Here is a 144,179-nt window from a genome sequence, read left to right as displayed (position 1 = left end):
GTCTTTCTGAGGTTCCAAACTATACTGGGTAATAAAAAAACCCTGCATCACAGAATCACAGAATCATCTAGGTTGGAAAGGACCCTGGAGATCATCTAGTCCAACTGTTCACCTAGCACAGTTCCCACCTACAGCATATCCTTAAGCTCTAAATCGACCCGACTCTTGAACACCTCCAGGGATGGGGACTCCACCACCTCCCTGGGCAGCCCATTGCAACGCATCATTTATATTTTCATAGAAGGATACACTTGCAGTAAAATTTTATGGTTTTCTGTTTTTTAATTGTTTGTATAACTTAAATATACTGTCTTACAGGTTTCGTGGAAATACATTTTTACTTTTATATTTCTTCAGGAACTTATTTCAAAATTTTTTCCTGAACTCCAAGGATACATCCTTTTTTCTCAATACAATTTATAGTTACATATTGTACTTGTTTTATTCTGATTCTATGCATCTCTTGGGCCTATTTCAAATTTCTCTTTTATCTGAGAGGTCTTTAAACCTTTCAGCAGTGTAATTGTGTCAAAGGAGGACATAAGACCTTTGCATTGCTTTTACAGCCTAAGGAGTCAGCTTGAATTTGCTTTTGGCTGTAGTACACAAAATAAGTCCAGGCATCGCTCCACCTGCTATGTAGATATGTCCCTAGGACTAGAGTTGGCAGTGATCAGCATAATATTTAAGAGTCTTAGAACTGGTAATTGGATTGTTATTAAATTCAAGTAGAAAAAAAATTAATTTTGAGTTTTATAGGGAACTACATTAGCTGCTCAGGGACTATGGCCCATTATGCATGAAGATTCTAGAAACTGGAGGAAAAATCTGAGAAAATTATTTTATAGTATCCTAAAATCAAAACTGATATAATCAGGAGATTGCTAATTGAACAAAATGTCATAACACATCCCCATGTGACATCCCAGTTCCAAAGAAAAAGGAACTTTGAAATTGATAATAACCTCAAAAAGCTCTAGAAGCATTTGTAGCCCATAACCCAGTAAATATGGCCTTGCAACTGCTAGTAACAGGCCAAAGTCTTTGTATAAATGTCAGAACCTCAGGACCTATCAGGCTTTCTCTGCATTTCCTTGATCCACTTGGAGAATGACCAGATGGACATTAGATATTTAGTTTAGGTTTAGGTCAACCTTGCCTTATGGTGTGGGGTGATGCCCACTGTTACCGTAGTGTTGATATATTTATGTAAATAATGGCCTGTCATGGTTTAACTCCTGCAGGCAGCTCAGCCCCACACAGCTCACTCACTCCTCTCCCTCAGGTGGGGTGGGGAAGAGAATCAGAAGCATAAAACTGAGAAAACTCCATGTGTTGAGATAAAGACAGTTTAATAGGGACGGCAAAAGCTGCTCATGCAAGCGAAGCAAAACAAGGAGTTCATTCACCGCTTCCCATCTATAGACAGGTGTTCAGCCATCACCAGGAAAGCAGGGCTCCATCACATGTAACAGTTGCTTGGGAAGACAAACACTATCACTCCAAACATTCCCCTTCCTTCTTCTTCCCCACAGCTTTTACTACTGAGCATGATGTCATATGGTCTGGGATATTTCTTTGGTCAGCTGGGGTCAGCTGTCCTGACTATGTCCCCTCCCAGATTCTTGCTCACCCCCAGCCTACTTGCTAGTGGGGTGATGTAAGGAGCAGAAAAGGCCTTGACACTGTGTGTGCTCTGCTCAGAAATAGCTAAAACATCTCTGTATTAGCAACACAGTTTTTGTCACAAATCCAAAACACAGCCCCATACTAGCAGTTGTGAAGAAAATTAACTCTAACCCAGGCAAAACCAGTATATAGCTAAAAGCAAGTAGTAGCTATGGTGTGCAGCAGAAAGAGCTATCTGTGACACCAGAAAAGGATTGTAGCATAAAGGAATGGAGCCATGAGGTAACCGTGGGGACCTTCAGATTGCAGGCCCAGACCCTTGACTATAGATGCTAATCAAAAATGGTCAACCGACTTCCACTTAACAGCTGGTAAAAACAGCTTTAGGAGATCAAAGACAACAAAGAAGAAATATCCAACATATAATAATTATATAATTGAGGACAAGTGAAGATAGCACCAAATAAGCTGATGGCTTTGGCAAGCATATAAATTTAGTTGCATGTAGACTCAAAAGCAAGGAAGAATCCAAATCTATCAATACCAACATACTTTTTTTAGACTTGGGACACTAGCATCTGATTTTATCAACACACTGGAAGGGTGAGAATAAAATAAGTTATAGAAATTAACTGTATTATGTGAATTAGCTCAGATATATCTATATATAAAATTTGGACTATTGATATTAGCACCAGTTAATCGGACTACTAATAATTTTGATTAAATTAGCAATAATTTCTTCACTCCTCTTATACACGTTCAGAGTCTGTGAACTACAAGAGGTGTAGTGCACCACACACAAGAAGTATTTTTCAGGAAACAAAAACACCAACACTGGGGGGGAGGGGGGGGGAAGTAACATAAATTATATATTATATAAAAAGAGGAAAAAGAAAACACAGAAATATAGGAATAAATCTGCTTTCAAAGGCATAATTGTGATATTCCTACTCAATACTGTAGGAGGTAGGTCAACTGGACGTAATTTAATAAATTTAGCTGCTGTCAAAAGAGAACCGCTGTTACACATATAGACTCAGACAGACACATACAAACACACACATACATATGTGAAAGATTCAACAACTTAGTATTAAACAACTTAGCAAAAACCCAGCAACTAAGTAGAATAAAAACAACTAAGTGAAACTATATTACTTCTTTGACTGGATATTTAATCGGAACTTCTAATATGATCCTTTGCATTTTTCAAATGCTAAATATAGGAATACAAATTTTAAAGGAAAAACATTAGAGATCTATTTTGGCAGGGAACTTAAATACATAGATAATACTGTTTTTATTAAACATTTACTTGACTCCCATGGACCTCAATGATAGTGTTTGTACTTAAAATTTTTCTGAATGAATTGGCATTTTCTGATTATATGTGGCTTCATCAGCAGAATTCTGACCATATATAAATAGAATAAATGCTGAAATAAATGGATTGCAACCTCTGAGGAGAAAGAAATGAGTATCATTTAGTTAGCACAATGAAAATGTCTGCTTAACGCACAGTGTCATTCAAAAAGAAGAAAACCAATATTGGATTTATAGGGAAATGAATAGAAAGCAATGCTGACAATATTTTACTGCCATTATGGAAATTAAAAGGCATATTTTCCTTTTGCAGCTTCTCAGGCAGCATGTGCGATAAAAACATAACGTATCTTTTCTAGCTCTAATGAGTATAGGATGAGTACAACATAATAACACTACAGCAAAAGAAGTATATATATCACGTCTTATGTGTATGTCAGAGTAGGCACTCCCTTGTTACATCACCAGCTCTGGTATAGCTGTTCTGAAAACTAAGCTAAAACTATTTTTATTTTGTAATTTTTTTTCTGTACTTTCTTAAATCCACAACACAGCAAACCCCATTTCTGGTTCTCAATGGCATAAAAATGAAAGTATTCAGCAGTTTTTTATATTTTAAAACTTTTTAAAATTGGTAAATCATAGAATATTGTTGGTCACAGACTTCCTTCTACGGTGTCTCTGCATGCTCTTACGGTTCAGTAGCCAAAACTGAATACACCAGGCCTGAGAATCTGTGGCATGATCTACCACAGTGTAATCTTCCTTGTCTCACTGGGCTGCCATCTGCCAAAGCACCTCACCTTGAAGAAAAAGAGTGACAGGGTCACTCTGCCTAGTAAAATCAACAGTGGAGGCATATTCTTATTTGCCTCAGTGAATTTCCCATTTTTACTGATGTTGGAGTAAAAGATAACTCTTTCTCAAAAGGTTAATATCATATGAATTTTCCATTTGTCCAGGCTTAACACAATTGAACTCGAATTTACATAATTTATTAAAGAAGAATCCTTCTATAGTTCTCATTTTTTAACTTCAAACAAGTTATTTTAAGGGATTTGTTTCTTGGTCCATACTCTAAGTTGTTCCTGCCCTGCATTTTTTTTTTGACTCAGGTTCTACAGAGCTTTTTTTGGTGTTTGTTTTCTTAAGCACCAAGGAATAATCTTCCTGTTGTCAAGGTCAGAGATCCGAACATGAGTAATAACAGGAAAAGAACCATCACAGCCTTCTATCCAGAAACCACATAAGTTCTAATTTAAAATGTTTTCCAGTGTCTTAACATAAATGTCACCCATTTTCTTAATCAGATATTATGACATTAGACACTTCCTCCCCTCCAACAATCCCTCCTCTCAATAAGTTTTATGAAAATGCTTAAGTTACTCAGTTTATCTTCTGTGGCTTGCAAAAGTTCATAGAAAGACATCCATGACATTCCTAGATCTTCTGAAGGGATACAATAAAAGAAACTTTTAAGGTAAGACAAGCCAAAAGTTGTCATACCTGATAAGAAAAACAGCAGCCATGTAAAGGTTTCTTTCTTGTCATTCACAAACAGTGCTTTTTACTAAGTTTCCTCTTTATCTGTGGCAAAGCAAGTATCTGAAGAAGAATACTAACAGCTGTCAGAGCATGAAATTCTGGAATATCCTTACAACCAAAATGTTTAAGTGAGGAAACTAGCTGATTTTTAGGTGGATCATGACAAAGTGTAAGGGCATTAAAATGATATAACTTCATGTAAAAGCAAGAGACCGGCTGGCCCAGGAGACCCTGTCCAGTTCTGTGTTTGTTGCAGCATTTTTTGACAGGTGTAGTATCTGTAGTTTTAAAAAATGCTGAAAACTTGATCTCTTAGAAGCAGTTTAGTTGTGTTTTCTGTACTGTATGTCCCTCAAAATAATTATAAATCCTTGAGCTCTTTTTTGGAACTCACCATTAATAGGTGGATACAATCTTGCTGCCTAAAGATGCTGTAGAAAATGTGGTTGCATTAAAGCTTGGATCATGAATCCCAACAATTTTCAGTGGTTTCTACATTCATCTTTCAGTCAGGCATTTAGTAAAAGGTTCTATAAGATTTGCAAAACACTAATACCTTATATAGAAACTAACATTGATGGGCAGAGTATAAATATCTTTCTCCAATTTGAACAGAACTGGCACAGAGAACTGATGTTTTCCTCCTGGCTTGCTAAAATGAAAAACAAAGCTGTTTCCACTGCAGTGGGAACAACAGAACTGAAACAAGCTCTTAGAAAAATTCAGGGTCAAGACCCTCTATTTTTTATCACTTGGGGTAGAAATAGAATTGAATTGTCTTTTGCCAAATATGTATACAAGCCAAAGAATAATGGGATGAGAATTACCAAAGCTACTGAAATACTTTATTACTTGCTTACTAAATAAATGCTAGAGGGAAAATAAATAAATAGTACTATTGCTAATAAATGTATTGCTAAATAGATACTACTAAATAATTCAGAATACCTTCATCTTCACCACACTGGAAAGAAGAGGTAATTCTTCCATAACTATGTGGTTATGACAATCTGCTGATAAGTCACATATTTTGATTCCCATCCCTTCTCCAAAAAATATTTAATTATTTGAAACAGAAGCCAACAACTGTGACAGAAAACAAAACCACCTCTACATACCCTGAAACATCGAAAATTATCTTGGGAAGTTAGATAATTAGTTATTCCCTAATATAAGGATTTTGACCTTTAGCCTCTTACATGCTGACTAAGTGTGGCTTATGCTGTAACCTGTATGGTTCAGAAGCAATATGTATGTCTTCTTATTTTCTCAGTTTCCCTTGATTCTGGGGTAGAGAGTGGAGGAGGAAGAAGAAGAAAAAAAAATGGAAAAAAAAAAAAAAAGGAAAGAGAAAAATAAACTATACTACAGAATTTTAATTATCTTTTTTAGCTAAAATATTTTCTGGATTTCTTTCACATTTGCAAATTATTTTGAATTGACTAAAACTAGAATTTCAGTGAATGCACGACTAACCATAAGGTAGACTATTCAACAAAATTGCTACTTCCCTTTATTAGGATTGTAATGCTTATGCATTTAAACCTAAGAGGAGCTGAGCTGCACTGACAAGATCAACAAAAATCAAATTAATATTATAAGTCAGTGTGAATTTTGCCTAAGTAGTTTTGAGTTGGTTGGTATAAAGTTACAAATGTATAACAGACATAATACTCTTCAAATATGTACTCCTAAAACAGTAAACAGACTATCTTGCTATATAATTTTTTTTTCCTAACATATTTTGAGATTATAAAAAAATCAAGAATAGTTTTCTTTACTAGTTAAGGTAATTACCATTACCTTCTTTCTCAGCAGCATCAGAACAATGGATTGCATTCTGCTCGAGCCGCTAACCTGAACAGAGTCAATAATTTCTCATTGTCAGAATCAAATAACAGATATTGTATTTTAATTAGGAGGTAACATAAGTTAAATGTATCAATTAACCGATGCAGTAGGGACTACACTTGGGAAAGAAATTATACCAGTATATTAGGAATAGCATGATTTTATGTGAATATAATTTTTCCTCAATGTTAATCAATATTAAGAACATCACTGAAGTCCATCTTTTCCTCATTTTTAACAGTAGAAGTTCTATATCTTCCAGATCAGTTATACTTTTCACATAGTATGGGTATATGGGATTGAGATCTTCTAGGGACTACATCTGGCATCTGGCTTGGCATCTGGCTATTGTTTGTATTCCCTCATCTCTTCTCTATAAATTCTTGAAGATTTTTTGGAAGAAAATCTTTGATTTTTTCTATGAGCCAATGACTTCCCACCTAGCGATAGTCTAGCTCTTCATTGCCAGGATAACCAAGAATATTTGGCATAGTTTTTATACAACATATACATCTAATTTTATTTTTAAAAATCTCCTTTGCTTTAAAGGAATTTATGAACATTTCATCTACCTCTAATGTATTCTGCAAAAGCTTCAAATTATCCTGCTTGAACTCTAAAAAGAATTAACTTTATTCTTCTAATTGTTTCTCGACCAACTGTTAGCTCTGCATCTGTGTCAATTTCTTGTTTGACTTTATAATTTCCAGTGATATGAGTAACCAAGCAGTCAATTTGTACTGTAACTTGAAGGTAATTCCATGAGAAGCTGAAGTTCTTTTTTCTGTGAAGTTTTTGGTGTCACTGAAATCCATTATTTGTGGGAATTTTGCTGGCTGAGCTCTTGCTCAGTAAAATAAGCAAGCTATGCAACCACCTACATACTAGCTTGCTTGTAAATATACACACCCCTAAGATGCTATGGCATTTTCTGTTTCACTTCAGAATTCTGAATCACAAATCAGTAAAAGCACAAACTTCAGCTCTGTTTTTTGTGAGAGTCTTGTTTTGGGTTAAGTTGTAGGCGCAAATACTCAAAGATATGAGCATGTTTCTTGGTAATTCCTCAGACTCTGTTAGGATCTTGACTTTCAGCAAACTTGATTCACTGTTTTATAGACAGAGGAAAATATAGCATGTTGGATATTCTGGGGTAGCATGCTTTGTTGTAAATGGATGGGGTGGAATAATGTGAACAGATAATTACTACAAAGCTGGTCAGACTTGTATCGTTGTCATTTCAGCTGGTGCCCATGGTATCAGAATGGAGTAGGTGATAGTGTCAGATTATTGTAAGTCTCCCTCTGTCTCTCCTTCTTCTTTGATGTTGCCATACTAAGATGCCTTAGTTTGCTCAGTTATATACCTCATTAACCATTTTTTCATATCCAATCACCATGACAATCCTATCATTCATTGTATGATACCTCATTTTCTAATATGTGGTATTACATTTGCTTGTGGACATACAGGACTCTCAGGTTGAAAAGACAGCTGGTATCTGTTAAGCCAAGGATATAAAAAAATGGTGGAGAAAGTCTCATCCTATTATGACAGATCCTATATATTTAGTTGGTCATTATCTGTGCTTAGTGAACCTCCAAAATTTGAAGCTGTGTTTTCAATTATAGTTTACCCTTGGTAACAACTCTTTGGGCAGTGTGTTCCCTCTTTCCTCTTACTATATTGTCTAGACTTGTGTGATTCATAGCTGAAACAATGCTGGTTTAGTTTTTACCATCTTATGTCATCTCAATCTTGAAACGACTGATTGACAGAATTTACTGGACATTACTGGTGAAATACAGTTTCTCTACAGATACAATTAGATACAGATATGGTGAGATATAAATTTAAGCCATCTAAACCTGATAATAGGACTAAGTTGCCTAGATATTAGTATGTAGCGTAACTTGAGAATTTTCAGGGCATCATATCTGGCCTCTATCAACCACTACAGAAGAGTACAGGTCTTTTGTAGGTCTTTTGTCATATCTGCTAGCCATAGTTAGATGTCTCAGATTTCTGAAGATGTATTAGATAATGTTAATTACCTGTATCTAGGCAACTCAATTGTGTTGTAGGTGTCAACAGACGAGGTAGCATCTAAATTACCATTGTGGTAAGTGGATATCTAGAAGTTTTCTTGATTTCATGAATATAGGCCTCCAGAGATTCTGCATGGGGTTATAGATAGGAAACAGGACTAAAAGGAGTCATGGTTTTCTGATATGGTAGCTGTAGGATGAGAATCACAACATCTTAAACATCACTAGACATCTTTCTTAGAAAACCAATTAAGCTAGCAATCAATTAAGCTAAGATTTGCTTCACCATAGAAAAAACATCAGGTGACCAGTCAACTCAATAACTCTCTACGTTCTACTGACAGTACTGACTGTATCTCCACTGACTATTATGGGAGCCCCTAGACTGTGATCTCATCTAACTTACTCCTAGACACTCAAATGTAGATGTGAAAGTTCAGTGCCAGAATCTTAAACTGAATCCCACAACACTTCACATTATTAGATTCTGGAAACCACAGTTTTAAACTGTATGTATAATATTTTTAGATTTCAGAATCTGTTGTGAACACCTGTGAGTTTAATGCTATGTGACAGAAAATGTACTTTATCTAATGTGGTTTAGGACAGAGTTAATATTAAGTTAATTGAATGACCTGTATAGGGAGAGGTGCAAAAAGGTACTGAACCTTTTGCCATAAAGTATCTAATTCATGTTCATTGTGATGCAGAGTATAAAACCAGAACAAAACAAAACATCTAGCACATCTTTGTCTTTTTGTGACTAAAAATCTGTCTAGGAAAAAACTTGCACTGTTTACCCTGATACAACACAGTTAATACTTTCCGTTTTTATTACAAGAATCTTATGTTACATTGTACAATACTGGGTTACTAACTTCTTCACTATCTCCCTAATTTTATTCACGAGTGATATTAGTAACTACAACTGACTGCACTTATATGGGAAATCAAGCATGTAGGGTGGATTTTCGGTTCATTTCACCTAATTTTTCCATGCCAATATCTGTAGCTGTCCCAGAAGGGCCCCAAATCGGTAAACCAGCGTGACTGTAATTCCTCTCACCAACTGCTGACCTGCAGTAATTATCTACATTTGAGCTACTCATCCTTTATAGTCTCTGAAGAAGTATAAAAATGTATTGGCAATTCATCTGATGACTTTTAAATTGCAGTTTTATAATGAGATGTATTATACCTGGTAAGCATTCATACCTCTCTGCTACTTCTAAAGGAAACCTTCAGCGACTAGTTCAAACTAAGATACTGGTATTACACATGTATATCCACATGTACACATGTGTTCCAGTGGATTCCACCTATTCAGTTCTGCTCAGTAAAGGCTATTTAATAACTCTGAAGTTGCTACTTCAATTTCTGTTATTGAATAGTTAGTTACTTGTTAAATAACGCAACAATATCATTCCAGTTTGATAGTATCCTAAAGTAAAAGTCAATGTCTCTATGATAGCTAAAATATTTCCTATCTTCATGACAAATGAAATATTTCATGTCAGTATCTACACATCTAAATGTTATTTCCACATAAATAAACTGAATTATTTTGTCATAACTGACCTTGACACTGTGTGCTCTTTCATACCAGTGTTTGAACACATAAATATTCAAGGAAAGACAAAGAATACCTGGTTGCTTTCTTCCACTGGAATCCAGATAGACTTTACAGATCACAGCTTGGAAGAGTCAAATATGGAAAGTGTTTATAAATGGTGAGAGATCCAGAATAAGAATGTCACTACAGACTGTAAACTCCAAAACAGTAAAACACAACTGAAATAAATAGTAGCTGATTTCATCAAACTCTCTCTCAAAAAAAATAGGACATCATGTAACTAAAATTCTTTTTTTCATGTTACTATTAAACATGCTCTGAAAGTAAGTGCTTGCTAATTTATTGTATTTTGATACAGTAAAGAATGTTCTCATGGATGATCCTGAAAGATGGAATATACATATATAGTTTCTTAGGAGTACAGTTATCATTCATGGAATGTTATTGAATAAAATAAGGAGACTTGAGAGTTACAGAAAATGTGTTGCCTTTAAGTGTGAACACATTAGTCCCTTTCCGCTATTCATGCAATATATTTATGGGAAGAAACTAATAAAAGTTACATATCAAAAAATCCACTCATGTTCATATTATCTACAGGGCATTAAAGTAGATCATGTAGAAATGCCATATTGCTAATCAAATGTTTTCTGTAAATGAAAACAGCCAGTCAGTTTGTACCTGAGACTCTTCCTCTTGGAAAAAAATACAGCAGCATCTGAATATAGAGTAACAGAAGAATCATCGAATGAGACCTGTGGGGCATAAATCTACTCGAGGTCCAATGGGATTATCACATCCTGGTTTGCTGGAGGAAATAAGGGTGCAGAATATCTTAAAGGATCTCATGATTTAGTCTTAGAGACACCAATTTATCCACCTTGTATGGCAATGAACAAGAAAATATCTTAGAACCTCATTCTCATGCAAATTCCAGGGTATTTTTAGGTTGGAATTGACAACATTTCAACATAAAGTGTATTCTTAGAGCAATATAATACGACATTTAAAAATTATTGATCATATTCTTTATCCACCTCTGCTTTTCCCCAACAAACATAGCAAAGTTTATGCTGGTGTATCATTTCAAAACATGTGATCAATTGTAACAGAAAAAGAAGCCGAAAAAAAATTTTTTTGAAAGTCATTCTATGCATCTTCTTGTTCCCACTAGAGTAAATCTTATTTTAGGTACTGACAGTCATGAGAGACTTTCCAGAGATTTTTCTGAGTTTAGATAAGACTGCACATGATTAATGTCACTCTTCCACTGGATACTCAGCGTAGGGGTATACTGCTTGTATCAGATTTCAAGCCCACACATAGAATTTTTCTCCAGTCTTCTCTGCTGTCATCCAGAAAGATGAAGAACTACTTCTGCTAACTCCCTCCCTGATGGCAAATAAGATCTTTCACTTGAAATCATAGCCTAAGGAATTAGAAAATGCATCTCAAGGAGTGGAAACAGAAAACAGGACCTGGATATGGAAATGTTTGCAGTGGATCTGATCGGAGCTCCATCTAGCTGTTTGTTCCGACACATGAGCAGACAAGGGAAGGTATAAAGAAAAGCAGCACTTTTATAAGTAAAAATTGATAACAATTCTGAGTCATAACCTTGTATCTAAAAATAAGAAATTGGGTTGAATACTAAATAGGAAGCCTAGTTGACTTTCTTTCATTATTTTTAATTCTTTCAATACATTTCTTTTAGACTTTTCCCTGGTTAGCACTTTCTGTGACCTGTAACACATGGGTCTCAGGTGTTTAATGTAATTTCTAACTCCCTAGTATACTGAAGACAAACATTTGGGACTGAGATCCACAAAAGGGATACACTCTTCTGGAGAAACAGCTAGAGATCAGGTAGTATATGCTCAGCCATTTCAAATGGCATAACATCTCCATAAGGTAAATAAATGTTATCTATTATGTGAAGAAGAGCTTCATTAATACACACTTCTAACTTTCCTATCAGTGTTTCTGTTTGAAGCAGCTGGGATGAACAGCAAGATATTTTCTTCTTCATATAATTATTTTGCATCCTTTTAACCTGACTCTTTTTAAAGTTTTTTAAAGTTCAGTTTCCCTTCCCAGAAGTTTCTCTAGTATTCGTGGAGAATTTCATATCATACATATCATATAATATAATATTGTACATATTTCATATATATAAAAATGTCATACTGATTCATATTAAAATATTGTTCTTATTATTTTCCATCCCATTTGTTAGTCACTCTAAATTCTCATTCATCTTTTGGCCACAGCTTTGTGGAGGATGTTTACACTGTACCTAAGAATAACTATGTAAAAGCTTTAATGAATATATTGTTGCTGGTGATACTAACATCAGACTTAAGACCCCAGCCTAAAACTAGCCCAGGTACATGCTTGTTTCAAGAAGTTTCCAGGAATTCCAGTCACTATGTTGAAGGCATTAATCTTTGGTAAGGCTATTACTGGGTGTTTTTAAACCATGAGAATCAGTTAGGGTTCTTTTATGATTTTGAGGTTGTTTTAAATGTTACACAAAGCACAGAGAACAAGTAAACATGCACACTTCTAGGAAAAATAAGCACATAATTCCTTTAGTATGAAGTAAAACTATTGCAGTGCAGTGTGACTTTCCATAAAATTGGTAATGGAAATGATACATTAGTAGATTATTCAGTTTATGTTTCAAACATAATGTGTTAGGTCAGAACAAGTAATAGATATGCAATGTAATCCTTCTAGATCTTTCAGCAACTTTTCCAGTATAATACAGAACCTAACATGGTTCCAAAGTAAACTCATATTTAGAGGAACCAGTGAAAATAAGTGAACACATGATGATTTATGGTACTGAAAATATTCAATATACATAAACTACTTCTGTTGAGTACATTTACAGAAGGTGGAGATTTTGAAAAACATGCACTTGAAACAACAGTCATAGATAAACAAATGAAGCAGCATATGGTCTTGGATCACGCTCTTGTGAGAAAGAACTGTGAGAGACACAGTCTCCTTACCTTTTCTCAGGAGCTGCCTTGAACTCCAGTCCCTGTGTCAGCTATGATATAGCTATGCATATGCCTAGCCAAGTACACGCTGATCTGGACATGACCCGTGGACTTGACTTTCCAGTGTGACCCCAGAAGTTCCAGGAGATCCCTGGACTGACTGCGCTCTGCTGCTCTCTGTGCCGTGCGACTGCTCCCTGGTTGGTGCAGACAATGCCCCTGCAAGCCTTGCTCTCAGAGGAGGTCTGTAAGGGGAAGCTTTTCCTTCCTGCTCCCTGAATATCACTGAAATAGGAATTTTTTAATTATTATTTTTATTTGATAGGCAAAGAAAATGAAATTTTGATGATATACTGGCTTTTCAAGGTAAAAAAGAAAGCCACAGCTAACAGAAGCTTTTAAAGCTTATCACTTCTAAAAGAATGAATTGAAGTCTTTAGACAACACTTTTATTACTAGTACTGTTTGCTGAAGACTTCAGGTAAATTTGTCACAAGAAAAATAAGGTTGGCTGAGAAATCATGGTGGTGAGACTCAGAAGGGACAACCAGCAACATGAATTGGAAAGAAAAGATTTTGTTAAATCTTTTGATTTTGTCTGATTTGGCTATGGAGGAAGCAGAAAAGCAATACAGAAGATGAGAGAAAAGCATTTAAATGGCATTAGGGGTTTTTTGTTGTTGTTTTGTCTTTTTTGTTTGGGTTCTTTTTTTGGAGCCTACCCAGGAGAAAGGTAATTATGCGATTAATTTTCATTTGTGTTATAAAGCTCTTTTGGGTTTATAGACTGCAAATAAAAGGCCATAAATATTTTTATGGTCTTGGTATTTTCATGTGATGGAGTTGACAATGAGTATGGTCCTGGCCAATATTTTAGCTCATAAAGTTTGCAGGAAACTGGGCTGACCAGATACTGTATATAATAATCAGCTGGGACCCACCATGGCGTTTGGATCTGGATTTTGACTAGCCATGCGAGTCTTGAGATTCTTCTTTGATTAATTCTTAATTAAACCTGGAGACTGCTTCCCAGTTCTGAATGTAGTTCAGGGTTACATTTTTCAATTGCTTGCTTCCTCTTAAGGTTTGGGCTTATTGATTTTTATTTATACTTATCTCCCCTTTCACTTAGGAATACAATGTGAAAACTGTGTGCTATATTTCTGGTCTTCACCTATTTCAAACGTGGTTTTGGGGTGGGCTCAGAGAGCTCTTCCTAACATGTAATGAGGTGAACACAGAAAAAAGCCATTGGGTATGCAGCAGCAACTTGGCATTTGCCAACATTTTGTTTGTTTTCCTCTTACCAAAGGTTATAGGGAGGGATGTAGAGAGAATAAACTTGCAGGCTGGAATGTGGAAGTATAAGCAACAAACAGGGGGAGCTTGAAGCCATGATGCACACAAAAAATATGACATAGCAGCTATCACAGAAATGTGTTGGGATGCCTCACATGACTGGAATGCTGCAACCCATGGCTACAAGCTCTTCAGGAGGGACAGACAGGGAAGGAGAGGTGGTGGAGTGGCCCTGTATGTTAGAGAATGCTATGAGGGCTCAGAAATCAGGTATAGTGATGATGGGGTTGAGAGTGTTTGGATTAGGTTAAGAGCCAATAAAGCAGATCTTGCTGTGGGAGTCTGCTATAGACCCCCTGACCAAAGCAGCGAGGTGGATGAAGCTTTCTATAAATCAGTTGGGAGAAATCTCGCAGTCACTTGCCGTTGTTCTTGTGGGGGACTTTAACCTCCCAGATGTCTGCTGGGAACACAACACAGCAGAGAGGGAACAATCCAGGAGGTTCCTGGAATGTGTGGAGGATAACTTCCTCACACAGCTGGTGAGTGAGCCGACCAGGGAAGGTGCCCTCCTGGACCTGCTGCTTGTGAACAGGGAAGAGCTTGTGGGGGAAGTAAAGGTTGGAGGCCGTCTAGGGTGCAGTGATTGTGAGATGATCGAATTTTTGATCCTTGGAGAAACAGAGAGGGGTTAGTAAAACTGCCACCTTCGACTTCTGGAGGGCAAACTTTGACCTGTTCAAAAGACTGATTAATAAAATCCCTTGGGAGGCCACCCTGAAGGATATGGGAGTCCAGGAAGGCTGAACATACCTCAGGAGAGAAGTAAAAGGCACAGGAGCAGGCTGTTCCCACGTGCTGAAACACAAGCAGGTGGGGAAGGAGACCGGCCTGGCTAAACAGGGACCTTTGGCTGGATCTCAGGAACAAAAGGAGAATCTATGACCTTTGGAAGAGAGGCCGGGTCTCTCATGAAGACTATAAAGATGTACTGAAACGATGCAGGGTGAACTTTAGGAGAGCCAAAGCTCAGATACAGCTCAACCTTGCTACAGCTGTTAAAGATAATAAAAAATGTTTTTATAAATTCATTAACAACAAAAGGAGGATTAAGGAAAATCTCTCTCCTTTACTGGATGCAGAGGGAAACATGGCAACTAAGGATGAGGAAAAGGCTGAGGTGCTCATTGCCTACTTTTCCTCAGTCTTTAGCAGTGGAACTGGCTGTTCCCTGGACACCCAGCCTCATGAGCTGGGAGATGGGGAGGGGAAGCAGAATGAGGTCAGCACAGTTGAAGAGGAGGTGGTCAGAGACCTGCTACACCACTTGGATGCACACAAGTCTGTGGGACCGGATGGGTTACACCCAAGGGTGCTGAAAGAGTTGGCAGATCTGCTCGCCAAGCTGCTGTCCACGATTTACCTGAAGTCATGGCTAACTGGGGAGGTCCCTTTGGACTGGAGGGTGGCAAATGTGACACCCATCTACAAGAGAGGCAGAAAGGAGGGTCTGGGAAACTACAGAACTGTCATTCTGACCTTTGTGCCAGGGAAGGTCATGGAGCAGGTCATCTTGAGTGCCATTAAAAGTCATATAATGGACAACCAGGGGATCAGGCCCAGTCAGCATGGGTTTATGAAAGGCAGGTCCTGCCTGACAAACCTGATCTCCTTCTATGACAAGATGACCCAACTATTGGACAAGGGAAAAGCTGTGGATATTGTCTACCTGGATTTTCAAAAAGCATTCAGCACAATTCCCCATAGAATTCTCATAGAAAAACTGGCTGCCCATGGCCTGGATGAGTGAACGGTCTGCTGGATCAAGCCCTGGCTGGATGGACGGTCCCAGAGAGTGGTGGTCAATGGAGCTAAATCCAGCTGGCGGCCGGTCACAAGTGGTGTTCCTCAGGGCTCGGTGTTGGGACCACTTCTGTTCAATATCTTTATTGATGATCTTGACAAGGACATAGAGTGTATCATCAGTAAGTTTGCAGATGACACCAAGATAAGCGGGAGTGTCGATCTGCATGAGGATAGGGAGGCTCTACAGAGAGACTTGGATAGATTGGATCTGTGGGCCAACGTTAACGGGATGAGCTTCAACAAGGCCAAGTGCCAGGTCCTGCACTTGGGCCACAACAACCCCCTGCATGGCTACAGGCCTGGGGAGGTGTGGCTGGAGAGCTGTCTGGAAGAGAGGGATCTGGGGGTTCTCATTGACAAACAGCTGAACATGAGCCAGCAGTGTGCCCAGGTGGCCAAGAAAGCCAATGGCATCCTGGCTTGGATTAGAAATAGTGTGACCAGCAGGAGTAGGGAGGTGACAGTCCCCCTGTGCTCTGCACTGGTGAGGCCACACCTGGAGTGTTGTGTCCAGTTTTGGGCACCTCAACACGAGAGAGATATCGAGGTGCTGGAGCGAGTGCAGAGGAGGGCAACGAAGCTGGTGAAGGGCCTGGAGAATAAATCCTATGAGGAGCGATTGAAGGAGCTAGGACTGTTTAGTTTGAGGAAGAGAAGGCTGAGGGGAGACCTCATCACTCTCTAAAGCTACCTGAAAGGACATTGTAGAGAGGTTGGTGTTGGTCTCTTCTCACAGGCGATTAGTGACAGAACAAGAGGGAATGGCTTTAAACTGCAACAGGGAGGTTTAGACCGGACATTAGGGAAAAAATTTTCACAGAAAGAGTGATCAGACAGTGGAATAGGCTGCCCAGGGAGGTGGTGGGGTCACCATCCCTGGATGTCTTTAAGGGTCGTTTAGATGAGCTGTTGGGGGATACGATGTAGGGGAGAACTCAGAGTGGGGCTGATGGTTGGACTCGATGATGCCAAGGGTCTTTTCCGACCTGAATGATTCTGTAACTCTGTGATTCTCTGTGTATTACATATTTAAGAAGGCAACACTTTTGTCACTAATGTATAAGTCCATCTACAGTGATGTGAAGTGCTTAAAGTGCTTGTTGTTTTGTTGTTTGGTTTTTTTTTTTCTTCTTCTTCTTCTTTTTTTAAAAAAAAATTGTTTTCCTTCTTTAACCTGTAAATCAGGTCCAAGACTTGGAAAAAGAATCTTTCTTGCCTACCTGTCTTATATACCTAATGGGGAATTTTCTGAATACCCTGGATACAGATGTTAAGCTTCAGGTACATACATGTTCTTCCCAAATCTCACATTAATCCTGATGTTTCTTGATATTCATTCCTGATGCATGCTTCTAAAAACACCTTTGCAGTGAAAAGAAATTAAGAGAAAGAAGATAAATAATTTCTGGACTTGTATCTAGCTTGGTGCAAGACTAAAGGAGGATGACTTTATCCTTTCTGTATTTGATTTGATAGAATGGTACCTCCAGAATCTGGCTACAGTTTACACAACCTCAGAACCAACCACAGAAAATAGTCTGGATGCAGTGGCAGTAAGAAATATATGGGAAACTGCTGGGTATTCCTCTTGCCATAAGGAACACATTGCTTGCTTTGCCACATAAAATTACATCTTTTATCTTTCTGCCCTCAAGGAGTTTTATGCTGGAAATTTTACAAAACCTTCTTGACTAGATATCCTTGGGCACTGCCAAATCTAGTCCCTATGACGAAAAGTTTGCATGATTAGAAGCTTAAATCTTTTAACGAGAGAGCTCCATGCTCCCTTTTTCGTCTCACTGCTGACTCATGAGACAACTCCTACAACCATACTTCTGTCAGAAGTCCCCAGCTTAACTGTATTGATATGTCAGGCAGAAATACACATGCGTGAATACTTCTGGTATGTGGTAGTTAAATCTTTAATGAGAATTGAATGTTTTCAATATTTAAAGATACCCCTGAAATTATCAGTGAATTCTTGGGACAGGGGCTGTCCATTGGATGGGCAAGGCAGGTCTTTCTTGGCCAGGTCTGGTGGGTGGTGGGACTGGGATGACCTGCCCTGTCCACCCCCAACCAGGGACTGATGGCCCCAGGCTAGTCTGAAATGGGCTTCCAGGCCCTGGGCAAGGGTGGAGGGACATCCCAGGGAAGGCTGTAAGTAAATCTCTCAAAAATGCAGTAAATTCTAAAATAAGGTTTGATTTACTCCTACTTGTGACTTGTTTGTGCAGTGCTCCAGGTTCTGTTGAAGAAGTATATTCAAGTATTTTTAAGTTACTTTTGTAGGTAATTGAATTAATGCAATAAATGCTTTGCTCATTTTTTTAACGAGGTGTACTGCAGTGAGATGAAAACTGGCATCATAAATGTCACCATAGAAATGAATCATAGATTAAATTTCTAGGATGTGTTAAGCAATTAGTTTATCCATATTCTTTCCTGTAAGAGACAGAACATATTTATATTTTCAAATTTTACAGCAGATAGAAAGAAATTACTGTGTAGCTGAAATGAACTCTGAACTTGGGCCTGTTTATAATTTTGGGGGAAGATGAAAATTAAGGGTTGTTTTTATTTTTAGATAAATCACTATTAGAAAGCCAAACCCACCAGATTTAAGATTTTATAATCTTATTTTATCTGGAGAAAGAGACAACAGTCAGAATAATTTATTAATCTAAGGCTCATGATGACTGTACAAAGTTCAAACCACAAGCAGATTTTGCTGACAAAAAGTAACCTTAGATTTCTTTCCCCAATTTGTTTCTAAAAAAAGGGAAAAAATGAACCTTCACACTGCACTTCAGACTGATGCTTGTCATTGCACAGCAATCTCTGATACCAAAACAAAAGCGGTAATTAGTAATGAAATCTGTCAATCATTGGTAGGGAAAAAAAGACTAATGGATACAAGAGTGCTTTAGGAAATGAGAAAGAATACTAGAGTAAACTTGGGAAGAAAACTTCCAGGAAAAAAAAAAAAAAAGTAAGCTGCAATGATTAAATTGATTTATTAAGGCATTGTTTGACCTCAGAAGTACTCAATTTGTAAACATCTGTTTTTCTTCCATCCAGTAAATTGATAAAACAGATACATAATATTTATGCTGGTTCTAATTTTCCTCTGATCTAAGATCAAGGTCACATTATGTCAGAAATCTCTCCTTAAGTATTGCTGCCATGATATAGAGTAGCATAAGGTGAATATTAAACCTAGAATATATGCCATATAGTGTACAGTAAAATATCATGTCAGTTTACTTCCAAGAGTAAATACAGTTCAGATATAAAATACACTAATATTTACATACATAATTTATAATATTTTACAATCAGATAGGAACTGTTAATGATGGTTGCTACACATGCTTAGTGTTATGTGCAAAATTTAACTCATAGTGAGTTCAAATGAAAACATATGGACAGGTTTCTTCTGGATGACATTAGAACAAAGTCTTTTACTCCATTTGACATGCAGTATATCTCATTCCTGTTGTTCAGTGACAGTTCTCAGGAAATTGTTTTAGTTTAGAATAGAAAAAGCTTGAGACATTGCAGGGTGATTTATTATTCTTACTATTTTGTCAAACCTCACTGTATATTAAAATTGCTGCAAAAATGAACCATCTATAACTGAAAAGCTATTTCCTGCATTAAAAAGAGATGTTTTTTCTTCATGAAAATTTAGATTTTTTCTTGGAAATATAACCCGCTGCTTTGAATTTTTTGTCAGATGAACCATTAATTTCACAAAAACTAACACTATTTTACTGAGTACGGTTTTTTGGGTTTTTTGTGGGTTTTTTTATCTTATTTTTATGGGCAGATTTAAAATTCAAAATGGAGAAGTTTGGAATTGTATTTAAATGTGATAAAACAAGCGAAGATAAAGAAGATCGCATTTTTCCTCTTATAGTTATAACAAATAGTTTAACATCAGCCCCTTTTGAAAAAATGAAATAACATTTCTCTGATCAAACCATGAAACAAATTTAAGTAGCCTACCAACCGTGATATACTTGACATCAAATTAGAGGGTCCCAAGGGAGGGTGTATTGGGTTTGTGTGTGGGGGGGGCGTTTTTGGTAGTGGAGGAGGGGGCTACAGAGGTGACATCTGTGAGAAACTTCTCAAAGCTCCCCCTGCTCCAAGTCAGAACCTTTTCCTGAAGGAGAAATTAAAGCCAGAAAGATGAATTAATTTCTCATCTAGAGATAAAAAGTGGGTCTTGGAAAAAGAAAAACAGTTCCGAAAGAACTATTCAAAAAATTCACACAGTGGGTACTGAGTGCTTTATTGACATTGCAAAAGAGACGGGACAGAAAGGTAGCCAGGTGTTGCAGTTGCCAGGTGTTCAATACCAAGGCTGGCTGGATGTAGCAGAATGAATGAGTTGATCCATCCCACTGTCTGACAGAGCTGCAAACAGTACGAAGCATGTGCTGCACAGTGCCACATCTTTTCTCTCTGTCAATGGCAGACACTGCTAAGGAGTTGGCTAGCAGCCGCACACTATATGGAGAATGCGTGAGTTCACAGTGCTGCAGCAGGGAAGCAGCAGATGGTGGTGCACGGGGAAGGGTAAAGCCCTCTTAGCCCTTTCATCAGCCACCAGATCCAGGAATAATACAAAGCACTTAATGCAGCTGTCCAGTTACTTATATTCAGATTTGATAAACATGCCTGGTATGATAAATGTTAATAGAACTGGAAATTGCATTTAACTTAATAAATTTGCTCAAAGTTGAACATCCTGTGTATCGAATTTGCATGGCAAGATTTTGGTAGCAGAGGGGCTATAAGGGTGGCTTCTGTGAGAAGCTGCTAGAAGCTTCACCTATGGCAGATACAGCCAGTGACAGCCGGCTCCAAGACAGACCCACTGCTGGCCAAGACCAAGCCCATCAGCAATACTGTCAGTGCCTCTGGAATAACATATATAGGAATGGGGAAGAAAAACCTGTGAAACTGCAGCTGGGGAGAGGAGTGGGACTATGTGAGAGAAACAACCGTGCAGACACGCAGGTCAGTGAAGAAGGAGGGGGAGTTGTTGCTCCAGGCTCTGGAGCAGAGACTCCCCTGCAGCCCGCGGTGCAGCCCGTGGTGAGGCAGCTGTGCCCTGCAGCCCGTGGAGGCCCATGGTGGGGCAGATCTCCACCTGCAGCCCATGGAGGACCCCACGCCAGGGCAGGTGGATGCCCCAAGGAGGCTGTGACCCCGTGGGAAGCCCACGCTGGAGCAGGCTCCTGGCAGGACCTGTGGCCCCGTGGAGAGAGGAGCCCACACTGGAGCAGGTTTGCTGGCAGGACTTGTGACCCCGTGGGGGACCCTCGCTGGGGCAGTCTGTGCCTGAAGGACTGCACCCCCTGGGAGGGAACCATGCTGGAGCGGTTCGTGAAAAACCGCAGCCCATGGGAAGGACTCACATTGGAGAAATTCACGGAGGACTGTCTCCCATGGGAGGGATCCCATATTGGAGCAGGTGAAGAGTGTGAGGAGTCCTCCCCTGAGGAGGAAGGAATGGCAGAAACAACTGACTGCAACCGCCATTCCCTGTCCCACTGCACAACTGAGGGGGAGGTGGTAGAAAAATTGGGAGTGAAGTTAAGCCCAGGAAGAAGGGAGAGGTGGGCAGAAGGTGCCTTTAAGATTTAATTTTTGTTTCTCATTATCCTACTCTGATTTGATTAGTAACAAATTAAACTAATTTCCCCAAGTCAAGTCTGTTTTGCCCATGATGGTAACTGGAGAGTGATCTCCCTGTCCTTATCTTGACCCATGAGCCTTTTGTTAAGTTTTCTTTCCCCTGTGCAGCTGAGGGGAGTGATAGAGTGGCTTTGGTGGGCACCTGGCATCCAGCAAGGGTCAGCCCACCACATCCTGTCTGGTAGGAAGAGATGTGCTTTGTCATTGAGTTGTATCAAAAGGCTTTGCTAAACAGCTTTTCTAAGCTTCCGTTGCTACATAATATTTCTTAAAAAGAGAGTGGAAGAAAGATAGACTTGGCTTGTAAGCTTCTGAAAATTTTTTAAGATAATAAATGAGTGAGAAAATAAATAAGATCTATAATATGAAAGAGGAATTTAAACCAGGAAAAAAAAAGTATCGTTCTCCTTGCTTTCTTCACAGACATCTATCCTAAGGAAACTCTAAGAAATCTAAATTTACACCTAAAGGAGGCTTTAATGTAATGTGGATGCAACTAGCTACTCACACACCCATGTGTTCAGCAAAGAGACTACTGATCAACATACAACTGAAACAACGATTATATTCATTGTAATAATGAAAAGAATAATGTATTGAATGATTCTTCTAATATATTAAAAGTCTAGTGAAAACCAACTTGAAATCAATGTTCTATATTTCACTATGGTACAAAACCCAAAAAGCAGATATCTTATGTATGTGTGTACTGGGACTGTCTGATAGTAAGCTGATCATTTCTAACTTTGAAAACTCACCTTTGATGGGAAATAAAGAAGAAGTGTTGCTTGTTCTATCACCTTCATTTTCTTAGTCCTGCAAGTTCTAACATTACTATGTGTATTTCAGAACAATCTATGTTCTTTCCATTACAGGTTGCAAACTTCATGAAAGTTACTGATCAGCATTAATTAGCAGTAGAGCAAAACACAGAATACAACATCTTATTATTACTCTTTTTCCTACAGCACCGTTTGATTACTTAAATGCTGTAATGAGATACCTTCTTCTGCAAAGAAGAAAAGATTATGTAGTATATGACAACAAATTCAAGGATTATTTATCAAGATCTTGCAACTTAGTGGTCCCTTATAAGGTTACGTGTTTATTCTTTTATATTTGATGATTATTTGAAAAAGAAACCTGTTGTTTCCATTAGCCATTTAGATACTGCTATGTTTATTTGAAATTGCCACAGCACTCTATAATCATCCTGGGCATTCGTTGAACTTCACTGTTTTCTAAAAAACCAACCATATACCACTGTATAGGTTTACAACAGATCAGTAGAGGCATGCTACTATAGAATAGCCACTTTTGCTTTAATACTTTTCAGATGTGTATGTAATGAATTACACACAGCTGATACAAAAATCCTGAATTTATTTAAACATATATGCTGAAATTATAACTTCATGACATGCTTTACATTCAAATCAAATTTTCGTGATTAGACAAACAGTGAATAAAAAGTTACTTTTCAGGATTAACATTTTTTTTTCTAATATGTGACTGTATCACCTAAAAGCAAAAGCTATTTAAATGAAGAAGTCATAAGTGACAGAGGGGGAAATTTGTAATCATGTGATAGCTAGATTTCTTTAGCATTTAGAAATGAACTTGAGAAGGTTACCTCTCCTTCCAAAAATTACTTTGGAGATTAAGGATTGCTCTGTGTTTACCTGCATGTTACATTTTTTTCAAAGCTCAGCTCACACCTGAAAAAAATGATGGTTTACTCTCTCTGAATGAAAAGTTTCTACAAACCTTTACCTTTTTACCTCTATCCAGCTACAGGTTTTAAGGATTTTTTAACCAACATTACAATATCTATATGGACTAACGATAACAATTTTTATTGAATCAAACTTCTTTATTTTTCAGTTTTATATTTCTACTCTTTGTCTCCTTTGTAATAGAATATTCTGTGAGTTTAGGTACCTGATGATAGCACAGATAACATCAGGGAATTTAAAACCTTCTTCAAGCTTTGAGCCAAATTAAAATGAGAAATTACATGTGTGTCTGTATGTATAAGTATATATCAGAACATAGATGGATATTTTATTATTTAAAACACAGTAATGAACGGTTAACAGGGTTGCTTTACAGTTTCTTAATACTAACTGGAGTTCAAAGCCAAAAAGATATTTTAGGAGTGTCTAAGCCTTGTGAAGAAGCCAAATATTTTTCTGGTATTTTGGTTGCCTTAATGAACTGGAAGTTACTGAGGCTTATTTTAATCATTTGTGACCTGCAGCTGCAGTTATTAACGAGAGTAAAATGTGCATAATGCCAGTTTCAAGAGATTGAGGCTGTCTGAAATGGAAAGGAAATTTTGTTACTTAAGATTTTGGCTCAGTGATGCTTAAAATATATTTATCTCTGCACACAGATATTAAATGACCCATGAACAGAGTTTGATTTTCATACTGGAGGTAGGAGGAGAATCTTGCTGTGCCAGTCATGAACTCCACACTATCTTGTGCTGCCTGAGGAGATCAGTCTCACTTGCAGACTCATTCCTGAATACCCAGCTATGAGTAGCTTAGATGATCGGAAGGATAAACCTCACTGTTTAAATGCCTCATGACTCAAGACTTCTTTAAAGCCAAGAAATATTTAAAATACTTTCACAAAGGGATTGTATCCCTTTTTTGACATAAGTATTTAACAAATCCCCCAAACAGTAGATCAGGCAAATTGGAGAGCACCTTCTACTTGCCAGGATGACATCAGACTTGTGTTTTCTCAGGGAATTGACAAGTATGGTCATGTGGTGGTATCTCTGAGAGACAAAGGAGCCCAACACAACAGATAGATCTTAAAAAGTAACCTCCTCCAAGCACAGATACTATCTACTGCCATGCTCAAGAGAATGAGTGAACAAAACCTGATGTAAAGAGGCAGTACAGAGGAGATGGAAGCAGGATGAGCTTGACAGTAATTACATGACACTTTACTTGACACTTGCATCTGGAATGCTGTGTCCCGTTTTGGGCCTCACAATTCAAGAAAGATACCAAACAAACAGGAGCAATTTCAGCTGTTTGGGAGCTGAAGCACTCACCCTGAGAGGAGGCTGAGATTCTAGGCCTGTTCAGCATAGAAAGAGGTAGCTTCAGGGATACATAACAGCAGTCTGCCAGTACGTATGGAGAGGTTATTAAGAAGACAGAACCACACACCACAGACCTTTTGATGCAGGGAAATAAGACACTGGTCATGAATTACAACAGCAAAGGTGCAACTGGCTATTAATAAAGAAAAAAGGATAAAATCACTGTGAGGATAATTAAATATTGTGACAGAATGCCCTGGGGGATTGTGGGGTATCTGTCCTTGGAGGCTTTCAGAACCTGACTAGAGAAAGTCCTAAGTAATTTGGTCTGAGTTCAGTGTTGATCCTGCTTTGATCAGGAGGTTGTACTCAAGAAATCTTGTGTTGTCTTCCAACCAGAACAACTCTGTGATTTTATAATTAAAAAGCAGTTTTGTACACAACTGAAAAGTAATCCAAGAAATGGGTGACAGATTCCAAATATCATTTAGGAAAATGACGTAAGTCATCATTTATTCATCTATGTCCATGCTTCTTTTTAATGACAATCTGTACTACTTCTGTCCTTGTTATCTTGGTTAATACTTTGGAAAAAGGAATCAAGGTTTCCTGATGCTACAGGCATGGACTCCAAATAAATGTGTTCATTGAGCAGAGAGTGCTTTGCCACTAAAGTCATCAGGTTAGCAGAAGACAACATAATTTAAATACTGTTCATTATTTATGTTCTGCAGTCCATATGCTGTCCTACCTCAGTTATCCCCAGTTAAGATGGCAAAAGAGTTGAGTTTGTCTTTGCTGGGTTTCTGAAATTTGCTTGAAAAAAAAAAAAAAAAAAAAGAGTGGGAATGAGAAGAACCAGCTGTTTTTCTTCTGCCCTTTCAAAATGGCAGGATCTCATTCCTTTATTTATGCAGAGATGTGAGGATGGAGAGAGAGTTTAGATCTTACCTAGGCTGGGGTACTGATTTTGAAGACAGCATGAATTAGACAATATTTTGAACAGAAGTTACCTTTCAATGTATAGTTAAATCAAGCTTTCAGCTAGGACAGAGCCCAAATGGTTTGTTTGGTTTGTTTGGTGGGGTTTTTTGTGGTTGATTTGTAGGTTAGTTTGTTGTTTTTTTTAATGCCCCTGGATCTATTTTTGTTTTGTTTCAAGTTCAAACAAGACTAAAATTCTGGGTCTATAGTTTCATACCTATACACTGTTTAATTTGGGCTAGAATTTAACTGTTTGAACATATAGACAGAAGTAAATTCACCAAAGAACTGACAGACTGCTAAACTTGTTCGCACAACAGTGGCAGTGAAGAGCACCTCAGCACAAGTGAAAAATGGACATTGAGAGTGGATAATTACTGACAACCTAATGAGAAGGTTTGTTGCCAGAATGCTTGATCAGGAGCTAAGCTATTCTGTATTTCAGTGTCAAGTGTCAATGACCCAGACTAACCATGCAGTGAGGTTGAGTGTAGATAACATAAAATCATTAACAAAAAAATCATTAACAGACGCTAAACTGTTCAGGCTAAATCCTACTGGATAAATGCAAGCTTGAAACTGAGCAGAGTTCTGGCTTCTCATTAACTGTCTTAATTATTTCTGAGATAGCATTTTAAATTGTATGGACACAACTTCCCAAAAGACACAATAACACAGTCAAAGAAACAGAGAATTCCTTGCATGAAGCAAATTATTATAAACCAAGTATAGTCTTGAAGATTTTAGCCAAAATATCTCTCAGCAGTACCCCATCATTGATGCTTAGTTATTAAAATGAAGAAGACAAATCAATGCAACCACAAATTTTACTATCCATTAACAACTTAGAAAATACAGAAGAGGACTGTGGACTATGGAAAATATTATTATGGGAGTTAAGTCATATTTAAAAGATAATTATTTATGATTGTTTGGTCAGAAGCTGCTGAAGTATTAACAAAAATCTGTCAAGTGAAAAGAATTTTGCTATAAGTACTGTGAGAAGTCAGACAAAACTTGCTGAATATGAAGGCGTCTATTCCATCACTGGCACAACATCAGCCAGAGTTGTGAAGACCTTTAATCTTCTTTATGAGAAGATGGTGAACACATCATTTGACTGACTTTAACAGCATCCTTAAAAATGACAAAAGATTTTCTAACCTTTCAAGTTCCATATTTCTTTTATACGTGACAGTCTGAGAAGCTGTAACCATGCTCCCCATTTCATTCAGATATCAGATGTGAATCTCATATTTCTTTTTATTTTAAGTCTTTAGGTTCATATGCGACTACTCCCTGTTGGGTGTGAGTTTATAATCTGTTGTTGCTTATGTTATTTCTAATGACTGAATTGCATAATGTCTATAATAACAGCGTATTCTCCACTCTGTGTTTAACTTGAACATTTATTTGAATGTGCTGTTATGAAATGATGCATCCCTGGTTCATTTTTCATGAAGAAAGCAAGCACTTATTCTTATGATCTTTTTAAAATACATTTATGCTTTCACAACATTGCACACTGTATTTTTGTGTGTTTTGAAGAGCATAAATTTTACATTTCTATTTACTTTCATTGTTTTGAGGTTTTTTTTTTTGTACATTTTGCCACTGGGTGAGTAAAATATAATTTCCCCAGGAGGTCTTATTCTTTTAGAATTAATCACTGAGTGTTCTTTTCTGTCACAGTGCAATTCAAACTGAGATAAACAGCAAGAGCACATAACATTTTTTTATACTTCTGTGCTGTTAGCAGTTGCTCTTTGAAGCGCTTTTCCCTGTTTGTAAAATCTATGACACTAATAAAGCATTACACTACATATGACTGTACTGTGAGTTATGAGTCTTAACTGAAATGGAGAGATAAAAGCCAGAGGTATACATTCAAACAAGGACACAGCTGAATAATTCTAGAAACAACTTAAAGCGTATTTGAGATAGCAACATAGTGAGTCAAATTATTCTTTAAAATAAAGTCATCCTCCCAAGCATGTTCTGCTGAAAATTGTTGCCCAGAATTGTAGAAGCTATGAATGATGTTTTCTTTTTGTTTTTCTCACATTTGGGATGATGGAGAGAGAAAAAAACGTAAATCTTAGGCATTTAATCTCAGTATTGATACAATGGGAAGGGGAGGTTTCAGAAGGGATACAGGAGATGTGCATTGGAGGGTTAGCAATCACATTCAAAGTGTCACAAGAAGACACTAGGCAATCATGTACAACTGATCTGGAATTTCTTTTAGAGACTGACTCCAAAGCAATTTAGATCTTTCTCTGTTGTATTACATGGTGTAGAAGAAAATTCTAGCTATATACCACTATCTACTGTAAAAATTAACGCAGTGTTTTCTTTCCAGTTAGTTCAAAAGTATTCTTTCTTTAATAACATCAATTTGTAACCATATTTTGAGTTTTCTACTTTTGCTAGCCAGGAAGTTGCTGTTTTGCCCCCATGTCAAATTTTGCCTCCAAACAAAAATAGGGCTTTTTTAAATAAGATTCCCACATGCTCAAGTTCTAATTCAGCTATTATAAAGGATATTTTTTATGACCCGTTATTATACTAGTCTTATTCATATATTTATACCAGAATATCTACTTATTTTCTAATTCAATGCACAATTAATTTTATGCAGCAGAAAAGATGGAACACTAGTAAAGTCAATATGTTAAAATTATTTAGCTTATAAACAGTGTTTGTTTTAAAGTTTTGTTCAGTCATTGCTGAGAGGATTGCATTTCCATAATGTCTCAGAGGAAACATCATGTGAAAACTGTAAACATAGCCCAAACAGGCAAAATAATCTCATAATGCCAACACCTGTTCTCATATCCCATTGTTGATATTGTCCCAGTTTAATGAGGAAACATTATCCAAGGTCAAAACAAATAAATAAAAGTCTACTCATGAGAAGCCAAAGAAATAGTGTGTTAGTATCCAATTGATAAATTAAAATGTTTACAGACGTGTTTCTGTAATGGTGTGTTCACATCGTTAACTTCTCCTGCTAGAGGGGTTGGTTTTTTGTAGCTTCAGGTTCATTTTCCCTCCAGGAGTCACTATCAGATGGAGCACTGAGGAACTGAACATATGAGGAAATTAAAAAAAAAATATAAAAATTCTTACGAATATTTTTTATCGTTATAACCATATGTCCAGATTTTATGACATTTGAAATAAAAATTCATACTTTTATTCAAGCTGAAAATATTTTTCCAACTGAAAAATTTTCATAGTAATGATAATTTCAAATTCTTCAATAACTGTATTTTTCATTACCATGTCAGTCCTTGTAAAATTAAGAACATCTTTTCATGAATTTTCAAAAATTTTTCTGTTGGTATTTAAATGGTAGTTTAGCAGTTTTTCCAGCTGCTGCTTTGAAGTAAAGAATAATTCCAGTAAGAGACAAAAGTACTTTGATAGTAGCTGTGAGATTCAACATTTCTAGACACTGATTTGTGTTTCTTTAGCCAAGGGATGATTCCAGCATGCACAATATCTGATTCACCAATGTGTGTTAACTGCATGTAGGAAACCAGTTTTCAACAGAACGGATTTCAGCTTTTCACTATTGCAAACCACATACATAGTGAAACCTCAGTCCACCACCAAGATGACGCAATGTTTTTTCAGGTACTATTATCTCACTCCAAGTAGGCATATTGATTTCAGGGGCATTTAAGAGGCAGAGAGCATTTATCCTTGATCAAGCCAGTTGCTTAAATTTAGTAATTGTCTTCTGCCTAAAAATGTGTAACATTGAGCACAAGTGCAAACATCCTCACTTAAACACCTCAATTTCATGTCACTCACAGGAATTGATTATCCTTTCTTGAGTTTTATTCACCTTTGATTTCAGCTAGTTCAGGACTGTTTTTCTTAAAGTCCAGGATGTGTTTTGTCATCAGATTTATCAGTTGAGAACAAGTCATATAAATCACACAAAATATTTTGGGGCCAAAATTGTTATTTAAAGAAATAGACAGTAGCAGGCAAAGATTGCCCCTGTCTAAAGGTCAAATCCTTCCCCAGATTTGTAGAGTTAGATTCAGTTTTACCTGGAAAGGAATTATAAGTCAAGTTGGTTTCATAAAATAATAATCAAAGTGCTGATGTTCTAACAGTTGGTTCAGCGTATCAGATCTCTTAAATTCTACAGATAAAAACCTTTTGAAAGAAATATAATTGCTTTTTCTAATCTGTGAAGGATCTTTTCTTAAAACTTAGAAAGTCCATACCCAGTGTTGTCATTTTAAGTGATTAAATCTAGGCCCTCTTTCATCAAGACTGAAAGAAATTTTGTCCATTCAATGGTGATCTATATCTCAGGAGTCTCAAATTCCTGAATCTTCAGCCTAAACCAAGGTCAGTAGAATGACTACATGGGGTCATAGATGGCTTTTGAAAAAGATGATTCTCTTATCTATAACAACTGAAATCTACTTTTATACAGAAGGAAGTCAATATTAAAGAAGATATAATAATTAAAGAGGAAGCGGTCAGAGACCTGCTACACCACTTGGATGCACACAAGTCTGTGGGACCGGATGGGTTACACCCAAGGGTGCTGAAAGAGTTGGCAGATCTGCTTTGCCAAGACACTTTTCACGATTTACCTGAAGTCATGGCTAACTGGGGAGGTCCCATTGGACTGGAGGGTGGCAAATGTGACACCCATCTACAAGAGAGGCAGAAAGGAGGATCTGGGAAACTATAGACCTGTCAGTCTGCCTTCAGTGCCAAGGAAGGTCATGGAGCAGTTTGTCTCGGGTGCCATTAAAAGTCATATAATGGACAACCAGGGGATGAGGCCCAGTCAGCATGGGTTTATGAAAGGCAGGTCCTGCCTGACAAACCTGATCTCCTTCTATGACAAGATGACCCAACTATTGGACAAGGGAAAAGCTGTGGATATATTCTACTTGGATGATCAAAAAGCATTCAGCACAATTCCCCATAGAATTCTCATAGAAAAACTGGCTGCCCATGGCCTGGATGAGTGAATGGTCTGCTGGATCAAGCCCTGGCTGGATGGACGGTCCCAGAGAGTGGTGGTCAATGGAGCTAAATCCAGCTGGCGGCCGGTCACAAGTGGTGTTCCTCAGGGCTCGGTGTTGGGACCACTTCTGTTCAATATCTTTATTGATGATCTTGACAAGGACATAGAGTGTATCATCAGTAAGTTTGCAGATGACACCAAGATAAGCAGGAGTGTCGATCTGCATGAGGATAGGGAGGCTCTACAGAGAGACTTGGATAGATTGGATCTGTGGGCCAACGTTAACGGGATGAGCTTCAACAAGGCCAAGTGCCAGGTCCTGCACTTGGGCCACAACAACCCCCTGCATGGCTACAGGCCTGGGGAGGTGTGGCTGGAGAGCTGTCTGGAAGAGAGGGATCTGGGGGTTCTCATTGACAAACAGCTGAACATGAGCCAGCAGTGTGCCCAGGTGGCCAAGAAAGCCAATGGCATCCTGGCTTGGATTAGAAATAGTGTGACCAGCAGGAGTAGGGAGGTGACTGTCCCCCTGTGCTCTGCACTGGTGAGGCCACACCTGGAGTGTTGTGTCCAGTTTTGGGCACCTCAACACGAGAGAGATATCGAAGTGCTGGAGCGAGTGCAGAGGAGGGCAACGAAGCTGGTGAAGGGCCTGGAGAATAAATCCTATGAGGAGTGATTGAAGGAGCTGGGACTGTTTAGTTTGAGGAGGAGAAGGCTGAGGGGAGACCTCATCACTCTCTACAGCTACCTGAAAGGACATTGTAGAGAGGTTGGTGCTGGTCTCTTCTCACAGGTGGTTAGTGGCACAACAAGAGGGAATGGCTTTAAACTGCAACAGGGAGGTTTAGACTGGACATTAGGGAAAAAATTTTCACAGAAAGAGTGGTCGGACAGTGGAATAGGCTGCCCGGGGAGGTGGTGGAGTCACCATCCCTGGATGTGTTTAAGGGTTTTTGGATAAGATGTTGGGGGATATGGTATAGGGGAGAACTTGTAGAGTAGGGCTGATGGTTGGACTCGATGCTGTCAAGGGTCTTTTCCAGTCTGAATGATTCTTTGCTTCTGTAATATGTTCAGTGTTGGTTTGTCTTTTTCATATTCCAAATACTGAAATAAAAGAATCTGCATTTTTTTCAGGTAACATTTAAATTCTTATTTATTGTATTTCTCTTCTGCTTTTTTGAGCATAGCAAAGCAGGATAGAAGAACGCAAGTAATCTCTTGATTAGAAAAATGACTCTACAAACAGCACATTCATCAAATAGAGAGCCGCACTTCCACCTCTACAGAATGTTCTTCTGATGACAGGACACGAAGTGGAAAAGTAAAATTTATGGTGATGAATTGCCATGAAATCTTCCTTACAACAGAGCTATTCTCATTGAACTTTCTTATCAATGTATTATCTTTCCTCTCAAATTTGATTCCTTCCCATTATTAACTCATTTTGCTACTGGGTAGTTCCAAGGAGGGCTCTTTGTCTGTTGTTGCGAAGTATTTCAGCATTGGACAGAATCTATGCAAGTTGCATTCACATTTTCTGTATTAGCTGCCTCATACTTTCCTATTTCTTTGCATGGGTAAAACTCCACTTCAAAAAAGTTTCATGTAAACATTTCTTTACAAATATTAAGTCACAATCAACTGTTAAACAGGTCATTGCAATGTTAAAAAAAAAAAAAAAAAAAAAAGAAAAGCAATATTATACAGATCCAGAGAGATACCTCTTTTTCTCAACACTAATAGCTGACAGAAAAGCTTCTCATATGTAACTTTCCTGTATTCCAGTAGGAAAAAATGCCTTGTAAACTGGACAAAAAAAAAAAAAAAAAAAAAAAAAAAATCAATAGAAACAATAATGAAGCATGGTTTCATTTGGCTGTGCATTTCAAATCTGAAATGAGATGTTACATTTTCCTGTGTCAAGTTTCCTATATACTCCCATTACAGCATTCAAAACTTGTTTCTGCACTCCTTTCTGGGATTCTGCCAGTTTTGCACATACTAATTTGGCCAGTTAATAAGACATGCTGATTACCTGTCTGACCTCTGCTCTTGGCCGCTATGTAAACTCTATAAAATACTTCACCTCTCAGCTGCTGTTATGTCAAATCATGACTGTGGTCCTGTACAGGCTTTCTGTGAAAATTTAATATTTTTCAGATGTGCTCCTCTGACAAATCTGATAAATATTCAGTAGCATTCCAAAATTTAAAGGGCGGAAAAAGAAGGGAGCAAATAGATAGGACTGCATCTTTATAGTCTGATACATAATAATTATGGCTGCATAAGCCTTATTTTCTTTGGATTCTAAAATTAATCTTTACAAAGTCACATCTCAGGAAAAAAAAAAAAAAAACATAACAGTGGATAATATTTTTAAACATTATTTTGTATTGGACCAGCTCATATGTCTAAGGAAATTTACTTTTCTTCCTTGACTTCCCTAGACATTACATTTGGCTGTTCAGCTTACCTACATAAAAAATGCAAGTATACCAGCTAAATTTGGCATTGTGTCTAAAATTCTTTGACTATGACTTAATTTTTTGCCCTGTATGAAATTGATATAAAATGCTAGCAAATCACAATCTTAGTACTAGACACTAACTTTGCTCTTATTTTTCACAATTATATAGCTGCATAGATAGAGATGTATTTCTATCTTGACTCATCTTTGTTGAAAAAAGAGATCAATTTATATAAATTAGTCTTTCAACAACAGTTTGCTTTGACCTGTGGGATATTTGTGAGTAGCAGTAGAACAGGTTAACATGTTCTGAAACACCTTTATTTTACAATTATTTTTGAAACGCTCAGTGGTATACTGGGACAATTTCAATTCCCAAGGATTTGTCTGAAGGTACACTGGAGTCAAATTAATGTTTTTAAGGGGAGAAGTATGCACATATTTCATAACACATTATTATAATTTCTAGCATACACAATGTCAAGGTAAATAAAAGCATGAAACTAAAAGTCTATTATATTCTTTCTCACTCCTTTGTGACTGGCTTTGAATTTTCAGGACAAATGCTCCTTTTCTTCACTGAGTCTGAGCTCTTTTAAAAGGTTTCCTTTATGAATAATTATTTCAATATACAGCTGGCACTAGCAAAATGTTTGTTTTCACTGGAAGAAGAATTTTTTTTTTTTAATCAGGAAATTACATATTGTCACTCTGATCTTTCTAATGAAATTAGACCAACTGACAGTGATTATAGTAGATCTGCACAGTTTTAATACTTGGAACTTATAATTGCTTTTCATAGTTAAGAGAAAGTAAATGAACTGCAAATGCAGTACAAAAAGAATGTCATTCAGTGTTTAACATCATCTTGCCCTTGAAAAGAAAAACAAGAGGATCTCAGCTAGGCATTTCCCAAATCTTATTTCTAGGTAAAGCATAAAAGATTTTGCCTAGCATTGTATGAGTTTAAAAAGCTTTTCAGGTTTATCTTTTACTGACAAATAAGTGTTTGAATTTACTAAGCTTAAGATGTATGAATAAGTTATTAATAGTATATTTATCTATCCATGAATTAAAACTTAACATGTATTATATTCCTGGAGTTGTTAGGCATGTTCTCTAATTCCTTGGATATCTAGCTAGGTGATTCTGAAAATATTCATTAATCTGGAAAATTATAGTAGCTTTTTTTATGAAAGATCTGTACTAAAGTTCCATAATACAGTGCTGTTCTGAAAAATTCATTGAGTTACCAAATGGAAAAAATATCATGTGACTCGCATGACCAGCCACACCGTATAAAAATTTAGAAGTAAATGACTAAAGCAAACAGCTGGCAAGAACTCACATGCTGAAAGGCAGAAGCCTAATATGTTCAGTTAGAGTAGACTTCTACAGTTAGAGCAGAGCACTGTAAGCAAACAATATGACAGAAAGCAACTGTGCAAATGGAAGTAATGTTAATTAACTCTCTTTTGGAAGAATTCCAAAAGTGTAATACTTTCAGCATACAATAGGTGAGATGGCTGCTGTTTCATAGAGAAGCCAGCTTCAACTTCTATCCAGTTGGGTTCAATTTGAATCAATAAATATTAAGAATAAGCTTATTTAGATAATCCTCAGTTGTTGGAAAAGGCCACTAATTTTGAGCTGTGCAGTAGTTACTTTCAATAAAGGTGTATCTGTAAATTTACTTTTCTTACTAGTATATTCTCTGTTGCAGACATTCAACAAAGACCTGATGTTTATCATAACTAAATAAGGTAAGTAAGTAGTTCTTAAATAATTATTCAACCTACTGGAGTTGACATAGCTGAAATACACAGCACAGCAATAAAACTGGGGACAATTTTATTGTAAGATTCAAATCTATCATTTTGCTACATGAATAAAGCAACCATAAATTAAAGACATAATAAAGACTTTGGTAAATGTGGTTGAGGGAAAAGGAAAATTATTGCCTGTAAAGGATTTTTGTTTGCTGAGAGAACACATCAGCTTTTAAAAACAAAAAGAAAGGTGACAATTATCTCAACCTTTTATAAAGCATCCCGTCACTCTCACATTTCACGAATTAAGTCAATAGCAAAGTCACTAATATATTCCACAGAATTTCTAATACTATTGGTTTGGGGAAGGAGAGAGGAAGAAAAACTTTTGCTAGATTGCTGTCAATGTTGTCTCTAAAAAAAAAAAAAAAAAAAAAAAAAAGGAAATACTGAAATACTGTGTTCCAATTCTTTCTCTTACCATCTCTTTTACTGCATCATAACCTTCAACAATAACTATTGGAAACTTTTGAAAATTTAAACCAAACTCACAGAGGGAGAGAACAGCAGCCCTGACTACTAGAAAGGTCACAGGAAGATTTCATACCCTCTTCACTATGAGAGAATCCATATAGAGGATAAATTTTTCAGTGAGTAGAAAAGCTCACATCTTCTTAGATATCAGTCTGAACCAGTGAATCATAAGCCACAGCAGAGTTGGTAATCAAATTTCTTTATTTTACTGTAGTTTTATCATGTGCTGTTGTGTTTAAATTTTTCACTCTTTCTTTGAGTTGGTGGAGCAATTTAATCATCCATAGTGGTCATCTTTGACTGTTACATACCTTGCCTCTGCTGCTTAATACCCTAGGCTGAAAAAACCTCTACCTGTCCCAAACGTTTCTTAGCTTTTTTCCACAGAAAAGGTGTACATCTTCCTGGAGAAAAGGATAGCTTCTCTCCAGGAAGAACAATAAAAGTTTCCAAATATTCTTCACCAAAACAGGTCTTTTCTGGATACTGATGACAGTCAACATAGCTAGGTAGGTTGTCTCAAAGCTTTTATCTGACAGCCAAAAAGCTATGTGGCTTTACTGTGTAGTAGTGGGGGTTCATCAGATGAGAACTAGATATATAGCAGGGTTCAACTAAGTATATGGTGCTTCACATGAGTGAGAAACTCTCCAAGAGAAAAAAATATATTTAAATGCCTTCAGGAGTCTGCAGAGATGGGATGTCAGAGAATTGGAACAATTCTTTTTTTCAAGCTGAGTTCTGCCTGAGAAACTGGAGAGACTAGAGCTGGTCTTCTGTTCATCTTCTTCTACAATGATGTATAAAAATGTAAGAACTATCTTCTACTAAAAGTTTTGGAGAAGTCTAATAGTCTCATGAGCTACTTTTTCTCTCTACAGTTCTTTTTTTTCACCAAGAGCAATCTTCTTTTTCCAGATTTTCTCCCTTTCTTCTCTCCTTCCATTGTTCATTTCTGGATATTAATTCTTTATGTTGAGAGATTTGTAAATATCTAAGGAAAGTCTAATGATCTGTGCGCATATTTAGTTGGTACAACAAAACCATTTTTCCCATATCATAAAAACCTGAGGTGTAATGCAAATAAAGTAAAACAGATAAATTCACCTGTCTTGTACCAAATATACTTCCTTCCCTTTCCTTAAGTAATAATGAAGTATGTAAGATATGAAAGCCAGAAAAGGAAAACACTGCTATGTGTCAGCTCTCTCAGTTTTCCTAGAAGCTGCATGGATTTAAGCACAACCCTTAGAAGGTACCTCAAAATGTCAATGTTCTGGTGTGTCACTCACTCACATCTATTTTTATCTTAATTATTCTTATGGCTTTAAAATGAATTTATTTTCCAAGCTTGCATTCATCCAAGTTCAACTTCCTAGTGTTGGAGATTTTTATGTCTTTTTCTGCAAGACTGAGCAATGCTACTATCACATCTCTTTTACCTGAATGAGCACCTGTATTCTGATTAAATCACCTTTCAACCTTCTCTGCAGATACGCTGAGTCGATTGAACTCTTTAAGCCTCAAATAATAACTTGTTTTCTCACTCTCAGAGCATTTTTATGTCCCTTCTTTAAAATATCTTCAGTATTTCCATATTTGTCTGGATGTGGACACTGAAAGTAGGCACATCCTTACAGAGGTCTTTTGGTTTCTCATATACTAAGTCAAAACCTCTTCCCTGCTTTAACTTGACAGTCTTCTTTTATGCATTCATGGGCAGTGTTAGCCCTTTTGCTCCAGTATGAGACTGAAAGGTCATATTAAGGAGGCTCTGTGATGATTTCAAGTAATTTTCTGAATCATTGGTTTCTAAGGTAGCCTCCTCTTCTGTAGGTATAGATCTAGTTCTTTGTTCCCTTTGGTATTGTCCTTACTGAAGTATATTAAAATACATTTTGGGAGGTTGTGACCATTTGTTTCAGAGTGACTCAGATAACCAATCACTCATCCTCCTAATTAATTACAATTCCATCCCTAAATATATTTAGCATACGGTTCATAACATTGTCTAATATAGACACAGAATAAAAATGTTCTATGTGTGGAAGCTCAGTAGAAACAACCCCACTTACTGATCTCTATCCACTTGAAAATATCCTGTACAGTTAGTCTATAACCTGTTTTTAAGTCATTTTTTATGTACTATGTTAATTTTCTACAGGTTTTTAATCAAGACATTGTATGATACTAAACCAAAGATCACTTTATCAAGTTTGAAATTTTTACAAGACTAAGCTGCATGCTTTATAATAGATAAATATGTAACACAGGAATTGTTATGAAACCAAGTACAATGCCATTTTTTGTGTGTCTGCTCTACTTTTAGTCACCAATAGGACTGCAAACTTCGTATTATATTTCTTTGATCTCTTTGTTGAGAAAAACATAACTTTATCCATTAGAATTTAACTGGGAAAAGACGTCACCAGTTTTATTGGAATGAGACTCTGTGCTACCCTGTAAATTCTTTTGTCTATGTAGTCAGACTTGAAGTGAAGTTATAGTGGACCCAGTCCAGTGCCATTAACAATCAGGCTTGGGAAGAAAAAGCCAATAGCAGCATATCTCTACCAGGAGGAAGCATGAGAGTGACAGGTTTGGCAGTTCAAAAAGTGTATGAAGTGGTCCCATATAATCAACCTCAAGGCCTCTGCAACACTCTAGCCATAAATGTCTCATGGATTTTTAGGTGCCAAACTATTGGTGACCAGATGCTAAAAACTAGCTTACATCAAGTCAAAACAAGATCATCCTACTCTTAATAAAGTCATCTTACACACACAAACATGCACACACACAAACACAACCTGACAGAGAGTTTCTGAACACAGCAATGAAGATAAGCACATATAGATACCATTGTCACCCCAGGTTTTCTCAGGAACATGGCCCTTGGAAAGCCCATACTGCCTGTGAATTGTTTAGTGACTCAGCTACAGGCATAGGGATCACATATGTAAGTTCCAGTTACTTGTTTTCTGTCTATTCAGAACATGAGTTTTGAGTATTATATAGCATATAATGAAAAGGCAGAAGGATTTAACTCACATGAGTAACCCTATTTCCTAAAATTCATTATCAGTAAATTCACAGCTGCTGTATGGCTTACTTATTAAAATAAAAATTAGAAGGAGCAATCTGTTGATGTCAGATTTATTCAAAGTGTCAAAACTTACCACCTGACATATCTAGGTAATTAGAGGGGGGGGTGGGTTAACAGAAGGTTAGAGCCTAAATATTATATAGGGTTTATTGCTTTGCATGCTGAATTGAGTCTTGGCCAACATAAGGAATTTTACCAGTAATGTTCTGCACTGACATTATGCAGAGATGTTTGAATAGTTTCTCTCTTTAGAGTCCTCATCTTTTCTCCAGATAATCATCTTCTTTTATACTGTTGTCTCTGAAATGCCAGTTTAAAGATTCATCCTCATCTAGGAAAAAACACAGATGAATGATTAAACAAAACAACACTTCTTTCAGAGGAAGCATGTAGGCAAGGGGAAATTTCTGAACAGAGATGATATCAAGCAAATTCTTACATATTTTACTAATTTGGAAGTAACATCACCAGTGATGTGGGTTTTTTCTTCCATCATTCTGTTCTTTTTTCTCAGAAATAATGATTTTTAGAAAAGATGCTCTCCAGAGTACACCTACCTACTAGTCTCTCTGGATGGAAAGTGTGGCAGGCGCACCCGCCCAAGGAGAGCAGAGCTTCTTGGCTGCTGAAGTGTAGCCGTTGGGGCTGCCTTTGCTCTCAGGGCCTCGTGGTAACTGGGGCCTTTGGCCAGTGGGAGCCGCTACTGACCACAGGTCAGATCGGGCCTGGGTATCAATGGAGTCCCCTGGGAGCCATTGGGAGCTCGTCCCCTGGAGCAGCAGCTGCGGTCGAGGACTCTCCCCTTGGGTCAGGACGCTGCCCAAGGAAACCCCTCGAGGGGCCTTGGGCCGGGACGCTGCCCTGAGCAGGTCCGTGAGGTTGAGAGCCCTCACTTGTCAGGTGAGCGATAAAGGGTTTTGGGTTGTCCTTAAACCCCAGGGAGTGGGTCTTTGTTTTGCGTTTTGGGTTGCCGTTAAACCCTATAGAGTTCTTTGTTATGCATTCTGGGTTGCTGTTAAGCCCTAGAAAGTTGTTCTGTTCTCCTCTCACAGGCATTTGAACTTGTAACTTACAGAAAGCTTGTTAATTGTGTTAATAATAAATTTTTAATTTTTGGTGGTTTGAGAGCCTCTGTAACAGAAGGAGAAAAAAGTTTGGACTGATTTGGAATAGGCTTCCTTGCTTTGTACTGCTCTGCCTTCAGAGAGGGATGTCCCAAAGAATAGGAGTCTTCCAGGTGTCTGGGTTGTCTTAAATCCAATGGCTAAGAAGTACTTATGCCTAAAGGATAATTCCAAATGCTACATTTGTGCCTGCCTCATCCTGGTGCAGGCTGGAAATCCATACAGTCCTACAGAGCAAATCAGAGTTATACATGCATACCTACAGCTGCAAAGGTTATTCTAGTAGCCATAGAATAAGTGAGTGAGCCAATTACACCCCAATTTCCAACCAGTGGGTCTCCCGAGCAACTTTAGACCCATTGTATTGGTCAGAAATGCTCAGAAAATCAGGAAACAGCTATTCATGAGCTCTTTGTACACCTGTAATAGTGAATTTCATTAACACTTTATCAAAATAGTCAGGAAAGAAGATAAAATCACTCATCTTCTGCACTGAATTACTCACAGCTGAGGAGAATGGGTCCAAGGCTGGGGCATGAGTATAGAAACATTGATGGACTGGGCATTAGAAAAGGGAGGGCATGGTGTTTATTTATTGCACAATCCTAAATGTCTGAGTTAACAAAATTGGGGAGGTGAGGGCAGAATATGCAGGAAGAACAGCCTCCACTCTAAACACAGTCCTACACATGGTTTTAGTGGAAAAGCATTTTAGCTTGTATTTACATTAACACACAGGCCATTGAACTGGGTGCAGCAAAGCACCCGTCATGCCCTGCGGTAGCCAAGCTTATCTTTCATTATTATCTGTCAGGCAGGTGCCATTCTACCTGTTTGTATTCAACCAGCTTAGTTACTAGTGTTTTCAAAATAAAGCTTATAAATGACAAGAGCATCATCTTTGATATTCAAGTAATCAGAAACTGGATGATAATGCTTTCATACTGATTTCCTTACTCCAGAATACCAGAACATTTGTCACCAGCAAGATTAAAGCTTTTTTTTTTTAAAAAAAATGTTAAATCTGAAGCTTACATTAAAATCTTCTTTCTTCAGATAAGTATTTAATTCTTACTGTGAAAGAAAAGAAAATTATAAAATAGTAAACTATGTTGTTGTTTTCCTAGAGTATAATAGAAGTGGACTGAGTATGGTAATAGAATTTTACCCAATATACAAATCCTGTATCTCCCCTGTTGTTCTACACAAGTATTATAAAGAATGTTTCAGTAGGCAAAAAAAAAGAGAAACTGATTATGAAAAGTGAATTAGCAATAATTTGAACAGCCAGCTGTTTTGGCTTAACATGCATGCCAGTTTTTGAGACATTCCTTCCGGTTTATTTTAATATACTTAGTCTGCCATTCTGGTAGATGTTTGCAGTGTGGAATACAACAGAAGCCAGCAGAATGCTGGGAGTGTTTTTGGACTTCAGTTCAGCGTGTTCACAGCTGACCCACAGCATGCAGTATCTGTTAAAGACTGATTTGTCATAAACACGTTCCTTAAAAGAAAGGATTTTATCTGTTATTAAGCTCTTTGTTGACACTGCTGTTTGGGAAAAAAAAAAAAAAAAAAAAAAAAAATCAAGGTTTAGGGTGGGGAAGTGGGAAAGGTTTTAGAGTGTTTTCCGAAAATGCATTCTTCACAAATAACATATTCTTTTCTTCCCAGCCCTGTGCACTGGTAAGTGTTGGGAGTGATGCTTTTTTGGTATAAATCTTCTGAACAGGTCAATTTGGGCTAGTTTCCAAAGAGCATAAAAAAAATACATGGAAATGCTCCTTAATACAACATTTTTCTGGTCCAAATGGAAACATGTACCATCTGTCACAGCAGAAAAAAAAAGGCAGATGTTGGAGAGGTGATTGGGGTTTTTTTCACTGTAATTTTTCAAGACTTGTAAGAGTTTGTTTCATACTCTCCATTTAGAAAAGTCCTTTTAACTCAAAGAGAGAAAGAGTGATATAGTTCCTAACATAAACTCATAAGTGATACAGAAGATCAAATTTGAGTGGGAGGCCAAAGAGTACTTTCTAGCCCCACAGAGTAGTTCAGAAACTTATTATTACGTCTTTATATTCCTACAAACACACATGATCTTGCAAACAACATGCAAAACCAAATATGTTCACAAACACATGTCTTTCATACATTTGAAGTAGACTCCACCTGAGCACAAATCAACATTAAGGAGCAGGTTGGTTACAAAATTATAAACTTGGATATCTTCAGGTTTGGATATATCCTTTTTTTTATTAGTAGAAGAGTGCAGATTTCAAGTATAATGCAAGTCTACAGCAGAGCTGTGTCTACATAGCAGCCAGTGAAGAAATATGATGTTAGACGATCTAAGTGGCAATTTGGGCTCTAATATCCTGGTTAAGATGTCCAACTCTTAGAGTTACCAAACATTATATGTATATTCTTATTCTGTCTCTAAAGATAGATCTTAGTTTCTTCTTTGGGCACTTAAGCAAAAGACTTACATCCCACTCCATGATGAATCAACACTAAACCATGTCCCTAAGCATCACATCTACATGACTTTTAAGTACCTCCTGGGATGGGGACTCAACCACTTTCCTGGACAGCCTGTTCCAATGCTTCATAAACCTTTTGAAGAAAGGATAAGATTTTTTTCCTAATATTCAATCTAAACCTCCCCTCATGCAATTTGAGGCCATTTTCTCTTGTCTCGTTACTTGGGAAAAGAGACCAACACACAGCTCACTACAATCCCCTTTCACATAGTTGTGAAGAGTGACAAGGTCTCACCTGAGCCTCCTCTTCTCCAGACTAAACAACCCCGGCTCCCTCAGCTGCTCCTCATAAGACTTGTGCTCTAGACCGTTCACCAGCTTTGTTGCTCTTTTTTGGACATACTCCAGCACCTCAGTGTCTTTCTTGTAGTGAGGGGCCCAAAACTGAACACAGTATTGGACGTGTGGCTGCACTAGTGCTGAGTAGAGGGGAACAATCCCTGCCCTAGTCCTGCCAGCCACACTGTTTTTGATACAAGCCAGGATGCCATTGGCCTTCTTGGCCACTTGGGCACACTGCTGGCTCATATTCATCCAGCTGTCAATCAACACCCCCAGGTCCTTTTCCACTGGGAAGCTTGCCAGCCACCTTTCCCCAAGCCTATAGCATTACATAGGATTGTTATAGCCCAAATGCAGGACCCAGCACTTAGCCTGGTTGAACCTCATACAGTTTGCCTCAATCCATTGATCCAGCCTGTCCAGATCCCTCTGCAGAGCCTCTCTTCCCACAAGCAGATCAACACTCCCGCCCAACTTGGCATTATCTGCAAACTTACTGAGGGTGCACTGATCCCCTCATCCAGATTGTTCATAATGATAGTAAGCAGAACTAGTGCCAATACTGAGCCCTGTGGAACACCACTTGCAACTGGCTGCCAACTGGATTTAATGCTATTCATCGAAACTCTTTGGACTCGGCCATCCAGTCAGCTTTTTACCCAGCAAAGGGTATGTCCATCCAAGCCATGAGCAGCCAGTTTCTCCAGAAGAATGCTTTGGAAAACAGTGCCTAATGCTTTTACTAAAGTCTAGGTAGACAACATCCACAGCCTTTCCCTCATCCACTAAGCAGGTCACCTTGTTATAGAAGGAGATCAGCTTAGTCAAGCAGGACCTGCCTTTCATAAACCAGTGCTGACTAGGCCTGATCACTTAGTTGTCTTGTATGTGCTGTGTGATGACACTCAGGATGATCTGCTCCATAACCTTCCCTGGCACCAAGGTCAGACGGTCAGACTGGCAGGCCTGTAGATCGCCAGATCCTCCCTCTATCTCTTCCTGTAGATGGGTGTCACTTTTGCTAACTCCCAGACAACTGGAACCTCCCCAGTTAGCTAGGAATGCTGATAAATGATTCAATCATATCAAGTGGCCAGGTGACACTTTCACCAGTTCCCTCAGTACCCATGGGTGGATCCCATCTGGCCACACAGAGCTGTGCGTGTCTGAGTGTTCTAGCAGGTTGCTAACCATTTCCCCTTGGATTACAGAGGCTTCATTCTGCAACTTGTCCCTGTCCCTGTCTTCCGGCTCAGGGGGCTGGGTGCTCCAAGAACAACTGGCCTTACTTTTAAAGACTGAGACAAAGAAGTCATTAAGTACTTCAGCCTTTTCCTCATCCTTTGTCACTCTTTCCCCCCACATCCAATAAAGGGTGTAGATTCTCCTTATCCCTCCTTTTGTTGTATTTATGGAAACAATTTTTATTGTCTTTTATGGCAGTAGCCAGATTAAGTTCTAGTTGGGCTTTGGCCCTTCTGATTTTCTGCATAACCTCACAACATCCTTGTAGTCCTTCTGAGTTGCCTGCTTCCTCTCCCAAATGTCATAAACTCTCCTTTTTTCCCTAAATTCCAGCCAAAGCTCTCTGTTCAGCCAGGCTGGTCTTCTTTTCCTTCAGCTCATCTTTTGGCACATGTGGGTGGCCTGCTGAAGAACCTTTGAGATTTCCTTCTTGAAGAATGTCCAGCCTTCCTGGACTCCTTTGCCTTTCAGGACTGCTTCCCAAGAGGCTCTGTCAACTAGGCCCCTAAACAGACCAAAGCTGAGCTGTGATTTAAGAGATATGTTCCTGCCAATGAGGCAGAACATCTTTCCATAATAACAGAGAGACTATTACAGAAGTTGGTCCACTGTGCACTAACAGAGGAGGACATGGTACAGACTGCAATACAGGGAATATTCCTGCACCTTGTTAGTTAATGCATGCGCGGGAATCAAAGGAGGTTCCAGATGGGAAGTATGATCCACTCCATGTAGCCACATCTCTCCAGTGTAATTTTTATTTTTTTTTCCCCCCTAATTTTAGGTAGGGAATACACACCCTACAATACATAAGCTTAAACATCATTACAGTGGGAGATCTAACAGTGACAGATGAGCAAAAAAAGTGAGAAAAAAATGTTGAAAACAAGATCATAAATCAGATAGGAAAGACTGACTTCAGGAAAAGCAAAAGCTGACGCAAGAAAGAAAAACTAATTAGAATGGTATTTTCAGTGAGAAAGAGAAACCTGGAAATTATTCCTGTCAGTCAGTAGCTTTTGAATTTACATTAAATCAGACTTCCATTTTTACTGTAAAATGAGAAGAAAAACAATAAAACCCACAATATGATATTAAGTTCCCTAAGTGGTTGCATTATTTTGCAGGGGAAAAAAGGCAATAATTCCCTTTAAATGGTCAAGTATGATTGTAACTGGAATAATGAATTTATTTGTAGGTTTCTCATTAGTAGAGCAATAAGTGCATAGAATTTAGTCTTCTGAATTACCAGAATGCTCACCAACCAGTGTGAAGATTCATATGTATATTGCAATAAATACAGCAATACGATATTTGAAAGAGCTTCTTGTACTACATTTTCTTTATAATGTTTAGAAAAAAAGGTCTGGATTACACATTTTTGATGTTTCAAGGTATTTCTGGAATGTTCTGTTGTCACAGTAACCATGGTGATACCTGTGCTGTTTTAGTTCATTTCACCCCTTGGACCTAAAATCTATAAAAATAATTTTTCAACAAACATAACAGCCACATACAAAACTTCCTTCAGTATGGCATAAAGGCGGGCAAGCCGAAAGGCTATAACAGGACATAATTTAGGACAATCATTGGGTTTAACTATGCACAAAAGCAGTGTAACAATCAATTCATTTTTGGCAGAGATGGAGGTGGGATAAGTTTCTGTCACCTTTTAGAAAGGTCAGAATTTGAGAATGTGGTTAAGGAAGATTAAGTACAGACTTAAGACCAAATCATAATTGCCTGCACAAATAACCTAATTGAGTGAGAATGTTTTCCTCCATCTCCTTAAACTTTCCTCAAGCCATCAATCCAAAGCATACTGATTCTATAAAAAGATAAATAAATGATATCTATAATAATTTTAATCTTATTGTGCATCTCCTAACTACACTGAACTAAGAAAAGTCATTTTGGGGGAATTTTTAAAAGAAAAATAGATATTTAACTTGAAGGAAATACAGAACATCCTTTAAAATGGGTATTCTTAAATTAAGACCCTTTAAAATTTTTCAAATTTCAGTGTTATTTGGAATTTGCATATATATAGGACTACAAATACTAAATTACTGCCTTATGCAGCTACATTCTGATCTGCAGACTGGAATTTTTTAGTTAAACAGTTCTGATAAAAAAAAAAAAGGGATAATGAAAAAACAGTTGCTACAAGTGCATCATAGACAAAATAGTTACTGTATTATAGCTTTTTAAACATTTTTAATTTCAAACAAGCACAAGATCCTTTGTGACCCGCTTCAGTACAAAACTTAGGCTCATTAAAGTTTAACATTGTCACACCTAGCTTTAGGTAACCATAACCTGGATGGGAATGCATACCCTGCATTAGATGTCTAATTTCTCAATATAGTGTGCAGGAAAAGGTAAGAAACAGAACAGCATGATAAACAGGAGTCTGCTTGAATCAGGAACCAGTGTCTTCAAGTAAAGAGAATCCCCCAGTGCTTTCCTTCACAGGTTTTAACTTAGAGGCACATAACTCCTGACTGTTTAGATTGCAAAGTTGATGGGAACGGAGGCAAAAGAACAACAGCTGTGAACGTGTTCAAGTGGTAGATTCTTTCTCACTTTGTCCTAACACATAAGTACAATGGGACAGATAAACACACATATACAGAAACACACACATGCATGTACATACACAAACATAAAAAGCCACTGCCCTTCAGCATAAAATCAGAAAATACTTCTAAAATGAATGATCACATTTTTTTTAGTGTTTCTCTTATTGTGCAGTTTCTTGAACTCCCAGTTTTCCCTCTCAAGTTCCAGTTGACTGCTGTTCTTGCTTTTGTACTGAGCAAAACTCTGATGGTGAACAGATGACTTGTTAGTTTCATTTACTTTTTCTTCACTTGATTTTGTCACTTTTTATTACCTGGGAAACTGCTTTTACTGATATAAAAGAAGAAGAAACCAAGAAACCACACGTAACTGTTCAGTCAGCAGCTTTGAGGAAGTGGAGGACTGCAAATTATTCATAGTAGTACACATGTATCATATACTTCAACCTAATAGTTTTACATAAATAACAATGATATGAATAAACCAGCACAAGACTGAAACAGAATTAAAAGATTATATGGCAGATTCCATTACATACACTTTACTAATAAATCATTCCCATTTACCTTTTAATATTTTTGTTCATTTTTATCATATTTTGCATTTTCCTGTTTTGAATTCCTGACTGAATAAGAGATTATAAGAAACCAGTTCATTAAAAAAAAAGAGTAAACCAGTTCAAAAATAAGTATACAAATCTAGAAACAAAGTTGGTAGATATTAGGTGTCAAAATTCCACCACAGAAAATAATTGTCATGGAAGGAACATGGTATCTATGCTTTGACATACGTTTGTACTTTATTAGAATTATTAGCCTGCTAAGAACAGGAAATAGTCACAATAAAAAATATCTATTCAACTTTATCAGATATACTTCTATAATAATTTTGCACTCCTTAACTATAAGTTAAACACGTTATGTCTGGTAGCTGCTTTTTGTCTATTGCATAGCAAGAAATACCCACTAGAAGTTGTTGTGAAGCTATTCACAAATTCAAAAACTATGTAGTAAGAACACTAGTCTTATAAAACCCTGTTTTATAAGAATGTTGATTCTCAGGTTTTGTAAGCACATTTGTTAGTACTTCCTATCGATAGCTAGAGATTCAGTGCAGTCATGATATATCTCAAGTATAAGAAACTTCTAATTGTCTATTGCACATGCTGCTGTACATGACAATGTAAAAAGGATTGTGAACTGTCAGTCATTGACTTGTGAATAACTGTTATCCCAGCTTAACTCAACACAATTACTTACTAAACTGTGAGTGTAGGATAACTTCCTAGAGTGTTTGCCTTCCTGACTACTATGCCTGTCTGTCATGAAGAGAATGAACTGTGTCCTGTCCAAAACAGCGAAGTGGGAAGTAATTTTTTCTTAATGTTTCAAGGTGGTATCATCATACCAGTCAAAACATTACCATCAAGTAGACCTTTTGTTGTAGGGTTAAATGATGTGTAGATAACATTGAAATACAAAAAAATTAGATTTTAAAAAAAGTGTTCTCCTCCAGTTGTTGACTTTAAACCAAACATGATCAACCAAACTGACATGGTTTTTTTAAATTTCCCTGAGAATTTCTGAATGTCACTGATGGCTGCAGAAAGGCTGGCTGTCAAGCCTATGGAGTCACAATTTCCAGGATCCCCAAGTCCTACAAGATCAGCCACTCCAGTCTCTCATAGCGCTGGATACTTCCCAGCTTTCATGTTATCAACCTGATATACTCTTGGCCCAAGGCTTCCCTGCAGATTTTAGATTCCTCAAGTCCAGGACAGTCTAGAGCAGCTCTTTCAGGCCTCTGTTAAGCTCACTCTTGTGAGCTTTATACGTTTTGGGGTTAATGAGTTTCTTTTGAAGATTTGAGTTTTGGCAGAAAGTTTCTAGTCAGCTTTAAACTATACTTTATCATTTCTTAGAATTTCTTACCAAAATTCTGTGGACATACTGAATTTATTCACTGTTCAGAATCTCCAAAGTGTACAGGTGAGCATAGGCATAGTTCTGAGGAACCTGTTTCATACAAAGAAATTGTCTTTCCATTTTGTGCTGACAAAAACACATAAAAATATCCAGGAAAACCAGCAGCACATAGAAGACAATATGCTATTTCACGAAAACTATACTGCCAATTGATGGAATAACTTGCTTTGTCTAGAAAGGAATTTACATCATTATACAAAAATTAATTAAAAAGTCTCTCTCAGCAAAACAAGATCTCCAGATCAGGAATTGTCTGCATCTGTGCTTGCACAGCACCTTGCACAGTGTAGAATAGGGAAGGATTCTGAACATAACCCATGTTCTGTTTTTTAATAATATTAAATTAATTTCTACTGAGATCACAGAATAGGAAATGCTCTGGTTCACAAGCACAATCCAAATTACTTCCTTATTTCTCAGGCTGTGCATTCCTCCGAGTGTTATACAGGGAGCTGGAGGACAAGCTAGTCATTCATGAAAAACACAAGAAACAGGTTTAAATATAGTCAGTGTTTCCAGAACAGTGTAAAGGTCACTCGGCCCAGCCTTAGCTCTATGCTCAAGTTTTGTTTGATTGTAGCTGATCTCAAAGAAATAATATGGATAACATTTAGGAAGATTATAGACAGGTAAATAGATAAATTGATCAACTGATCGATTTTACCAAAGAGATGAGATTGCCATCATTGTTGTGTTGAAAGAAAACTGGGAGATTCAAGGTTCATATCCCACAAGACTTTATGCTTGTATGAGACTTAGGCCTGAAGAATAAACCTTGTAGATAATTTCAGCAGGGTGGAGACTAAACATTATGTTAACATCTTTACAAGTCTAAATTCCACCTATGAAATATTAGTGCCACAGAACTATTGCTTCAATGACAGAAAGAAATTACATTTGTTGAAAGTGAACCAAATCCCATATAGAATTTGCTTTTGTTTTCAATTAAACCTTACTTGTTTTTGTGTAGTAACTAGTATATAATCAGTTCAGAAGTAATGATTACAATAAATTAGAAGCAGTTGAAAAGTCTTGCAAGAAGTCAAGTACGGCATCTGTAAACTAAGGGGATGACAAATTGGTTTTATTTTTCTCTTCTAAGGGTATAAATAGTGTTTTTTAATTTCTTGTTTAAAATTCCAGTACTCTTCAGTGTCTGAAAACTATATATAGTGATTTATATTTTGTTGGAAATAATGTAATAAGTTAAGACCCATGTATGTGAAGATTGGATTCTAGTAAATAGTTCATATTATGCATTCTTAAAGAGAAGGAAGCTAATCTCCCTTTCTTTTGGAGTAATTGCAACTTCACAACATAAATTCTGGGATTTTTAAACTTCCTCCATAAAATCAAAAAAACTTTATCTCTTCTCAGTTGCTGGGTGGAAGTAATGCATATACTGAATTTGCAAAGGACAGTATACAGTAGAAAAGCAGTTTTAATTACTTGCTGTATTATTTACCCTCACTGGAGAGAAAGGTGAAAAGTGTTCCACTTAAAGTGGTCATCTTAATGTTGCTAATTTAAAATTAAAAAAAAAAAAGTTTAAAAAAAATCAGAAAATTCAAGGAATTTTAAATATCCGTAAGAGTATTTCTGAATAATTTAAATGGGAAATCAAAAACTTACTAGTACAAGGAAGAAATAAGAAATAAGGCATTTTAAGCATATCTTTATAAATAGTTTTGACAGTATTTATTCTGCACTTAATGAAAAATAGTGTTTTAATGGATACGGTACAAAACTGGGGGGAACTTTATTCCCAATTTGCTTCATAACCTAGAAAACCCAAGGAAACTTGCCATTTTGGCATTTAACTGGCCCCATCAATAGGTATAACGGTACCTCCTGAGCTCACAGTAGTGGTGTGGATGTTGCTTCTTGATATTTGGCAGCTGTCATAAGAGTCTTAGTTACACTGACAGTACCTGTGCCAGCAAATAGACTTCACACATGCACTGGTGCAATGGTCCACCTTAAGAAATGAACATGTACTCATGAGTCATTGGATGGAAACCACTGCAGAACTGCCTTTCTCTGGCCAAGGCCATGAATAAGGATGTATTGATATGTGCCATTTCAGAGGGTCAGGTTTTTCCTCCATTTCTTCTAATCCACACCTACTCACCAGCTCACTCTCACTTTCTACAGCAAAAGATACAGCCAATAGAGCCACTTTAGCATCTTGCTCCTGACTAGGCTGCTTATTGGCCACTTTGATTTTCTTAGGATGATCCCTAGCATATCTTTGGTTCAGGCCAATTCTCACTCTTCTGAAGAATTTCTCAGCACTGTTCAGGTAATACCACTAATCGGGATATATTGCATGACTGTTCTATGTTCTGTAAATTATGAGATTTTAATGACATAGACATGGGCTATGTGCTGCTCCTTGTTCTAGTGTCAAAGAATCATCATATTTTATTCACTAATGTAGATGTAGCCTTCAGAACTGATTGTGATCACTAATGTATCTTAAACCAAGGTGCGTATGGCCTTACACCAGCTAAAGCATTTAATCATTTCTGCTTACCCTGAGTCTGATGGTGCTTCACTATGCACTATTTTTAGATGGATTCAGTGAAGTCAATAGGGATTGGCAAGCAAGCAGAGATCTGTGTGTCCTGAAGGCAGGAATGCCTTTAGGGAAGGAAAAGCAATACAGAAGGGAATACAGAAGGGAATTCTTCATAACCCCTTTTACATCATGGAGTTCCAAAACTAGTGAATGATCTTGGCAAGTGAACTCCAAGTCTATCAGCCAGCCACTGGCATTTTAGCTCCCAGTTGCTCGCCTCATTACACTCCGCTCATTTCTATAGAGGATTATTTCATTACAGAGGTTTCTCTGAAACAAACATGCCCTTGCAGAGTGAAAATGGTAGCCAGATGTGAGATGAAGCTCATGAGACCCTTGCCACCTGCCACACTATCCCCAGTTTAGCCTCTTTAGTTTAGCCTCTTTCATCACAAAGGCTCTTATGTCTAACTTTCATTACTAAGCACTTCTATATTAAGAAGCAAATAAAGAAAGCATTTCTGTGAAATGTTATGATACTGTCCAAGGGATTCGGGTGCAGAACAGAGTTTGGAGTAGAGTGACTCTCATGGAGAATTTTAAATATCACCACATCTTGGTGACTAAAGGAATGCTGCATTTTACTGTAAGAAATGAGCATCATATAAATAAACACAGTCTGGTCACAAAACTTACCCATTTAAAGTGTTTTGCCTCCAAATTTCAGAGAAACAAGCAACAGAAAACAGTATTTTAGCATCCCAGGTGTAGGGCACTGGATCTGCCCCTTGTGGGCAAATGAGCTGGGAGCTGGCAGGCCCTGTCAGGAAGGGGTATGGATCTTCAGAGGAGGCTGGTCAGGGCTTGTGGGGCCTCTTGATGCTCTCAGAGCCCTGACATCTCATACCTTAATGTATCTAAAGCATTTCTCTCACATATTACAAGCACATACATCTCAAGAGGGGAGTTTTGGCTCTGGTATTCTGAAGCAATACTCAATTATATACAGCAACACTCACTGATAAACTTCTAGTGGTTTTGACATCTGAGAAAACCTTGGAATTAATTGAAAATATGTCTTATGGAGTAATAGATTCACCTCCAGAAGATGGGAACAAATTTCTTCTTTCTTTGGGGACCTATGTAATAGAAGATAGCAGTTGTGGTACATGCTGAAAAATCTCTTTACCACTTACAGATGTGTTACATTTGCCTCTCCTCCCTCTACCTCAAGGCACCTTGTATATAATAACAGGATTCATTTTGTCTATCTACAACTGTTTGAAAATAGATTTCTAGTCTTAGAGAGCCTACTAGGCTCTCTGTATATTTGTTATATAGAGGAATATATCATAGAATCATAGAATAGTTTGGGTTGGCAGGGACCTTTAGAGGTCATCTAGTCCAACCCTCCCTGGGACATGTTCAGCCAGATCAGGTTGCTCAGAGCCCTGTCCTACCTGACCTTGAATGTTTCCAGGGATGGGGCATCAATGTTATTTTATAAAAAGGGAAACTTTCCATATAAGTCTATTCTAACACAGACGTTTAAAATAATGACAAAAACCAACCTACCTCTTCTGTAACTTAGACTAAATGTCCTGTTTTCAGATGGCTAAAGTCAGCTGAAAAAAGTCCTAACCCAGTTAGGAGTATGCTCTCTTGGGTTGCTCAATAGATGTTACCTCCTGTCAACAGTTTATTACATGAAGGATAAACTTTCCTTACAACTTTAGTATTCTATTTTCAATGTGTCTCAACACTCTCTCCACAAATGGTTTAAAAGAGGTGTATTTTTCTTTTACTGTCTACCAGTCTGTTACGAAGGCTCTCAAATAAACAACCAACCAATCACCAAAAATAAAATTATTATTAACACAATTAACTAGCTCTCTGTAAATTACAGGTTCGAATGTCTCTGAGAGGAGAACAGAACATCTTTCTAGGGCTTAATGGCAACCCAAAACGCAGAACAAAGCACCACTCCCTGGGGTTTAACAACAACCAAAATGCTTTACAAAGCCCCACTCCCTGGGGTTTAAGGACAACCCAAAACCCTTTATCGCTCACCTGGCAAGTGAGGGCTCTCAACCTCGCGGACCTGCTCAGGGCAGCGTCCCGGCCCAAGGCCCCTCGAGGGGTTTCCTTGGGCAGCGTCCTGACCCAAGGGGAGAGTCCTCGACCGCAGCTGCTGCTCCAGGGGACGAGCTCCCAATGGCTCCCAGGGGACTCCATTGATACCCAGGCCCAATCTGACCTGTGGTCAGTAGCGGCTCCCATTGGCCAAAGGCCCCAGTTACCACGAGGCCCTGAGAGCAAAGGCAGCCCCAACGGCTACACTTCAGCAGCCAAGAAGCTCTGCTCTCTTTGGGCGAGTGCACCTGCTACACAGTCCCCCTTTCCATGTTTCTGCTACCTTAAACTTGTACTGGAAGTAAGAAAAAAGGACTTTTACTATTTTAGTAGTGAGGTTCTGTAAGTAACAGTGTCAAAATACAAATTAGTTACAAACCAGAATTGATCGTTATATCAAAAGCATTTCCATAGTATCATTGCATCTGATAGGAAAGAACTGGACTTGACATTCTAGGAGGGCCTAGAGTAGTTCTGGATTTATGTTCATGTAGTGTTAGGAAAGGTATTTATACTACTTACCACTAGGTACAGCATGTCTTAGCCTAAGTTTATTGTCTTAAAGAGGTAATAGAATAAATTAGTATCTCCCGGAGAAACCTAGTTTATGACCTCAGAATACTCCTTTGCAGCAGTACACCCTTTTTTAGTAGGAATTTAGGGAAATTAGTCCACAGTTACTCTACAGTGTAAAAGCCTACAATTAGGTGGTGTGGAATCTTCACTAAAAAAAAAATAATTAATTATTTTTCACAGACACTGATATGAAAACAAGATGCTGACAGGAGGATCATGGTTCCTGTGAGATGATACAGTAAATAAATTTTTTAATTGACTGAGATGTCCTATGAGAATCAGGTTCATGATACTCTGGTCTATAGGAAACTGATTTATTTACTACTTTGAAGTTTTAAAAGTTTAAGCTTTTTTTCTTTTTTCTCCTGGGTTTCTTCCAGTAAACACTTTCAATATGCTATTAGATTGAAGATTGAGTCAGATTTACTGACATGCTTTTTAATCATACTTAATCCCATGGAACTGTTTTCTTATAGCAACGCTTTTCCAGGCATGTCATAGTTTTAGACATAAATGTGATTTGCCCTCTAGTAAAGTCTATGATAAAGAACTGACATTTTCTGCAGTTGTTTTTAAAGACCAGTTATGTAGTTTGAGATTTTAGTATTCTGTTTTCAGTGTTTGGACTAATCTTTTGTCAGTTTGTCTACAATCTTTCTTTAGTCTATAGTGAGTCTAGCAGGGCTACAGTGTTCTTTCCTTAATTACAACACTGGAATTTTTTCATTTCATAGTTTATAATGTTAATGCCAGGCCAATTAACTTATTGTCCAAATCAAACAGGATTAAAGTTCTGTTGTTCCTCAACAATAAGACCTTTCATAGACATCTCTTCAAAACCCAGTTTTATCTAAGTTCGTTAGGATTTTGCAAATGGAATTCTGATTCTGACCTTGCATAAGACCAAGGTTTCTTCCATGAAAGTTTTAACAAATCCATCTCAACATTTCAGCTCTGACCTTCTCTCTCAGTGGAAGAAAGAACATTTGAAAAAATGTTAAGCAAATACCATATGAAAATATGGCTGTTTTTTTAGCTCTAAATCAGGCAGAAAGTTGGAGCTTTGACTTTTTGGGATGACTTTGTGTAGGACAGTTAGTGAAACTCAGATGAGGCTCTCCAGCTGAATTACATACAAAGGCAGGAATTATTTTTTTTTTTTTTCTTGACGACATGCCTGTAAAATAGTAATAAAACTCTTTTCTCTATTTCCATTCTCAAAAACTTCATTGTCAGGCTCTTATTGAAGATACTAAACCACCTGGTTGTAGTCAAGACATTTGAATTGTTGTTATGGTATGTCTTTTTGTCCTCAACTTTGTTCTGTGCTGGTACGAATATGCTCTTAGAAGAGAACAGACCAATGGACATGAAAGTGTTGGAAAAAATAAGCTGTCAGAGGAATAGCACAGAAAAATAAAAATCTTAAACATTCTGTTTGTGAAAAGTGGCATGATGAATTTCTGTAAAAAGTGCTTCCATTTCTCATATTTTTAACTAATTTTTCTAGATTTGAAGATTTAAAAACTTTAAAAACTTCATTTAACAACTCAGATGAATACTGGCACTTGAATATCACTGATCTCTGGTATGTCAGAGACTATCTGTCTCTGTAGCACCTAAATCTTCCCTGTGATATCAGTTGTCTTCCACTTCAACATGAACTAAGAGGCTCTTGCTGCTGAACAAACAGGCTAAGCTCACTGTAATTACAGAGGAGCGAAGATTGTATGTTTGGGAGGAGAGGTAACACTACTGCAGCTTTTTATGCCAGAAGAAATCTCCCTTCTTGTAAATTCAGTGTCACTGGCAAAAAACTGAAACAGTATTTATTACTTACTTAACATATTCTTCTGGTGTGTAGGAATCATTTCCAACTAAACATCTTACAGAAAGCTGCTTACTGATTCTGCTATGCACATTTATTGAGAATAAGTTCTTCTAATTGCCAAAAAGACTTCAGTTCCAAATATTTCTATCTTGTTTCTAACCAGCAAGCAAGACATGCACTGATGGGTAGAGAAGGTATGAATCAAATACTGAGGAGAATTACAGCCTTGTATAATGCTTCTTAAATTAATAGATCTTCACAAATATTGGATCAAAGGTAAAATATAGTTCTGTATATACAATCTGTTTATCAGATTTCTGTTTCTGTTTACTTTCCATCATAAAAAAAAATAGAAGGAATGAAAAGGTAAAACCAAATTAATTACAAGATACAAAGCAGTCTTGCTCCACTGATTGTACCTGAATATATTACATTAACAACATACAGGATACTTGCTTCAAAATGAGCTTTTCAAAAGCAGAACTTACCTGAACTAAGTCATGTTTGAGTTCCAGTGCTTCTGAGAGTTATTGCAAAGTATAAACCCTCATAACTATATTCTTACTGAAAACAGTCTTCACTCAGAACTGTTTTCTTTGTGTGAATTATGACATTTTTCTCAGATTTTATTAATATATTTAGAACTATATTAAGGGAAAATAGAAAGGAGTAGGGAGATTAAAGTGCCTCTGACAACATAAGCTTTATATCTGTAAATGTCACATGTGGCACTTAAGTAGCAGAAAAAAAAAAAAAAAAAAAAAAAAAAGAAAGAAAGAATTCTCTGTATTTATTCTGTTATATTAGTTCCTGTACTGTGGATACCGGTTAACATTTCAGCAAGTAGAAGATCAATGGAAAGATAGACTTTGATTTTGGCAGTTTTGGGATCTGGCCCTTTGTACATAGCTGATTTTATCACCCAATTAGTCTACTCCTCCTCTTTGAAAAGGCTGACATCCCAGACATATTTTTTTGAAAGAGAGGAATATATGATAAATCTCAAAACACATTGTGCAAATATTCTCAATAAGCGTAATAGTTTCAGTGATTCCACTGTCCCACTCTTTTATACTTTATATTATGGATTTTTTTTTTTAAATGAATCCCAAGTGTTATTTAAAGTCTATGAAATTTAGCTAACCAAAATCCACCACAGAAAACAAGTTCCTCAATATAAATATATAGAGACATGTATACATACATATATTTATATATTTATATAGGTACAATGATTTAATTTGTATTGAACTTCATTTTGTGATGCTTTGTGTATCATTGTTAAAAGTTTGCTCTTTAATCAGCACTGCCAGTACTACCAGAATTATTTTAAATAACATGGTGGAGAATGCCAGCTTTTTCACCACCAGACTATCCGTTAACATTGTCGATAAAAGCTGATGGTTGCTGGGCCTTTATTTATTTGGAGAGATATCTGCCACCTTTGAAGTAAAATCAAATGAAAAAAAAAAAAGAAAAAGATGGCTAAAGCTCTGAAGTTAAATTAAACTTTGCTAAAATGTTTAAACTGAGCTAGGTACGTAGAAGAATAAGAATGCAGTCCTGAAAGATGCTGTGTGAAACCTCTTCCAGTGACTGTCCCGACTGACTTCAACTTATATGTCAAAATTACTGGATTAAAACTCTTTAGGTGAAGAATAGTGAAATCCTCAAGATTTTTTTTTTTGTAAAGCTACTTTGAATTTGCATAAATATTTCAATCCAGAAAGTTTAGGTAAACTGCTGAGTGTCTTTAATTTCCCAGTTTACTCTAAATGTGTTTGTTGATTCCTTGACCAGTTCCATTAAGGCAGTGTGAATATATGCCTGGCTATAGTTACCAGTCATTTTGATTAATAATATGAATACAAGTAATGAAAATTATTCACATAAGAAGAGTTTGGCTCAGAATTTGGGCCATCAAATGATCACCAGTCAAGTTAAGAAGACAATCTCTGATTTAGTACAAGAGTATAGTTATATAGCTATGTGAAGTGGTGAAAAAAGTTCTGAAAACAGCAAGTTAAAATATTGTTTTATAAATTGGTCTTTCCTCTTCAAGGATATAAGCTAGAAAGGGAGGGTGATGATGTCAACAGACAACGCTGGCAGCTACCTAAGGAGAGAGAAAAAGCAACAGAAGTAAAATGATGTAAAAAACCAGCATGATGTGAGAGTTTCTATTCAGAGACAACATATAAACACTTGTATTTTTAGTATCATTTGGCAGAGCTTAAGAAAGATTCAGGAAGTAAGGATGAAGCTAAAAATTATTGTGGAACTCATTGACATTTAAAGATATACAGGGTATGAGGCTGCAGAAAAATATTCAGAGCACAGACTTTTGGACTTGGATATTGACCATGAATGTATGGCAGAGGAAGAGATAGTTAAAACACTAGCAGTTCAGGAGCAAATTTGCTGGACTGAAATTATAGGACTAGAAGAAAAAAGAAAAGGAAAAAAACAACCAAACAACAAAAGCTCAGTGGAGAAAAGAGATAATGGAGACAATAAGGAATCAGAGCATAAGGAGAGAAGATCAAAAGACAGAATCATTTGCAGACAGAATGACAAAGAGATGACAGATAATTGAGCTCCACACAGATAGGAAGCAGCAGATATGTGTGACCACAAAAGAAAACCAAAAGGCATATTGCCAAAGCAAATTCAAGGAACAGAAGGGTTTTGCCATCTGTCAGGTGGTATCTGAGAAGAGAACAGTTCACACAGAACAAAATGGCACTCGATCAGTACTCCATCATACAAAAGTTTGGCTCAAATTTTAGAAGACAATACTAATGACACACTTCAGAATTACCATCTCTGGCAGATTCCTATTGAAATGCTGAAAAGAGTGAAGTTTTCAAATACATTTCTTTAATGGAGAAGTTTATTAGAGTGGAGTATTCATAGAGGCCTACATCATAGAATTTTAGTGGTTGGGTGCAATTAATTCTAAACCAATCATACAAACATACAAAAAAATCAGCAGAAGTTCAGATGGTCATGCATGGACTTCTATGGGTATCTGGAAATGACTGCTGGAGTCACAGTGGATTAATAGCAACTCATGTACACAAAAACCAATCTCACAAGGAAGGCTTTATGACAGGAATATTTTGTGGTATTCATAAAAAGGTAACATCAAAAGACAGAGAGAATGACAAATGCCATAGCAACTGTGGGTTGTTCATAGATGAGAAGAGTTATAAACTAGGAAATAATGTTAAACTGAATGAAGTAATGTAGAATCTGTTGCTGATTCCCGAGGTCCTTTCTTTATACTTCTCATAACCTTTAAGTATAGTCTACCATTGTAGGTAAACGTGATAAGGTTAAGGAGCTACTAGCCCAATCCAGCATGGCAAATAGCCATGTTCCTAGTATAGACTTTTTACTGAAGTAACAGATTTATTGAAGTTGCCACATAAACCAGAAGAGGAGATAATGTATTTTCTTTGAAATATTTCCTACAAAAAGGATGATAACAAATGTTTGTAAATTGAAAGAAACACACCTCATTTCAGATTTAACAGCCTTATACAGTTGAATCCGTCCAGAGGATTGAACTAACAGAGAAACAAGACATTTAACAAAATAGAAGTGTTTTTCAAAACAGAAGTGTTTTGACATTTTCTGTTATCACTGGGATGCTGAAGTAAAACCAACAGTTTTAATACTACTCTCCTCCTTCTAAAAAACCCACAACATAATTATTTTGTGGATTATATGGAAAATGAAAATAGACTGTAAAAACACCTTTTCATATTCATTATCGTACACTGGATGCTGTTGATTTGTCTAATTTCTATTTTTCTTTAGACAAAATTGAAGATTTTCTATGCATTTGAACACAAAGATACAGACAGAAGTTTGGAAGGGTTAAGCTCAGCACACAGAATTTTGCTTAAACAACCCTTTTAAAATTGACATATTTAGCATCACATTTGTTAGAGCAGCTTACACAGAAAAAGGTATCCAAAGGCACATATTTCTGCTGAAGGTGACAAGTCATCTAACAACGAAAGATAAGAAAGTCCTTCAGGGGTGGCTACACCATCCTAACTGATATTCTAAGCCCTGCCTGAAAGAGACTTTGTTTCTCTGTTGACTGTAAAGAAAACTCAGTGAGAGTAGCAAACCAAGAAACCTCTGTGACTAATCTCCTTTGAGTTAAAACATATTGATTCAAAACATTGTGGTGCAGTATTTGTTCACTGGTCAAAGCCTTATATGGGTACTACAGCAATTCAGCTACAGAATTCTCACATGACTTTCATTAGCCATCAAGCTCACAAGAAGAGCAATCCCATCCACTCTAGAGAAGGGAAAAAGAAAACAATTTCTAGAATCTTTCAAATCAGGCAGCTAGTCTCTTCAGTCCTCTAGCTAATAAGCTACTCTCTGCATGAATGATCTTTCTGAGCTGGAAGCCTTCTAAATCTACCAGCTGGAGAGAGGGTCCCATGTGGTTTCCCACCTCCAGCACTGATTTGTCTTGGCAAAGAAGGACAGCTGCCTTTCTGGGTCTTTAAAGGACTACCTGGCCTCTTATAGTCTTCCTCATGTATATCATTCTAGTGGAATACAGATGTTTTAACACCCCAGCAGAGGAGTCACCTAGTGCAGAAACTATGCTATACTTGCACAGTTCTTTCTATAGCACTCCTTCATGTAGACTATAGGAAGGAGAATTACCATAAACTTCCACACATATAGACATTCAGCTTATTAGAAAAAATAGATAAAACACGTCATTTGTTCTCAGTCAAAGCAAAATCTGAGCAGCATAAAAAACCCCTTTAAAATCATCTTTCTGCTCCTTCTGACACCTCTCAAGAGGTTGAGCACAGAATTAGACCTCCGTGTTATTTATACAGTACTCTGAAGCATGCTCGATGCTTTGTAGATCAAACGCAATGACACTTTCTCTGACTTTAGAAGATAGTCTAATTTTAAACTCACTGCAAGTTTTGAGATCTGAATAAGGGGAGAATGAGGGAGGGAGCAAAAATGTTACACTAATATTAAAAACTATGAAGACCCATGGTTTGTAATTCTCCTGCAAGAAATCTGCTCACAGTTTTTGTTGTAGTTTATTTTAAACATACATTCCTCTAGGCTGAAGGTTAAAAAAGTGCCCTCTATATTTTTTTCATCCATGTTTTTGTGGCATCCCAAATTGTAATTTCTCTCCCTTTTGGGAGGTTATCAAAAAACAACCACCTATCAGTCCCTATGTATATACCTTCACAAAAACAGTCCACTTGAAAAACTGAGTTGTGTATATAGAGACATAATAAGGAAAGAACATGTCATACACAGAAAAATATTCATTGTTTGTCTTAGTTGGAATTCCTTAACAAGTAGCAAAACCAGCTTAATAAGAAACCTATACTGGAACCATACACAAAAACATAGAGATTCAGATTGTCCTTTTTCTATTCAATAATTTTCTATAATTTACTGCATTGATAAGAACTTTTACAATGGGCAGAATCATACTACCAGAGCAAAATCTGACCACAAAGTACTAGGACATGGAAGTTTTATTAAATCTATTATAAAGATGTAAAAAATAAAGCAAGATTTTGTGAGTGTAATCTCTTGCACTCATCATTCAATGCACTCAGTTGCTGAATTGATGTAGTCAGTTCCAGTCACTGGTCAGCTCTTGTTTTTTGTAGTGGAGGAGTTACAACCCTGATGGTCAGCTCACTTGCTCTCACTCTGTCACCGTCAGACATTTGTCTACTTTACTGTGTCTTGGTCTACATAACTGGTTATTTGATTTCTTCAGAGACCTGTGGTTTTAATTTCTTCATACCAGTCAAGTATAAGTCTTACATTTCATGGAGTAGAAGTATGCTTTAATTATTGTTATTTCTAATACACAGTGGAGTTACAGAGTTTGTAGTATGTTTACATTAATTTATGAATAATAATATGGAGCCATGGGGTAAGTGAAACAATGAAAGTAACTACTTTCTACTGAGTAATTGTTCTACTGTTAAAATATTATACCACTGTACAATGATTGGTACTCACTTGAACTTGTAATCTCCACTCAAGACATGCAGTCATTATTGATTGTGCTCACATTAGAGCTCACAGGCTTTAAGATCATATCTGTGTACCTCATCAGCTTCTCTTACTCCTCTTTTGACTCTTGGATAGTAATAAGAATTCAGTCCAACAGACACTTCTAATATAATTAATAGTTGTTAAGTTTAATATAATTAATATTTTAATATAAGTTGTTACAGTCTGTAACAACTGAGCAAAATGGAAGATTTCTCATGCAGGATATTCTGTTAACCAAACCAAAGGATCTGGAAGAGGTACTTCTTACTTCTGTAGAGCCCCACAGAGAACAGTTCTAAACCTAACCAAGGATATCTCAAATTTCTGTTTAGTTCCTATTTTAGATGGTACTATGTCACATGAGCAGGGACAGGCAGGTGCAAAGCCGACGTTGGAATTTCTGCTAATAAGAAGAATCTACCAGCTTGGAGCCCTGGTAGATGTTCTGTGCTGGTAGATCACAGAATCAGCTAGGTTGGAAAGGACCTTGAAGATCATCTAGTCCAATCGTTAACCTAGCACTGACAGTTCCCAACTACACCATATCCCTCAGCGCTACGTCGACCCTAGTCTTAAACACCTCCAGGGATGGGGACTCCACCACCTCCCTGGGCAGCCCATTCCAACACCCAACAACCCATTCTATAAAGAAATACTTCCTGACATCTAGTATAAACTTTCCCTGGCACAACATGAGGCCATTCCCTCTTGTCCTATAGCTTATTACTTGGTTAAAGAGGCTCATCCCCAACTCTCTGCCACCTCCTTTCAGGTAGCTGTAGAGGGTGATGAGGTCTCCCCTCAGCCTCCACTTCTCCAGACTAAACACCCCCAGTTCCCTCAGCCGCTCCCCTACGACCTGTGCTCCAGACCCTGCACCAGCTTCGCTGCCCTTCTCTGGACATGCTCGAGTCATTCAATGTCCTTTTTGTAGCGTACACCTCTGTGCCTGCTGTTCTCTCTGACAAGCCAGGTGACCACCACTGTCAGCTCAATCAAATTCCCATCCAGAAAAAAGGTGTAGGAGTGCTGCACAACTGTATTAATATGTAAGGTTTGCTTTGTTGTAAAAGACGGTGCGAGTTGGGAGCCAGGGTTTTGAGTCTTACATCTAATATGTGACAATTGGCATGCCTGCAGGTTTACTGCTCATACCTATATCAAGTTCTGGGAAGACTGGATAACAAAAACACCGACCATACATTTTATATATATATATACATATATATATATATATATATATATATATGATATACCAATGTATATGTGTGTGTATATATACATATATATGATATACCAATGTGCACCGTCACCTTTCTATCCAACATCCCAGAGTTCTGTCTTCTGCACAGATGGAGAACAGTTGACCATAGCTGAAAATATGAAAGTAAGAAATCTGTGCTGCTTGTAAAACTGTAACTTCTTTAAACCTTTCTTTGTAAAAGTAGTTTTACAGACTGTGATAAAAAAATCTTATTTTCAGTATTGTTTCCTCATTGAATATATAGCTTGGTTTAAAATCTCTGATAGTGTTCTTGACATGGCCAGAAGCTTTTTCAAGAATCAAGCATGTCAGTAAGTTATAAAGATTCTGTAATAAATATACCAACAATCCTATAGCATGAACTCCTCTTTTACTAGGTATCTTGATATGTGCCCCTTGAAGAACATTAAAAAGCAAAAAAAAGTCTTGTTTGTGTATTTACATACACTCTTTATGTGCAAGCCAGTTAGAAAATGTCACTTCCCACTTTTTCACATCTTAAATAAACTTTCTCTCTCCCTGCCCCCTTCCCCCTCCAGGGAATTTAAATTTGATATGCCTCATGGTTTAATTTTCATTATAGCCCTTAGACAGGCTACTGTCTATAATGCTCTTCTGTGTTTTCTCTTAATTGAGTGTAAATGAGGCCAGGTCCTTACCTATATGAGAGGAAAGAAATCTGGTGGAGGAGTAGAATGGCAGAATGTACATGCTAATAAAATCTCTCCTCGCTCAATATTGCTGTAATTATATTTCACAGGTCAGTTTTGGAGAAAAGGAGCAAAAAGGAGTGGAACCCTTTCCCCTAATATAGACCTAACCTTTACGAAAATTAACACTAAACTACAGAAAGAAAAATTCTGCCTTTAACTATGAAATTATGCGATGAGAACAGCATGTATTCATTTTGTTCTTTTAGATCTCAACACATTTCAGCTAACAAAAAGGTTCAGTCTTTACAGTCTTCTTTCTAACATAGACATAAATTTTTATGTCTTGAATGGTAAGATTACAATGAGCTTTGACCGTAGAACCACTGTAAAATAAGCAACTTATCAGTATTAAGGTTATACATACCCATTGTTACGATACTACTTGCTGTTTCAGAAATTATATTCATGAAATGTAATTGAATTGTTATTTATTTCATACACAGAGATTGCAGCATTATCCAGAACACAGTGACTTTAACGGAATGATTTTCGAATGTCACCATTTACTAAGGTCATGCTATGAGATAAAGGTGAATGCATGATAGATGAGCAGATATGAAGGTGCTTAATTTCCTGTCAAATCACTAAAAAGTCCATGTAAGTCTCTTCTACCCACTCACCACTTTTGTCTGAACTTACACTAATAGTTTAAAGATCTACCTCCTTATTCAAAAATGTAACTATGCCTTTCACTTCTTTCCTCTCTTTCTCATTTTGATATTCACTGTACAAAAGTGATATTCACTTACAAAAAGACATATCTACCTTTTGAAGAAAGATCTTGACACATGAATCAAAGATTAAAAAATGAAATTCATTAATCGGTTAGAAAGACATTAATTTATACTAGCTTTACTGCAGACAGTAAGAAAAGACAAATGTCTATTTCATACAAACTTAAAAACCTGACATGTAACTCCAAGCATTTTTCTCAGAATAACGACTAGACTTACTTGAACTGTAGGCAACATCAACATAACAGCTGATAGCAATAGAATTTTCTAGGTATCATAGTACTAAAAAAGTCAGCTTACTCTTAGAATGAATAAAATACCCGTAGGGAAAGGAAATATGTCCTTTGTTTTCTGTGGGATACCAGTTGGGGTTTTTTTGTTCTGGAGGAAAAGGTTTTACTAATTACAGCTAAATGTAGCAACCTAACTGACAATATACTGTTCTCTATGATCTTCTAACATCATAATCCTGTTTGAATGCATTTAATATTTGAAATTACTCACCATAAGAAATTCCAATTCATATTTTCATTGTTGTAACTTGTATTTCAATAGTCTCATAAGAGAACAAACAGATTTGCATGGAACTTTCTTCAAATAGAAGTAAAAAAAAAAAGCAAGCTTTGTACTGGAAAAATACCACTTTGTTTGAAATGAAACTTTCATTGGGAACCAGGACCACCTGTGTGACTAGCAGGAGTAATTTGCCCCACATGTTATCACAGTGCTAATCTGTGACCTTTAGGTTCAGTGAGTCAAGTGAGTCAAGTTTTCCAACTTCCCAATAAAAAAATTACATATGAAGATTTTCATCTTATCATGAAAAATTAAATGACAGAATGTACTGGCTTTTGCATTTTCCACATGCTATCAAATTTAGGGTACTAAACTGTGAGGAGCTATATAAGCAAATAGTGAAAATCAGTTCAAGTCTTAAAGAACTCTTAGTCAAACATTACTCTTTCACAACAACAATAAAAGAAGATTCTGTCTGAAGTCATTTAAACCTCAGCTTTAGTTAAATGAGAAAGTAAACATTAGTCTGTTTTCTGGTGTGGTAAAGTGAGACAAGAGGAGAAATCAAGTGACTTGAGAGTGAGGAAAGATGATGAAATCATATGAATTCTGAACATATAGTGAATTGGGCATTAAGCCTGCAGCTTTTAACAAACAATTCAGTGACCTAAACATAGTTCTATACAGCCATAATACATGACTAAATTTTAGGAAGAATTGTATAGCTGAGGTTCAAATTGCTTTAGTTAGACAAGATGCTTGTGTTTGATGTTTCTCTTTCTGACTCAATGAACACAAATTACTGTACATATATTTGCCATTGTTAATTTTGAAATAAACTTCTATGCACGATGCACTTTCTTTAACATTTGCAGAAATTACCTTTTTTTTTTTTTTTTTTCTTCAGCAAATACTTCTAGTACTCTACTCAGATGAGAGAATATCCATAAAACATGAATAAACAGAGGGGAGACCACAGTTTAAACAAATTCATTAAAACCTTGAAACCTTCCTTCTCTGAATACTTGATTTGAGTGAAACCTTGATTGAAACATTTCAGATTGAAAGAAAGTACATTTACTTACTCTTAGAAAATATCAGTGGTACAAAAGGATACCCATTTTTGTGGGTTACAGTCTCACAAATACAAGCACTGATGCAAAAAAGCTTGATCTATTCACACCATTTTAGGTAAACAATGAAGGAACATTGTGATTTCCAAGTGCTAAAAACAGAAACTCCAAAAAAAAGTATGCTAAAACATAGTCAAGCCTGCATGAGAATAATGCATGCAAGTTGCTGATTAAAATCTGTCTTTTGCTCATGGTGTAATTTGTATTCTGAATACGGGTCATATGTTTCCTGTAAATTTGCCCATATTCTCATATTGTAACAAGCATGACAATTGAGTTGTTAAATATAAGTAAAATGTAAATGGATATAAATTGAAAAAAAAAAATTACTCACTATGTCTAGCTCTTTAGTGTAACTTGGAACACAATTCAGTGGTAAACAAATTTGCAAGAGGAAGAGAAGACTTTCACATTTCACAAATTGAAGTTCCTATGTACACTCCTTTTTCTTCATAGGTGAGAAAGATTAGAATTCACAAGCAAACAGAATCCAGTGGTTAGATTGAAAGAAACCAGCCATTAATAGTAGCTATTTGGAATAAGGCTATGTGACATCCTGTATAGATATGGTATTGTGAAGTGAGGCAAGGGGAGGTAGTGTTCATTCCTATTAATTCAGACATTTAAAAGTTGTGGTCTGATGATTTCCAGTTGTCCCTTCATTTATATCTCATGGGTCTGTATGGCCTAATAGGCCTTGAGGATTTAATTTCTTTGCTTCATGAATTCATAAACCCTAATACAGAATTCAGAGGTTGGTTGTTGGGTTTGGGTTTTTTTTTATAGTATTATATACGTGCTAAGGATTTTAAGCAATAGTCTTGTTTAAACAGGATAATTATATGGGAACGGATTTGCCTAAAATACTTCTATAACTCTTCATAATGGATTAATGGGAAATGCTATTCAGGAGAGCCTTCTTAAGATATTTGCCAAATATGACTTTGTAATTTAAAGTGTGCGGGTGTTACTTTTCTCTGATTGCTTAACTCTCCCATCACGTGCCACTTCATAACATTGTCAATGCTTCTTACTTTCCAGCAGACACATGGTGCCATCCAACCTGTAATGAGACAAACTCCAGAAGAATTTTAAGTATTCAGAATACTATCCAAGTCTGAACTCAGCTAGAGCACCAAGAACTACAATTAAACTAATTAAACTCCAGCAATGGAGTAGCATTTTAAATTTTTGCAAATGGGTAGGAACCTTTAGCTGAATGATGAGGTGTATAACACAGTGCCATCTCTCACTAACCACAGTTTATATTGGCAAGATTTTAATGAGCTGATAAACTTGCACTCCAACAAATGATGCTCTATTTATAATTCCATAAACTAATACATCCAGTAATAAAAAAAGCCATTAAATTCATTACATACTTTTCTTCTACATATATTGCATGCAAATAAGATCAACAAGAGATTCTGTTAAATAGCGATACTTACCAGAATAAAATTATAATTATTTATTTTACTCCCATATCTTCTTAAAGTTATATGTAAATTATATATATATATATATATATATATATATATATATTCTTATAGTATATATCTTCTTAAAGTATATACATGTTATAAAGTTATATAGCTCTTAGCTGAACAGGCTTGTCAGTATACAATTTCTAGACTTTGAAAATGTGAACTGTTTAGCAAGACGTAAGTGGTGTTCCAAGAGCCTGAAGCATCAGCTCTGAAAGTACAGGCTGCTTCAGTGATCGCATACAGAGTCCCAGATGTTGTGTCTATATTACTATGTAGAGCAGCCCTCAGGGTAGCCTCAAGGCCAGCAGGGATGCCCATCTACCTTGTTTGCTTTTTGAATTACCCCAAAGGCTAACTCTGGGGAAAACCTGATGATATTCCTGGATGGTGATGGGAATTTGCAATATACTGTTGTAGAGGCTCTCAACATAAACAGAACAAATACTTACAATTTATTTTAAGTACAATCAGTTGGCACTCCGGCAGTCAGTAATAAACAACAGATTCAAATGTCCATGAGAGGGAAGACTATTACTGCACAACCAACTCAAGAAATTCCTAGGATTTAATGACAATCCAAAATGTGCAATCACTCACCTAAGAAGTAAAGGCTCTCAACCTCAAGGTGTTTCCTTATGAAGTGTCATGACCCAAGGGGAGAGTCCTCAACTCCAGCTGTGCTGCTTCAGAGGGGACTAGCTCAAAATGGCTTCCCAGGGGACTCCATTTATAACTGAGCCATATCTGAATTGTGGTCAATATCAGCTCTTATTGGCTGAGGGTCTCAATTACTGTAAAGAAGGGCACGAAAAAGGAATCAGTGGACGCTAGGTCTCCACAACCAGGAAGCCAGCCCCATCTTCATCGCATGGGTGCACCTGCCATGTATACGCAATCCATAGGCAACAACATTTGTATTGACCCTTCAGTTATTCTACTTATCACTTCAGTGATATCAAGTAGGCAAGAAAGAAAATAGTATGGAGATTGTTCCTTGAAGGTGCCCTCAGGTCCTATTGAGGACTCAGAATGTTTACTGTCTGAAGTGCAGTCTTAGCTTAAGTTGCAGACAAAAGATAGAGTGGATGCCAAATGTATACAACATCCTCTCATTCACAGCAAGTCTGAAGTCTTCGCATTACATACAGTATACAGTTATCCATAGAGCAGATGCTACTGCAGTAATTAAATATTTCACTACTGTAGAAAAATGTTATATTTTTTTAAAGCCTGGTCATGTGATCCAAAGTTGGAATTGTTCTCACTCTATTGATCAAGTGTGTATTCCTCGCCTGATAAACTGTAGTGCATAAGTTAACTTCAACCTTTAACAACTTTTGAAATATGATGAGGGTAACCTAAGCTAGACATTTTATTTCACAGCTAGGATAAGATAGGAGTATGCATGGATGACTACAGCAGCTCATGCAGTTCATTAAAGTGTTGTAACTTGTTTAAATAGCTTGCTCACACATGAAGATACCACAGCAAGAAACACACTTGCTGCAGCAGGGCATTCTGCTTTTGTTTTTGCCTCTCTCTACCCTGAAGTGATATGACTGTAGTCACTGTTCTCCCAGTCTCCCCCTGTATCTTCTCTCATAAGAGAAAAGCAACTGGATTACAGTACATTGTTTCCTCTGGAAAGTAGGCATGGGTCAAGAATGCACATGAACTTGAAACAAGAAAACAGGGAGCTGGAAGTGCAATCATTGTAGTTATTCTTCTTAAGGCAATAGTTTATTTGAAAATCTGTGAAGATGATCACCATACTGGTTCCCTTTTTTCCTCCCCTGTCCTACTTCTCCTTATACATCATGGCAGAAAAGCGCTCTGAATTCAAACAAGATATAATATCAAAAGATAGTCCTTAGGTTGAGCCTTTTGGAAAACAACACTAAAAAATCGAGAGTTCAAAACCAATCATTTATAACACTTCAGAATAAGAAAAAAACTTGTTCTTTAACATAAGATGATTTTGGAGCACAAGCCTCCATGAATGAGAATATTCTGTAGTGAATTTGCAGTGTGAGACATTAAAAAGGTAGTTTGTTTTTTATCTGAGTTCATCACATCTGGAATACATACTGTTCCACATTAATTCACATTTGATTATCAACACCACTGGATTTTTCAAGCTTTTTGCCAGATGTTAATCACAGAGGATCTAATAATAAAGACATAGCATTTTAGAAAATGAAATTTTTCTTCCTGGACCACAGAAGCCTGCCACAAAGTACTGTAGCTTGAAAAAAAAGAGTATGAGGGAACAACCCCATTAAAATAATTTCAAAATTTAGTGATCCCAGAAAATGTACTCCCAAAAGTCCTAAAATCTTTAACTTGGAAATTATTCAAATAATTTCTATTACTTTTAATGAGTCCTGAAAAAAATGAAGCATTTAAAATATTAAGGCACTAGTAAGCTTTTCCAGTGCTGAAAAAAACATTGGAAACAACATTAGTTAAAGAATGAGGATACCCTAATGTCAAGACAAGGAATTTCATAGTGTGATTAATTTGGGACTCTGACCAAAATAAATAAATAAATAAATAAATAAATAAATAAAATTTAGAGACTAAAATGACCATTTACTGTGCCAATTCTCAAGAGTTTAAATATAATCTAAGGTATTTGCTATCTATTTTCTAAGCAATATAGGTCTTGTTAATAAAGGCTACTATTGGGGTATATATTATTTCAGCATCTTTAGGGTATCTGACCTAATATAAAATGGCACTTGATTTAAATTTACATAAATTTGAAATTAAGAGGGTGTAAATAATATATCTTTAAAATGACTTATTGAAGGATCAAAAGCTGTAGGTATTACAAAGGAGTTATTCATAAGTACTTCCAGTTAAGTGCCTTCTACTGTATTCAGTAAATCTTTTTTATAAATAATCTAGACAGTGATACTGAAATCATTATGGTCAAATGCATAGATAACAGATTGCAGGTTCAATAAATAATGAGGTGCAACACAGCTACAAAAGTGCTTAAAGATCTTGAAGAATTTACTTCCCTTGCTGTTAAGAAGTGCCCTGTTAGATTATATCTGGGAGCAAAACAACAAGAGTCTATATTTATACAACTGGATGTTTAACCTTGAAAAGGAGTGAATCAAAGAAGGATTTAGTGATTATGCTTAGATTATATTATTCTGTAATCTTAGTGCAATGCTTAGCAAAATTTGCCACAGAAAATCCTACAAAAGTGAAATTATCTTCCTCCACAGTGTCAGTAAGTCTTTTGGTGGAATACCATATACTCATATCGTATTCACTCAATAAATTATAAGCAAAACAAAAATTTAAAGTACTTTTAAATTGATCCAGAGAGGTGTGAGAAAGCTTAATAAGCAAATACAGTAATTTTTGAGAAAAAAATTTTGAAGCAGTGGGCTTGGTCAAAAACTGTGGTGGCTTAAATATGGAGCAAAAGTTGAAATGGAGAGGAAGACTTTCAACATTACTGAGAAAGGAATAAAAATTACTAGTAGTAATGATAATTAATGCTGATATAGCTTAACAGCGGAGATTGTAGCTTCAATATTGCTTGGAAACTCTAAAACAAAGCTTGTGTATATTGTTAACGAGATCCTCTGACCAAGGTTTGAGAGGCATTTTTCAGCCCACAAGAGATGACAAAAGCAGAAGCAGTGCTCATTTTAGCTCTAAAGGGCTGTAAATATGAGCTTTAATTAATCCTCTTCTGCCTCAGCTGATTTCCATTCTGAGTGACCTGTCCAAGTGCATTTAATACTTCCATCACCACATATAAGGCAAATGGCTTTAATCAAATCTCTTGCTTTATGTCTTCTCTGGTTGCGTAATTTGGCTTCTGATTTTACGAGGGGTTTTATTTGGGTAGGTTTTAATATTGTTGAAGGTGTCTTGATCATAAATGACCAGTCAAGTCTCTGTTTGGTTCATTGAATTGCCTCTTTGATGGCCTCACTAATCACACCTGACTACTTTCACAAGCAGTGGTTATGTCCAAGAAGCAACCAATTCTATTTAATTTACATCTGTGTAATTTCTTTGTCATCATCACATCACTGACAAAGTAACTGCACAGCTGGTGTTAGTTGGATCTGTTCTGGTCACCTTTCTGCCTTATTTATCTCTGATCCTCGACACTGGTAAATGACTTGAGGATTTCATGTCCCTTTCTGGGGCAAAAGGTGTTCCATCCCTAATGTTTTATACTGCTGGTTTGTCTATTCCCATATTCAGATTTAAAATCCCATTCACTTTGAACTCAAGGACAGAAATGTATTTCTTCAACTGACCTCATGCAAGTAAAATTCAGAAATATTCTATTAAGCTGTATAACTAGAAGATATGCATCATGTAAGTAAAACCACATTAAAACTTCAGACATTTTAACTAGACATATTTGCAGCTGCACTGCATTCACAATTGTCTTGACACTTTGCTTATAGTTACCACTCAAACATGGTTTCCCTCAAGGTTTGGAGACTACCAGGGCTTAATTTCAAACCAAAGTATATGTGTGGCCCTGATACACAGTATTAATAAAGTGATTATTTTGCTCTGAAAGAAACATATACAGTAGACAAAGTCCTTAAGCAGCTCCTTAGCTTAATATTTCATTAATATATAATGTGACAAGACCAGTATTCAAATATAAACAAATTAATTTTGTATGTAAATTAACTTCTAATTTAGTTTTCCTGAAATACAGCAAGGTTAACAGCATTATGCTAAAGCTATTACAACCGAAATGAAAATAAGATGCATTTTCATGCTGTTGGTTTAGAGACTTAGTATGAACAGTATTCAAATAGTTTTCCAACTTGATTCATTTGCAGACAATATGTTCAAAGTAATACCATAAAATGTGCTTGCTCTCTCTCTAGGCCTCATACATCTGCTTCATGGTTTGCTTTAATAGCAAACATTTTTATTGTTGAGATGCGTAATAAATATGACAGACCACATCCTGCAGCCTGCAAGGTATGAAGAACAGGCTTTGTATGAGCAGAGGAGATAGCCTGTATAAGATTAGAACACTGGGGCTCATTTGTCTTCAAATATGGCTTCTTTCCCTGTGACAATCAATAGATAATTTGCCCTATGGGTGAGTATTCCTTTATGAACAATGTCCAAGCTTGTATCATAGGACTCATCTCACCTGATTCAACATTCCTTTGCCAGTGCCAACAAAATTCTATTACTTTGGTAAGATCAGATAGATTTGTGACCTACGTTATGTCAAAAGACAAATTACTGCTACAAAGGCATTAGAGGAAGGTGACCCATACTATGAAAATTATTATTATTTTCTTTACTGGAATGGTTTTGATCTTTAATACAAGTAGGCACCCACTTCTACAGAGGAACTTGAATAAACAGAATTTTTTGGGTTTATGTGACAAGGTTTTGTTAGCAGGACAGGTTGCAAGGGTTGCTTCTGTGAGAAGATAGCAGAGCTGCCCCCATGTAAGACAGAGCCAATTCCAGTTGGCTCCATGATGGACTTGCTACTGGCCAAAGCTGAGCCCATCAGCAAAACTGGGAATGCCTTTGTGGTAACATATCTAAGAAAGGGTAAGAAATACTGCACAGCAGCTGGGATAGGGGAATGAGACTATGTGAGAGAAATAACTCTGCAGACACCAAGACAGTGAAGAAGAGGGGGAGGAGGTGCTCCAGGCACCAGAGCAGAGATTCCTCTGCAGCCCGTGGAGAAGACTATGGTGACACGTTGTCCACCCACAGCCCATGAAAGGCCATGGCAGAGCAGATATTCACACTTCAGCCTGTGGAAGACCCCACACCGGAGTAGGTGGACAAGCCCTGAAAAAATCTGTGATCTCATGAAAGCCCATGCCAGAGCAGGCTTCTGGCAGGACCTGTGGCCCATGGAGAGGAGCCTACACAGGAGCAGGTTTTCTGGCAGGACTTGTGACCCTGTGGGGCACCCATGCTGGACCAGTCTGATCCTGAAGAACTGCACCTTGTGGGAGAGACCCATGTTGGAGCAGTTTTTGAAGAAGGATCAATGTTGGAGCAGTTCATGAAGGACTGTATCCCATGGGAGTCATCCCACACCAGAGCAGGGGAAAAGCATGCAGAGGGAGAAGAAACAGAGACAAAAATGTTATGAATTGACCGCAACTCCCATTCCATACCCTGCTGAACTGCTCAAGGGGAGGAGGTAGAAGAGTGGGGAATGAAGTTGAGCCTGGGAAGAAAGGTGGGGTGGGGATAAGGTGTTTTCAATTTTGTTCTAATTTCTCACTATCTTATTCTATTTACAAGTAATTGGCAATAAATTAAATTAATTTTCCCAAGTGAAGTCAGTTTGGCCCACCTGTTTTGCTCATGACAGTAAGTGGCAATCAATCTCCCCGTCCTTACTGCAACTCATGAGCTTTTCATTGTATTTTCTCCTCTTGTTGTGTTGATGGAGAGGGAGTGATATGATAGTGTCTTGGTGGACACGTGATGGTCAGCCAAGGTCAACCCACCACAAAGAGAAAAGCTATCTCATGCTCCTTCAGAAAGCCCTAGTGCTTGCATTTCTAGTTAGATGAACTGAATACCCACCTATTTTATCAGTTTCCTTTTACAATGGGGCCACACGACAGAATTTGAGATTCGCTAAGAGCCAAAACATAAAAGGAAATATACCTCTATAACTCTATAACTGAAGAACTGAACTAGTTTCTGTCTACAGAATCTTACCTAAACACATTTGGAGATTAGAATTTAGAGCCCTTTTTCCAAGCTGAAGGCTGTATTCCTTGAATTATTTAAAAAAAACCCTATTTTGAGATTCATTTGAGAGATATTTTATCTTTTCTGAATGGAACTTAAGGTTTTAGGTTCTGTTCCAGAATACAAGACAGACACTCATCAAATCAGTTGAGCAGAATTTAGAAGTCTTAGTTCAAGACTGATTTGAGAAAATACCAGCTAACATGCCATGGAGTCTGCAATACTTTGGATGCCTGAAATGGGATTTAATTGCCTGTATATTTGTATTTAGTGACAGTTTAGATATGCCAGAGTGTCCCAATTGGTTTCTGTTTGCCCTTCTATAAGTGTGCCGCTCCTTTGTAGCCGATATTGTGTAACATATCTCCAGCCCTATGATAACGTGTTGGACTATAGGACATCTAAAAATGGGAGATGAATATTTGTCTGGGAAACTGAATCCTACTTTTAGGGCTTGAGAGGCAAACTTCTCTCTTGTATTAGGACTCTAAAATCATGTCCTGATCTTTGATAGGTGATGAATCATTTGGATCACAGTTATGCAAGGATTTAAGCCTTCAAGAACAGATTTACTCAAATCATGCCTACCTCATTGAGAATTAAATAAAAGAGTGCAAACTTTCAGCAGGCCCTAGGTAAACCACTAAGTCTTCCTCTTCTTTGAATATTTACTTTTTTATTAACCTTCAGCAAGTTTGAAAGTCCAGTGTAGGACCATAAAGACAACTAAGGGACTGGAGCGCCTTTGATACAAGGGGAGTCTGAAAGAGCTGTGACAGTTCAGCCTGAAGAAGGTTCAAGGGTTGTGAGAGATGAGAAACCAGGCCTGTGAGAAACTAAGAAAAACAGCCTGGGAAAGCAAAAGTTGAGGCTGATTGAAGAAATGCCTCAAACACTCACAAGACAAAACTATGAGTCACAGTGTACACTCTGTGGAGGCTGAAGATGATAACTCTGCCCGATGTAGCTGGGGGAGAGAGCCCTGTGGAGACAGGACGGCTCTCCTCTAGGGCACCTGGGCAAATTTCAAGGGCCGTCTGTCCCGTGAATGACCTTTGCTTCATTATCCACGAAATGCATATTAAAGTTAACACCCCTCAATATGCTAACGAGGGCTAACATGATCATGCTAATTACATCATCCCATGGAACACCTTACCCCTCCCCATGCATGAGATACGTAGGTCTGTGGGTCGACCTAGGGGACAGATCCAAGGAAAGTAGGTATAAATCAAAGGGGAGAAGAAAGGGCTCTTTCTCTCTGCCCCCCTCTGCCCCTCGGCCATCTGGAGAGTGCAGTGAAGCAAAGAAGATGGATGCCAACAAAAAAGACAGCTGCCTCCTGGAATCCTCACCGGTGGGATCAGCGCAGGAACCCAGACTGGTGATCTGTATTCCTCCATTCCCTCTATCTCCCTCTTTTCTCTTTTCCATTAAGAAATGCAAGGCATATTGTATTGCTCGCCACAACTTGCTATACACTTAGCCAATTATTGTGTGTTCGGTTAGTACATTGTGGGTAGTTAGTGAATGCTTGGATTTGGAGACTTGTTGTCCGCTCCATTGGGGATTTGTGAATCTGAGTCACTTGTCTCCCTCGTCTGAGCAGGACATGACAAGGGTCAGACAGTGTGAGTACAGATCTTAGCAATGTATAAATAACTAATGCAAGGGAAAGAAAAAGAGGGAGACAGACTCTTCTCAGTAATGCCCACTGACAGGACAAGAGGCAATGGACACAAATTACAAACTGGAAAATTTCATATGAACATAAAAGTAAACTGATCAAACACTGGAAGCCCAGAAAATTTGTGGAGTTTGCATCTCTGGACATACTCAAAACCTGACAGAACACAGATCTGGGAAACTTGCTCCAGCTGACCCTGCTCTGAGCAAGAGAGTTGAACTCCATGGTGTTCAGAGACCCCTTCCAATCTGATCTATTCTGCAATTCTGTGATCCTGTGATTTAGGCACTTAAAAGTGGATTTTTGGAACTGAGCCTAACAAAGCTTTAAGGGAGAATTAACATTTTCTTATTGCCGGTTGAACTTCACTTGATTCAGGAAAGGAGTTTACCTTGCTGTTGATTAGGCTTCTATGTTTTGGAACTGTTTCTATGGGAATTAAGAAAATATTTATAGAACTTAAGTAATTTAATTTAGACAAGCAAAAATACAAAATTTCCTGTAGAGAACAATCTTTCATTGACAGAATTGGACTTTGTGACTTATGAAATATTTTCTAAGCTTAATTTATTATTGCATCAGCAACGAAATAACATTTTTTCTGGTAATTTGTTATACCATGCAAGGAGTCTCTCTCTTTTTAATACTGAAACATTTTATAAGTAATGAATTTAGCATCTTGCATTAGTACTAAATTTGCATTTATAGTACAATTTCTGTTACTGCTGTTATGTTTTATATTCTAGTTCCCTCTGAAAGTTGGGAGGTGTTAATCAGCTGAAGAATGCTAGTTTAGCAGACATGAGATAATAAAAGGACAGAGTGATAACAATCATTAGTTTAGAACTAATAAAATCTATTGTGTGTAATTTACCTATAACACTTAAGGCTCACTGTAATTGGTCTGTCATTTTTTATCACTGCAAAATATGCTCCTATTCTCGTTATAAGAGCTGTTGTTACAAGGCAGTTTGTAGGTGCCTTAGCTTGATTCACTGCATTCTAGTAAAATTATAGGTGTCATCTTCAGGAGAAGAAAAACGGAATGGGCCAAATATGCTCTTTTTACAAGTTATTAGTAGAGCGGTTATCAGCCCAAAGTTTCTTAGCTGTGAAATAGTTTCAGGTAATTTCATTGCATATAATTAAAGATTGAGTTGAATTGTTAATATCTAAAAGCTTAAAAGTTAATTCTTGAGAAACATGTGACAGACGGATATGGTAGGATGAGGGTAATGATGTGAAATATGTCCTTTGACAGATCTTGCTTTGTCTTTCAGCGCTAACAGATATTACCATTTAGCCTATTTAGTTTCGATTTTTCTCACTTCTGCCTGTGATTTTTGGAAACCAGACTCTTCCTTTATTTCAGTTGCATACTGAATAAAAGAACATGCTTCCGAAAGGAGGAAGTGAAAGCAAATTATGTGATGGAGGAAGAGTGCCTCTATCAACTAATTAGACAAAATAATGCAAGGTCTACTGCTAATAAAATATTTCTGAGATCAAGGCTCACTATTCAGTTGGATTACAGATTCACCATGCTCTGATCAGTTAAAGGTGTAGTAGTTAAGAAAGCAAGTCACTGTTGCATTAAGATGAAAACACAATGGAGGAAGTAAAAGAAATTGACCTTGGGTTCAGAAAAGTGATAGAAGGAAATAGGAAAAAAAAAAAAAGTAACAAGTATTGCAAATGTATTTCTTTATATCCTGAAGTTATTAAAGTCCAGCACTGACTGTGGCACTTCAGTAGCCATATGAAGGGTTACAAAAGAGATTTAAATTTTCCTACGTACCTATACAAAAATGGCTGAAAGATCAAGAAAGTAACTAGCTGCATGGGTTGGACACTAAATCTCCTATTTTAAAAGCAGAAAAATAAACAATTATCTAGTGCTTGTGCTTTTAATTCAGTCAATGCAAGATATGTTGGTAATTTTTGAAAAGAAACTGAACATATTTTGTATGACTGTTACTATCATCACAGAAAACTGATTATGAAAACTTATTACTTTTGCCTCATTTCTCTTATTGCTGTCATGGGGTAAAGGCATATTCAGGGCATCACTAAATTAATTTAATTCTGCATATCTATAAAATAGTTTCTGGTAGCTTGTAAAATACAACTACCAAAACTGTAGAGCAGTGCAAAGATGTTTTCACTGTAAATAGCAATTTTTAGTTTGCAAGTTGTTTATATGAAGATTGTTGGGCTTTCAATACATTTATTTCATATTAATCATAGACTACTGAGAGAATAGTTCTTATTCAGTGCTTTTAACCAGGGTCATTGAAAACATTCAGTGTCTGTTCTTTTTAGCTGGCATGGAGATCTAATGACACATTGCAGTCCCTGGAACCAATGCTCAGAACTCATAATCACTTTTTGTACAAATGTACAGTTAACTAATATGCTGTTTCTCTTTATGTGCATGTAGACATCAAACTATTTACTTACCATCTGCTCACAGAAATGCAAAGTGATTTTAAAAGGTGATGAAAGGTTCTTCTAAAGATGCTTCCACGACAGAATCTTATCATAGCATGCTATATTATCTTGGTTAAACTAAACCTATGGTACCAACTGCTACTAATCCTTATCTGTTGTACCTAAAAATATATTAATGACACACTGGTTTTGGTCAACAGAAATGGAAGAGCAGCTTTAAGGTTTGCTTTGCTCTCTTCATATAATTTACTGCAATCTGTAGGAGGACTTAATCATCTGAGAAAGAATTAATAATCACATGTAAAAGAGCATTCAACATTTCTGGATAAGAAATATGTTTCTCCAAAGAAACCTCAAGTCAGTGATGCACATAATAAGGTTATTAGCTCAATGGGCCTTTATCATTAACTTTGCTTATAAAGATCATCAAGAAGAAAATGGTATTTGCTGTTTTCAACCTGACGTCTTCAATAAACATTAAAGAAGCAGCGTCACTTCAACTTCAAGCACAGATAGTCACATGCTTTTTATTAAGACCTCAGAATAATGGAAAATGAAAGAGAATATTATGCATCAATACTTCAAGTAGAGTGGAATTGTGCAATATGAAATTGAACTAAAATTGAGGAGAACAGTCAGGCACAAAACAACACAAGAAAACTTCACATTCACTATTAAATCTTGTGCTTATATGCAGCTGTAAAGATCTTTTAATGAACAAGTAAAATTTCCTACTAAATAATGAGTAGATATTTTAAGAGTCTAGAAAGAAATTTTAATATCTCATCCAAAAACTATAGTAGAAAATAGTAGAAAATAGTTTATATCGTGAAGCCAAGCATGAAAATATTAACATTACTTAGAATTAGAAAGACTGTAAAATTATTTCAATTCCTCATGTACATGTAACTTGACAGTGATTTTCAACATACGATCAAATACTCTAGTTTCATGTCTGTTATTTCCTAATTTCTCCACACCTGACTTGACAACTATATTAGTGTTTCTATAATAAAATACTTGCATAAAATGCCTGGATTTTTTTTTTTATTTTTTTTTTTTTCCCTTTGGATCCACAGTTATCAAAGACCCTGCTGGCCCAGAAAGAAAGCTCTGTCTCCTCTGATATTTTTCTTCCAAATATAGTTAGTTGCATGCCAGGGGTAAGAGCATGGGGAAAAGGTAATGTATAAGATAATTTTACTTCCTAGTTTTTGGTAGCCACCACTTCAGGGACTGCTTTGAGGTTGCACCTGAACAAAACAAATTCTAAATATACATTAATGGTACTACTTTGTCTCAACTCTTTTTAATTTTATAAATGTGTTTGAGGTATCTTTCTCTGTAAAGAAATTCTACAGTTTAATTATGAGCTATGAGAAAGCAATTCCTTTTCAGTAGATTGAACCTTTTGCTTGACGTTTATGAGGTTCTTGTGTTCTAAACAATGGTAATTCCCTTCCGTATTCAATTCTGTTATTACGTCTATGTTGTTCCCCTTTGCCAGTTTTCTCCTCTTCAGGCTGAAAACACCGATTCATCTTGTCCCTTTCTAATTATACTTCATCCTTTTTGAGGTGGTCAGATGAGAACCACATGTGTTTCTCAGAATTCATGAAAAACATAAGATTTATACAGATTTATGCAGTTATAACTATTGTTCTAGATTTGTTTGGGACAAAAAACTGGCTGGATGACCAGCCTAAAGAGCTGTGATGAACAGAGTTAAATCGAGTTGGTGGATGGTCCAAGTGGTGTTTCTCAGGGCCCAGTATTTGGGCCAGTTCTGTTCAATATCTTTATCGACAGTCTGGTTGAGGGGATCGAGTGCACTCTCAGTAATTTTGCAGATAACACCAAATTGACCAGGAGTATTGAACTGCTTGAGGGAAGGAAGGCTCTATAGAGGGATCTGGACAGGCTGGATCAATGGGCTGAGGCCAGCTCAGGTTCAAGAAGGCTAAGTGCTGGGTCTTGTATTTAGGCCATAACAACCCTATGCAAAACCATAGGCTTGGGGAAATGTGGCTGGAAAGTTGCCTGGTGAAAAAGGATTTGGGGGTGTTGGTCAACAGCCAGATGAATATGAGCCAGCAGTGTGCCTAGGTGGCCAAGAAGGCCAATGGCATCCTGGCTTGTATTAGAAAAGCTGTGGCTGGCAGAACTAGGGAAGTGATTGTCCCCCTCTACTCAGCACTGCTGAGGCCACACCTTGAATACTGTGTTCAGTTTTGGGCCTCTCATTACAAGAAAGACACTGAGGTACTGGAGTATGTCCAAAGAAGAGCAACAAAGCTGGTGAAGGGTCTAGAGCACAAGTCTTATGAGGAGCGGCTGAGGGAGCTAGGATTGTTTAGCTTGGAGAAAAGGAGGCTCAGGGGAGACCTTAGCGCTCTCTACAACAGCCTGAAATGAAGCTGTAGCGAGGCAGGTGTCAATCTCTTTTCCTGAGCAATAAGTGATAGGATGAGAGGAAATGGCCTCAGGTCATGCAAGGGAAGGTCTAGACTGGATATTAGGAAAAATCTCTTCACCAACAGGGGTTTCAAACACTGGAACAGGCTGTCCAGGAAAGTGGTTGAGTCTCCATCCCAGGAGGTACTTAGAAGATATGTAGATCTGACACTTAAGGACATGGTTTAGTGGTGAATTTGGTAGTGTTAGATTTACAGTTGGACTCAGTGAGCTCAGGGGTCTTTTCCAACCTAAATGATTCTATGATTCTGTGATTTACAGTAACACAAAGAGTTTTCCTGCCTTATTGGCTGCTCTCAGGGACTAGGAATTTTTTTTTTCCCATTAAACAATCCCAAACATCATCAAATCCTTTTCTACATCAGTTACAGTGAAATTAAATTCTGTCATCATGTATGTACAGCTATGAACATTTTCTTTTCCACCCTTTCTTCTACGTCCATGTAGAGATTTTCATTTTTGGATTCCCCTAGGATGATTCCATTTCTTTATGGACCTTTGATGGCAGATCTTATTAAAACCCTGGAAACGCGTGTACATCCCAGTGATTGGATCTTCATTATCTTCAATCTCTAAGGATGCATTAATATCAATACATTTAAGGTGCCTACAACTGTTCTCTGGCACTTGAGCTCACTAGCAGGGACCAGTCTATGTTCCTTATTCTCCGAAACATGGTGGCTGCATTTTGAGAATGGTTTGCGGATTGCATTAGCTCCTAAATTATCAGGAGGATAGTGTTAGCTGGCATGAGTCAAAAGCCTGCCATAGAGTATTCTAAGAGTTTATTGGTAAATAGAATCAAGTTCCACTGTCTGGGAATGTTCCCAAAGTAGCCATTGACTTTTATACAGTACTGTATTGATTTTGGATGGAAAGTCTGCTCTCTGTAGAAGCTGCATTGATTCTTCCTCCTTTCCCATCTCTGTCCTACCCCCCTACCATACCAGTTCCAATCTTTACAATTTGCCTGAAGTTAAATCAGATTTACTATTTCTAGTTCTCTCCTGGACTATTTTTAATACTGATGTCTTATTTGATTGTTTCCATCCTCCTGATTTTAGTTAGTAGTTAATAATTTCATATTTGATTACCTTTAGAATTCCTGGCTGAATATCACAGAATCAGAGAATGGCCTGAGTTGGATGGGATCTTAAAGATCTTCTGGTTCCAACCCTCCTGCCATGGGCAGGGACACCTTCCGCTATGTCCTGGTTCAGCTAGGATAGGGTTGTTTCCCCAGCAGTGGGGAGAGGGCTCCAGCCGGGTTATTTGATACCATGCTGGTGTCAGGTCCATGCACCAAGAGCGGAAACAGTTTCCTGTGGGCTTTTATCCAGGGAAGCATGCGCGGTGGGCTGGATGTGTCCCTTGCTGTATTTCTCTATATATCTTTTGTTTGTTTACTGTTGTTACTGTTTATTGTTGTTGTTATTGCTATTGTTGTTGTTCAGATTATTATATGTTACACTGTTTATTAATATTTTTCCTTATTTCAACCCCGGGGTTTGTGCCTCACTTCCAGCCCTGCCCAGTCCGAGGGTGGGGGAGGGACAACAGCAACGTGGTCTCCGGTCCCGGCAGGGCCTAAACCACCACACACAACATCAGGTTGCTCAAAGCCCCATCCAACCTGGCCTTGAGCACTTCCAGGGAGGGGGCATCCACAACCTCTCTGGGCAGCCTGTTCCAGTGTCTCACCACCCTCACAGTAAAGAATTTTTTCCTTACACCTAATTGGAATCTACCCTCTTTCAGTTTAAAGCCATTACATGCCCTTGTCAAAAGTCCCTCTCCAGATTTCTTCCAGGCCCCCTTTATGTACTTGAAGGCTGCTTATAAAGTATCCCTGGAACCTTCTCTTCTTCAGGCTGAAAAATCCCAACTCAGCCTGTCTTCAGAGGAGAGGTGCTCATCTCTTCATGTCAATTTCTTATTAATCTCTTTATTGGTTTACCTTAATAGCCATTGACAGACACTTCAATTTGAGACACTTCCTTGGAACGATCCCTCATAAATACATGGCCACCATTACAGAGATTCATTAGGAGAACACAAATGCAATATATTTTAAGCTGTTCTGCTATGGTCATTTCTTCATTAAGCATTTCTTTAGCACCTGCATCATCTTTGGACAGTCATCAATTCTTTGGAAGCCTTCCTAACTGAATGTGTTTTAAAAAAATCTATTAGAATTTTTAATGTTGTTAGTAAGTCACTCTTAAACGCTTTTTCAAACCTGCAGTGTTTAACCCCTATATCTCATATAATTCAATGTTTAACAGCTATCCTCTGTTCTCCTTGTACTGGGTCTGGCTGAGCTGGAATTGGTTTTCCCCTATAGCAGCCCTCACGGTGCTGTGTTTTATGTTGGGAGCTGGCAGGGTGTTGATAGCACCCTGGTGTTGTGGCTACTGCTGAGCGGTGCTTACACAGCACCGAGGCTCTTTCTGACATTTCCCCCCCCACAGTGGGATGGGGTGGGCAAGATCTTGGGAGGGGACACAGCCAGGACAGCTGACCCGAACTGACCAAAGGGATATTCCAGACCATGTGACGTCTGCTCAGTATAAAGCTGGGAGAAAGGAGGAAGGAGGTGGGGTCACCCTTGGTCCTCCAAGGGAACCACTATGTGTATTGGAGCCCTGCTTCCTGAGAAGGCCCGACATCGCCTGTTAATGGAAAGTAGAGAATAGATCTGTTTTCTTATTTTTTGCTTCCACACACAGACCTTTGCTTCGCTTTGGTTATATTAAAACTGCTTTTGTTTCACCCACAAGGGTTGGTCTATCTTACTTTCTTTCCCCTCTTTGCCCTGCTGAGAAAACAAGGGGAAAGGGGGGGAAGTGATAGAGCGACTTGGTGGGAACCTGGCATTTAGCCAAAGTCAAACCACCACAGTCTATTTTGGCGCCCAACATGGGGCCCGACAACGGCAGTTTTATATTAAGTGTGCTGTGGCTATAGTAGTTATTAAGCGAAAAGCTCTTGTGCTGGTCATGGGTTTGTTGATTGCGCTGCTTATCTTTATTTTATTAAGCTTGGGAACATGCTGCAAGGAATTGGGAACATCATGAGTGGTTTTATTTTGCAGGCTCCGAGGTACTTAGTCATCCTTATGTTCCCTCGTTGATACTGTTTATTAATGCTGTTCGCCTATTGTGGGTTGTGTGGAGCTCAGTATGTTTTTGGTGTAAGAGAAAAGAAATTCTGGGTGAGTCAATATCAAAATGTGCCCTGAGGCAGCCTGTTCCTGGGTGGCAGGGGGAGTGGAAGGAATTGGGCAGATTCCTAGGACGTTTATCACCTCCCGTAGCCTGGGATCTTACCTCTGAACAGGCAAGCAACCCCACATTGACACATCACCTGATAGAAGGGTGCCTTTACTATCCCAGTGAAAATCAGCAACTTCTAACACTATACTGGGGCCTGGCCTATGCTTATCAAGCTGCAGTTCAGCAATCTCAAAGGACTGTGGTTGAGATGGGAACTCAGACAATAACAACAACAGCAGAGATTGCCCCAGTAGTAAAAAAGAAATAATGGACAAGGAGAACAACAGGCCTATACCCTTGATTAATAAGGGAGGAGAAAGAAGAGGAAGAAGCTGGTCCTTCAGAAAAGGAATCAGAAGAGGGAATAACAGAAATTCAACAGGAGGATGAAAGGGATAATGGGATGTATTGGACAGTGTGGAGTCTATGGCCTGGCACATAAAATCCACAGAAGTACCAGGCTTTAGTCAACACCGGGGCACAGTGTACATTAATGCCATCAAGTTATAGAGGGGCAGAACCTATCTGGATCTCAGGAGTGACAGGGGGATGTCAAGAACTATCAGTACTGGAGGCCAAGGTTAGCTTGACCGGGGACAAGTGGGAAAAACATCCCATTGTCACTGGCCCAGAAGCCCCTTGTATCTTGGGCATTGACTACCTCAAGAGGAGATACTTCAAAGACCCAAAAGGATACCGATGGGCTTTTGGTGTGGCCAGTGTGAACACAGAGAAGGTAAAACTGTTGTCTAATCTACCTGACCTCTCAGAAGATCCTTTTGTTGTGGGACTGTTGCAAGTTGAAGAACAACAGATGCCAATTGCTATGAGGACCATGCACCCATGGCAGTATCACACAAAATGAGACTCTCTGGCTCCCATTGAAGAACTGATTCGTCAACCAGAGAGCCAAGGTGTCAACAGTAAGACATTCACCTTTTAATAGCCCAATATGGCCAGTGCAAAAGTCTGACGGAGGGTGGAGGTTAACAGTAGACTATCGTGGCCTGAACGAAGTGACACCACCACTGAGTGCTGCTGTACCAGATACGTTAGAGCTCCAGTATGAACTGGAGTCAAAGGCAGCCAAGTGGTACGCCAAAATTGACATTGCCAATGCATTCTTTTCAATTCCTTTGGTAGAAGAGTGCAGGCCACAGTTGGAGGGGGGTCCAGTATACCAGGAATCGACTGCCCTGGGAGTGGAAGGACAGCCCCACTATTTGTCATGGACTAATTCAAACTCCACTGGAAAAGGGTGATGCCCCTGAACATCTACAATACATTGATGATATCATTGTGTGGGGCAATGCAGCAGAAGAAGTGTTCAAGAAAGGACAAAGAGTAATTGAGATTCTTCTGAGAGCTGGGTTTGCCATAAGGAAAAGCAAGGCCAAGGGACCAGAACAAGAGATACAGTTCTGGGGAATAAAATGGCAAGATGGACGCCGTCATGTGCCTGTGGATGTCAACAAGATAGCAACTATGTCTCCACTGACCAACAAGAAGGAAACACAAACTTTCTTCGGACTTGTGGAATTTTGGAGAATGCATATTCCAGGTTACATTCAGCTTGTGAGCCCTCTCTATGAAGTGACCCGAAAGAAGAACAATTTTCAGTGGGGTCCTGAGCAACAACAAGCCTTTGAGCACATCAAACAGGAGATAGCTCAGGCGGTAGCTCTTGGGCCTGTTCGGACAGGACCAGCTGTGCAAAATATACTTTACACATGAACTGGGGAGCATGGCCTCACATGGAGCCTCTGGCAAAAGATACCAGGTGAAACTCGAGGTCAACCATTAGGATTTTGGAGCCGGGGATATCAAGGATCAGAAGCCCACTACACTCCGACTGAAAAGGAGATACTGGCAGCATATGAAGGGATTCGAGCAGCTTCAGAAGTTGTTGGTGCAGAAGCACAGCTCCTCTTGGCACCGTGACTGCCTGTATTACATTGGATGTTCAAAGGAAACATCCCTTCCACACACCATGCAACCAGTGCTACCTGGAGTAAATGGGTAGTGTTAATCACACAATGAGCTTGATTGGGAAAACCCAACTGTCCAGGGATCCTGAAGAGATCATGGGACTGGCCAGAAGGTAGAGATTTTGGAGCATTGCCTGAGGAGGTGGCTCATGCCCAAGAGGCACCGCCATATAACAAGTTAGCAGAAGATGAAAGGCGTTATGCTCTGTTTACGGATCCTGTCATGCGGTAGGAAACCATCGGAAGTGGAAAGCTGCTGTCTGGAGTCCCACAAGACAAGTCGTTGGGACCACTGAAGGAGAAGGCAAGTCAAGTCAGTTTGCAGAAGTAAAAGCGATCCAACTAGCCTTAAAGATTGTTGAACGAGAAAAGTAGCCAGTACTGTACCTCTACGCTGAATCCTGGATGGTGGCTAACGCCCTGTGGAGGTGGCTACAGGAGTGGAAGAAGACCAATTGGCAGCACAGAGGTAAACCCATCTGGGCTGCTGCATTGTGGCAGGACATCACTGCCCAAGTGGAAAACGTGGTCATGTAGACGCTCATGTGTCCAAAAGGCGTGCCATCAAAGAACATCATAACAATGAGCAAGCAGGCAAAGCCACCAAATTTGAAGTAGCTTGGCTGGACCTGGACTGGGAGCGTAAGGGTGAGCTGTTTGTAGCTTGATGGGCCCATGAAACATCAGGGCATCTCAGGAGAGATGCAACGTACAGATGGGCTCATGATCGAGGGGTGGACCTGACCATGGAGGCCATCTCACAGGTCACTCTCACAGAAACATGTGCCGCAATCAAGTGAGTGACATGAGTGAAGTCTCCCTGGAACAGAGAACAATGGTTGAGTTTTCAATATGGTGAGGCCTGGCAGATTGACTATATTGGACCACTGCCATGAACACGCCAAGGCAAACGCTACATACTCACCATGGTAGAAGCAACTACGGGTTGGCTAGAAACGTACCCTGTAAATCATGCCACTGCCCGAAATACCATCTTAGGTCTTGAAAGGCAAATTTTATAGCGACATGGTACTCCTGAAAGAATTGAATCAGATAACGGGACCCATTTTTTAAATAATCTTATAAACTCCTGGGCAAAGAAACATGCCATTGAGTGGGTGTATCACGTCTCTTATTACCCACAAGCGTCTGGAAAGATTGAAAGATATAATAGACTGTTGAAGACTATGTTGAGAGCATTGGACAATGGGGGATGGAAGCACTGGGATGTGAATTTAGCAGAAGCCACTTCGTTAATTAACACCAGAGGATCTGTTAACTGTCCTGGTCCTGCCCAAACAAACCCCCTTCGTACTGTGGGAGGAGATAAGGTCCCTGTAGTACACACAGGGAAATGGCTGCGGAAGGCAGTGTAGATTGCTCCTCCCTTGGGAAAAGTCAAACCCACTTGTGGGATTGTCTTTGCTCAGGGACCTGGATGTACTTGGTGGGTAATGCGGGAGGATGGGACTACTCAGTGTGTGCCTCAAGGACATTTAACCTTGGGGGGAAAATAATCTGTGGGATGAGTTGTACGTTGCAGGAAGTGATGGAGGAAGTAGGAACGATGAAGAGTGAACCAGATATGTTCAGTGACGACCCAAACCTAGCTGGTGCTGGAGTCCAACAGTCAAACATACTTCTCCTGTCTTGAACATCCATCTTGACAGATGGGAGCCAAGTCACTGAACATCTGGAGGAGGGAAGAAATCTTACGGAATGGATAAATGAATATTATGTGGGACCTGGGCATGACGTAAATGGTATGGATAAAGGGGTGGAGGCTGTACTGGATCTGGCTGAGCTGGAATTGGTTTTCAAATTGAATTTGGCTGTGTTTTATGTTGGGAGCTGGCAGGGTGTTGATAGCGCCCTGGTGTTGTGGCTACTGCTGAGCAGTGCTTACACAGCACCGAGGCTCTTTCTGACATTTCCCCCCCCCCCCCCCCCCCCCCAGTGGGACGGGGTGAGCAAGATCTTGGGAGGGGACACAGCCAGGACAGCTGACCCGAACTGACCAAAGGGATATTCCAGACCATATGACGTCTGCTCAGTATAAAGCTGGGAGAAAGGAGGAAGGGTGTGGGGTCACTCTTGGTCCTCTGAGAAACCACTACGTGCACCGGAGCCCTGCGTCCTGAGAAGGCCCAACATTGCCTCTTCATGGGAAGGAGAGAATAAATCTGTTTTCTATTTTCTTTCTTCTGTGTGCAGACCTTTGCTTCGCTTTGCTTATATTAAAACGGCTTTTGTTTTACCCACAAGGGTTGGTCTATCTTATTTTCTTTCCCTTCTTTGCCCTGTTGGGAAAACAAGGGGAAACGGGGGGAAGTGATAGAGAGACTTGGTGGGTACCTGGCATTTAGCCAAGATCAAACTACCACACACCTACTTTCTTTATTTGGAACCACTTTTATCTTTTGAGTCACTTTGTTTAAAAAAAGAAAAAGTAATAATTGCCTATATTCAGCTATTTATTAGCTTATTTTAGCCTTTTTAGATATATAAAGATTTTGCCTCATATATGGTTTTTATTTTTCTATATTGCTTGAGAGAATTTAGACGTATTAACTCTCTTCAATTTATTTCCAACTTTCATTGTAAGTATTTCATATATATGTAGTTTTTCTTTGTAAAGTTAAATATTATTGTGTAACTCTTTATAGCATGCAAATTGTTTAATTCTAATATTTTTCAAAAGTGATCTATTTAGATGCTTTGCTGGACATTTAGTGCTAAGTAAGGTGCTGCAACACCTCAGTCTAAGGAACCCAGCAGGTACTTTAGACAGGAATCTAGACTCAGGGTTGAGAATTTAGACTTCCCCCATAATGGGTAGAGAATTAAGTATCTCAGAAAACAAATGTTAAAACTCCCACGATCATAAAAGGTAATTAGCAATAAAACAAAATATGGTGATCAATCTTCCAGTTTTATTCCTGCCTGCAGCAGGAATGTGAGAGAGATCTATCAACTAAAGTTCCTCTCAGTTATGTCTGAAAGCAAGGAAGGACTAATATTCATGGATGGACCTGAGCAGCACCAAACCCTTTGTGGTGAAAATGATGATAAAAACAATGATGTTTTCTATTATTTATAAAGGTACTTGGTATTCAGACAGACTTCCACTCTTGGCCTTCTTTATTTTGTGGGATTTTAAACTTGTATGTCTCCCAAGCCAGTAGAATATCTTCATCATAAAGTTATCATAGTATATTCTACTCTATGTCTCAGAGAGAAGCATTTACAAAACACTGGGGCTAGAGAAGCAAACAAAAGTATGTGTGTCTGTAGTGAAGATAGTTCAATGTGAATCAGGATTTCTGCTTCTTATTCTACTTATACATTTAGATGATGCAAGCGTTAGGACCCTATCAGGCACTCTTTTTAGAGACAAAAATTCTCCCTGCTTCTGACCTATTGCAGGGATTTCTTTCTGGACTACAGAAACAGGTGACAGCAGCAATTGTTTAGCATCTCCTTTTGAAGCAGAAGCATGAGAAAAGGAAGTGCTTTGAAACAAACTGTTGACAAAAGTAAAAGATTTAGAAAAGAAGCCACAGTGATGAGCTTTTATTTCTATCCTCCACATCCCTACTCCCAGCCCAGTCCCTTATGGCCTACCCAGCTGAACTGTTGTCTCAGTTCTTACTTTCATGCCCATTCCCTCCACAGGAACCTGGCTCTTTACAGATTTATTGCAGGACAGTTTTCTGGTTAACATTATCTTGTTCAGTTTCTGATTGTACCTTATGTTAGTAAAATAATTTCATAATCTATATGGTTGACATAGTCCCCTAGATGTTTGTAAAATCAGTGTTTGTAAGTAGCAATCAAAATAATTTTTTAAAAGCAAAAACCTTCTGTTCAAGGGAATTTGATTGTACTTGTCAGTTGTTAGTGTTCTCAAGAAGAAAATGTAAAATGGTTACTCTTACCTTTTCTTGCTTAAACTTCAAGACTATTTTAGAGTATGAACTAATAAACAAATAAATGTACACCTTTAAATATAACAGCAGTTTTTACTTTAGTAAGTGTCAAATTTAGATGTAGTCATCAGCCCATTGTTTCAAAAATGTTTGTGGTAAGGGCATAAGCCCCCTACACAGCTCAGCTTGTTACTACAGCAGTTCAAGATATCTGGCTGTAGAATAGAATCATATAATAGAATCATAGAATGGTTTAGGCTGGAAAAGACCTTTTAAGATCATTGAGAGGAGAGGGGTCACTCGAGCGTGTCCAGAGAAGGGCAACGAAGCTGGTGCAGGGTCTGGAGCACAGGTCGTACGGGGAGCGGCTGAGGGAACTGGGGGTGTTTAGTCTGGAGAAGAGGAGGCTGAGGGGAGACCTCATCGCCCTCTACAGCTACCTGAAAGGAGGGTGCAGAGAGCTGGGGATGAGCCTCTTTAATGAAGTAACAAGCGATAGGACAAGAGTTAATGGCCTCAAGTTGTGCCAGGGAAGGTTTAGACTAGATGTCAGGAAGTATTTCTTTCTAGAAGGGGTTGTTAGGCGTTGGAATGGGCTGCCCAGGGAGGTGGTGGAGTCCCCATCCCTGGAGGTGTTTAAGAGTCGGGTTGACATAGCGCTGAGGGATGTGGTGTAGTTGGGAACTGTCAGTGTTAGGTTAATGGTTGGACTGGATGATCTTCAAGGTCTTTTCCAATCTAGATGATTCTGTGATTCTGTGATTGAGTTCAACCATTAACCTAACATTGCCAAGTACACCACTAGACCATGTCCCTAAGCACCACATCTACATGTATTTAAAACACCTCCAGGGATGGTGACTCAATCACTTCCTTGGGCAGCCTGTTCCAATGTTTGAAACCCCTATTGGTGAAGAAATTTTCCTAATATCCAGTCTAAACCTCCCCTTGTGCAACTTGAGGCCATTGACTCTCATCCTACCACTTGTTACCTGGGAAAAGAGATTGACACCCACCTCATTACAGCCTCCTCTCAGGTAGTTGTAGAGAGTGCTAAGGTCTCCCCTGAACCACCTTTTCTCCAGGCTAAACAACAGCAGTTCCCTCAGCCACTCTTCATAAGACTTCTGCTCTAGACCCTTCATCAGCTTTGTTTGACACACTCCAGCACCTCAACGTCTTTCTAAAACCCAGCATTTAGACTGAACAAAGAAATCTCTGTTCTTTTTCAAAACTCTTATTCCTCCATAAAGTTCATAAAAACTGAACTTACCATGCTATCATGAAAGATGAAACAGAAGTCTATTAGATGAGGGGAGAGAAGATCAAGTCCATGAAGTCTGCTTGGAGCCTTGCTATATCAATTACCCTAAATGACGCAATAGATTTTTATATATGAAAAACTTTTATGAGTCTTGAGAAACAACAAAGAGTGGGCTCAAAGTACACTAATCATGTCTTAAAATAAAGAGTAAACCTACAATATATAACATGTTCAGTGTGTTCTTTAAGTGATTGTTTCTTGATGATAGCATCCTGAAGCACAGATTGTCTTATTTTTTGTTGCCTCCAAATGCTATTAGGACAAATACTTTTTATTGATGTTTAGGAATAGAAACTGACATTTCAAAATAAAATCTAAGTCTTTAGATTGTTCCTTATTAGATTTCTACATGACTGAAGGCACAACAAAATGTCCTGTAATGAAAGTATTTTTATAGTGGTTGAATGTCAATGTGCAGTATGTTAAAGTTCATTATAATGCTGAGTGTACTAGGAAATGTGTCAATTTGTAATGCTTATGGCTGATAATGCCATCAGAATAAGTTCTGGTTTATTGCCACATATACAGCAAGAGGAAGATGACACTTCTAAATAAAATTAAAGTGTTTTCACATTTCTCTTTATTGCTTTTCTGCATGGCAGAAATGAACACTTAAAATTACGAAGGCTGAACATTAAAATTTAGTGCAATATTCATGTAAATATTGTAATTCACAGCATATCTGTAATACAACCTGTGCAGTATGACTATCTGGAGAATTTCACCTTATTTGATTTTGTTTACTCACATATATTTCAGATTGTACTCTAATGGGACAATAGCATGACTGCATTTTGAGAGTAACTGAGACAACTTTAGGATCTAAGATGTTCAAAACAGGTATCCCCTCTGGGTAGCTACTCAGGAAAACATTATACAATTGACAACATGCTGGAGTGCCATAAGTTACTATAATTGATATGTGGGAAAGGAGACAACAAACAACTCTAGCAACAGAAAAAGAGACCCAGCTGCTGACAGAAGAAGCCAAAATCACAGGTCAGTGCTATGTTGCTTCTGTGCAGATAGTTTGTTTCTTTTCCAGAGGAGAAAGGAACATCTTTGTTACCGTTTACTCAAAGGAAACTCAAGCATATCCAGGCTACCTCTTTGCATTTCTCATCACAGAAAAAAACAACTTTGATAGTTTGTTTTCTAGTTGCTATCATAACCAAGCTGCATTTTTAAAAGTAGTTTCAGTGGATTTCAAGGGTTTTGTTTCTATATCCAAGTTCAAAACCATGGTCCATACTTTGGGACAATATATAGATGATCCTAGGATATAGACCATCCTAAAGTTGTGATTCCCATATAAGTCCTTTCTTTCCTGTTCTCAGGTAACAGAAGACAAGAATGATTTTTTGAAACTAAAGTTACTGGAATGTGCTTTCTGTGTTACAAAAAGCTTTACAGATCAGAATAGCAAGGCTTGAGATCATGAAAACAGCATTATTTTTAAAGAATTCTGTAAAGAGGACATCCTTAAATAAGATTATGCCCAAACTACCAGCTTAGGTTTGAGTTTTGTGTCAAGATTCCTGACTGTCATTACCCATTTCAGTTTAGTCAATTCTTTCAGGGTAGTTTATAAAGTTTTGGCTTATGTGCAGAGATGGCCTCGACAGAACAAGTAAGAGCTTATTTCACAGCTTCTACTGTCACAATTTGAAAGTTAGGTTCATATATACTTAACAGAAGAGCCTCCTCTGAGATACTTGTCGTGCAGAAGTTATCATGTACTCCCAGAGCCATTTCTCTAGGAGAAAGCTGAAGATACCTGTTCTACCTATTATCTGTTTTACTTTCTCAGCTCACCTTACTAAAGAACATAAAGGGAGATGTAGTCATAACCATAAATTTATCAGTGTCACGAAGAGATGTTTTGAGTGGTTCTATATCTCCTGGTGACATATCACAATAGAGCCACATGCAGAAATGCTCCCACGATGCTCTGCTATGCACTGGATAGCTTTGAATCACAGCATACCTTGATCAAAGGACCTCACAGAGAAGTACAAGGAGTAAAACAGAGTCCCAGTGATAAGGTTGAGAATTATGCAAAAGCCCTAATGTTGTAGCTGCAGGTCCTGGAGGGTTTTGTTACCTGTTCACAGTACTGGGGCAGAGTTGATTTCAGTTCTCTGAAGCTAGAGAAATCACCTCTCTCAGGGCCAGAGTTCCTGTGATGCCCATTGTATTACAATGACAGACTGAAAGGATCCAGGTAAATGCTAAAGATTTTTACTGCAAAGGGTTTTTTTTGTTTTGGTTTGGTTTTTTTTTTTTCCCCTTTTTTTCAGAGGGCAAGACATAGGAAGAAATAGGAACTGGTTCATATGTTAGTGATTAATAAAAACTACTGATTTAAATTCTTAAAATGAAGAAAAATCTAAAAAAATACTTTGCGAAACAATACTCCATCAACACATCATGGGATATAGGCTTCTCCATCACCGGGGCAGGAATATAATTTGAAAGAATTGGTGAGTTGTTCCTGCCAAAGAAGATGATTTCTGCAGATCTGAAGACTTGGGATATACTTTGTGACATACTGCACATCCATAAATCCCTGCTAGAGCTAGTACAGGGTCCAAATGCTCTGTATCTTTGTCCTGCAGAGAGATGTAGGTAATGTGTCCTGAATGATGGGTGTGATGTATACCACTTAAAGGAATAAAGTCAGAAAGAAAATTATTGAAGGTTGTAAAGTTCATTTGTCTCTCTGAAGACTAAAAGATAGAAGAGATTCCTCTTCAGGTGAAGTTTTCAGACACTGAAAAACCAACTGCTTGGTGGACAGTGTGTACTATACCTGTTTTACTTACACTCCTCATCAATTTCTTAAATAACAAGAATTAATGAGAGCTAAACAGCTGGCTGCTCCCAAGTCCTGAGGTCAGAGAGCAAGCAGATGTTCACTTTTCAGGCTGCAGAAGTGGTACAGGATTGTCTGGTGTGGGTAACAGCTGTCCAAGGGGAGAGGAAGAAGCCTGCATGAGAACCTCTGGTCTACCAGCTCAGGTTGCTTGCCAATACATCTGTGTCAGTCCTGGATTACTCAGTGGTGTACAGTGCTTTGGGGAGAGCTGAGCAGGGAAACCTCATGAAATCTGAAATAACCTTGTTCAAAATAAGTATTTTTTGAAAATCTGTAAAAAATAAGTCAGAATATGGCTATAACTTCCTTCTGCTCTGCATTTTAATCTGCTTCAAGTGTCCTACATCACCAGTCCTTCCTCTCAGATTTCATGAGAAGAGATTCATTGCTGCGTGTGCCTGAGGCAGGGGAGATGTATATATTTTGTTTTTGGCACAGTGTGCTCCTATGCACACAGCAAATATCCCTCAGTGTGTGTTTTGACTACGATTGGCACTACGAGGCTACCAGTGTTATCCAGGATTTTGTTTTCCTAGCTGAGAAATGTGGGAGCAAGGAAATGTGATTTAACCCATCTGCTCAGAGCAAAGGCAATTATTTCCTCTCCAACTCAGTCCTTCATGGCTGTGAAAATCTATTAATGTGAACTCTAGCTTTGCCCATTGCCACCTGCCCTTCTCCCACAGGAACCTTCTTCTGTTTCTCTCTTCAGTATCAGGGACATACAATCTGTTTAGCCACTTGCAGCTGTCTCAAGAAATAGAAAAAACATCCCACAAAGACCAGGTGAGGAAGAGGAGGGATTGTATCAGAAAAAGCAAGAAGATTTGCCCAGAAGACCCACTGTTCACACTCTGTTGTATTTTTGTCAGGACACATCAGCAGCTTGTGCAGTTCTGCAATTTCATTTCAGCAACAGTCACGGTTTAAAGCATTGTCAGCCATGTTTGGTGAACACATGTGCTCTGGCAAAATTCAACCATCACAATAGCTTCATCTGTGCACCTTTCCTAGCAAACTGTCCTGTAAACCAAAGTTATTCCTGTGAACAGGAGAAATATTAATTGACTTGAAGGCATCTGCTCAGAGAATTGTGAAGGCTATTTTGAGGGCTGTGTCTAATTGTGGTCCATTGATAGAAATGGGAACAGCAGAATTACTACAGAGCTACACAGTGTTGACCCTTCTATGGGAATAAATATCTCTCACAAAGTGTTAGACTGGTAGGTGTTGATTCCCAGCATCTTAATGTAATTTAATCAAAATTATGCAAAAATTATCACACAAAACTTCACTCTCATTTATTTCAAAACAGTATGTTATGGAAGTTGCTTTTAAAAGAAATAATTTTAATTGTTCTAGACTAGTGACTGTATTAGTTTCTAGTTTTCCCAGCAAAGTCAAGTAACAGAATTGTGAGGCCTAGTTGGTTAATTTTTTTGCAAAGCAGTTTTGTTTCATGCCACTAACAGGCTCAGCTAAAGACTGTACACTGTTTATGATACCATAGCCACCAAGGTTCTTTTCTTTTGATGGTGTGTTAGTTTAAAATACATCCTCTCATGCGCTAATTAGGAAGGTGTATTAATCCCTAATATTTTCATGTTGAGCTCACTTCTTCTTAGCTAAAGGGCCTGATTTCCCATTGGTTTTAATCTTTTGAGCTAGTTTAGAATAAATTGGTGAAAATACTATTAAAAAATTATGCTAAAAGTTGCTGTGATTACTAACACAGGTCAATCTATAGAGCTTGAAACTTCCTCAAAATCCTCAGTATATGGCCCATATATGATAATGAGTATGTATTAAGTATGGTATACACAACCCTTATTTCATACCTTAAAATGGGATGGCTGGGGCAGTGAAGCTCCTGAACAATTCCCTGTGGAAAGCCAAATCACAAATTACTTAGTTTGTATCAGCAATATGTAGTTTATGAGACTTTGAATAAACAATTGCTTCTACATTCACAGGGAACACTGAAGAAATTCTCTCTAGGATAAAGGAAAACTCGAGCACTTCAGTAATATAACCCTTATAAGATATTTATGTTATACTAGAATACCTCTGTAGTGCAAATAAAAAAACAATCTGATGCCAGTGTCTACTGTGTGTTCTACTTAACATGGTTATTTTATTAACAGACACCGATATCTTGTCCCAAGGCAGACTGAGAAATAAGGAAAGGGGAAACCTCCTACAAATGTATAATACCTGAATGTTCTGCCAGAGAGACTGAAATGTCAAATGACTCTCAAAGCTTGCTTGTGTCTGTGCAGATCTCAAGAACAAGCTGTGACCTTTGGATTAGTCTAAGGAATGTCAGCCAAGGAAGCGGGAGTGTACTGAAGGATGCCCATTCCCTTGCAGTTGCATTGTCAGACCCCTTAGATAAGCTTCAAAGGGGGATACCTGGACTGAGCAAAACCAAATGTTTATCAGTGGCCCCATTGTATAGCCATTCGTGATTCTATTATGTAGGCCAGACCCCATGCCTGCATTGCTAATGAACTGATAAGAGGCAAACATTCCTGCCCTGAAGCCAGATGCATGAAAACCTGTGGGACCAGAGGAAAAAAAACCTAAAGGTGGGCAGATATGTTAATCAGCTGATGCGATGAACTTGGCAACAGAAAACTTTGCTGCATGTGCACCCACCACTGAAGAACTGAAGACTGAGGACCAAAAGTTTAAAAAACTGAGGAGGGGGGATGGTGGGGAAGGGGCTGCGTCGGGCTAGGGGAGGGACACCACTGGATCCATGGTGGTGACTGTTCTTGCGACTCTGTTCCGCATCCTTGCTTGATTTCTGTCCTTTCCTTCCATTCTGTCCTATTGCTTACCCCTCTTCACTTTTAATAATAAAAACTGTTCTGGGTGCATGGCATTTGACCTTGTTTGTGTCTTAATCTCGCTCTTGGGATCATATTGTAACCTTCCCTGACATTGGGTCGGGACAGTCAGGTAATGTTCGCTTAAATATGAAATGCTAAAGTATTTCCTCATACATCAATTTCCCAGAGAGCCTAACAAGATACAAAACAGCAGCAGGAGTTAAATGAAAAGTTGTATGAAAAAATCTTTATTTCTCCCTCTTCTCAGAGAATTATAGATGGTTTTCCAACCTCCTGAGGCTAAATAAACCATAGTTCTAACCAAATCAAGCTTTAAAAAGTAATTTTCCAATGTTGTTGAAGTGATTGCTATTAATTACTTCCCTCAGAAAAGCAACTTACTATGTAGAAAGATGACTCTTCTGAAAACTCCCCCACTAGGCTTAGGGCCCTTCTGATTGACCTAGGAGTAGTCTATCACATATGGCTCTGAAAGAAGCAGAGACTCTGCGTTCAGTATTCCAGCTAATCAAGTCAGATTACTTACAGGGAGAGCCAGTGGCACACACATTTACTGTAGCTCATTCACATGAATTAGTCATCAGCTCAAGTCCCAAGAGCTGGTGCCCTCATGGCAGACTGTCCCTTTTTTCATAGGCAGGCTTATTTTAGACACCCCCACTGCCCAATCTTCCAAAAATTGAAAGTACTCAGAATAAAACTACTAATTTAGGACTAAAAAACTATCTTGACCTATACAACTCCAATTGAATATTCTGAGACTAATATCACCCTCAATAAAACAGCATGAAGCCAATATATACCAGAAAGTTTACTTCAGCAGAAGTCATAACAAAATATTTTGATGAGTATCACTGCAGTCATATTTCTTTGCAATAATTTAAGAAACAATAACTTCTTTAAGTATGCAAAAATCCCTTTAGAGATTTTTTTTTACTATTGCCAAGTTACCATTGTAGTAGATAACTGCAAGTGTACAAAGGCACAATGCTGCTCTCAGACCATATCATACTGCATTAGAGGAGTTCCAAAACAGTATATACATCATTTGACCCAAACAGCCATTGGGTGCAAGTACCTGCGGAAACGCAAGGAATGAGTTTTAAGTACAACTTAAAGTTCCACTTCTACAATCAACTTTGTATATGCAATTCTTGTAATCAAGTCTTGTTGGGTCTACAGATGTGCAATACACTGACAAGAAGATGTTAAGTAATAGCAGTTCTCCAGCTGTCAGTGTTATTAGTTACTACAAGATCGTAAAATATTTTTCAAATCTGCAGAAGTCATGGCAGCAGAACCTGCATGGTAAACTAGTTAAACTCTTGTTTTAGCACTGTCTTTGCATTACATTTCTCATTCCATGCATTTTTCAAATATCTTTTTGAACATCTACTGAAAATTACCTTAGGAACAATACAAGTGGAGAGATATTTATACAGCAAGCTTCAGACCACTGTTCCAAGACCAACAGTTTTAAAAACACTGCATTCCAGGAACATTATTTTAAATTTTGCTAAGAGTGGCTGAACAATTTTAGGGCAAGAAAAGAGCATTAATAATCTATTCACAAAAATATAATTAAGTTATACACTCTCCTTACTAGAAAGGGGAGAAAATGACCTGTAAATATCAATTGAAGCTTAATCACCAAAATGAGTTGTTGGGGCATTTTTCAGAACACCTGGTATCAATACTGCAGCATCCTTTTTTAAGAAAGTGGATTTCTACTGATTCAGCTCTCATGTTGTTTAGATAATATCAGGTTATCAACAGGCTTGAATTTAGAATGCAATAGTCTTTCAATATTGTGTCTAGACTACTTTATAATTTGTTAGGGTGGAATGTCTTCTGAAGCAATACCAGCATATAGTAAATAAACATTAAGGGTTCTGTTCTACAAAAGATCCATGGCACTGTCATAGTCAGGCCAGATACAGCAGTCTTTTTGTTTCTGCATTCAGATGTTACAGGAACTCATAATTTCTAGAACGATATGAAGCATAGTTACAACCCATAATCTGGAAGTTCAAATATTGTCTGATGTCTTCAGAACCACCATCTCCTTTTCTGCCAGGAAACATAAAATTCCAGATTTATACATCTCACTGTCTTCCATCCAAAGATACCTTTGTTAGGCAGCAAAGATTTCATTCTCTTCTATTCAATACCTTTTCAGCAACATTATTCTTTGCCAACCTTTCTCCGAGTGGTCTTAAGAGAAAGCAAATCAAGTAAAGCAAAAAATGTAAATTGTATGTCAGGAATTATTAGGAGAGAAATGAAGTGCAAACCAGAAAATTATTGTGTTATTGAATAAATGTATGCTTCACCTGCTACTTCAATACTGGTTCCCTGTCTCAGGGATATAATGGTAGGTTGAAAGGGAAGGTTCAAGAAGGTCTCCACATCTATCAGAAAGATGGACCTTCTTGCATCCAAGAAACATCTAGATAAACTAGGACTATTCAGTCTGAAAAAAAAGCAGTCAGGGGAGATATTATATTGTACAGATCTACAAAGTCAAGGGGACTGTAGAAGAGTGAACATAGTGCAAAAAAGTAAGTCATCAAATGATGTTATCAGAAATAATAAAAGTTTTTTTTTTAAAAAAGTAACAATTTATCTTACAATATACAGTAATGATTCAGAGTGCTTTGCCACTCCAGAAAGCCATGAGTTTAAATTATTTCAAGGATGGACTAGATGTGGTTAAGGAAGAGAACTCCAGAGGTACACAGAAGTGACATATAGCTCAGAAAACCTCCAAGAAACAAATGGTTGTGGATTGACTATGCATAAAAACTACACTACTGCTGAAACTAGTCTATCTTTGTAAATTTTTAGCTACTAATACAGACAAGGTACACGTATCTTCGACCTAAACCAATATAGGTAGTTTTACGTGCTCTGTGGTGCTCTCTGTCATTTCTTTTAGTGCTTCTGAAGCCTTTCAAAGAAACCTACAACCTCTTTATCTGCTGTCACCATTCTGTTTGTGCTGCAGCTTTTCAGAACAGATGTTTGCAACTGTGAGATGCCACAGCTAGAAGTGAAGATCCATCTCTAGGCTGGTGCAGTGGAGGACAAATTTCGCTATAACTGCTTTGATTCTACTTTTATGAAGTTCATACCCTACAATAAAGACATTGACAATGATTCCATCAGTAATTGGCAGTTATGTGGTTCAAGTACAAGAATCTGTCTAGGATGAAAATAAAATAAGCCAGTTAAAGAACATGCTGGTTTAAGCTGATCAGAACACGAACAACATTTTCACTACAGCAGAATGGGGTTTTGGACTCACGGTCCTATATAGCCCATTTCTTTGTAAAGGGCTATTTCATTAAGCTCTTTTTATTGTTATGTAAAACTGATCATTCCATCCAACACTAGTTAATTTCTATAATCAGATATTTTAGTGGAAACAAAATACATGCTAACCCATGAATACACAGCTTATTGATAACATGACTTTTTATATAGCATGATTTTTAAATAAAATAAGCTCTTCATAAAATGAGGAATGATTGTATATCTTTACAGCATCAGCTGCCCTAAAATGGTATTATTTCTTCCTGTCAAAATAATGCACCTAAAAAGAATAAAAATGCAAATAACATAAAAGCTATTTGACTATGGTTGTTTTTCAATGATTAGTAGAAGGAAAAGGATCTGGAGGTAGCAGTGCATGAAAATATCAGAGATCACTGGTGAAAATTTACTAAAAAAAATCAGTTTATGAGAAAAACTAAAAGTACAATGTCTTCTGAGTATACATGGGCAGTAGGTACCGCACACAGTAAAATAGTGGGGAAGTGGTATGGCTCTTCAAAGTCTTGTTCAGAGAAGAGCCCATGACCTGTTATAGCTGCCTGCCTTGGAGGAGAAATCGGTACAGCTTGTTCCACATATGACGGTGGAACAGAGAGAGTTTGTTATAAGTAGAAATGTGAGACAGGTGTAGAGCTTCCAGGAAGAAGCTCTGCTTCAAGATTCAAAGACATTTTGCTGCTTGCAATTTCCCTTCCCTGCCCTTATTAGTAGACAAAACTCATGAACTAAAAATCTCCTCATCCCTAAAAAAGAAAAGGTCAGACAATGCCTAAATGCATCAACTAGTGATCCTGCCATGATTGGTACCTTTGAAGAGTGGTGAAAAATATCTGCATATGTTTTTATAATGATGTGAAAGTTGGGTTTTTGAAAGAAACACTTAACATTTGCAATAGTAGCTGCTTTCACAATAACAATACATATTGTTATGCATGTAAGCAGATGAAAGACCTGAAAAATTTAACCATTTCAATCTCCAGAACCATATTTTTTGTTCTATCTAGCTGCTGGATCAATATCAGTAAGCCCACCTTACTCCAAGGGCAAAATGAAAGATGAATTACAGATAGTATGTTTAAAACAATGTAAAATTATATTTTAAAAAAATATAAAATAAGAAATAAAACATATATATATATATATTTAATACAACTTTTTCTTTATTTGTAAGTCATATAAAGTTTTCCGATATATATTTCATCAAGTGGTGAGATCTGATCATGGTCATGACTGGTGTTTCATATGACTCAAGGATTTTAACGGAACAGATACCTTTGCAACATCATGGTCTTTGTTATTTACAAAAAGGAATAGTGCTAAAACGAGCTGCTTTGTATATTTTTTTCTTCAGCAATTTCTAGAACCGCTTATTCTTTGGCTTTGTAGTGTGTATTAATTTTAAAAATCATAACAAGTCAGGTAAGGTATATGCACATAGTTATAATATCAAAAAATTGTAAAATAGTAATTATCTTCATATTCAAACATTTCCTTATTTTATTGTCTTTGCATGTAAGATTTATAAAACCTGTCATCCTAAATCCCGTCCTAAATAACGGGTGCATTTTTTAAATAACTGAGGAGTACAAATGTGGTCCTTGATCAGACTAAAGCAGAACTGAAACACTGTAATTTCATGAGCTGTCTTTTTAAACAAGATTCCAGCCTCTTGATAATGAATGCAGTTCATTCATATTAAATCAAATGTAATTTTATCACTGCTGATATGACTTGCAAAATGCTTATCAAGATAATGTCAAATATTTTTGAAAGGCATTCTAGCTTCAAAAGAAGTTACTTTCAAAATTTTGTGTTGTCTCCGTCTCCATTTTTCTTTTTCCCAGATTTTAATTTTCTGCTGCTTAAACTGATGCTTACTTTTTTTTTTTTTTTTTCTTTTTCCAAATGGATGCTGTTGAGTAAATCACATCAGAGATGAGAGGAGCATGTATGGGAGCAGAAGAAGAGGGAGAAGAAATAACTTGAACTGAAACCAAGGACATTTTATATTTCAGGTTGAGTTGAACTGACTTGTTTGGGTTTTTTTTGATTTATCTTTGTTTTTACTCAGGTTATTATACATGACTGATGAATAATATTTTATTTTACCTGAAATAATTATTTTGCTTTTTCAGAAAAAAAATTTATGTATAAATAGACATTGCATGTAAATAATTGGGGTTTTGAGTGGTGAATAAAACTTGAGAATGTGTAGTGCTATTAAATATGGCCAGTTCCATTTCTGGTTGCAACATTTTATTATTATTATTTGTGTATTTACAAAATTTGAAGTCACCAAAATCAAAATGGGAAAATGTATTTCTTTAACATTTTCAATGTTGTTTGTGCCTGCAAAAGTTAAAGCAGCTTTCCTTTCCAAAATACATGCTATGATCATTTGGATTTAACTCAGAAGTTCTAGGCCTCATTTCAAATATCTATGTTTTCTTAGAAATCATATTAGCTAACAATAACCAGTGAAGTAAATGGCTTTTTATTCAATCTGATTCACTGATCTTGAACAGTAACAGGTATAACAACTACATCCAAGAAAACAAACTTTTTTTTTTTTTTAACAGTCTACCTTACAGGAGTTAACCCATTATTTTTAGGACACTGTCCCTCTTACCCTTCAGCCCTCATAAATCAGTAATTTGTTCCAGTTTTAATGCTCTTTGAAAATAGGCGTGGCTCCATTTTGAAGACTCACTCTGCATTTTTTAAAATATATTTGTCTTCTCACTACACTAATCATAACGGATGTGAGTGTTGAAAAGCCATTAAGATTATTGATCCAAACTGCTACTCGCTATGGTTAAATCTCTTATTTTATGCATACACTTTCCTATAATGGAAGGACATTTACTCACAGTGCTGCCTATCTTGAGACTTCTAGGAACAAAAAACAGTTATCAAATGAAGATTCAAAGTTCAAATTGCCAAAATTTTGATCAGATAAGCATGATCATAAGGTAGGAGTTATTAGATAAAGGTGTCCTTAAGAGGTTATAGCTCTTTTATTAGAAGCTTCAGCCCTTAGCTGATTTAAGAGACTTTGTATTTGCACCTTCATATATGAAGTGAAGCAATTGGGTTTTAAACAACTACATTTTGCTTTACATTTGCAGCAATCTAAGATTCTGAGGAGTTGCTGAGGAGAGGGGTTCTGAAGAGGAGGATAGAGGCATGGGACCCCTTCTGAGAGCATCCAAAAACCCACGGCATAACCACAAGCTGAGAAGGCAGAAGCCCAGGAAAGAGGGAGAGCCTCAAATCACCTCCCCCCTGAGTGGGAAGAGTGAGCTGCTGCAAACTAGGGCAGCAGGGACTCAGAGCGGGTGGAGACTGGAGTGACGATGCCCAACGACCCTCACATACAAGAGCAGCTCTCAGGGAGTGCTAGCAAACAGGAGTTCGTTGCAGCAGTTTGCACAGGCAGGGCAAATGGGCAGGGCTCAGGCCCTCTCCTGGGTCTAGAGCTCATCTGAATTAGTTGTAATCTTATCATCCTCCTCGAGTAGACGGAACTATGGTCTCCACTCACTCCAAAACCACCACCAGAAAGAACGTGGCAACCCAGATGGAGCTGCCACGCAAACATGCAGCGGTCCAGGTCCCGGGCTGCAGGGAGTGCCTGAGCCTGTCAGTCCTGTCGGAGGGCAGCAGTGACAGCACCTGTGTGCGCTGTGATCAGCTGGGTGACCTGCTCAGCCGGGTGTCAGAACTCAAAGAAGTAGTTGAAAGATTAAAAAGTATTAGGCAGTGTGAAAGGAAAATTCATTGGTGAAGTAGCACCTTAGCGCCCCAGAAGCAGAAGGAGCAAATGGAGGTTCCAAAAGAGGCAGGTGATCCCTCACCCTCCTGCTACCAGGCAGAAGGAGGGGACCTAAGAGATGAGGGAGATTGGAAAGAGGGGGGCAGGAAAATCCCCTCCCAACCTCCCTCACACTCCATGGTGTCCCTTCACAATAGATTCGAGGCCCTGGAACTTTTGAATGAAGTACAGAAGGAGGAAAAGAATGAGACAAACAAGGAGGAAGACCAAGGGCCACCAAGGCTGGATCACTCTAGAGCAGGTATTAAAACCAGTTCTGAAAAGAACCCCAGAAGGGTCATTGTAGTGGGTGACTCCATTCTGAGGGGTGTTGAAGGCCCCATATGCAGACCAGACCCGCTTCATAGGGAAGTCTGCTGCTCCCTGGGGCCTGGGTAAAGAACCACATGTCAAAATTCCCTGCTGTAGTGAGACCAAAGGACTACTACCCTCTCTTGGTTTTTCATGTAGGTACTGACAATATTACTAGGAAAAGTCCTAATTCGATGAAGAGAGATATGAAGGCCTTGGGGAAACTGGTTAAGGGGTTGGGGGCACAAACTGTGTTCTCCTCCATCCCTTTGGTTACGGGGATAGATGAAGATTACAGGAGAACTCAACAGATGAACTTGTGGCTCCAAGACTGGTGTTGCCATCAGGGCTTTGGATATTTCAATCATGGCCTAATATACAGGACACCACACCTTTTGGTATTAGTTGGGACACACCTGTCCCAGAGGGGGAAAAGTATCTTGGAGCAGAAATTATCTAGTCTTATAGAGAGAGCTTTAAACTAGATTTGAAGAGGAAAGGGGACAAAACTGGAACTTCCAGACATAAGCCCCAGGGTAGATTACCAGAGTTTATGGGCTGTTGTGGCAGCGACGACCCTCACCCTGCTATCCCGATGGAGGCAAAGGATGGAGACATGCACCACAACAAAGACGCAAGGGATATTGATGGATCAGTAACTGTGATAACACCTGCAAAAGGTCAGGCTGGACTTAGGACATCTAAATGCAATAAAGTTCTTGGGACATCAGCCGATCTGAAGTGCATATATGCCACAATGTAGCGGGAAAATTATGTTGTAGAGGCTATTACAGAAACATGGTGGGATGTCTCCCATGACTGGAGTGTGCCAAGTGATGACTACAAGCTCTTTAGGAGGGACAGACAAGGAAGGAGAGGTGGTGGGCTGGTGCTGTATGTCAAGGACTGTTATAATTGCTTTGAGCACAAGTGTAGTGAAGACAGGGTGTAATGTCTTTGTGTTAGAATCAGGGGGAAGGCCAACAGGGCAGATGTTGTAGTAGGAGTCTACTATAGGCCACCAATCAGGACAGATTAAATATTCTATAGGTATTTAGGAGAAATCTCACGATCGCTTGTCCTTGTTCTTATGGAAGACTAACTTCCCAGACATCTGCTGGGAATACAATATAGCAGAGCGGGACCAGTTACGGAGATTCCTGAAAAGTGTGGGAGACAACTTCCTGACACAGATTGTGAGTGAAACAACAAGAGAAGGTGCCCTGCTGGATCTTCTCTTTGTGAACAAAGAAGGACTGGTAAATGATGTGGCAGTTGGAAGCTGACTTGGGCACAGCAACTATGAAATAACAGAGTTCTCTATTCTCAGAGACACCAGGAGAGGGGACAGCAGAACTGACATCAAGGACTTCCAAAGGGCTGACTTTTTCTTGTTTGGGCACCTGCTTGACAGAATCCCTTGGGAGGTGGTGCTGAAGGGTATAGGGGTCCAGGAAGGCTGGACACTCTTTAAGAAGAAAGTCTTTATGGCTCAGGAGCAGGATAGCTCTGGCTGAACAGGGAGCTTTGGCTGCAACTCAGGCAGAAAAAGAGAGTTCACAGCCTTTGGAAGAAGGGGCTAGCCACTCACCGTGATTACAAAGATGCTGTGAAGCTATGCAGGGTGGAAATCAGGGGGTCTAAAAGCCCAGATAGAAGTTAATCTGGCTTCAGCAGTCATGGATACCAGGAAATGTTTCTCTAAGTATGTCAACAGCAAAAGAAAGACCAGGGAAAGTCTCCATCTAGGAGGAAACATGGTAACAAGTGAGGAGGAAAAGGCTGAGGTGCTTAATGCCTTCTTTGCCTCAGTCTTTAATAACAAGACTAGTTGTACTGAGGGAATCCAGCCTCCTCAGACAGAAGACAGACAGTGGAAAAATGACCCCCCTGCATTCCAGGAGGAGATAGTTAGTGACCTGCTGCATCACACAGACACACACAAGTCTATGGGACCAGACGGGATACACCTGAGGGTGCTGAAGGAGATGGCTGGGATGCTCGCCAAGTGGATTTCCAGTCCTGGCTGACCATGGAGGTCCTGACAGACTGGAAACTGGCCAATGTGATGCCCACCTATACGAAGGGTTGGAAGGACGATCCAGGAAATTACAGGCCTGTCAGCTTGACTTCAGTGCTTGGGAAGCTGATGGAGCAGCTCATCCTGAGTACCATCATACAACACCTGCGGGACAACCAGATGCTCAGGCCCAGTCAGCATGGGTTTATGAAAGGCAGGTCCTGCCTGACAAAACTGATCTCTCTCTACGACAGGGTGACCTGCTTGTTGGATGAGGGAAAGGCTGTAGATGTTGTCTACCTTGACTTTAGCAAGGCCTTTGACACCATTTCCCACAGCATTCTCCTGGCGAAACTGGCTGCTCGCGGCTTGGATGGGCACACACTTTGCTGGCTAAAAAACTGTCTGGACAGCCAGGCCCAGAGAGTTGTGGTGAACGGAGTTAAATCCAGTTGGTGGCCGGTCACGAGTGGTGTCCCCCAGGGCTCCGTTTTGGGACCACTCCTGTTTAACATCCTCATTGGTGATCTAGATGAGGGGATCGAGTGCACCCTCAGTCAGTTTGCAGATGACCCCAAGTTGAGTGGGAGTGTTATCTGCTCGAGGGTAGGGAGGCTCTGCAGAGACACCTGGACAGGCTGGAGCCATGGGCTGAGGCCAACTGTGTGAGTTTCCATAAGGCCAAATGCCGGGGGCTGCCCTTGGGCCACAACAACCCCCAGCAGCGCTACAGGCTTGGGGAGGAGTGGCTGGAGAGCTGCCAGTCAGAGAGGGACCTGGGGGGGTTGATTGACAGCCGGCTGAACAGGAGCCAGCAGTGTGCCCAGGTGGCCAAGAAGGCCAATGGCATCCTGGCTTGTGTCAGCAATAGCGTGGCCATCAGGGACAGGGAAGGGATCTTACCCCTGTACTCGGCACTGGTGAGGCCGCACCTCGATTCCTGTGTTCAGTTTTGGGCCCCTCAGTACAAAAAGGACATTGAATGACTCGAGAGTGTTTGAAGAAGGGCAGCGAAGCTGGTGCAGGGTCTGGAGCACAGGTCGTACGGGGAGCGGCTGAGGGAACTGGGGGTGTTTAGTCTGGAGAAGAGGAGGCTGAGGGGAGACCTCATCGCCCTCTACAGCTACTGGAAAGGAGGTTGCAGAAAGGTGGGCTGAGTCTCTTTAACCAAGTAACAAGCGGTAGGACGAGAGGGAATGACCTCAAGTTGTGCCAGGGAAGGTTTACACTGAATATTGGGAAGTATTTCTTTACAGAACAGGTTGTTAGGCATTGGCTGCTCTGGGCAGTGGTGGAGTCCCCATTCTTGGAATTGTTTAAGAGTCAGGTTGACATAGCATTTAGGGATACGGTATAGTTGGGTAATGTCAATGTTAGGTTAATGGTTGGACCAGATGATCTTCAAGGTCTTTTCCAAACTAGATGATTCTGTGATACTGTGAAGATATTGATACAGAGAAATAATTACTTGTTTTGAGATTTATTTCCTTATTTACTTATGGAAAACTGCTTAGCAACTTATTTACTTACTTATAGCAAGTTATAGTACTACTTATAGTATTTTTAATATTGCTAAGAAACCTGCTTGCCCAGACTGTTCTTTGGAATTTTACCAAGGACTACTGTGTTCATCAAAACAAAGCAGTTCACTGTTGAAAGTCTACCAGGAACTACAATGTTCAGCAAAATATTTTGCTTTTGCCCTTGAGAAGCAGGTGTGCTCTAACTAGTTGGAATCTTGGTAGTGAGTAAAGATAGCCATGTATGCATGGTAGAAGTTCTATTGGTTCTCTTAGATAAGATAGAAAGAATAAACCGGCTGGAAAATAATCTTGTTATTCAAGAAATTGGCCAAGAGAATCTGTGCATGCTCCAGGGAAAAAAACAAGGTGAGGAAGACTGCGAGCCTTCCTCCCAAAGACCCCCGAAGACAACCACCAGGAGGCAAGGCGCAGGCGCAAAGATAACGTAAACTGCTGACACCAGCCTTTTGAACCAACCCAGCTTTACTCATGCATATGTATATTTGTGTTATGTAATCCAATGAATATGTATATTCAAATTCTGTAAGTTTTTGGTAAAATGTGCGGTGGGTGTGCAAGCTTTGTGGAGAAATCCTCTTGTACCCCAGCGCTGGAGTAAACATACCTACCTGCTTTATAACTCAATTTGAGTTGTAGAGTCTTTTTTCCACGAATCAATATGCACAGAAGGGGTTACTGCAGCTCAGATGGCAGTCAGCAATTTTCATGTGTGAGGTGGTAACCTCCTGAAGTTTTATGAATATTCCTCTGATCTTCTTACATTCTTTTAAAATTTTGTTCTCTGTGATATATCCAGGCTCCAGTTACATCAAATCAGTCTTGTTCTATAAGCATTTTTCTAAGAAGTACGGGACCATGTCCAGTGCATGCACTCCAGATATACAGTTCCCAGGTGTGACTGTTCATTTCTACATTAAAAAAAAAAAAACAAGACACCTACTCCAAAGACGGCCATATATATTTGAGTGAAGAATACTGGCTCACCACTAAGCTACTATTAATACCTATCTAGTATTTAGTCACCAGACTGGAGATTGAGAGCCACTTCATGTACCTTTATTACTGCATATAAATACTGTTAAGGACTTCAGTTTGAGACTTGAATTCCCACTTCAAAGTTCAAATTCTTTAATCTTGTTCTTTGAGATAAACAATTTTCCTCATTTGTTAAACCAGCTGATCCCCAAGCTGCCACATCTTCAGACTGATTAGTAACATCTTAATATCATCTTCTCTATTAGCAGTAAAACAGGCCTAGGATTGCTTTTTTTCTGTAGTTATATTTTTAGTTTTATCCTTTCCAGATTACTTTTGGCAAGACTATAGAAGCAGCCATTTCAAAATTAAAGGTTCCAGCTTCCTGAGAAATTATTGTTGATTTGTCCTTTAATCACAGTTTTCTACAGAGACTGCAACCTTACAAGCATTTTGGCATAGCAATCAGCGAATGGAAAATGTTTGGAAACAGCAAGTACCTTTTTTTTTTCCTTTTCCAGAGTCAGTATTTCAGTAGTCTGTGAAAATCCTCATGGAATTTAAGAAGTCTCAGTAATCAAAAGCCAAAGCTGACCTGTGTGAACGAAGTGCCATAAAGGTGAGGAAACTGCTGCCATCCAAGAGCAGTGGAGATTAACTGGACCTGCACTGCCAGTACAGTCCCCAGTGACAGTAGAGTACAACAACATGGGGCTTCTTCGGAGGAGAAAAAAATTAATAGAAATATTGAGGAAAAAAGGTGCTAGAGAAATAAATGTCACTATAAAAGCCATTATCTGTTTTGTACAGAGGAAAACCAGCTTCTACTGAAATGGCGACTGTACAGCTCTACTTACACTTCATGGCCTGCAGGAAAGTTCTCTTTTGTATTTTTTTTGTTTGTTTCAACCTATAACCTTACCTGCTTATACTGATGTTTTGCTGATCAGGATATCAATTAAACTCAGACACCAGAGTGAAAAGAGTAGGCATATTTTACTTAAAATAATTAAATAATGTAACAGAATAATATAGAAAACATACAGTAAGAAAAGACAGAACAGTGTGCTTAAACAAATAGGAAAATACCGTGTAATGCATCAAATCATTACTACCTGAGAAAGAGAATAGTGATTAAGAAAGATACATCACCACTTGCATACTTTGTCATCATCCAGATCTGCAGTCACTGGGGAGCCCCGGTTACAGCGAGGGTTTGGAGAGCCTGTCCCGGCAAGGGGGAAATCCTACATGGTGTGTCCACCCATAGGTGAGGCTGACAAAGTCGCTGTGAGCGGGTCCAGCCTTATATACCTAAAAATCAGTAAGCCAGAATAGCTGGCACCTTTGTTTTAAGCAAAATATCTGGTTTCAATCTCACATTAGATTCCCCCCAGAGCCTGGCCAGAGCTCAAAGGAGAAGCTAAGGGAGTTTCCCTCCTTATCTAATTGGATTATGCACAAGACCTCACAGCAGGCCACAGTGCCAGACTATGGTCTTGTGTTGGTTTAAGCCCTGCTGGGACTGGAGACCACGTTGCCGTTGTCCCTCCCCCACCCTCAGACACAAGTAGGGCACAAACCCTGGGTTAAAATAAGAAGAAATTTAATACAACAGTGTAATAAGCAATCTGAACAACAACAGTAGCAATGATAACAACAATAAACAGCAATAACAGTGAACAAGACAAAAAATATACAGAGAAATACCGCAATGGTTACAGACAGCCCCTGCTCCGCGCGACCAAAGCCACAAAGGAAAAAATTCCCTTGCTGTTGTGCCGCTGGACCTGACATCAGCATGGTGTGAATAATCCACCTGGAGATCCCTTCCCCCTCTCTGCTGGGGAAACTTAACCCTATCTTAGCTGAACCAGGACAGGTCTCCACGACTGTTATTTTATCCACACATGAAGAAAGATAAATATACATTCAAGATAGCTACATCTTCCATACATATTTCGCTAATGATTACATACTGAGTTAGCAGTTTCGGTTCAGAGCCTGTTGCTCAGGCTTCACCACCTTTTACATCAGAATAGGTAACAGTAAAATACCTATTAACACAATGCTTATCAGTTATAAAATATACAGGATTCATCTATAGGTCAACTCTGGCTTGGGCCTATTGTCTAAGACCTAGCACTTCAACTGAACATCCCAGCATGCTGCCTGTTTACCTGGAAACTACATTTTTATACGTTTCAGAAGTTGTCAAAAAGCAACAACTTTTTAACTAAAACATCTAGATTTTGCCACATTGCCTGCTGATGGTTACTAAATTGAAATGCATGGAATAGCTTGTCTCTGCTGAAATTGAAAAAGCTTGTAAAATGTAGAAGAGAAAAAAATTGTCAACTCCCACCAAAGCTTTCTAAACTGAACACGACAATCTTTGTGAGAGACTCATTAACTGAGAGCAAGAATGTCGAAGTTTAGGTTATTTCCTTTCATATGCTACAGATTTTATAATACAAGTTTTAATCTTTAGATAAAAACTAATCATAAAATTGAGAAAAAGAATCACTCTTCATGTTGTCCTAAAGCTGTTCTATATAGCATATCTGAAATAAAAAATACAGATGTAGCTTTGTGGTTGAGAGTTTGTTAAAATCTGATATAGTACCAGACCTCTCGTTTTGTACTGTAACACTAGATAAGAAAGTAGAATTGAAGTGCTAAGGCTTGGCCAATAGGCCCAAGCCAGAGTTGACCTTAGATGAATCCTGTATATTTTATAACTGATAAACATTGTGCTAGTAGGTATTGTACTAAGTTATGACAAACCGCCTATTCTGTTGTAAAAGGTGGAAGTGTTGAAGCCTGAGCAACAGGCCCTGAACCAAAACTGCTAACTCAGTATGTAATCATTAGTGAAATATGCATAGAAGATGTAGCTTAAACATCATAAAACATGTCTATGGTGAATATAACCTTATCTTTCTTTGTGTGTGGGCAAGATAACAGGGCCACAGAGATAGTTATCTGGCCTTGTGACCTGATGAGTGACCTTGCTCATAAATCAACTAGATAAGCAGAGGAACTCCCTTAGCTTCTGCCCTGAGCCCTGGCCAGGCTCTGGGGGAATCTAATGTGAGATTGAAAACAGATATTTCCACTTAAAACAAAAGTTCCAGCTATTCTGGCTTGTTGATTTTGGGTATATAAGGCTGGACCAGCTCGCAGTGACTTTGTCAGCCTCACCTATGGGTGGAGGCACCGCGTAGGATTTCCCCCTTGCCGGGACAGGCTCTCCAAACCCTCGCTGTAACCGGGGCTGCCCAGCCACTGCGGGGCTGGATGATGGTAACGTGTGCAAGTGGTGATGTGTCTTTCTTAATCACTGTTCGCTCTCTCATGTACTAATGATTTGATGCATTACCTTGTATTTTCCTATTTAAGTGCACTATTCTGTCTTTTCTTACTGTATGTTTTCTGCTTTCTGTATTATTCTATTATTTAGTTATTTTGAGTAAAATATGCCTACTCTTTTCACTCTGGTGTCTGAATTTAATTGGTATCTCTAATCAGCAAAAAAGAATATAGAATATAGTAATTATTATAGTAATTCCAGCTGGAAAGGTACATTAATGTGAATGAAAAAATCTTGACCTTTATGAACACTAATACGTTTTTATTGAAATAATTGTTAAATCCATCTGTAGGGTTGGGCTTTAAATAATGGTATCTCATAAGCTTCTTCAGACACGGAGTGGAAAGGACTTACTACAGCTCTCAAGAGCTATTCATCCAGATGCAACAACACATACATGCATGAGAGGTGCACTTCTCACAGACTTCAATTATACTGTGCAACAGGTGCATTTTGTACTCCTATGAGTACAGCAATGTGATGAGACTGTCAAAAGAGATCATAAATGAATAAAACCTTAAATTCCCCACAAACTTATCAAATCATATGCTGAGACTTTTGCATGAAAATGTGTTAGTCAAGCAAAGAACTGGGAATGAATGAGACAGAAAGTGCAAATCCTCTCATGTAAATCTGTGGTCTCTTTGCTGAAGGCTCTTATTTTCCACTTATCAGATTCTTGATCAAGTCCCACACACTCAATTTCAAGAAAATAATTAAAATAAAAATATATAAATGACATGTATCAAATATCTCTAAAATTTCACACAGGAAAAAAAATAAAACAACCATCACTGAAATAAACACATGAGTGTGAAATATATTTCCAGAACAGCTGCAAAACATTTGAGCTAAGTTCATTTTTATGATCACTTCTTCAATATTCAGAGATTAATTTTACAGTATACTAATGAGATACAAGAAAAGATAAAGTGACTATAGCCTTTCAATACAATAAACACAGGATGGGAAGCAGAAAATAGCTCTAGATCAAGGGTTGCATATAATATCATTTGTGTGCTTCTAGTTAGTTGATTGCATCCCACATAGACTGTGCCCTTTACAGTGACTGTGATAGTAGTGTTGCTAAAGGAGGAGGAACTTCCTAGAATAAGTAGGAAAACTATTTTACATGGCTCAGTAAAGATAGAAATAAGTATCATGAGCTGTAGTTTATGAAGTAGAAGTTTCTCAGCTACTTATAATGGACTGTCAGATGTAAGACAGCATGTGAATAGATAAGATTATTAAAATAATTCTAGCATAGCTTCTGAGAACAAAATTAATAAAACATTTTGTATTTCCAAGAAATTACCAAAATGCAAAAGAAAAGGCAAACTAGTCCCAGAAAAAGGAGGAACAGTGTACTGCAATGTCACCCACAGACATTCACATGGATCACTTAACAGTGATTCTGCGTTCCAAGATTTGCCTACTGCTGAAATGATACATCTTGACAGGACCAGACTATCCTGTATTCCCAACAGTGTATAATTTCTTAGCTGAAATGGTCATCTTTTAGACTGAGACTTAGATGAAAAGGACATAATTTTCTCTGTAGTCACTGATGCCTTAAATACGTATAAATATCAAAATGTTTCTAGGCTACTTAATAACCACCCACTTGGAAGTGTAATAGTCCATTTTTTGCTTGATGATTTTCAAGGCGGTAATGAAGCAGGACTGGAACTCTAAAAATATAGAAAGTGTACTACTGTCAAATGATTTAAACATTGGCAAAGTGTTATTATTTGTGGATGATAACTCTACTGATAAATTTAGGAGACATAATTCTACCCACAAATTAATGGGAAATGAGAATAAATACATTTCCAGCTAATTATCTAGCTTATATACTGCATAATACTCAGAAGTGTGCTTTAGGTGAGCCATAATTTAATCTTGCAGACACAAGTCACTGATCATTATTATTCATTTGCCAAAAAAGTTTTAGAATTATAGGGGATATTAATTTTTCAGAGGTGAATATATGGAAATGGTCAGGCGTGCTTCCATAAGATAAATACTTCAATATTCTTCAGTTGCAAGAATCTTAAAATATTATTTAGTTATAGAAATTACTTTTAGTTACATTAATAAGTATTGCATAATTGTGTTTTTTATGATAAATACGTATGATGAAGTTAGGAATGTTGGAGTCATCCTCATACTGGTGAAATACTAACACTTTTTCACAAAGTGCAAATAGGTTTTCAGGATATGGTCTTTAGTTTACAGATATCTGATTCTGCATGTGGTGGTGTTTGTGATATGGTGCGTTAGTGCAGTTTGATATACAAAGAAACTTTTATTGATCATAAAATTGCATCATATCAAGTAGAAGAAGAAAAATGGAATTTTATTCTGTGAAATGCACTAGCTTTCATATGCCTGAGTTTATATTATAATGTCAGCTAACTGAAGCAACTTAACTTATTGAGTTAGGTTGTACAAAAAAGGGAAATGGCAACCATTTCTGAAAATAAAAAAACAGAGGATGTATAAATTCTTAATTGAAACATTGTATACCCAAAGATTTAACAGAATGTACACACGTATTTCAGGAGGTTTGCATTATGTCTAAAATATATCTTGAAATCCTAGTTGTTTAAATTTCTTAAAAGTTGTAGAATTTATAATTCAGATCCCAGAAGTAGCAGATATAATATTTTTGTGTGTGTAAACAGATTTGGACAGATTAGAGAAATCTGCTACTTACTGATATCAAGTACAGTCTTCAAATTAAATTAATTTCAATTTTATATTTTAAAAATAATCATAATTGGTTAAAAATACTGAAATTAATTACAAATTATTACCCTTTTGAACAACAACTAAATTTTATGACATCAAATTTTATATTTGAAGGAAGTGAAATTGCAGACCTGAGAGATATCTGTATGGTCTATTAAAAGAGGTAGCATTACCCTAAAAATGTCCATGATATAAAAGTCATAATTGAGCAGGCAAAGTTCACATTCTTGCTTTGTAAAAATATATTCGTCTTCATGATCAGTGAGGAATGAGACAGAACAAAGCTACAGATTCTGTATAGAGAATTCTGCTGAGCACTTGCCAGTTTATTCAGGAATAAGGTCTAAAGCATTCATGCAGCTGGTTATTCCATAGAGGTAGATTTGTGTCCTAAGAAATAGTCTTTGGCTTCACTGAAGCATGATAGTCTCTCTTTGTTGAGTAACCTGTGGTATCAGCAGAATAAAACACTAATAACAGAATAGCTCTTAACCAACCTTGCAAAATGTGTTAAGTTCTGTTCTGCAAAATAAGCTCACTGTGTCCATGAAGGACTGTATCCCATGTCAGAATCCTCTGTATTGAGCTATTTAGAAATGCCATCTGGGATAGAAATTGTTTATGCTTGAGTTTTGTATCAGCTGTAGATCTGTTCACATCTTCTATGTGTCTGAAGATACCATTTAGGAAAGGTTTTCCATCATCTGAGTAACACTACACAACCAGAACAGGAGGCACTAGTCTACCCTTTATTGTGTTCACAGCACTTTGAAAATATTAGGTGAGAGAATCCTGTTGTTGTACATTACAGAAGACAGAGCAAAACATTAGAGATGGTAAAACAGACATAACCACAAAACCCCATGGTTTATTTCACTGGTATTCTTAGTGAGTCTGGAGCAAGTGGGATGAAGTTTATATAGTAGAAGCTAAAAATGAAAATGAAAGACTGAAGGAGGATTTGGCTGAAGACATTTTTCTAGGGACAGGTTCTATTTTATTTCATTTAAAAAAAAAAAAAATCACAAAGTGCCATTGGAAATCTTTGGCTTTTCTGAATAAGTTTGGTTAGTGAAGCAAATATTAGATTTTTAAAATACGGTAGTAAGCAATGTCCAGATCTAAAAGCTGATTGATTAGCTGCTCATCATTGAGCAGCTGGAGTTGTTACTGTAGTTTATTTTGTGCACTTGTTTAAAAGATCTAAAACATCAGGATGAAATCCTGCCTGCACCAAATTCAGTAAGAAGCTTCCATTGGCTTCACATATCATTTCAGCATATTTTCTTACCCTGCACAAACCTACTAAGAATTGCACAAAGTACTCATGGTGAGACCACACCAACGCTGAATACAGCGGGATAATCACCTCTCTTGAGGTTATACTGTGTTTGATGCACCCAGGATGCTGTTTGCCCTCTTGGGTAAAAGCAAGAGGGCACACTGCAGACCCATACAAAGCCTGCTGTTGACCAGCAGCCCAGATCCCTTTCTGCAGGGCTGCTCTCCAGCCACTCATCTCCCAGTTTATACTTGTGCCCAGCATTACTCTCTCCTAGATGCAGAATCTGGCATTTGGACTTGTTAAATTTCATCCCAGTAAACATTACCCAAATTGTGTGTGGTTCTCAACAGAGGCATGATAACAAAGCACTGAATCTGGGCTTAGTATGCCTTTCCCGTAAGTGCAACAGACTACAAACAACCCTATATTCTTCCTTGTCAACTACCTGCTCTATCAGAATCATGCGAGTCATGAAAGTGAGGGAGCATCATGTCTTACAATTCACTCCCGAGTAAAGTACTGGCTTTCCTGCTCTGTAAACGAAAAATTTGGTCCAAAGCACCTGATTTCGATTACACTGGCTTAGTCATCCTTCAGAGTGTACAGGCAGACAGGCTGTCAGCACGCATCCTCCAGTTATGTCCTCGTGGTAATCCTATATTTCTGCAATGTCTCCATATTATGGTCCAGCCATAAACCAGTTACTTTCTGCATAAAGCGAAGTCTACCAAACCATTCATGTTTGCAATTTGACTTCTCAAAAACAAAAAACTTCCTTCTATCTGACTCATACCTCATTGAGAAAAAGCTTGGAACTTGCAACATGCAGAGGACTTTTCAATAGTTTAACTAAGATCTGTGATTTTTCTCTTGGGACTCACTTATGTTTGCTTTCTGCTCTTAGAACATTTAATAGTATGTTGTGCGAAAGTTGTACTGGTTTTCAGTGAATTATAATATCTTTGATGAATACATAACACCACCACCCCCCCCACCACCCCCAAAAAAAGTAACCCTATGCTTGCCAGCTCACAGAAAATGTCAAGTATAAGCTTCAGAACATGGAGCTTGTGGCCTCCTTTCTGCTTGGTCATTCTTCCCTTGTTTATCAACCTAGTGTATAGCTGATTTATTTCATATTTGGTTATATGTAAAGTGCAGTCATTTGCAGTGAAGTCAAGTGAATTTTTTCCATTGACAACAACAAGTTAGAATTGATCTTTCTCATGTTAGCTTATTAATTTACAACACAATTTGAAAAATATAGCCACTTGTATTGAATATGTAGAATATGAAAAGTTATTTTTTCCATGTCAACTGAAATCTACTGAAAGCTTTCATATGTGGGTGACAGCATACATCACATTGCACACTGGTTTTGAATATTGCTTTCCATTGTCCTGCTATCATTTAACAGTAGCCTGGAACAATTTGGGGTTGTTATTTTTCAGACAAATACAATGCAGTGCAGTACACAGTGCAGTAGAATTACTGCAGCATGAAACTCCTACTGTAAAACAGAATAAAAATCTCATCACCTATCTTTTCTCACACTATGTTATCTAAAATATCCATTCTAGCACAAGTACCCATCCATTTCACCAGTTGTCCAGTATGTCAGTTAACTAGAGAATTATGATCACATGTTTGTCATTTAGTATTGTGTGCCAAATTATCAAGATGAGATTCAATTCTGCAGGTCTACTGCATGCCTTGGTTCTGCAGCTCATTATAGTACACACATTTTTGGACAGAAGTGAATCATTATATCAGTGGTCATTGTTTTAAAAAGAATAGTTTCTATGGTCTTCAAACATATGCACATAAAAATAGATATCTGTTTAGGTAATAGTGGTAAAATTAATGATGACATAGACTGCAAGGTTATCTCATACGAGTGAACAAATGCCTTTATTTTCTAAGTAGCTGACCTTTGAGTTTTCCATTGATATTGTACAGAGTTAAAAGAAGTCAGTTGTGGAAAACTTTATCTAACATCTGTGGTGATAACAGAACATTTATATTTCAGCAACTAGGCTGGCAAATTCTATGGCTTCTTTCCATCTTTTTAATTATAAAACTGAATCTCCTCTTCACTGTTTTAGATGGGGGAAGGGAAGGGAAGGGAAGGGAAGGGAAGGGAAGGGAAGGGAAGGGAAGGGAAGGGAAGGGAAGGGAAGGGAAGGGAAGGGAAGGGAAGGGAAGGGAAGGGAAGGGAAGGGAAGGGAAGGGAAGGGAAGGGAAGGGAAGGGAAGGGAAGGGAAGGGAAGGGAAGGGAAGGGAAGGGAAGGGAAGGGAAGGGAAGGGAAGGGAAGGGAAGGGAAGGGAAGAACTTGTGATTTTTGGCCGTGCCTCCATGTGTGAACCAGGTAAGCAAATAGCTTATTCTTAAAGTCTCTAAATGTAAGTGGATATATCAAGAAATGGTGAGAATATCAGATCTGAATAAACATGTTGTATGCAACTTCTGTCTTTATTGTGTCTAACACCGTTAGGAAAGTATAAAAATCTGTCTGATGTGCAACAACGAATAATCTCTTTGGGGCTTTTTAATAGCTTTTGAGTTTATTATCACTTGATAACAGAGAACTGTAACAATAAAGCATGATCATCATGGTATGAATAATAGTTAGCTATACAGAGAAGTTTGTTTGAAGCTCAACTTTGATAGCAATTGCTTCCTTTGGATGCTGCTTCTTTTAATCAGACCTAATACTATTTAATCTGAAAAACTAGCCCTGCTGGCTGTCATCTGATGTACAGCCACACAGAGCAGTACAGAGCTGAATATTTTACATGGAGAACAAAGCTTGAATGTAAGCACTAAGCAGTAATTCTTTAAATCTCTGTCGGAGAAAGTTTAGGGCATATGCATCTGAGAATTCCCTAGGGACTGGTGTGACATTGGTGACTGGTATGATGTAGAGTCAGAGAAGCTCAGAAAAACCTTTTTGATGGGCTAAAGCTCTTTAATACAACAAAATTCTCAAAATATTAACTAAAGAGAGCATAATTAAAGATGCATTCTGTTAATCTAAAATACAACCAGCTTTTTTTAGATGCTACAATATGTCAGAGTGTGAACAAGCATATTTTAAAAAGGCACGTTAAAAAAATAGCATTCAACTATTGGCCTTACACATTCCAAGCTGAACTGTTGTATTCAGCCATTTAAATTCCTTTTGCTACATCATTACCACATTTTAAAATGTAGTTTGTTTTATTTTCCCCATTGAGTTTTCCTTTCAACTCCTCTACTTGAACTACGAGGTTTTATCTGCAACACCAGAAAGTGTGGGTTTGATCCTCTCCTATTGCTAAGAATAAAGAATACGTTTATTAAAACCAAATGTAAACATAGTCTACATTAGAGGACAAGACAGTACAACATATTTCAAATATCTCTATCATGATTTAGAAATTATCAAGGAGGGCTTTAAATGGAGTACACAGTTTACTGATCACTGTCATTTTCATGGCAAAATACAGACTTTTGGAAGAGAAACTGTGTAACCTAGCAGTTAGTTTTCTCCATAATAAAAGGTTTGAATTTCTGCTCTTGCATTGAGGATGAACACTTTCCCTAGATTAAAAGCAGCATGAGAATGGTGGAGGGAGGGGGATTCTTCACCTCTACAATTTAAGCCATTGTCTCATTAGAAAAAAAACCCCACCAACATAAAACATTGCAATGGGTCACTCAGTTAAGAGTGCTAAGGAGAAAAAAGGCCTTGGTAAGTGGTACCCTCCAGGCATCCCCCTGTTGGTGTTAGGAAGAGATGTCCTAATATTACCTCACTGATGACAGGGAAAATCACCCCATGTCCTTCCTGATCATGGAGCTAAGCCAGACGTGTAGAGTGGAAAGAGCAGTTCCAGTGTCCTGCTCCAAACAGTGGTGATCAAGAACTGGGCTGGGTGAAAAGTATTCCTGATCAGCTCCAATCACATCATTTACTACACCTTTTACAGGTCTTTTCACAGTCCCATTTCTTCATCTTTACCACCATCATCCCCTCCAAAATAAGCCAGCTAGTCCTATTTACTCTTTCCCCAGGGGTTTCAGTTTTGCTGACTTTTTACACTTATTTGTTATTCATTATGTGGTTGCCCTGGAAAATTCCACCTTGATCAGCAGTTCTGTAAGGGAATGCATCTCTTTATACATAATCTTTAATTTCTGCCATTTCTCATGCTGCTGTTGTCTTACTTTAGCCACTAGTCAGGGTTGGCCAGCTGAATTTACATTACTCCTCCTTCACAATCTGTAACACCTGTATTTTCTCTTGCTGTTCCCTTCTTAGTGTAGTTCAGTGTGGACCTCCTATCTGAATACTCCAACACAAGGAGTAGCCCATAAACACTGCTTGTTTATCTGACCTTTAATCTGCCCTAGATAATATGCTGGTCTCTAGGAGGGGGACCAGAACATACAACATTCTTGTCACAAAAAATTCTACCTACTGTCTTTTGAACAAGTTTTACAAGGAAAAAAAAAAAAAAAGTAATTGAAACCAGCAATCTGCTGATTAGGATTTTTGCACTAGCTTCTGATCAGTTTAGTATCTTTCCCTGAGGGTATGAACTTCTTTTGTTACTGTACCTAGCCTAAAAAGTCTCAGTGTGTACTGCTCCTAGAGCCACCTCTGAACCCTGGATTTGAATAGCCTTAGAAATTACAGGTTCTCCTTCAGACCTCTTGTACAACTCTTTTCCCTTAGGGTGCCACTCTGCTAAAGTGTCAGCATTTTTTACATGGACTACCACATCCTGCAAGGAAAACCCTACCCTCACTTTAGTTTGTAACTTGATCACAGCTCTCCAGAATAAATTGCGATTCAGTCAGGATCTGGAAACATGTTATTTTCCCTATTTTCACCAGAGAGATGTAGAAAGAAGAAAAGAAACCTTTCTAACCTTTATGGTGGGAGAGGTGTTTGTGTTGCAAACTGAAAGGATAAAAAACATCAGTGACCCTAAGAGGCAATGTCTTTTATTGATGGGGACAGCTCTGAACTGCCATCCCATAGTGATAGCATTTTTTTTCCTTTTATTTTTAGTCCTTCTAGTTTTTAAGAAAAGGGATAACATTATTCATTGGCAGGTACATTGAATGAAGGAAACTGCTGACAGAGCAGAATTGACATAGTCTGTGAGCAAACGATATCAAGTAATTAGTTTATATTTCTACTTTAAGTGACTGCTAGAGTTTACAAATAATATAACATGGCTGGTAGAAAAATTATAAGTTTTTCATTTACATCCACTGATGGTCATCAGTGAAAAGGAATAAAAATAACCACTCTTTTTTCATGCAGTACTTTCATTAATATCCAAGGCCTTCAATAAAACAGACAGGGCCAAATTAATCTCTGTCTGCTAGTTCTTGACACTCTACTTCTAGATGTTGGACAGAGCTTCAAATAGCTTAAACATGGATTGTTCCTTTGGTTTCAGTAGAAACGTAATGATTTATAACTATTGAAATCCAGCATCATGTGTTTGCAAAGGGTATAAATCAGAGCAGAGACTGATCCACTGATTTTCTTCTCACTTCCTTGTCCATGCCTTGTGTTTTGCAGTCCTTTCCATTCTCTCATCGGTTCTTACAGATATTGTCTACAGTAATTTTAGTCACTCCTCTTCCAAAGTATAACAATTTCTTTCCAAACAAGTTTATTGTTAAACAATACATTTAATATTTTCTTTCTAATCAAAGAAAATAGTAAATTTGAATCATAAAGAATCAAAAATGCTCATAGGAGCTCATTGTATAAGTTACTTCTATTTTGACTATTACATTTTAGACAGTAATGCTGTAATTTAAATATGTGTAGATGACATACCATAATTTATAATGACTTTGATGCTCTAAATAATGATTACAGATTTTATGAGCCCTTGACTGGATTCAGTTTTTATTTCTAATCTGCATGAATGACCTACCATCTCTATCTATCAGATGATTACTGGAGATTTATACAGATAATATAGTGATGTATTATGGGTCTCTAAGATGTCTAGATGTAGTTTATGCCCTGATTTCAAGCATGAATGGTGTCACTGATTTTCTCAAACTAAATAATTTATCAGTAGAAACAAAACCAAAGATTGACAAACTGGGTGCTGTACTGTGAATAAATTAATCTGCTAGTGGTAGATGAGGAAAAGTGTCTATGAAAAAGTCTTTCTGCAATAAAAAAATACTTTAAGTTCAAAAAATTATATGGAAGGTGCTATTCAATATACATGAAAATGAATCATGGTTATCAGCAAACTAATGTTGAACATGGTTTGTGTATTGTTAATTTAATATTACCAGTAAATCCATAAAATAGTTGATCTGCATTTAAGATAAAATAGATTAATTTCTTCAGTTAGTGCACAGTCATATCTTCAGTGATTTAAGCTTGCACCAGGGTTTAACATCTCTTTAACTTCTCTTTGCATGAAACAGTCAATGAAATGTAGTCCAATCCTATGTTACTTAATCAAACACATTTTCTATGAACATCAAATATTTACACTGTCTGGAAAATGGCTGGAGGTTTGATTCACTGATTTATAAAGAGATTTTATAAGTGCCTTTGTAATGTTGTAAAATCGGTCACTTGCCTCAAGAGGAGAAATTTTGCACATTTATACCTTTGTAGAAATAGCCTTAGTACTGAATGTTGTACAGTAATTTGTTCTTTTAATTACTTCTGAAGAATTTAATTGCTTACATATATATATATTGCTAATTTAACTTTCCATTTCATACTAAAATGCAATGCTGTAGAATTCTTGGTCATCCTGTAAATAAGACAAACACTGCACAAATCTGTTTTCTTTTTGTACGAATATTTTTGTAGTTGTTTGATGCCTCCTGTAGTTTGGAACACCTTTCACATAGTGTCACAAAGAGTAAATGCAGTGAAGGTGCAGCATTACAGGCTTCACTTTTAATCATAATCAGAGAAAGTGTTCATGGTTCTGTTTGCTTTAATTTGCTGAATTCTTTGATATCATGTCCTGAGCTACTGTAGCTGATAGTTAAAGCAACTTGGAGGATGCATTTCCAGGTGCTACACCCATACCTTCCCTATAATATACAGAGAGACTGACAGAGCCAAAGCATCCTCAGATGAATATATCACATTTTGGATAAATAATGACCCTGTTCCTGTTCAGGCTTAAATTCCTTTCTTAAGATAATGGACAAAGGTTAATATTATTCTAATACTGAGAGATGAGTTTTGTCAACGTATAACTTTCCATAGCTCTAGGAAAAAACATTATTTCATTTGACAGGTTTGACAATGCTATGTAAATTCAGTCCATATACAGAGGGCCTGCCCAATGACTTAGTATTACTTACATCCAAAATAAGTACCATTTTGACTAGGGCAAGTGACATCATTAAATGAAATATCAGATTTTAAAACACTAGTATTGGAAAACCTATCATTCTTTTCTGACTTCCCAGAGAAGTATTTTCCTTGGCCTATTTTTCAATTTAACCTTACATTTATAGATTTTTCTACTATTTAAAGCACTGCTACTTTGTACTCAACCATTTCATGACTGCTGAATGGAATGGTATTAAAGCATAGGTCATCCTGCATAGCTGTCAGTAAGGAACATTTTAAGATGCTGTTTGTGGCAGGCGCACCCGCCCAAGGAGAGCAGAGCTTCTTGGCTGCTGAAGTGTAGCCGTTGGGGCTGCCTTTGCTCTCAGGGCCTCGTGGTAACTGGGGCCTTTGGCCAGTGGGAGCCGCTACTGACCACAGGTCAGATCGGGCCTGGGTATCAATGGAGTCCCCTGGGAGCCATTGGGAGCTCGTCCCCTGGAGCAGCAGCTGCGGTCGAGGACTCTCCCCTTGGGTCAGGACGCTGCCCAAGGAAACCCCTCGAGGGGCCTTGGGCCGGGACGCTGCCCTGAGCAGGTCCGCGAGGTTGAGAGCCCTCACTTGTCAGGTGAGCGATAAAGGGTTTTGGGTTGTCCTTAAACCCCAGGGAGTGGGTCTTTGTTTTGCGTTTTGGGTTGCCGTTAAACCCTATAGAGTTCTTTGTTATGCATTCTGGGTTGCAGTTAAGCCCTAGAAAGTTGTTCTGTTCTCCTCTCACAGGCATTTGAACCTGTAACTTACAGAGAGCTAGTTAACTGTGTTAATAATATTTTTTTTTTATTATTTTTGTTGGTTGGTTGTTTATTTGAGAGCATCTGTAACAGTGTTGGATACATATCCTTTCTATTTCCAGTTGTTTATTTAATCAAACTAACTACCATTAAAAAAAGTATAAAGTACAACTGAACACATTATAATCTCACTTTGCTTAAAACAGCTGTATGTTATTTCATAGCAATAAAAGTACATGCTTTGTAATCTCTACGTTCTTAGCACCCACTGTATATTGGCTGGTATAATAAATCAAGAATACATCTTAGAGTTTCCTAATCATATCTAAATTTATTTGCAATCCACGTTTGAATAACTATAATGCATATATTGCCTTATCTGCTTTTTATACTAATATCTACATGTAGAAAACATTAGTAATGCAAAAAGAGATGTTTAATATTTAATTTTCTGTTATGTTGCTTGTTGTAGCTTTGTTAATAACATTCAAGGTACTTAAGACAATTGTTTTATTCTTTTACCAATAAGGTAAAAATCATACATGTGTATGTAATCAGTAATAGAAAAGTTGCCTTTGCCTACATTTAACTGCTGAATGTGCAGAACTGTGTACTTCACAAGCCCAGCTCCTGCCTCAGCATCCATGTAAAGTTTAATTTCAATTAAATCTCTTTGAAAAGATGCAGAGCAAAAACTCAGAACTCTCCCTTGAGTGTTTCAGATGAATCAGGACTGTTAGGATATAGTACGCACCCACGCACATGCTTCTTAGCTACCTTCACAGGATAGTAGGAATTAAATTAAAAACTCACTTGTGCACCTTACACAATGGGAAAACAAGAAAGTCTGTCATTCTCACGCTTACTTCCAGAGTGTTCCAAATATTTTACTAGAGGTTTCTTGCAAAAACTCAACATGATCCTATGAAAAGTGAAATGAAGATCATGCTATATTTGCTCCAACATCTGTAGAAATTTTCTCTAGAAGAAATCTGCTGCAAAACATTTCTTCCTGGGGAATAAAGGCTAAAGTTTCCAAGTCCTGATTACAATTTTGGGGTGGGTTGGATTTGGCTGGCTACCAGACCCTCATTCAGCCACTCTCTCACTCCCCCTCCTCCATAGGATGGATGAGAAAATAAGATGGAAAAGCACAAGGGTCAAGATCAAGACAGGGAGATTACTTACCAATTACTGTCATAGGCAAAACAGACTCATCTCGGGGAAAACTGATTTATTGCCAGTTAGAAATAGAGTAGGATTGTGAGCAACCTAAAACTTGAAGAAAACAAAACAATACAAACTGAGATAGGGGATTTGAGTACCTTTGGTCAGATGGCACAAGACAGAGGCCTGTCACAAGACAGAGGCCTGTGCATGGACAAAGAAAAGGGGAGAGAGCCACATACCAGGTGCTGATAATGTTGCTAGGCTACAATCTCCTAGCTCAAAGAGAAGTTTCTTATGGTCCTTGAAGTTGTATGTTCCAGCAACAAATCATCCTAGATTCTAGCACAAAGTGGCCTGGCAGTTTGGCCAAGGCCCAGGTCAAAACTGAGGCTGCGCAGAGTGACAGGGTGAAAAGTTCATCAGCGAGGAAGAAGAGGTACTTCATCTATACGACCCTTGCCCAGAAATTTGCGACCCCTGACAGGAACTTGAAGAACTCATTGCGCAGGCACAAGGGGAGGAGATCTGATTACCATGAGAAGCGAGGGGAGGTGGGGATAGGCTATGTATATGTATTGGCGTTTTATGAATATGCACTATTTTGTAACATATAAGCCGGACGGGAGCTACGAACGGCACGCATGCTTTTGGTGGAGCTATCCCCCATGCGCCCAGCGCCGAATAAACATACCTACTTTACAACTTCACTGTTGTAAAGTCTTATCTCCGCAAAACAAAACCAAAAATATTCTCCCCACCTCCTCCTTCTTCCCAGGCTCACTTTCACTCCTTTGTTCATGACTCCTCCACCTTCTCCTGCTCCAAGCAGTGCAGCAGGACGGGGAATCGGGGTTGCAGTCAGTCCATAGCCCTTTGGCTCTGCCGCTCCTTCCTCTTACATGCTGTTGCCCTGGTCCAGTGTGGGGACCCTTCCATGGCATGCAGTCCTTCAGGAGCAGACTGCTGCAGTGTGGATCTCCCACAGGCCACAGCTGCTGCCAGGATTCTGCTCCTGCACAGTCCTTCATGGGCTGCAGAGGGACAACCGGCTTCACCACAGGCTGCAGGGGAGTCTCTGCTCCGGCACCTGAAGCACCTCCTCCTCCTCCCTCCCTGACCTGGGTGTCTGCAGGGCTTTCTCGCTCCCTTTTGTCCGCCCCTCCTGCCTGTCAGGCACTTTTGCCCTTCCTTAAGCCTGCTTTCCCTGAGGCGACACCGTCTCTGCCGAGGGGCTCACTGTGCCCTGCGGGGGGCGGTCGGAGCCGGCTGGAACCCTGCGGCCCCCGCTGCCGGCACCTCACCGTATAAACCCAGTAAAACTTTATAAAAACATGTATCTTTCTGTGAAATGTTGTAATGATATAAAATGTACCAGACACTTTCTTTTAGTTCTTAACTTGCCCATGTTTTTCTGAAATGTGGTCAGAAGAAATAAAATATTTGCATGCTTTTAGTAATGTTTTTGTTCTTAATATTTTCGTAAATCTTAAGGAAGGTTTTTTTAGGAAGAATATCCACATTTAATCCACCTTTTAAAACAAATAATCAAATATTGCAGTCAGGCAAATAATTTATTTGACTTTAAAGCAAGTACTGTTCAAACAAAACTGAACATTTTAGTCTTTGCAAAGTCAGTTTTACGGAAGATTAACTATGAAGTAGAAACTTGGGCAATGATGGCTAATATTCAGTAGACTAAATATGTTTAGTCTAAATCTAAGTAAAATCTAAATAACACCAATTTTAAGTAGCTAAGTGTTATGAGAAGTCATAACAGAATCGTAAAGTTGTTACTCATTCAACACCCTGACCAAAATCTGGAGAAAATTAATAATTCAGTCATTTCCTCAGTTCAAGACATTTTTCTTCTCTTTTTCTCTTAGGCATGGTTTCAGTATTGCTGATGTAGAAATACTCATTTTTAATCCATAATTAGCCACATATGCATTGCATATTAATAAACTCAGTGAAAAATATAATCTAAAAGTGTCTTCTGAAGATCTTTTGAGGTTCAGAAGTTTGTTATTTATTGCTGCAACTAACTCAGGGTCATACATTTCAAATGAGCAACAGAATGTTTCTGAAAGTTTAAATAAGTTTTGACACAATTTGTAGGTGTTTACAGTATCTTTATTAACATTCTAGAGGAGATTTATGATTTTGTATTTGATGATCATTTTTAAATCTGAAAGAGGTACATTGCCATTACAATAGTCCATCGAGTTTTGGAGGAAAAAAACCTGTAGTTTAACAGGTGAGTGTTAGTTGATTAAGGTGTTCTAGCAATTTTTTACTAGGCAAGAACTACAAGTTTTGTTTGTGAAGAATTTCATGAACTATGGTGCCGCACCATAAAATTGATGTTACCCAACAGCCGTATAGTTCTGAGAAAAAATGTGTGCTTTGCCTTCTTAATGTTTAGTTCATTGTATCATGATGCATTCAATTCTTTCCTGTATTGATGACTATTAAACTATCCATGAGGTAAAGGATTTTGAAGGGATACTGATATGCAGGTTCTATTTTTTTACTATGTCTGTCTATTCAAGTTAAAATCACTGTAGAAATTCAAGAAGAGTATGTGTAATAACTTTTCCAATTGAATCAGACCTCAGCCTTCCAGATTATGAGAAACTGGATATAGTTTTAAACTCAAATAGGACAAAGTGCTTTAATTTCTTCTGATGTTATTTCAGTTTGTCACCACAACACAGCCTGCACTGTCCTTACTGACCAACTCCTTACTGTTTCTCTATGATTGTGGAAAGACCTTGATCTCCAGTTGATAAAAGTAATTTAACATAAGAATACTATAAGGAACATAGTGGGTCAAATCAAAGGTCAACCTATTCCAACGTTTGCTATTAACAAATACTTAGAAAAGCAAATATGAGCAATGCAATACTATAGTTATATGTCCCCAGAACACTCACTTCACTTCCCATGATTTAATGTGCAGCTCTTTGGGCCACAGAGGACTTGGTGGTATTTAATCACCGTCAGTAGGGGTTTCCTTACATGAATTTACACAGTTCTTTTTGAACTCGTGTAATCATTTGGCTTCTGCAGCATCCTGTGACAAAGAAATTCCAACTTAGCAACACAGAAGGAAGTTTGTGTATTGTCTGTAACTTGCTAGTTTTGCTGGCACTCCTTATTCTGTACTGCACAAGACAGCAAACAGCTGAAGCTGTTGCCTCAAATGCCTTCTGTTTCTAAAAACTGCTACCAATGGTCATCTCCATTTTCTCTTCTGCAGACTGAAGACTGCTCAGTCCTAATTACAGTTGTCCTTCCTGCTCCTCTCTGTACTTTTTCTATTTCTACTATGCCCTTTTTGTTTTAGACAGAGGGCTCAAGGCACAATCCCTCAATTTATACGGTGACATAGTGATTGTTTTGTCTCATTTCTTTATCTTTTTCTAATCATTCCTAGCATTTGACTTGCCCATCATTGTGTACATAACAGCAAAGTTAACTTTTTTTTACATATATCACATCTATTTATATTGAAATGTAGCTTAATATTGTTTGTTTTTTTTTTTTTTTTATTGTAGCTCATTTTATTGCTTGTGAAACCTTTCCATAACTCTTTACAGTGACTCCTCAGTTATACTATACTGAATATCTCAGTGCCGTCAGCAGATGATGTTAGCTCACATTTTAATTGTTTTATAGGTCAGCTATAAGTATCTTGGTGAGAGAGGAGTTAGGATTTATTTGGGCAAATTCTTTGTGGCACAGGCTGTGTTATAACACAGTAGTTAATATGTTTCAGGAGCTATACTTTCCCTCTCTTCCTGTGAATTGTTTTGTGGTGTCAGAAGCACAAACTCAATCCTCCATCTTAACTTCAAAATCAAAGTCCTTCTGACTAAACAAGGTGTAAATAAGAATCTAGTCGTTCAGCTGTCCTGGATGTCAGCTGCACTAATCATCATGTCTGGGCACAATAAAGACCTGAATTACTCTGCTCATCCTGTAGGGCTTAAGAGATGATCTTCAGGAAGGTTTCCTACACACCATTGTGCATGGGTGGCACAGGTCCAAACTATCTATTAGTAAAAAGGTGAGCAAATGGTGAGCAACCGCTCACCATTTTCCCCTTTGTCAGGAAAGCATTCCTGGTTACAAGAGAAATGCAGATTTCCCATTATTTTTTAATGTCTCTTAAAGACATCGTATAAGGCACACGATGTTATAGATCAGCTTTGGGAAAATAGTATCACCTGGAATGCAAATGTAAAACTTAGACCCTATTTTTTATTGACGTATAAGCAATCAGCAAGTGTGAAATAGAGAGAGGTTGTTCATCTTATCTCCTCTCTTTATATTTCTGAATTTATTTCTTATTGTCAGTTTCTCAAAACTTTCTTTCCATATTTTACATGTGTCACTGTTTTCTTTCCCTGATTATACCTTTTATTTTCTCTCCTTCTGAAAATGCCTTGCTTCATAATGCTATTGTCATTACATGTCCTGCAAACATTTTTATGCCTCAAATAAATGACTGTGCATGGTTAAGTAATAAAAAAATCCATTCTATTTGTTTACAATATTTCTCTCACTGATACTCTGTCTTGCCAATTAAAATTAAGTATTTGAACAACACATAGCAATTTTATCTCCTCATTTGAGTAGTTGGTAGCACAGTGGCAAAAGGATACTTCTAAATCTCAGAGAAAAAGTGTTGACAGATTAATAATATCTAGCAGTTTTCTTTTTAGCTAACATATACAACACTCTAATATGCCCTGTGAGGCTACAACACCTACAAAACCTCTGTACATAAAAAATTACTGGTCTGAGAAGGAATTTAAAAGGTATTGAAACATTTCTGTCCTATCTAGCCTAGAGTCTGCAGTCACAGAAAGTCTGTAGCTGTAGTGGTAATTACCCAATGACAGTTATATCTTTCACCATTTTCATAGCCTCAAGATAGAGCAGTCCCTCATCTCAATCAGTCAGTCTGGAGGTCTGTGATTATATCTCTGTCTGAGAGACAGTTTGAGAAGAAAATTTGCAAATACTTGAGTTGAATACCACTGGCTGAAATTCTGGCTTAACTGAATCAGTAGTTTCTTGACCAAGACCAGAAGTTTACCTGCAGTTTCCAGCTCAAATCGTCTTAGCAAGATAGTTCATTTTTGTTCAACCATTGTTTTCCCACTCCATCAAAGGTCATTTTGCTTACTCTGCACTTACAACAACCAAATTTTGTTGTGCCATAGAGAACACTGTATCCCTTCAGCCTTCACAGCATCATGCCTTTTTTCCACAAAATCCCTTTTTACTACATTTTGCAAATAAAGTTAATTCCTCAACTTCTTTCTTAATATTTTCCTGCTTTATCTGCAATGTAAACAAGGTCTGTCAGAAACACTTTCCTGTGTAAAAGTGTTAGGTGTCCTTCCTGTGGAAGAAAAGGGGGGAGTATGACTTGACCTATATTGCTTTCATAGACAGCATTGACATTTCCTTCTGTAGACTAATACCTCATTCTGTATGCAGTTTGTCATTGATGCTTCTTTTATTTCCAGTTACAGATCCAAAATATTTTTTTAAATCTAGAAATAGCTGAGAAATAAAACCAGTACAATATCTGTTTATGCAACTGCAGTTGATTCTACCTCACTAAGGTCAATAGATATATGGTTATTACTTTTACTCTAATAGAATTTGACCTTAGAACTAATATCTCACCTCACTTCACTTTTATTTTATGAAAACATCTATTAAAAATCTAATCAGTACCCTGTACTTCTTTTTTAAACAAGATTATTTAAAATTAGGTTTGTTGGAATAACAAACATTAAGACACAGGATTATGTGACAAAACAGGAGAGAGAGATAAAAAAAATACAAACCAAATCTAAAATTTAAAATTTAGGCCTCAATTTCTCATTGCACATTTTCATCAAGTTTTTGTGGTAGAGACAGTCAGATTAGTTGCTTTTTCACAGATACTTGAAGAAGTGCATCATCTGGTATTTCTAATCTTTGTGGTATTACAAACTTTCCTTTGGGCAGCAAGAAATTTTTATTTTCTGGTGTGTTGGTTTAAGCCCTGCTGGGACCGGAGACCACGTTGCCGTTGCCCCTCCCCCACCCTCAGCGGGTCGGGCTGGAAGTGAGGCACAAACCCCGGGTTAAAATAAGAAGAAATTTAATACAACAGTGTAATAAGCAATCTGAACAACAACAGTGACAATAATAACAACAATAAACAGCAATAACAGTAAGCAAGACAAAAGATATACAGGGAAATACTGCAAATGGTTACAGAACAAGCCCACCGTGTGCTCCCCACCACTAAAACCACCAAGGAAAAGTTCCCACACGCGGACCTGACATCAGCATGGTATGAATAACCCGGCTGGAGATCCCTTCCCCCTCTCTCTCTGATGGGGAAACTTAACTCTATCCTAGCTGAACCTGGACATCTGGTTTATCAACTAGAAATTAATTATTCAGAACAGAACTGCCACCCCTCCCATTCTGTACAGCCTTTTATTTTTTTGTACCCTATTCACTAAGTTACCTGCTCAATATTTCAGGGTCCTTAAAAAAAAGTAAAGCATATTTTAAAAAAATAAATATGAATAATAAGAACACTAAGATCTCACATATTTTTTTAAATGTCAGTGTGCATATTCTTCTTTTAGCTAGCAGGAGTGAATAACAAAAACTCCTAGAAACAAGGAAAAATACTAATCATGTATCTCAACTGCACAAAGTCTGTGATCTGAATGTCATAAACTCATGCATTTATCCCTATGAAAAGCACTTCCTTCACTGCTTTGGCTTCTCTCTAATGCTTGTCATGGGAATGTCTCTTCTCCATGTCATTACCTAGTTGTCAGTTCATAAACTTACCTGTGCAGTGAATTGTGGGAATACTCCATGACTTCTTGGGCATGTAGAACCATGAATAGTTTTAATATTCTGGTTTTCAGAGTAATGATCTTCTAGTTTCCATTCAACCACCAAGAAGGTTTAAAGGAAGAACCTTGTTACTGCAGACCCAATATTAACAGCATTTTTAGTAGGCCTAGTGACAAACAGCTATTTTAAAGATAATTTTATTTACAAGGTTTCTCCTTCTACATAGAGAGCTAATAAGCAATCAAGGTCGTTGTACATCCTGATGGTTGAAATCCAGACCTCATGACAAAACCTTGCACTAAGCATAGCTTTCACTGGTTAAAATAATGTTGTGAAAATAAGGGCAATTTTACACAATCATACACAGTTCTCTTAGTACATGACTTGACACATGTCCCAGAGTCAAGTGTGTGGTGCAGAATGTAGAAATGGAGCAGTCTCCATCATGATTGGCTGACTTAGTGAATCAGCACTTAGATTTTGTAGAGTATTCTGACATTGTACTCTAATTCTCAAGCTCCCTGATTCTATTTTCCAAATAAAAGTCATACCATAATACAAAGACAAGCTTTGAAATAAACTATATGCAAACTGTTTTGGAAGGTTTCCTTGTAACAATAGCAATTTTGGCAAACTGAGATAAAAATTAAAAGTAGAGGTGTTACAGAACTGTGTGAAGTGAAACAGCAATCATTTTCTTGAGATTTTCTTGCCAAAAGGAAAATTGGAAGCTCTATTCTAACCTCAGCCATATGAGCCTAATTACTTAGTTTGCCTCTTTTAAATATTGTATTTCATCATAATATATTGCTAGGATGTTTCCCATCTAATGGTCCCTTTGTCCGTAATCCCAGAGGTATTTCAGAAATAGCTTCTCTTGTACTCCCGCATACCAAATCGCCACCATAAGTATTTTTCTCACATCTGGAAGCACACTATTTCATCCAGCCCTGTTCATTCCTGCAGTCTTCCTGCTTAATCTTCCCAAGCAGCATGCAGAATGTATTTGCTGCTTTGCTATCATGTTCACTTTATCTGCTTCAAATTCTAATGTATAATTCCAATTCTGAATGCTATATCAGACTATTATCACACTGACATGGCACATGGCACTTGAAGACATTTAACAAGTATATATTTTCATTTAAATATGTTCATAATTCTGTAGATGTTGCATCTACATGTTTGAATGCAGACAGGACTTCTAGTCAAATACAAACTAAAAATTTAAAAAAAAAAAAAAAAAGGTGATGGAAACTAAAGATCCAGGAAACCTAAATCTAATTTAACTTTGTCAGCCCCATCAAAAAGACTGCTGGCTCTCCAGGATTGCCTGCCTCTGCAGGTACCTACCTTTGCTAGTTAGAGTTCTGGGTCTGCCAGAACTTAAATTTCCCACATGTTTTCAGAATGGGGGAGACAGTTTTCCTTCTGATGACATCTTCTTCCCAAGAGTCTTGCAATTCAGGTGTAGACAGAAAATCCTAACTTTTCCCAAGTCCCCAGACAATTCCTTCCAAAATTATCCATGGTCAGGACTGTATTTATAACATGTATTGTTTGTCTCTATTAACTATATACAGAAACCTCGGTGGTTATTTCTCACAAAACAGACTGTTCCAATGCCCAGCCTTAGCACTTAACCTTTAAAAAGGCATAAAGATTAAGCTTTAAATTGACAATTTTTAATTCACAACTAAAATCCATTTTGCCTAAATGAACATTACTGTTGATATGGATGCTGCACTCTAAACTGTTTATCCTGTCTTTTAGTAGCAGCTATCTATTTTTTTTCTAAAACTGAATGGTATAATAAATATTAACTAAAGTATTGGTTTGGTGTTCTTATGCTAGTCAATAAAATGGTTAACCCTTGTTCATTTGTTCTGTAATGAAAATGTGCTTTACAGTACACATATCACCAGGTGTAGATGGCCAAAAACTGATCTTCGTCTATTCATTAATTTTAATAACCTTTTAATTAAGTGTGCATGTAGAAAATCCTAGTTGAGGAAAAGAAACTAGAATATAAGAAGTGTATTTAATTCTTGCAAAGAATAAACAAATAGAAACAGGTAATGGACAGCAGAGAAATAACTGCCAGTGATTTCCAGTTGTCCCTCACCTTCATGGTTATCCTCTTCTGTACAGATATCTTTTCACACAAAGACAATATCTCCTTCTTAAGTGGCTTTTTTAGAGAAAATTTGCTTATTATTCCTTTTCCTCCTTCTGTGACTTGACAATCATCCAAGAAAGCATTAAAATAATGATGATCCAAGAGAAATCCCTTAAAAACCAGGACCTCCATGCATCATTGAATGTATGTAACATATGTATATTTTTAAAAGCACAGCTAAGTCTGACAATTTTATAGTGCTACTGGTTTAACAACCTTGACATCCCATTCAGTCAGAAGGTGGATCTGCCAAAAATCACAGTAGTGGAAACATGGACAATAAGCAATCTTTGGCTAATATCTTGTAGTTTATGACAGTATAAAATGTATTCATGGACCTGTTCAGAATAATGTAAATATGCATGTACACTTACACGACCTTACATATCATTTGAGCTTTCAGGCTCTATTTTTTATATGATATTAAAATTACACTAAAATAGGGAATTTAAACATGCAAAACAAGTCCACAAATTCAGAAAGTTTTGCAGTTTGTTGCTAACAGCAACATTAGCAATGATTGGAGAGTTTATTCATTGCTAAACAGATACTCAAGGATAGGACCATATTCCTGTGCAGTTCACATTAAGGAATGGGCAGCCACTTCCAGCAGCTCTGGGGCCAGGGGCTACTCCTGACCAGATACTGGAGCCCAGCCTGGGGCACCCAGAGAGCCAGTGCTGCTGCCCAGGCTGAGGGATGTTGCTGCTGTTTTCCAGTTTGCAGGTTAAACCCATAGTGAGGCTGAGCACATATCCCAGACAACACACACAGACACAGAGGAAAAGAATGGTGCCAGCTACAAAGATGGCCACAGATACAGCGCTGCCTTCAACAGTACCTACATACAGGACTCACATCAAACAAACATAGACACAGAGCTGCTTTCAACATCACCTATGTACAGGACTCACATAAAACATAAATAGTGAAGGCACCCACACAACACTCTCTAGGTTCACATGCACATTCATGGCTTTCCCAAGTAACAGCACATCCCCTCTGTTGGTCTGACACTACCACATGGATCCTGAGCCCTCTCACCTGCACCACAGTTCACCTACTCAGCAGCTAGTCCGGCTTGAAGTTTGGTGTTGAATGACACACATACACACGCTCATGCACACGTGGTTTGGGGAAGATAGAGATACTTATTCCCCTACATCTGGCAACAGGCACATGGGCTATGACATGCAGTCCCACTCCAGCTACTGATGCTGAGTCCCTCATTCACCTCACTCACACAGTGTGGTTTTTGGGACACACACCAGTCCTGTCTCAGCGTCTGAGGCCAAGAACCTCACATGCTCCAGTAGCTGGCACCACAGGCCAGGGGTGCTCACACCCCTCATCTGCCTTCAGTTGCTGGCATGCAGTTCACTCACATTGTTCAACGCCAGTAGCTGGCAGATAGTCCTTGCAGCACTTACACACATGGGACAGAGAGTGAGATAGACAGTTAAAAGATTAAATAAAATAGTCAGCAGTGATCAGGAGCAGTGCTCAGTCAGACAAACATACTGACTGGTCCCAATCTGCATGCAATGGGCCTCTCTATCTATTCCTCCTTTGTTCATCATCCCAAATTACCTTACCCTGCACATTCCTTCACCAGTTTGCATAGTTCTACTGACCACCACCTTCCAATGTCCAATATTGCAGACACTCAAGTTTGCAACATTATTGGTCATAAATACTCAGTTTGCCTGTGCTTTCTTGATAGACCATCAGTTAGTGGGAGTGATGAGGTTTTGATCTTGTCCTTGACTCAGTTATGCTTATCTGTCAGGTCTGTGTGTCTGTGTGTTTTGTTTGTTGCTTGCCCCCTTTAATTATTATCTGGTTTTGCATTGAAAATGACATTGACGAGATAACCTTAGTTAAGCACTCTCACCTTCTACATCTTTTTAAAGATCCTTCACACCCTTACAAATCCTACTGGGGAAATCATCAGAGTTGAAAGCATATGACTGTCTAGTGAAAAACCTGAAATAACTTTGATTTAGACAGAAGAACTTGATCTGTGTTGGGATTCTAGACGACTTTCTGCGAGAGAATGGACATCTGAGCAATCCTGCATGAGAACAAGACTGATAAGAGCCTCAGCCTGAGCAAGAATGCGATAAGGATGTGACCCTGAATGAGGGGGGAGAAACTCGACGAGACAAACAACCCCCGGAAGGGGTCGGGATGGAAGAGGAAGTTCCACAAGGCAGGAAGCCTGGCAAGGCTGATGTGGCACTTTTTATCCAATCATAAGAAGGTTTAAAGCGCGGGCTAAGTTAACTGTCCAATCTTGAGGACTTGTACTGCATGTTACTCACGTGTGCGGGAGAACATTATAAAAGGGTTTTCTTAGTTGTAATAAACGGGCATTGCTTGATCACATTGGTCGTGTGCGTGCTCAGCTCTCCCGCAGATCTGGTATTGTTTGGCTATGGGTGTGGTCTTCAATTAGTAATGCAGTGACAATAAAAGAAAACATATTGCAATTATCCAAGGTAATGCAGAGATTTGCTTTGTTTTTTCTTAATACAACTCAGTATAAGCTGGTGAACTAGCCTATCCTTAAAGCAATTTAGAAACAGATAGTACTATCACCAAGGCTGCTGTAAAGCACAAAATTCAACACATGGGGAGGGTAACACCCTCTTATTCCCCCTAAGGCAAACTCTGTCAAAGTTGTTGATCTAAGATATGGGGCAGTTAACAAGCTTGTATCTGAAGATTGCAGAATAAAATGGGGTTCAAAAGAAATCAATATTTCTTCTAGATAACAAGAGTCAAAGCCAAGTCATACATTAAACCAAACAATTCAAGTATAAATATCAATGTGCAGCCTGACAGGACGTCAATATATGTGCTCTAAAAGCAAAGGTATACAGCTTGGTCATATAATTAGGAATAAAGGACCAATAAACTAAAGGTACTTCTTAAAAGCACTGAAACTGTCTAAAAGCAGTAATTGACAAAAACACTTGGGAGAAACAGCAGTACAGGCGGAACTCCCCCAACTCCAGCTGAAGATCATACTTTGCAGGATGCCTTCAGAATCTCACAGGATTGGATGCAAAAGCCTTATCATCTCCAGGACAGAAACAGATCAATAGTAGTAACATTTGCAAGATTGAAACAGGTCACACTTCGGAAAGGAGATGGTATCATTTTAATGAGGAAAGAAAAGATCACAACCAGGATCCTTAAGAAGGAGTTAGTAAAAAGTCATTCTCAGCACAACAGATTTAATGGTTTTCTCTTAATTAATACTGTCAGTTTAAGACAGAGGTCTGGTTTTCCCTGGAACTAAAAGAATATGTCGGGTTTTAGACATTCAGGTTTTCTCTGAGAAGACATAAATGAGAAAGATCCAGTGAATTCTAGCAGGTTTTTTTGCTACTATATCTGTATTAAATGAAAACCATATAGGTACAGCTACCAGGGCAGTAGCAACACAAAACCCTACTACAACTGGTTGTCCATCCACTGAATGACATGACTTTGTAGGTCTGATTCACTTTTATCATGTGTCTTTTTTTTCTGAGGAATCAAGGGAAAGAGTAAGCCCTAGTACAGTGTAAGTCAAGACAGAACAGCTTTCTGCCAGGGTGAGGCAAAAAAGACAGATGACTCATCTGAGACAAATATATCCACGATTGCTCGTTCACAGTGCTGGAATCGCTTCTAAGATATAAGGAAAATTCTATGAATCAATGAGTAAAACGAATTATTTTCAAAGTAAAGGGTTTTTTTTAAAGCTCAAAGGCCTTTTTATTTTTTTTAAAAAAAAAAAAGCAAGCCTGTTTCATTCCTTTGGCTTGGGTTAATGTTTAATTACTTTGATGATGTAATTGCAATTGTTTCTGATTTATCTTAGCTGTGAGGGAGAGTGAGGACCAGTATTGGTAATGAGAGGAATTCAGATTAATAAGGTAATGCTAACACATTTAGTTGCACAGGTATTTATGTGATTAGTACTCAAATCCACTAGGGCGATCATATGACATGTTTTGATAAAGACTCATTTTTCAATAAATTTCACTGAACTGTCAAATTACAGGTAGGCCCGTTTATCATAAAGTTGAAGTCTAAGCAGTGGGAAAAGGGTTAAATTGACTTTTCAGACAGAAGTTGTATTTTAGAATTCTCTTGTTTACCTCTAAGTAAAATATAGTTCAAAAATGTACAAATTCTAAGTAAGGTTACAGATATGTGCTCTCATCATGTATCTGAGGATCAATAACAGTTCCAAGAAGTTCTAGCAGCTCCCCACCTCCTCCTTGGAGTTTACAGAGTATGGTGAAAAATTCATGACAATCTCTTTGGATTAGAACTGAAGATGCTAAAAGCCCATTTGTCTCTTAAAAATTCCAGCTACTACAGATTAAGAACAAACTGTGTTGCTGGTAAAACCAATCAGTTGTGGCACACGTGAGCCAGTTGGATACTCATCTACCTTTGCATAGAACCATGCTGTTCAGGGGAGTCTTGAGCCCATGCTTCACTGTCCTTTGCATAATGCCTTCATTGCCCCTGCATTCTGGATCTGTCCCCTTTTTCCACCCTTCAAAGTGAAAGGATTAATATTGCTGCTTTTAATTGTTTCCTTTTTAGGGAATTAGGATTAAAACAAGGTCATGGCACCATAATATTTTAGTACTTTTCCTCACTGTGCAAAAATTGCTGTGCATATTTGGACTTAGCTCTTCAACTCTAAGATAGAAATAAAGACATTTATCTTTATTCAGCAAAGATTTGTCAATTGTTAATTGCTGTACAGCAGGAAAGACTGCAATAGTTATAGCTGAAACAGCATAAGTTTTTCTGCTTTAAATTAATTTAGCAGTCATAGCACATTCCGAGTTTCATCATTGATGCGGAAGTCACGGACACAACGTACATGACCAGAGTGATCAAGTTGATGCCGCTTTATTAAGGGATACACAGCAATTTATACTTTAGTACAAAGCACAGGTGCTAAGCTTTAGCTGCTGATAGGTTAAAACTGTGTGTTCGTGCGCCCTTCTATCTTCTATGATTGATCTCAGTGCGGTATTCACGTGCCTTGTCCTGTGACACCATCATCCTGTTTTTCTTAGTGTTTCAGTCCAACTTCCTTATCTATCTGCCACATACGCAGTTTATCAATCTATCTTAACCTTGGATATGTCCTTCACTACAGCCGCGGCCTACAGTTACAAACAGGCCACTCGGTCTGGATCGCTCATAATACGTCCATTGTCTTCCAGCCACTCCACACATCATTAAAGATCTTGTCTCTGACAAAAATTATACAATTGCTTTTGAAAACTAATTTAACATAAGCTAAAATGTGGACCATTCTGAAAAAATAATCTGACAGATTTTAAGCACAAGCTTTCTTGCAGAAAGGTAATGAAAAACAATTTTCCATATATTAGATAGAAGTGCAGAGAAAAAGAAGTAATTGATATGTAGAAAAATAAATATTTAAAACAAAAACCCAAAGCTTTCTTGCTTTCTTGCTTTTCTTTTTTGCATAGAAAGATAATATCTCTCAAAAATATCCAGAATGCTCTGTTTTAATATCTGGAATACATGTGCTTGTATGAGTTGTTAAATTTGTGCTGAAGATTTCTCTCCACTGAAGAATTGTACAAATTCTTGGAGTCAATGTACTATACTGCAAAAGAAATGGACTTGCATTTGCATGACTTACCTCAAGTACATTCCAATGAAGGAAATTGGCCCAGGATACCTTTTTAAAAACTTTTTTTTTTTTTTTTTCACAGTTATAATAAATGCATAATGAACAGTATGGTTACATGAGAATACAATTATATGAGGCAATCACAGGGAAGGTTACAGGATACAGTGTGTGGTCTCTGAGCTTTGTAGTGAAACATATAATATGAATTCTCTACTCTACAAAGGCTTTGAGAGAGTTACCGTCACACTTTGTTAGGAACTTCCAAGAATGGAACCCTCCTGAGAATCATTCCTCTTAAGGAGCTGCAAAAGCTGGAGAAGCTTCAGACCCTGGGGAGTACAGATCCATCTTTTTATGTTTGGTCTTTTTTTTTTTTCTATCTTTTAAAAAAACACGCAAAATCCTATGCAACATTTATGGTAAAATAGACGTTAACTTCATGTTAAGCTCTCAAACTTCAGATAGTGCCAGAGATAACAGTTTCTTATTTATTCTTACCTACACTGTTAGGAAGAAAAATGGTCTTATGTTTAGAAACATTTTATGCCTGTGGGACAGAGCTCAATTTCAGACTTCCTTTATGGCCAAGCGTAAATCACCTATGGCTTTCAGTTATGTCACTTAAATTTAACTCGTCTAAAAGTTAATCCAAAGTCCCATCCAAACTAGAAGGAACATGCTGGTTCTGCCCACTGTTCAAGAGATGGATAGATGAATGTAAAGCATGATTCATACTTGCTTAAAGTAGTCACTATTCACTGTCTTGACGAACATGAAAGTCAGTTCTAACATTACAAATCAATTTTAAATAAGTATAGTTCAGCGAGCTTGTTGTAGGCTATAATCTATTTACTTTACAAAATCAAGTCTGAAGCATTGCCTATCCCTTGGGGAAAGGATATTAGGACCAAGAATACCTTATGGATTAAAAAATGTTCAGGTATTTGCTTCTAAGATAAATATGTGATTTTATTGTGTCCTGCTCAGATCCAATTATTTCTCAGATAACATATTTTAACAGGTTTTCTATGTGTGGACATGCACGAATGTTTCTGAACACTGTGATTTCTTTAGATGTAAAGTATTACAGGAGTTCAAAGCTAATTCATATCCTGCAAGCCTGTTAGTTCTTTTATGACTCCCTTGAACTTTTTCAGTCCCTCAGGTTCATTCATGCTTCATGCCACAGATCCATCATGCCACGGATCTTACATTGCACCTTCTTCTGGAAGGCAAATTTTCTTTCTCCAATACTCCTTCTTTTTCCCAGTATGCTTAATCACTCAGACACATCTTGGAAGAATCCATGGGAAATGGAAGGACAGACACTCCACTGCTGCTAATAAAACCCAGAGGTTCTAAAAGTCTCAAAGAGTTGCAGCAGCGTAAGACTAAAGTTTGTTGAATCGTGATGTTCTAGTAGCTGTGCTTCTACAGCCAGAAGTTTGCCCATCATAATAATTTTTTTATTTTTTTTTTCTGCTTTATTTTTCTCAGTATCAGGCATTTGGATACATGGCTTGAATGTTCTTTGTTATTGTCAAAATAATAATTGTCAACAATTCAAAGAAAGCATGGAATATTTTCCTTCCTATTTTCCCTTTGTTTTTAGAGTATCCAAAGAAAATGCTACTGACATTTTTACTGTCAATTTCTGCATAATTGAAGAGATTTTTCTCATCAGGCATAAGAGAGTCAGAGAGAGACTGAGTGCAGGAGTGTGAAAGTACACATTGTACAAACATGCTATTAATTTGTCTGTGTCACCCACAGTATGCCTTGTAATAGTGCTGCAGCTGTAATAAGAAAAATAGATGTTCTTAAATTTTGTTTCTAGCTTCTGCCCTTTGAAAGGTTGTAATATATAGAGAGTGAAATACTAGCTCAACAAAATATAGTTTATTCTGGAGCACCTTTAAATTTCTGGAAATTCAGTCACTTTGTAGCCTGTTTCTAGCACAAAAGCTGAAAAAATTCTCTACTTAGTTCTTTTGTCTTCTTCCTACCGAGCAGAATGTGTCTCTGAGTTGTAATCCTGTCTATTCTGGTTCTCAAAGCTGTGAAATTTGCAGCTTCTTCAATTACCTTCATACAGCAGAATTACTAATCAGCATCTCAACATGTCCCATCAACATATGTCCCCTTCACTCAGGACACTTCACAGGAATAAGTTTTCAATGAAAAACTATGTGAAAGCCCTAAATTCTCTACATTACACATTTTCTGTTAGTTGAGGGTCAGTCTCTCAGAACATAAAAATTATTGATGACACCATTCTGCATTAACTGAGCTCATATGCTTAGATATAATTTCCCATTAGTTATGAATATTGTGTTTTTAACTATTCAGCAAAATGGCAATGACACAGAGGTGGTGCTACAGCTAGTGTAATTTGTAAAGCTACATTCATTTCAATGTCCACTTTGCACCAGCTAAGGATTTAGTCCTTTGGGGTTTAGCACATAGTGATGACAAGAAGAATAATCTAAATAGTACTGAGTGTGAGATTAGATGTGTTTAAAGCCATCTGCTTTCAGCACTGCTAAGGCACCTGTGATGGATTACCCCCCCTCACCCCACAACCTGACCTTTATTTCCTGCAACCCTGCCAGAGTGATAACCACCAGTGACTGTGGCTCAAAGTGGATTCAGGGGAGACAGATAACAACACAGTAGCTAAGGGCTAAATTGAGCATGTGCCACTGGAAATACGGCTGATGTGAAAATATGACTGTAAGTCAGTCATCTTACTCCATAAATAATGGACAGACTCTTGAGCTCTCCAGCATGGCAGTGAGCTGGACACCAGGATCTCCCCTGGAGTAGGAACGCCTCTCAAGGTTACTCCTCGAGGTTGAGACAATCCTTGTCATGTCAGATACTCGTTAAGTGAATTGGGAATAAGTGCACTGAAACTTTGAAATCTTAGCTAAGTGATATAAAGGATTGACTTTACATACATAATCCTTTACACATAAACTGTTGATCAAGTCTGGGACTAAATCTGGATCCAGTCACACCTAAGCTCCCTTCTGTGAAGGAGTTTAGAACACAATGGGGTCCTTTCTGAACTTCATGACTCAACAGGAAGGTGTCCCTGACAGTCTGATCTTGTTCTCCTTGCAGTAAATAAAATGTACCTTGCCACTGAATCTTGTTAAACCACTGGCACATTTATTATCAAACTGTGTTAATTTCCTGTTTTATATCAATAAACATATTGCTACTTCTCTCCTGCAAGTGAAGTGCACTGCTCCATCTGGGACAGCACCTCTGGAATAATGTATGGAATGACAGCCTCTCACAGTTAAAAGGTAATGATAAAATAGACAAGCAGAAAGAGAAGGAACAAACACAGTTAGAGATGAAAGCTGTGAAAATATTAGTTATCTAAGAAGTTCATGTACAGAAAGGAAAAATTCAGAATCTGATATTTATCCTTTTGGGAAAAAAATGTTAAAATGATAGAGTTATATTTAAGAGCAACCAAACATGGGAAAGAGGTTTAGGGATGAACTAGAGAAAGGAAAACTAAATTGAAGAGGAGGCTGCTGAAAGCAAAG

The sequence above is a fragment of the Athene noctua genome, chromosome 3 (assembly GCF_965140245.1).
Source record: "Athene noctua chromosome 3, bAthNoc1.hap1.1, whole genome shotgun sequence".
Lineage (NCBI taxonomy): Eukaryota > Metazoa > Chordata > Aves > Strigiformes > Strigidae > Athene > Athene noctua.
The sequence above is the reverse complement of the archived record's forward strand: the minus strand, read 5'-3'. Positions refer to the sequence as shown.